Genomic DNA, 125,737 nt, shown 5'->3' with positions numbered 1-125,737 from the left:
GCATACTGTATCTTCAAACCATTTCTAAACTTTGCTCCATTTAATGTTCCACTGAATGTTACTTGCACACACCGGGTTGACTTCACTTAATTTTTCTGCTCGCCACTGCTGTTATAAATGACTCTAAACTAAAGAGGTTTTCCTCTCAGCCAGGACAGTGCGATATAGTGTTTTCAACTGACCTCTAGTAACCTGTGCTGCAGGCCAGGGCTTGTCCCTGTTAATTTTGTGTGGCTGGTAAATTTTTTAACAGGAAGATTACCTGGTTTACATATAGGAGTGATTAAAAAATATGACTTACAAGTTCAGGATTTTTCAACGTTTAGTTTCATTTATTTTAAAACAGTAGTGAGTAGGTGCTGTGTAAGTATAGGTGCATGTAATATATCATTAGGGAACAAATAAATGTTAAATCAAAAAATTAAATCAATCAACATGTACTGTTTGCACCGTAAATCTCCCTTGCAAAAAGTGGGAGTAGGAGGCATAACAACCCATCCACAAAAAGTGATGACCCAGGTTCTCTTCTGTAAAATGTTAACTACCCTATAAGAGCAGGGTTGCACGAGTATGTGCACACAGTAAACACAGTCCACAGCCCTGACTTGAGCATGCTGCTCTCTGGAAGGTAAAATGTATAGGTGCACAGTGGCCCACACTTATGAAACCTATGACAAAGTAGCACTCTAGCTTGAAAGAGTAAGGGCATTGGGAGTTTAAGGGGGCGTGTGTGACAAACAAAGAAAGGGGATGGGGCAGTGATACTTATGCAACTCCTACACTCTTTATATTGGGGATTCACCATTGATCCCTCAGTTGTGTATAACTTTTGTATTATTACCGTGGGAGTAGCAGTATAGGTTGTTGTCACAAATCTATATCCAACAAGAAAAAGTCAGTTCCCGCACACACTTCCGTTCAGCTTTATTTTTTTATGATTCTGCATTGATTTGTTTGGTCGACGTTTCGTCACAAGGAACGAGTGGTAGCCTATAACTAATAATATGTTACAGTGCATTCATTTAGTCATACAATTATATTAAAGGGGCTCTAAGCGATGTTGGGTGATGTTACTTTTAGTTGACTTTCGAAGTATTTTCAAACAAAACGAGACTAGCCTGCCCCTCCCTCCTCCTCATCCCATCCCCTCCCTTCTGTGCTTCTGCGCGCTAACCCCCCCCCATCCAAATCCTTCTTGTCGGTTATTGGCTGAAACGCTGGAACACTATATGCTTCATGGTGCAGGTGGGCACAGTTTTTTGCATATACTGCTTATATTATATACTACATTAAATATTTCAATGTGAGTTGCACTCTTGGAATTCTTGTATGTGGAATGTGCTTATATAGCTGAAGGTACGGTAATGTATGTATTGTATGGCATTTCTCTAATGTGACTTCTTAACTAACTTATTTTATATTTGTTGTACTGTTTCTTTACTACTTAAGTTATCTTATCGTTTAATTTTTGGGGACCTCAAATTCTTTTAAGAGAAATTAGAGAGCTGGCAAGTGCCATACAATTTCAGTAAGTCATGCATATTCTAATTCAGGAGTAAGGAAAGAGATCCAAATGTATTACACACAAAATGCGCAGTATATTTCCCCCACAGTTTATTTTGTCTTAAAATTATATGACCTATTAATATATCAATTACTATTACTAATTATAATGTAATCAATTAAGCACACACTGCGACACTTGATGCAAGTCAAAATCCCACTGGTGCAAAACGGCATGGTAATCGGATGCAGCTACTCAGAATCTTCAAAGCTTTCTTCATCTACCTCAAGGGCAAAATAAAAGCACCCGAGGGGTTGTTATCTCACCAACTGCCAGCAGTCTGTACAATACTCACTACCTGCTGAAGCAAGTCTTCTGCAGTATCTGTTCAAATGGTCCTGGGTTGCTTTGTACACTTAGAAGTGATCTGTAAGTCATTTGCTTCTAACATGGAACTATTTCTCAATGCAATTTTCCTCCTTCCATTATAACAATAAAATGACAGTGACATTTAGAAGAGATGACAATGCACATGTATTTTGAGGTCAATCCACATTTCCTTGGCTTGTTTTCAGTGAACTGTCCTAAACTGTTTGATTCCAGTAAGAGTTATAGGCCTGTACTAATATTCATGTGTAAGCCAACAATGAATATCATGAAATACTAAATGAATCCATTATACATCCTACTGTAGATGTTTAATTATAAAATATCAACCTTTTAAAATCCACTTGTGTTTTGAGCAAGGAACTACAAAAACATACATTTGAAACCACAAGGATATCTACCATCACCTTTATGAGTTACATTTATTTTCTGTCATGGAAAAAGTAAGTTGGATTGTTAGTAGATGATTTTTAGAAAGTCATAGTGACTGACTTGTCAATACACACATGACTCCCATGGACATTGCCTTTATTGACAGAGAAAATAAACCCCATTCTTTCTTCAATATTTTTTTTTACACATTCAGTATATTTCTACTACTAGTGAGCTGAACACTGATTTTAATAAATGCCGTGTATGACACAGATCAGCTGGAGAACTATACCATTCTTGAACATATTCTACTTCCTGCAGCCTCAGCCTTAACATAAACATTAAAAGTAATACCGATAAACCTATAACCTGCAACTGACTCAAAGGAATTCAAGCTGCTTTACTGTAGAACTTTATGCTTTCACTTAAAATAACCTCTGTTGTCAAGGGTCTTTAGCCTTCTGGTCAAAAGGACATTCTTGAGTCATTGGTCTCTGTTACATGCCTACTTACGCTGTTTCGGTTGGCCAATGCAGCTCCAGCACAACCTACAACTCCCCTGACCACAAGCCACAGTTACATAACATATAGTACATCAAATGGGGGAAGATGTTGGCTGTGACAGACATTTAGGTGGACTGAATTATATCTTAAACTTTTCCATCTGTTTTGTGTTTTGTTATTTCAGCTGTCCTTTAAATGCACAACTCCGCAAAGAAATCATCATTGAGCCAAAAAAATAATCTTATGGATATTAGAATTACTGACACAATTTTAAAATTAAACTCCTTTAAAGCCTCCAAAACCATCACATGATTTTTTGGTAAAAACAGCACAATTCTCCTGGCAGTATTTCATTTTACCTTCGGCTACTTTCCACCAGGAGGCAGCGGGAAGGGGGGTCGGTGGAGGGGCTCATACATTTCACTGTGTGGGCCCAAAACGTCTATTTGTGTAAATTAATATTTAATGACTAAATTTTCAACTAATATTTTCAGAATTTTATTTAAAGGCCTTATTCTACCATGTCCCTATTTTCCACCATTTTAAATATGATGCAACTCTAAATCTTTCTTTGAAACTGCCTTTGAGCAGACCAAGCTTTTTTGTCTTAACTGTAGGCCAAGTTTTCTGCAGTTTGTGGTCAGTCCGTCAGCAATCCTTTGGTCCAATAAAGACTGTTTTTTCTCTCTCCCTCCCTCGAGTCAAACCACAATCCCTCTAGAGTCAGTTGTCTGCTTGGGTAATGGAAAAGGGGTATTTCTTGCTAATTCCTGCTAATTCCTTTTCCATCTATGCTGGGGCACAAGGCGGTGGCTGCAGCTGCTCTTCGAGTGGCTTTCCCACCTCATAATGACATATACACTTTATTATTATTGCCCATTTATTTTAATTTTAAGATGGGCTCACGTTAGATGCTGCCAGTAAACTGTTTTCACTGCACATAGGCTATATGTGATGGTAAATACATTTCTCTCACACACTGAGCCAGCTGCAACACAAACATAGACACACAAAACTAGAGAGAGAGAGAGAGAGAGAGAGAAAGAGAGAGATGAACTGTAAACATAAGTTTTAAGAAAATAAATTGAATGGGAAGTACAGAAAGAGAATGCTAGTGGCTCTGTGGTAACATGTTCACAATAGTTCAATGCTTTCATGATGCTTAGCAGGTGATTATGATGTTCACCATCTTAGTTTAGTTTGTTAGCATGCTAACATTTGCTAATTAACACTAATCTAAAGCTGAGACTGTCAAACAAGTATTTGGTCATAAGCAAAAGTGTTGGGCAAATTCAAAAATTCACCTGATGAAGGCACTAGATGAAAAATTAAGGGAACTCAAAAGTTATTACAATTCATCCTGAGGGAAAACAAATGTCTGTGAAAAGTGTCATGGCAATCCATCCAATATTGGATAAATGAAAAATGTAAGCTGCTGGTGGTGCTTAAGTAAAACTTGGGAGAACACTAGGGTCTGGAGGCTTTATCCTCTGGGGACCCAAAGGAAAATGCTGGGTGCGGGTTGAAAGAGGATCCATGAAGAATGAGAGGTATGCACCAAAAGAGAATTAACCCCCATGGGTGGCACCAAGCCCTTGACCCCCCACCAACCCTGTTTACTTGATTATAGAGGACAGAGACCACACAACTGGGTAGGGTTGCACATTCTGAACAGGGGAGGGCTACCCGGCACTGGGTGGTCACTGATGTTATTTGAGAGGATTCTGGACGGAAGACAGTAAAGTGACTCTAGTACTTTCTCTTACACTATGTCAGATGCTCCATATCTTGACATGTTGTGACTGCTGTCTTTCCCAGCAGGCTACACCTCTAAACCCCTATTGGCTGCAGTCTGAAGGAGTGGGTGTGGTTCTGTATGCCTTTAGCCTCCCACTTGTCAGTCTCATCAGACTGGAGGTACCCTAGAAAGGCTTGCTCCCAAGCCTCTCCCTACTCCGGGCTCTCTTTGACACACAAGCAAACCCAGCTTCTGTTATGGCAGGGGCTGCCCATTGGCATTTACCAAACAGCCGCGGCATGCCACTCTCCCTGACAGCACGTCCCTGCCTTCTCAGGAGAAAGACAGACGGACAGACAAGCTGAACTGAGCTGAGAGCAGACTGTAGTGGATTGTCTGACAAACACGCCCTCACATCAGCAAGACAAAGTGGAGAAAACTGCTGAACACATGTCACAAGGTAAGCTCTGGTTTAATATTCATCTCATATCACTCAACCAGTGGAGGACTGTTGGATTGGATAGTTAATGAAATGAAATGAGATACTAAATGTTGACCTTGAAAATCTTTTGATTTGGGCCTGGCTGATCTAAATTCAGGGTCAGAAAAGCTTTTGACTCTAAAGGGATTTGACAAATTGTGTGGAGTGGACCTCTGGGCCTGTGCTGAATACTAATTAGACATTCTGAAGAATTACTTTGCTTTTTAAAGATTAAATGTTGAATTATATTTACATTTTATTTACACTTACTCTACAGAAATGCACTTGAACCAACACGAACACACATGACCATGTGAGAGCACACACACACCCCACACACACACACACACACACACACACACACACACACACACACACCACACACACACAACACACACACACATACACAACGGCAGTACACTTTCTATTGTAACCTTGCCATGTTAACATACCATAGTTTTCTTCCTTGCATGAAGCCCCTTGCAGCTGTTTCATTCTATGAACTTTGGCTCCACATACCACACAATGAGGCTTAGATGCCACAATGCAACTCTGACTCTGTTGCTGTTGGACAACCACCAGGACTCCAGCGGGTCCAAAATCCCAAGACTAAAACATACAAACTGAAAAAAGATCATAGAACTTTACAGATTTCAAGGAAGTCTCTATGAGACAGTGAGTGAAAATATGAGTTTGACAGGAAAAAAAAGAGACAGGTAGAGCAGGAGGGGAAAGAGCGTTAAAGTCCAAACAGTTGGCTTTGGTTTCTAAATCAACTCCGAACAGAAGACAAGGTTTAGAGTTATGTGATGGAAAATAACGCAGTCTGTACAGCCAAAAAATGGAGGAGAGGAATGATTTTTCCGGGAACAGAACATGTAGTTATACTTACTGAAGAAACAGAATGACAGAGATAGGCAAAGTTCATGGGGATAGCTCTGAAATATAGTTTCTCACTGTAAGGTCACAAGTTCAGGACAAGGATAATTGTCTCAAATTTGAGCAGTTAGGCACAAAAATGTTACAATGGTGTAAAATCATTGTTCTGTCCAAACACAGAGTACAAGTGAAAAGCTGAAACAATGTGATTGTATCACATTGACAGTTCTGCAAGTTCACCCCAAGTGAAGCCATGGAAAGAAAAACATGAAAAAGAATGAATGTATGGAATTCCCTAAGTTGTGTTAAAAGACTGTAAAACTCTGTGAGGCTGCACTTTCAGAAGGCACAGCTAGAGCTTTGCTCTTTGTAATAGATGCTTACATCAGCATGCTGACAATGGCAATGCTAGCAAGTTTATGTTCACGTTAAAGTTGGCTAATTAGCACAAAACACCAAATATAGCGGAGGCTGATGGAAATTTGATCATAAAGCAAATTGTTAGACATATGTACAATTATGACTTAATGGTGCTAGGTGTTGAATGAGAGTATTACAATTCATCTTGAGGGGAACATGATGTGTATTACATTTCATGGGAATCAATCCTATATTTTTGGAGACATAACTTAATAAATAAACATTACTTAAATTAGCAAATGTCAACATTATGGAAATGGAAATTAAAGTCAGCGGATCATCAAAGTCTTTAGGATTTATCCTTTAGGCGACTATACAAAATTTCATCACAATCCGTTAGTTGTTGAGATATTTCAATCTGGAAAAAAGGGGCAGAACAACCAACCAATACTGCCATCCCTAGAGCTATGCCACTAGCATGGCTAAAAATGATCTTTACTGGCACCATCAGTGACTAAACCAAATGTTACTGACTTAAATTGGAAATCTAAGAGGATCCCCTCATTCTTATCTGAGGTTTTCAAGTTTCTATCATGACTTCACTGTGCGGTCAGCCCCTCTTGCTGTGTCATGAGTTCATATTTAATTTGTGGCTTTGGTAAAGACTGCTGTGGCTAGAGATGTTGTGATTATGAGGTTTGTGCTGATACAGAAGGTCTAAAAGGTCTGTGTGAGAAGGGACACATTTACCCAGAGGAGGAGAGAAGTTGTTGTGGGAACAGAAAAATAAAAAGAACCCTAAAAAGTAAAAGGAGTGCTTAGATATTTTCTAAACTGAAAAAATAAGAGCTTTAGGGGGATTAAAAGGAAACCTTGATTTTGATAAAAAACTTAAACTCACTCTGATGCTTGACTTTGGATTGAGTTCAATGTGTGCAGAGGCAGCATTGGCTGGGGCCTATTTGGGGTAAGGCAAATTTTTCACGTTTCATTTCTTGGGTTTCCTGTGAGGTGGGCCAACTGCTCTGAGCATACACAATTAAAACCTGTGCCACGAAAATGTGGAGAGAGTTAGGCAATGACTTTTGGGAATTTCCTCACCCTAACTCTGCTATATTGTTTCCTCTGTGGTAACCTGGTCAGAAACTTGTGGGCTACAGCAGTTTGAATTTGACTTTGTTTATCTGACAGCAAGCAATAACTAGTCAACAAAAAAAAAAATATATATATTTCTGTTTCCGAATGTTATATGTACAACTTTCTATACAGACTACCGATACCACTCTCATATCTGTATGGTAAATACGAAGCCACAGCCAGGAGATGACTACCGGCACCTGGTATCAGATTTGTTTAATCTGTGCAAAACAAATTTAGTTGTGATTTTACAGGGGGTTATGTCCTGGAGCCAGACCCAGGCTAGCTGTTTCCCCTTTTATTCAATATTTGTGCTATAAAATAAACTAAACTAACTGTCTCCCAAATGTAGCTTCCTTTTACCGTAGATAAGGGAGTGGTGTCAAACTCATCTTGCCGCAGCACAAAAATGAATATGTGTATTTCCACAAAATGTGCAATCAATCATTTCGTAGAAGTATTTTTTTTAAATGAAATCTTGAATCATCTTTTACTTCAAAGCACAAATGGATAAGAATTTCCTGAAAGGGTTTCTATTCTGTTGAACTGCAGCCAGCAGCTGGCATTTTCAACTTGATGACTGAGCCAGTAGTGAGACTGATTGAGATGTCAGTAGTAACAGGTGCTATAAGTGTTGACTGAAAGAGTCTATGTTGGATACAGCCTTTGCTTGTAGTCAACATTAGGCTCTTTTGTTCTCATAAAATCTCTTATCTCTTCTCTCTTAATGCTTCACTAGCTCTAGACCAAATTATTCAGTGTGCCGTGGTGCTGCTTAAGCAGCACTCGGCACAATGACTATTATTGCCCATACTTATTATTATTATTTCTTATTCTTATCTTCCGCCAAATTTCGTCCCGCTACTAGTCCCGGAGCGTTGCCAACACGCGCAACACATTACACCGACATGTGGGTATTGATTGGGAATGGTGTGCTATGTAGTTTCAACCAGATTGCGCGTGGTTTTACCGAAATCGGCAAAAATACGGCAAAAATCTCTCATTGATTTGAATGGGAAATGTTCGGAAATCTCTCAACATTGCTCCAAATCCCCCTCTTTGGGACCGTGCTGCATCGCCATACTTTAACGTAGAAACATGATTAAAGTTTAAACCCAAGACAAGACTTTGGTGTTATTGGGCTGAATGGGCGTTCAGATATCTAGCACGGTTTCTCCCAAATCCCAGTTTACGTATCGTCCCGTTTTCAGCCCGGGCTCAGATTTCCAAGTGTGTGTATGTGGTGGAAGGGTTGAGAGAGAGTGGGGGACGAGTGGGGACTGTGGTACAATATCTGGAATTTTCCCCCGAACAAATTGCTCTCCTCGCCTCCGTTTTAACTTCAGACCTCATTTTTGGGGTCAAAAGGTAGGGAATCTTGTGCGGTGGGCAGACTGTAACTAGGAGTCTGTCGGTTTTAATTGTTGGTTGTGATCTACCAACTGTCGACAGAATTATGAAAAAAACATTTAGCTGGGGACGATCAGTGATTTTTCTCTCAAACAAATTGCTCTCTCTCCCAGTTTTAATCTTTAGACAATAGTTGGTCAAAATGTAGGGAATTTGTGCCGATCGCAAACATGTAACTAGGAGTCTATCGGACTAAAACTTTCGCGCTAGGCTCACCAAATGCAGATAGACAACACTGGAAAAAAATCGGCTCCCTCTCTGACAAAATCACCATAGCAAGGTTCTGATACTGACAGGACAGGGGAGGGGCTGCAGGACGATGCTCTAACAAACAATTGCTCTCTCTCCTCCAGTTTTCAGTCTTCAGACATATTTTTGGTGAACATATCGGAAATTTTGTGCCGGTTCGCAGATATCTAAGTATGGAGTCTGTCAGACTTAAAATTCTTGCGCTAGAAATCATAGCAACCAATTCTGACACACACACACACACACATTCACCCACACAGACCCCAGACACACTCAGACACACACACCCCTACATGACACTGTTCCTGGCGCCCTGTTGACCAACTGGGCTCCTAACGGGCGTTTCCATTGTGTGTGTGTGTGGATGGGCCCCAAACAGGCACACTGATAAATTTTTGCGGAAATTTTTTAGTTATTTTGTTGTCCTTACATTTTGTTTGTCTACCTGGAAAAACATAGAATAATCTTATATTACTCTGTAAAATGAAGACACATGTCTGGGTTTCTTCTCTTGACATGCACTTTAGTGTTACACTCACGTGTATAGGCTAAACTTAGACTTGTCAGATTAAGTGCTAAAAGGTCCCACTCAACATTATACAAGCCCACTGGCAAAACAACATACAGTACATACTGTATCAGTTTCAATATATAACACATGTATAAGGTTTCTGTAAGTGCAACATAACTGAGCATACAGTGAGAATAAATTATATTATGATCTTTTACTAGATCAAGGGTGTCCCATATTTGGTCAATACAGAGAATATATTGCAACTGGTGCTGAATACCAGAATTTTTACTAACTTACTTTTACTTCTGCTTATTTACTTTTTCGGTACGAAATAATGTGTCCCGAGCATCATGTTATGAAAACTTTCAAAATCTGGTCCCAGACTCACTCATTCTCTTCTTCACGTTACCCTTCTTCTTTTTTTTAGGAGTTTTAGTAGTCAAAGTTAGACATTTGACATTTGATGAATTAATTTATTCCTAACCGTAAGGTATTGAAAAAGAATCTTCAGGCACAATAGAGTCAATAGTATCAGAAGATGCCAAGCAATACAGAGCCCTGGTAGCACGTCATTCTAGGTTAATGCTCACATACTTTCTTGGAACTAGCAACATTTTTTGTAATATTTGCACATCCTATATTATGTTAAACTCCACCCATTTGGAAGCTAGAAATGCCCACATACTGTAACAGACATAGTATGCGTAGTAAGCATGCAAGGCCTGCATGTATGCATGCATGTAAATTTGCAACATGTCAAGCATATCTCAGTGTGTTTGTCTTAGCTGGTGAAAATGTGTGCATCCGTATCTGCTGGAGGTCACAATTCCCAGCAGGGCCATTTGGTGTTGTTTGTCTGTTTACTGCATAGCTGACATTATTTAGGGCTGCGGCTCAGTGGCTGCTGTGCCTCAAGAGGACAGTGAGCTACCACAGAGGCTGGTGGTCAGGAAGGAGGAGGGAAGAGGTGAGGACGGAAAGGAAAGACACTGAGAGAAGGAGGTAGGGGCTACAATAACTACATAGAGTATAGACTATTCTCTATGATATAGAGAGAAGGAAAAATCGGCAGAATCAGAGGGCAGTAGAGCCATAATATAAAGAGAGGAGAGGGAAGATCCAGTCAGAGAAAGTTCAGTAAAAGTAAACCAAGGATCTGGCAGAAGAATGTAGACCTAGTAGGAGGCACAGAGAGAACAGGAAGGGAGGAAAGTAGTGAGTAGGAACAATGGTTGTCTGTATTTATGTCTGTAGGAGTATATTTTGCTCCACTGGCCATAGCTGCTGGGCTTAACAGCCGTAGGCTATTTTCATCTCTCATCCTGGATGGCAGGGCTGTAATCAAGTGAACATCAGGCCTGCCACTGTTAAATAATAGCAGCCTGATGCATGGAAGAAATGAAGCAATGAGAGTGTGAGAAAAACAGAAGTCTTTTGGAAAATAAGAGAATGAAAGAGAAGAATAGAGTAAAAGCTCTCACAGCGTAATTGAATGTTTGTGTTTTGAGCTTTGTGCTACTTGTGGGAGAATGAACAAGAGACAGATTGTGAATGGTGTACCAGAAAAGGGTTATTGCTTCTCATAGTGATCTTGCATCTGGCCATTCAATTAAGATGGAGTCTCCCACCAAAAATTCCACAGCTAAACCTCAAATGAATGTTAGTGCCAAAAACCATCTGTTTATCCCTTCAAATATCATGAATGTGTTCATTATTCTATTAGATAACCACACAGTAAATACTTCTGCCACTTGTAAAAACGTCCAAATGTGTTTTCATGTAATGCAGACTCAATTCAATCTCTTATATGATTTGATTTTGTTTGTTTTGTCAGACATCAAAGGTCCAGCCAGATAATGTGCCAACAAATAGTTTGAGCGACTGACGACAAAAAAGTGATGGAAAGACAAAACGGTAAAAAAAAGTCTAAAACATTACAGAATTCTATAGCATTTGCAATGGATATTAAATCACTGTTTTAATGTCCACAGGAAATATCTTGCCCCATAAAACAGAGAATGGAATCAAAGGGAAGCCCCCGTACTCAGTGGAAACCCCTTATGGCTTTCGACTTGACCTGGACTTCCTAAAATACGTAGATGACATAGAGAAAGGCAACACAATCAAAAGAGTCCCCATCCAGCGCCGAAGCAAAGGCCCCAGAGCCAGCACTCTTCCCAGGCACCTCAACTCTTCTGGGTGTGGTTACCGCTCGAGCCCCTGGGGATCTACTGGAGCTCTTGGCCCCAGGTCCCGACTGTTAGACGGTCATCACCATGGCTACACTTCGTGGGCAAATGATCATAGGTCGCAACTTTCTCCCACAGGGCTCAGATCTCTGGCAGACATGGAGGCCAGAATCAAAGAGTTTGATGAGCAACCTCTCGGTGAGCACATCAGACCTCATCTCCTGCGTGCCTCCAGTATGCCACTTACAGTTTTACTGAGACAAGGATCAGAGTCCACAGACGACCCCGGCAGCCTTCGGAGTTCGAGGGATCACCTTGAAGAAAGAATCACATCCTGTGAAGACGTCTTCTACTTACCGGACAGCCCTCGACCCCAGGACTACTCAGGGCTAATGAGGCGCCTGACAGAGGCCCTAGAACGTGTGGGGGAGCTGGAGATGGAGATGAGGGTGATACCAGAGCTAAGGGCGCATATCTGCATCCTCCAGGAAGAAAGAGAAAGGCTTCGTCTGGGCTTGAAGCCACATATGCCACCTCCCTCAATGAATGGAACCAAAGACCCTTACACCTCGTCCCACCATGTCACAGTGGACAGCAAAAGGCCTCGCCATGAAAGTCACATCATGTTTCCTAGAAATCACAGTGTCAGTCAAGAAGACTCTAATCCCACACACGAGTGGAGGACTAGTACAGATCTGGATGAGCTGCTGACGGTGACAACACTGCAGGCTAAGGTAGCTGTGCTGGAGCAGAAGCTCCATGAGACTGGCCTAGAGCTTCAGAGGGCTTTAGGGCTGCTGAGAGAGCAGCAGGAGGAGAGCAAAAGGAAGGATGAGAAGATGGAGCACCTTATCAGGAATCCTGCGGTGTGGGTTCGTGCAGAGAGGGTGGTGGTAGACCAGGATGGAGATGAGACAGTGGTGAGATCCACTGACCCATATAATAAAGTGTCAAGAAGTCCAGATGCAAGACCTGTAACCACAAATGGACAAAGAAGGCAAGAGCCGCTAGTGTCTGCGGAAGCTGGAGACGCTTCAGATGAAACAGCAGAAGTGGTCCACCATATAAAGAAGATCAAGAGGCTTCTCAATCAGCAGTGGGAGTGTTTGTGTGCAGACCGCGAGTCAGGAGAGGAGGGGAAGCACCCAGACCCTAATGTCAACTCCCTGCAGCAGGAGATGATGGGACTCGTAGACATCCTTACCTCCTACTATACCCAGCATGGACACAGTGATGGAGAGATGATTCAACATGGAGGTACTGTAGCTCACAGATTGTACATTAATGATAAAACATAGAGATACTAATGGTGGTTGCCCTCTCGCTGCCACTACTTCACAACCATCACCTGAAAGCAAATTATGTAACTGAAAATAACTGACCACTACAAAGTTGTAATTCACAAAAGCTTTCCTCTCTTACAGACTTTTTTGAGAGGCAGTCTGCTTACATTATATGAAGGGATATGGAATCCTAATATTGTGATTGGGACTTATATATTGCAAAGAAGAAGTCAATCTATCTGCTAACACTTTAGTTTAGTCATTTTTTATATCACAACTATCCCTTACAGGTGAACTTATCTTTATATTTATTTATGTGACATCTGATGTAAAACATTAGTTTTAGTTGGGAATGATCTTTGACAAATTATTGTAGTAGAAAGCCTGTGTATAACAGAGCTGGAATTGTTGTCTATGCTAACAGCTGTAGCTAGCAGCAACACAAGAAATGGGAGCAAGTTTATGTGTGGACTTTGGATGTTGTTGAAAAACCACAACCTCATTTTAATTTCAACAAAGAAACTCTATTTGTCTTCAACGTGTTGCTAAAGGTATAAAACGTCAAATTCACACATTTGTATAACAGCACAGGAAGTTTTGTCAAAGTAAAAGTTTTTCTTTTGCTGTAGTTTGAAAGTCAATACTGAAAATCTAATTATGCTCCCATTTAGTGCTACATCATGATGTACCACTGTCAAGTTCATTGACTCTTTTCTTTATCAATGTGTGTTTTGTGAAGAAAAGGTTGTGTCCAAAAGTACCGTAATAAGCCATAAACCTAGACCAATTTGTATTTCATAGAAAGCACGTAGTGTTGAGTTTGAGCTGTGTTGTAATATTTCATCATTATCCTTTGTGTTTGTCTTCCATGCAGCCTCTAAATCCATCATGAGCAGTGACAGAAGTGCCTTGATGACAAAAAGCCCACATTCTGTGGGTGTTAATGAAGGGTTAGTAAAAAACTCTTTCTGACTTCAGCAACCTTTAGAATTATGATTATTGCTTAAACCATTGTTTGGGTTGACAGACATACTAACTTGGGGTTATTTAAAGGTGCTAAATGTGACCATAGTGGGTTCCAGGATTGGGTTTAATTTTGATTCCTGATGCTGTGAGACATTGAGACAATATGTGAACTTTAGATAATTCAAATTGTCTGCTCTGCTTTCATTAATTCATTTTTTTAAAGATGCAAAGGTGGATATCTGGTTGGACAGGACTGTGCGAATCAGAGCGGGCAAAAGGAGAGCAGCATCAGCCCTACGGAGATGGCTGCTGTCCAGATGGATGCAGACCCAGAGAAGAGACGGATGGAAGGAGTGAAGCAAACAAGCCCAGACGGACAGATGATATCGGGAGGAGCAGGATCAGGGCAGACAGATGGAGGCATAGTGTGTGTGGAAGCTGAGAAAACAGCCATGACGAGACCACAGCCCCCAGGAGAACAGATGGAGGAGAACTCTGGCTTAGAAACCACCACCGGGGGCAGGTGAGAGAACTGGAACAAACACCTTATCAGTGTTTGCCTGGAAAATGTACAGTGTTGGTGATGTTTATTCTTTATGGAATAGCTCCTGTGTTTAAACTCAAGGGGCAATGTTCCTAATGCTATGAGACAAAATGTCTTTCTAGTCTTTCTTTCCTTATGCATACAAACACACATGCTCTTTCTTCTAGAGAGACAGTGAATGCAGATTTTTTGGCTGCTTGTCAGTTCCTCAAAGATCACATGGATAACATGGATAACCCCAATGAAGACATGGTGAGCAGTCTTGGTTCTTTAAGAGAAACTTTCCTCAAGCTAACCTAAATAAACAAACTATTTTAATTTACAATAATGTAGTTAATTTATCTTAAGGTTAATGAGAAAAATTTCTCAACTAACCAAACTTTATTTGATCTTAGAGCTGCTCTGAATATATATCAACTATGTGTACAACATATTCTATGTGTAATGTGAAAAGTGTTTCTATAGTGACAAACCCATAGATTATCTTTACTCAACCCTGCTGTTTCCCTCAGCTCAACTGAGAATATTAGCATCTTTGAGCTCATTGTTTTGGTTTTACAGCCCACCACTTTACTGTTTTAATTCATTCTTACAAATCTCATCAACCTTTCAGTAAAAAAAGCTCTAATAAACCAGTTATATCTGACTTGCCCAACACCAAGCAACAGACAGACAAAGTTAGCCTCTCTCTGGTGAACACAGTGGAGTATTTAGCAGCTAAAGAGCTAGATATTTGTTGGTGGAGACCAAAACAGAGCTTTAAGGAGAGTGAATATTGAACTTACGTTCGACTGTGGTACAAAAACACTTCTACAAATTAATTCTAATGTTGCTCTGTGTCTGCTGGATGCCTCACTTTTGACAATATGACATGTAGTGTCATAGTGTCATGTATACATTGTGTTGTCCAAATCCTATGTTCCCCTCTTTTTTTCCAGAGGAAGGCCCTGGTCTTGTTGTTCCAGCACTGGTTCAGTGCAGCAGCAGAGGAGACTTCAGAGGCCAGCAGGGTGGCTGTGTACCTGAGAGACGTAAAGAAGGCCACACCTTCACTGCTGGCCTTCTTAATCAACCTAGCTGATGACAACGGCAACACAGTGCTACATTACAGCCTGTCCCACTGCAACTACAGCATTGTCAGCCTGATATTGGACACAGGTAATAGTAGTGTGTTGCACAAGCTTGTACCGGAATAGTTGGCTTGTCAATACTGAAAAGAAATAACCCTTTTCATTGTATTCCAGGTGTAAGTGATGTGAGCCTTCAGAACAAAGCCGGCTACACAGCAGTGATGCTGGCCTCACTGACTGCGCCTGATAGTCCAGGTGGCATGGAGGTGGTCCGCAAGCTAATGGAGCTGAGCAACATTAACATTCAATCAAGCCAGGTAGTACAAAGTAGTACAGATATAGTGTTTTTTTAACTAAACTCTAAATTTAAATTTTCTGTCCTGCTGTTTGTCCGTCTCCACAGACAGGCCAAACAGCTCTGCACTTGGCGGTGAGACATGGGCGAGTTGTGATGGTTCGCCTGCTACTTAGCTGCGGAGCGGACGCTAACCTCCAAGACAGCCAGGGAACCACAGCCCTGATGTTTGCATCTGAGAGGGGCCACACCCACATTGCAAGGCTACTGCTGGAGAGGGGCCAGTGTGACCTCACCCTGACAGACAAGGTGATACAGCAGAAAACCCTTATTTTACTTCCAATATAATCCTAAACCTTTGACCGGAGAAACCAGAAGAAGTTTTATCTTCATTTTAACTGCCACTAGTGTGAGAAGCAGGTTGTCTTGTCAGTAGTATTAATTGCACACAGTCATCATGCCAAAAGAGTCACAGTTAACTGGATTGAATTCTCAACAAAAAAAATAGTGCTGCAGACAGTAGTAGTACACCCATTAAATACAATTTCAGAAATATAGTCCAGATGAGTTCAACTCCATTTCTCTTGTGAAATCCTGCTGTTTGTTGACAAAACGGCATATGTACTTTTCTATTCACATGAACACAAAAAAGGAGCTTATATGTATGAAAGCTTGAATGTTTTGACTCACACTGTGTGGACGTGGGTGGACTGACAGTTTGGATGCAGAAGAATAGAGCTTTCCCAGGATTAATCAAGACTACAGTAAAACAAATCTCTCTGGGGTGAGATGAGCTAATCCGCAAACGGTACCTTATCTGCCAGTCTGGAACGAGTAGAGGCAGGGAGGAGAGCAGAGGAGAGGATGCAAATGTATCTTCTACTTTTTACACAGTCTGCATTTAAAGTAGAGTTTACCAGAGAGAGAGAGAAAAAACGATCAACCACAGGCGTCCTATCTCGACTCTCAACCACGTTTCACCTTGGCATAACCCAAAATTAATTACACTAATTAAAGTCTGATTCCTTCAAATCTCAACCCATTTATTTTAAGGACCTACAATGCAAACTTGCACACAATTTTGTTATTTAATTTGTGATCTGGGAGCCATAATTCTGCACCTTGATGCAACTATTCACATGGAAAAAAGAACAGCCATGCTAGTAGATCTGTGAGGCTGTACTAAAATGCTAACGTCATCATGATAATGACAATGCTAACATACTCATGTTTAGCAGGTATGTTTAACATGTGCTATATATCCACAATGTTCCACCTTCGGCTTGCTCCGGTGCCGCTGGAAATTCCGCCAGATTTCACTCTTTACGGCCAGATGTCTGTTACCGCTTTCATTGTGTTATAATTTTAAACTCTGGTCAATTTATGAGGACTATGGTTAACTGCTCCTCAGATCTTTGCAGGGTAAATTCAGAAATCTGTCCAATCTGAGTTTTCTGTTGCACAACTAAAACAACCTTTGAACGTACACGTTCCACCAAAACAAGTTCCTTCCCGAGGCTATTTTGCAGCTGCACAATAGCTCTGTCCGGCCGCCAAAAATGATTGTCATTGGTTTAAAGAAATGTCAATATACCAGAGCATGTTTTTCTCCCATCCCAGAATGCTGTGTGGACTAGCCAGACCCTAGGAAGGTCAGGGAATGCAAGACTAAACTGATGCAGGCCTCTGTCCAGTCAGTTTAACTTAATCTTTAATTTAACTTGTTTCTTTTCTGTTTTTCTTTCTTGTTGTCCCTCAGCATGGTAAGACTGCACTCTCCATCGCCATGGAAGGTTCCCACATTGATACCGCCGCCCTCCTGCAGGCCCATGCTAAAGCTCAAGCTTTGTAGAACTGGGGAACTGAAAAAGAATCCGTAGACATATGATCCTCTCTCATTTGCTCTTTTTTGTCTGATGCACTTTGGAACCCAGTTTAATGCTGAAGCTGGGTGCTTAGGTTGAGCTGTTGCTGTCATATTGTTTCTGAATTCTGGACATCTGCACAAGCTTTAGCTTGAGTTTTGGATGCTATCACATTTTTATGAAAAGACGTGACATCTTCAATGAGTGAGGTAAAACTTAGATGTGTCACGATTGCTGATGTAGTACACAATAAAAAGGTTTTCTATTCTCTTTACTGTTGATGTAGACATCATACTGTATGTTTGATCTTTGCACATCCAAGTAGAAGCTTAGCCTCGCAAACTATGCAATTCAAAAATATTTATTATGATATGTGTATGTATTGGTCACATAAATATGTTGAAAGTTATCAAAAATTCTGTGTTGTTTAATGTTTTCAGAAAAGTATAGATTGCTATTTGCATTCTAGCAAAGCACTTTTTAAATAAAATGTGTGTAAAATATTCAGAGAAAAGCTAAATACATGCTGCATGGCTAGCACATGAAAGAAAGACAATTTTTGGTGCTAATAAACAAACCTGTTGATTTCCCTTATTACTAGATGCTATACTGATATACTGCCTGTTTGTAATAAAATAGTAGAAAACTGAAGATGTGTTGTTTCAAAGAGGCAAACATGCCCTTAAGTATAGTGGCTGAGCTGACAGGCTGCATTATGAACTCATTCATCAGCTTTGTTGCTGTAGTGACAAACCTGTCCAGCAGGTGGCACAGCGTCTCCATTCCACTGTCGCTACAGCCAGCCAGATCAAACAGACACATACAGAAAGTAACAATATAAAGAAAGCAATAATAAACCTGGAATTCTAAAATGAGAATATATCCATGGGCTTAGATCTAATCCCTTTCAAGTGTGACAGACAATTATAAACATGACACCCACAGAATTGTACTAATTCCACTGTGAGAGAGGACACAATGAGATTCACCTGCAATCCAAATGTACGGCAGCTGGTACGGCCCTGTTAGGCGTGAAAGCAGATGTGTTTGAGTGGCCTTTGTTCTTCTAGCCTCCTGGGAAACATTAAGGGACAAGAGGTTTAGTTTTGCTGCAAGGTCTTGAGATTATATTGGTGAGATAAAACAAAAAAGATTGAGTGTGAAGCACCCATTTGTTGGATTTCTGTCTGACAGAGCCAAGCCAGCTCATTTCCCTTGGGGATTTTTTTTCGGCCTGGCTGACTGACTGTTCTGGTGCTGTAATGACCCTGAGCAAATATATATCCTCAGAAAAAGAAAGAGATGGATAGATGGAGATGGAATCAGCTGCTTTTCTATCAGACAGTATATGAAATGTGGTATAAGCAGACAAACAAATTAGTATGGAAATCAGTATTGCTCTGAAAAGATGATTCATGTTTATAGATGAACCATAGAATTAAATCATTTTCACGTGTACATATAGATAAGGCTATGTGCCTATTCCACAGATGTATATGTGTAAATACGCCATACCCTACCCAAACAAGCCTTTACGCAACAACGAATAAATGTGTTTATTTTTGCCTTTCTGCAGCAATGAACATCGATGAATCCTTTTTGCCTGCTGCAGGAACCACTGGACTACTAAAAACAGACAAAAAACCTATTACACAATATCCTAATTGGAAGTGGTACAAGGAAGAGTTTGAAGACAATTGCCCTACTTCAGTTTAATAATGATAATGGGCTGGATTTATCTACAACTGTTTTCCTGTCTGCTGATGAATCACTTTGTAAGTGGATGAATTTAAAAAGCAGCTCAGTCAGAATGAACTCTAAACGTATAATGCAAGCAGCTTCTTGACTGCTTTAACATTAAAAGCAGAAATTTCACTGGCCTTACTTGGCCAGTTGACTAGTCGCCTAGCAGCCAATGGTAGCAAACTTAAAAGGGAACTACGCTCATTTTTCAAAATTCATACATGTCATTTCCTATGATCAAAGACGGTCCAAAAATATAATGTCAGTACACATGAACAACTCTGTCCCAAATCTAAAAACTAATGATAAAATTCACATTTGTGATATCATCAAGTATAAGTCTGGAACTGTTCCAAAGACAAGGAATATAGTGCTACATGTTAGCAAGTCCCAAGACGTAAACACACAGAGGACCTTATCAGGAGACATTTCTTGTTGCCTAAAGGTGATGTTGTCTTAAAAGCTAAATTCATGAGGGGTTTTCACACACACATTATAACTATGGCTAATGTGTTGAAAAACAATGATCTTTTACAAATTTAGCAGACACTTAGCATTTTTAACATTCATTTTAAGTGACCAAATTAATGTAAGTCCAGTATTAACACACACGCATGTGTGGCTTTGTTGACCAAATCCTACCGATATTATCAGTCTCTTTAGCTTCTAAATTCTCATCTATGTTCATTAGCTAGTTGCTAACTTTGTCTGTCTGCCATTTGGTGCTGCGCAGGGTGCTTATATTTGGTTTATCAGAGCTTCTTTGCTAAAAACAGTTGAAAACAGAGTGTGGTGTGTGGACCCAAAAACCAAAACAATGAACCGGTTTTAAAGCTCCCTAGAGCTGAGAGGAAGTGCAGAGTTGGGAATTAAATCTGAGTTTGTTACTACTGTGCTAACACCTTTTCACATTTCACACAGTTGTTTGACCCATTTTTGTAATAAAAAAGTGCTACATTAAAACAACTAATTTAACTGAAATATGAATGGAAACTCAATATGTCAATAAGATACTGCAGATCTTCGATGACACAAACGTATTCACTATGAGAAGCAGGTCTGTGACATTTGGTATTTTGTAGAAGAAAAGACGCCACACATTAAGGAAATTTTCAGTCAGATTTTATATATCAATATATAGAGATATTCAAAAGTAATCCACTACAGAAAATCAAAAAGTGGAACCGTTTGGTCTTCATACAGTTTATCTTTGCATGTACAGTAGACCTGATCCCTTTCCTTTTCATTAAAAAAATTGAAAAAAAAACTTACAAGAGGACAAAAAAGTAAACAAAAAGGCACAAATAAACAAAAATCCATCATCTCATTAACACCAAGGTTGGGAAGCGTTGCAAAGATGTGGGAGTTTTTTTTTGGGAGGGGACATTGCGTTTTACGTGGGCTAACAAAGAAAAAAGGGTCACACGCAGAAAGGATGTTAAATGGTGCACAGCAAGAAACAACACAAACCACTTTGGTGGATAATTCAGATTTCTTACAATCAGGGAATGCAGTGCTCTCCTTGTATACAAATAAGTTAATATACCTGTTAACACTTTATCTAAAATCTTATGTACATTTTCTCTTTTACATAATTGTATAATACATTATCAAAAACCTTATGAAAACATATTTACAAATCAATGAATCAAAAAGCACCCTCAAAGCTTCTCCAGTGTCACACACTGTCGCACACATACAACACACACAAACACACACACACACACTTACACACCTGTGTATCTAAACACCTTCACACACTGTTTTCTTCCATGCAATACACAATACAGAAGGCATTCTAAGAGGGTTGTGCAACAAAGAGCATACAAAACAGTTCAAATATGGCTGTGGGATGAACATTAGCACTCACATGCATAATGATGAACATGCACACGCACCACACACACCACGACCACACAGCACACACACACGCACAACACACACACACACACACACACACACACACACACACACACACACACACACACACACACACACACACACACACAACACACACACACACACACACACACACACACACACACACAGTAACAGTGTTGATGATCGGACTACACCAGCATGAAACATGTTCACTGACAGGACAAGTTGGTCTTAACCTCATTACATCAGAGTCAGATTTTTGATTTCTGTTACATCACATGACGGATCTTTTTCATTATGCAGCCACCAGCTGGGCCATATCACATGGCACTATCCAAAAGTGTCTGCTTAGACATCTCAGGAGGAGGGAAGGGAATCCAGCTTACTTTTGTGTGTGTGCATACGTACATACGAGTGAGTGTGTGTGTGTGTGTGTGTGTGTGTGTGTGTGTGTGTGGTGTGTGTGTGTGTGTGTGTGTGTTTCTTGCCTGGAACAATGAATGGCTGCATTGTCAGCTGGTGAGCAATTATGCATGCTGTTTGTGTTTTCGGAGGGCAAGCGCACATTGTCTCCGTCCTCTGGAGAGCAGCGTGAATGCTATCATTGCACCCCGTGTGTATTTATGTGTGCATTTGTCACAGTCAAAAGCGGGTGATCAAATAAAATTCTTAACACTCAAGGATTGTTGTCAACCACAAAACACTGCAGCCTGACTAAAAGCTAGAGTCTATTGCTTTTCTCAAACCATTTAACATCTAAACAAGTCACAATAAGACACAACTCCTGCTCAAAATTCACTTCCACCTAACCTCACATCCTCTCGCTCATAGGTCTAAATACTTATATGTCTCAATTTTCTCCTTTTCACTCCGCAAACCTGCTCTCCGGGTGTTGGGAGGTTAAATAAAAACTGCACGCCAAAATGTTAGACAACTCACTCGTAAAAAGGTTTGCCTTTGAACTGGCGAGAAAGCAAATAATGTGGGTAGTAACCTTTCTTTAAAAATCAATCAGAATGGAAACATTTTTACAAAAGAAAACCCATCCAGGAAAACTACAAAAAACAGCTCCAGTAATGACATTTCTAAAGATTAGTGATTGATTCTAATAAGAATTTGTACAGATTGTCCCATCAACGCAGTTGCTGTCCCAATTTCGGAGCTCCTCCTTCCTAAACAGTGTTCCCAAAGCTCTACGGCCCACCAGGAATAACACTAAGCCCAAATTAATACATCAAGGACAAAACAGAACCTCTCACCAGCCCTGTCACAAAATATAGGACACACAGCACACACCTCACTCAGTTATCAATGCAAAAAACTCAAAAACAGGAACCAGTCTGACTCCATATTCTAGTTTAGGTCAATGTTGGGAACACATAACACATTATGAATTCTGTAAATAATTCTCAGCTTTACTGGAGAAAAAAGTAGATCCAGCTCCAGCACAGAAAAGGTAGAAAGGAGTTTTCAAAGAATCGTGTTGGTCTTATTAATTCATCTGTTTTTCAAATGGAAATTGGCATAGGATATGGCTGTAAATGGCTGCATGTAACACTTTATGATATGTAGTTCGTACCTTCTGCAAACTCAGTCCAAGTCACCCGTGACCTCGCTGTGTGTGCGTGTGCCTGAGCGGCCATCTTCCCCTGAATCTGCTCTTGTGCGTCACTTCGCAGTGGAGAGCATGGGCTGCTCTGTGTACCAGTGAGTCCCGGGATCAGGCATGTTGCCCCCGAGTGGCAGGGCAATGAACTGCGGGCATGTGCCACCTCCTGCTCCTACAACCCCCATGTTGACACCCTGTGGGTACGGGTGATGGTGCGCGTGGTGTCCCATGCCGTCAGTCCGTCCGATGTGGATCTCATCCTCCTCGCCCTCACCAGTGGTCTTGCGGTAGACGGGGTTGTCAAAGTTCATGCTCTTGGTGGAGTCGCGCCGCCAGTTGCGCCACACCAGGTAGACTCCGGCGCACACCAGGCCGAACACCACTGTGGCAACGATAGGGACTGCATGCGTTTAACACAGCGGCAGGGACACGGGAAGGGGGGGAGCGTTAACCAGGCATAAACGAGTCCATGGCATGAAATGAGAGGCAGAGAGGAGCAGAACAGGCATGCGGGGCACAGAGAGGGCAGGGGGCAGCGATAGAGAGGTTGTGTGTGTGGGTGGCTCGAATAAACATTGGGTAAAAGCCAGGTCATACACTAACCAACAGATTTTTAACACAGACTCTAAATCAGCTGTTTGAAGCACCATCAGTGGCTTGGCTTTGGAGTAAATTAGTTTTAAACTATCCTTGAGAGTACAAATTGTAACCATCACAGTACATCACAATCTCATGGCAACGTAATCTCAGCAAGCGTCCTTGAATAAGCAATGTGATTTAATGATGGTTTATTAGATCACACCAACAAAGCACCCATAAAGCTTTCATGGTCTTGTTTCTATCCTGTACGGTCTGTTCACCTTAGTGAAGTATATCATGAGAACAGTTCATCTGAACTAATTGACTGACTTATTTTGTTTAATTTAGGAGTTGCATTGTTTTTACTTGTTTATACCTCGAAGATGCACAGAAGTCTCCCCATATTTGTATGTTTATTTTTAATATATGTTTTACAATAAGTGCTGTCAAATTAGGAGCTTTACACAAATATTTCAATCAAATATTCATATTTAAAAGGGTAGTTCCATTATCCACAGTAACAGACACATCTTTTTATAAAAAGATGTTGCCGTTGAACTTTGAATGCTATTTTAAAATGCCTCACCACAAACAAAATTGAGCTATAAAGCCAATCCGTAATGTTAGAACAAATAACAGTCTGATTTTACATTTGTTCTTAAAATACTTGGACTAACTCGCTCTAAGCTGCAATAAACAAATAATAATAATAAACATCAATGCTGTTACTCGCCTGCATCATCAACTGGTAAGAATGCGGACCTTGTTTTTGGGACATGAGGCTTTAGCCATAGTTTTTTTAATCACAATATCATGTATGTACCCATCAAGCATTATCTAGTTATAGTTGGCCACATACAATATCTTCAACCAACTCCTTGAGCCTAATTAGCTACCTAGCTAAAACTGTTAAATATGGTTGCTACAGTTGTCATTTCAGCTGCCAAAATCGACAGTTACCGGCTAGAAATGAGAAGCAGCCTTTGTCTGAAATCAGGGACCTATTGTTTTAAAAATGACCTAGAATGTTGAATGATAAATGTGCCACCATTATCACTGTAAACTGCATGTGTGCCATGTGAGAACAGAAAGCTTGACAGGTGTAGCAAGTAACTAAGGAGGTGCTGAGCAAATGAACCGTTCCATGCACCTCCATTGCATTGTTTTTAAAACATGGGCAAATTAAACCAAAACTAGATGGATGACTAGATACCCTTATTGGTAAGTGAGAACATATTTTTACAGTTGATGTGCACCAAGCCTTTATGTGCTTTATTGCTGCACTATATCATGCATAACACACAGAGACATACGGTCTGGCTGTAGCAGAACCCAACACAACAACACAGTGCAAAGTGAATAATGCAGTGTGGCAGAAATGTCAGACACAAAGAAAATGACTCCTGAGAAACCTCAGAGAGGAAGACCTGCAGGTCAGACTTCTCTCATCCTGCAACAGCATGGTCAGTGTGAATGGACTACAAACAGAATGGCCATAGGCTGCAGGTAGAAAGTTGCTTTACGCAGCCCTACAGGCCTTTAATGTGGACAGATACACACAGGCAAGAAGGCTTCCGGTGACTTACCAATGGGAATGACCACTCCCAAAACAGCCACTGTCAGGTTCTCGCCCAGGAGGAAATGCTCGTTTCCAGCTGAAGAGAGAGATTAAATGAGAAAGAAAAGTATGAGCAAAAGTCCGAAAATACAGCAGAGCAAGAGAGGACAAGAGCGAGGAAGCGTACGGAATGAAAAGAATGTGTGAGGAAGAGAGTGAGAGATAAGCAGGAAATGCAGGATGGAAGAGCCAGTGGAAGAGAAGGGAGATAAAACAGAAGCGAGGAGCAGCTGATCATGCGTGCACGGCTGTCAGTGTTTTACAAAGAGAGACAAAAGGCAAAAGAGTTTGAAGTAAAAATAAAAGAGGAAGAGGAAATGATGAGTTACTTGGCATTTGTCGGAGTGTGATCTTGACACTACCCCTGACCTTCTACACTTCATCCATCAAGGCCTCCATCAGGTTCCAGTGTCACCTCACACTTTTTAACATATCACACACTAACACACTTATTTATGTGCAGTTACGCAAGAGAGCATGCATGCCCTCACAGACATACAAAGACCCTGCAGCTGACACAGAGCCCAATTTATGGAGGGAAAGAAGACATTTTCAAGGCAACAAGGTACCATCCATCAGTCCTTTTAAAGTCAGTCGAGCGTGGTTGTTGGGGTTAGTAGATACCTCACTTTAATGTCATCATTACATTGAGGCTGAGGTTGTTAGCTGCATTATGAATGTGAATAGGATTGTAGAATGTGGTGCTTGTCAAGAGAGGAGGACGCCCCTTCATCAGAGAATTGGACCTCATCTCTTGATAACTCCTGAATAGGCCATGCTGCCCTTTGAAAATCATACAGAGGACCCCAGCATGCACCTGAAGAATCTTAATCACACTGTGTTGGATTTCTAGAAGTGAATGTAAGAATGTGACAAGGAATTACATATCAGCTGATACGTCACTAAATGAGACCTAATTACAGTACTACTGCAGTACCAGAAGAAAACATTGTACTCCTACATTTAACTGACCAAAACCGTTGCAGATTCAGATTCTACTCACAAAATATCACATCATAAAAATATGATGCATTATTATTTCTTAAACTATCCCGCATGCCAATGATGCCTCTTTTTTAACTTTAATTAAACATTTGCAGCAGAACTTGTACTCTGCGGTCACTGGCGGTTTTACCATACGGCTAGTAACTGGGATTTTTTGTAAGAGATTTTTTGTAAGAGACGTCCCCTCAACGGACGGAGAAATGTGCACAACCACTGGTAACAAAACAACGTGCTGGAGAGCCCCAACGGGAACACGCGTGGCCGGAAAAGCGTCATAAAGTGTTGCTTTGTGGCCGATTGTGTGCCTGACTGTTCATACCAGACGGGCATTTCTCCCGTGCATGTGTGTGTGTGTCACTCTGTCAGTTTGTTTGCCAATCTCTCTCTGTGTGCCTTACCGCATGTCTTGCTCTAGACACAGCTGAGAAGTCAACACAGCCAAAATCACCATAAACCTGGGTGTTTTATCTTGAAACTTGTTTTATTTTGTAAAGTATCCTGCGGCGCGATGGCCTTCCTGACCGACCTGGCTTGACACAGCTGTACAGCGCGTATGTGGCTGCTGTACTCGGATGTGCGAGGACAGGACACACAGAGATTTCCTGATTTATAAATATATTTCTAGTAGCATTTTCAGTATCTTCACACCCTTCACTGAACATTATTTTGAATTCACAGCACACTTACAGTGTTGAGAGACGCTGCTGTCCCCAACAGCGGTGGTAGAGATGACCATAGCGGTGGCGGTGTAGTGAGAGCCGAGTGCTTTTGACTCTTGTGACGAAAAAGGCTTATGAGTGGAGAGAGGTGTGAGGGGCTCGGGGGCACCAGAGGGAGCTGTGGTCAAGTGGGGGGTGGCGTCCGCCTGCGATACTCCCCCTGAGGGCGGTGGAAAGTCTTCTGCAACAGTCGCTCTGTTTCCAGGTATAAATCCAGTAGGAAGGGAGGATGTAGGTGTCATGTCATTTCTTGGCACTGCTACAAAGAAAGGAAGCGCACCATAGAAACCTTTAGCTCGAGAGTTATTGTTGTAAGATCCATAACAAACATATCATTCACCACTCATAAGACCCAGTACCTGTATACCATAATGCAATGAGATACAACAGATGTAGTATATGCTCCAAGGATGGGATTGCATTACATTGCATAGTGGTCCATGGTATTGTATCCACCACCTGTATGTGTTGCTTAGCAACTATCTTTTCTACTTAGGAGTTCAAGAACTATGTTGCTTAAAAGGGGCAAATTTAATCATTTATTATTCATATTTATTATTTATTTTTATAAATAATTATTTAATAATGATTTAATACCTACTACATCATTTAAAATAGTAATTGATCTATGGCATGTGTATTAGCTCCGTAATCAAATGCATTAAGCCATTTATAAACAGTAATTTCAGGCAATGCAGTGCTTACTTGAATTTAATGTGAAATAACAGGTAAATTCATTTTGAAAATGATTATTAGTTACTTATGCTGAGCTGGTAACAATACAATATAGAAGACATGCAAGACATATTAGCTACATTAGGAACATTTGTCAGCACTAATCCAGTAGGTAACTGCCAAAGGTCCCCCTCTGATGAAACTCAGGACACAAAATAAGACCTTCCTTAAGGGAAGCAGAATCTGATCATCTCCACTGTAAGCACTGTGGCACTCTTCCCAACAAATCCTTTTAGGTGATATTGATTTCTTAATACTCTCAATTACCACTGCTAAACATGCTCACCTGGCACACAGCCCCTCATATCAGGACCCAGGTCCTGCCCGTCGGGGCAGGCGCAGGTGTATTTGGGTGAGTGTTCGGTAATCTGTGGAGCCTTTAGACACAAGTACGCACAGCCTCCATTGGCCACACTGCCCAGATTACAGCTGTCTGGGCCTGGAGAGCGTGACAGCGAGAAAGAAAGAGACATGGAGAATTACACAGTTATGGTTATATAAATAAGATTATCACTTATGGCAACATGGCGAGATAGCAGAGAGTCAGAGAGAGACAGAACAAGTTGCCACTTTATTGTTCCCCACTGTGAACACCAAAACAAAGCCCATTACAATGCGTAAACACAATCTATAAGAATACAAAGAGTAAAATCTGACATTATACAGTAATTTGCTGTTATTATATTATCCAGATTTTGTATTTTTTGGGCCTATCCTGTGTTCATCTTAAAGTCATGCTTGGATACAAACTAGAAAAGACAGTATAATGCATGTACAGTATGGTTGACACGCAGCAAAGGGCCGCAGGTCGAATTCAAACCCGGGCCGCTGCAGGACTTAGCCAACATGGGGCGAACTGTACTGAAGTAAGAATTAAAAAGAGACAGACAACCAGAGATAGATATGTATTTCCTTTGTTGTGACACACAACAAAGGAAATACACAGGCATCACATTCATCATTAAGAGGTCTGTTCAGTTGAACTGAATGGATTGTGAGAAAACCGGGCTGGTGGGCAGGGTTTTGACAGATGTGTGAATGTACTGCTGCTCCCGATGCTTTGATCCCTCCACCACAGTCAAAAGCCTCACCATCATTTATTCATGTGCCTGGTCTGACATGGATCCACGGAGGGAACACGGTCACAGAAACACGACTCAGCTCAGACAACCACAGTGAGGGGAGGGAAGTGAACAGACTGGCAGACATACAAGTCCCTCACTTGTACTATACACACACACACACACACACACACACACACACACACACACACACACACACACACACACACACACACACACACACACACACACACACACACACACACACACACACCACAACCTTGTGGCTGGCGGAGCTGGTGGAAGACCACGATGTCGTGGGGGTCGTTGAGGTTTTCAGCCAGCGTGTGGATGTCTTGTCCAGTCAGCCTGTTGGCCATGAAGACCGCCGCCCTGTCTCTGTCTGTCCAGTAGATACGATCCTGAAACACAGAAAATCATTGTCTTAATAATATGGGTAATACACAGAACAAGTAAGTCTGTGTTGTTTTGGGTTTGAGCCCTACAGCACATATTGGCAAACAGCAATTCCAACAGCTCGGTTGGTAACCTTTGAAGGACAGAGCTATACAAATTACTTACTTCTAATTTAACAATCTAAGAAGATGGTCACTTCAAGAATTTTGGGAAGCTTGGAAGAGTAAGCATCATTGACTTGGTATGATTTTGGTATTAAAGTAATTCTGTTTGGTTTGTTGGCAGTATGCTTTCGCAGCTATGCTGGCGAACTAACCACGACCCACAATGAAACGTATGTATGATGGCACTCAGTTTCACCTCCTGGTGTTGATAATAAAAGTATTCAATTTTGTCACGTTATACCAAGGATTTATTAAGAGAACTAGCTACATAGCCTATATACTTAAGGGACATGAGAGAGACGCCAATTGAGTGCAGACACATTTTTTCCTGGTTAGGTTGAAACGTAAAAATCGTATGACGATGTCAGATCTTTTGACTTTCCTGTGAACATTTGTGGTTTTAGGTGAGATTTCTCCAAAAATATTGCATAGATTGCCATAACAAAAACAAACTGTAATAACTTTCTCTAGCACCATCATGGGGTCTAAATTTCAATTTCTCTTGATGTTGGGTTTATATTTGGCTTGTGTTTTCGACTTTATAATAATAAAAAACTAATGACATTGCTAACACGCTAACCTAAAATGGTGAACATAATGAACGTCATACCTACCTAGCAGCAGTATTATAGCATTGTCATTGTGAGCATGTTAGCATGCTGATTTGATCCAAAGCACCACTGGGCATAGCCTCACATGAGATGCATGATGTGGGAGAGTAAACAGCACTAACAGCTGTAAAAAGCTCAAAGTACTCACAAGTCTAATTCATTTGAGGAAAAATAGCAGAGAGAAAATGAGGGCAAGTGGCATTTGCACTGATGAATATTTGTTGCCACACAGACAAATTCATTATCTTGTGCAGAAGAAAGTGCGTTCATTTGGTTTTAAATAAAATGAGGAATGCAAATGCAGAGGTTCAAGGGTAACAAAGACATTTTTAATTCAACTGAAGTGCAACAGTACGCAGTAAGCCACAATAAATGGAGGTGTGACGTCTTATTGTGGAAGACGATTCAATCTATCATGTGGATTTTTTTTATAGGTATTAAGTGATTAAAACACATCCTATTTAGATAAAAATATCGTAGCTCAAAGGTACATTTTAACCATGCTCTTTTATTAACTGATCTGATTCAACAGTTTGAATAGATACTCTGACATTTTCTGCTGTTGCCTTAGAAACTACAGGCTAATCTCCAGCGAGACAATAGGCCTTGCAACACGAGTGTGGGTATGTATGTGTGTGTGTGTGTGTGTGTGTGTGTTTTTGTTGAGTCAGTCAGTCATTGAGTCAGAAATAGATGGTAGTATGATGTACACTAAACAAGCTCCACTCAATAACACGGGGCTGGTGAATGTTCAACATCCTGAACAAGAAGGTCACCTTGTTGCCACAGCAGGGCAGAGAGCAGAAAAGCCCTGGATCGATTTAGTATTACACCAGAGGGAATTTACCATTGTTTCTGTGAGTACAGTGCTGTCTCCAGGCTGGACTAACAGCAGAGTACAGTAAGAAAAATCCAACAAGGTAATGCTTTGGACAGCTTACCTATGTTGGTATTTTCATTTTTAAAGGTTAAAACTGCAAGAAACAAGAGAGTGGTGGAATGTACTGCACCTATAATCCATTTTACTCACGTACTGAACTTAAAGGCCTTTTCACACCTGAACGATACAGTCTGAACCATGGTCCAGACAAAGGGTCATGTTTTTGTTACATTGTATACATTTGATATGTTTTGATTAGTTTTGGTTTCCCATTGAAGTTATGCAAGCGCATACATGACATAACTACGTCCTGTTGTAATCACATATGCAAACTACGTCTCTCGATACTTAATTGATTGGTTTGTAGACGGGCTTCCCCTTCCTCTTGTATCTTCTCCTATTATCCTCTCACTGGTGTTGGAGTTTTTTCTAACTGACTCTAGCTCTCCCTAGGCTACCAAAGCTATTTTTGCTTTGTTACGCTGTTTAGAAGCAAGACACAGATTTTGAGGAGCTGCAGCATTTACTCTAAGACAAAGGGAAACCTACAATGTACATTTACTACCACTTAACAAGTAAACTGCTAATTTATTCTCTGCTCTGATTGCAGACAGCTGTCTGCTCTGAGCACATTCCTGTAGCTGTCTTGTTCAACCACACATTCAAACTCTTTTAATGCTTGCAGCTCCTAAAAAGGACCTTACCTGTATGGTGATGGGGGAGCTGAAGGCGGACCATGCCTCGTACCTGAGACAACATTCAGATATCCGTGCCCTCATATCTGACAACACACATACTAAGCACTGAGCTATTCCTTAAAGGAACTACACTTCTATTGTTAGATGATTATAGCCTGCCAGAACTTCCTGTATTTGGCCACATAGTCCAAACCATCCAAAAAATGCTTTCAAACTATAAACCAGACCATGGTTCAGTTTGATCCGGACCGAGACTACTTCTTTTCGTGGGACTAAATTTCGGCTGTAATTTATGTTTGGATCAAACTGAAAAATCCAAAAGTCCAGACCAAACGAGGTAGGTGTGAAAATGTTTAGGTACGTGTACTTTAGTTGACTAGTTGCTACTTTATATCTATCTTACATTTCATTATCTTACTTTCTACTGTAAAAAAAAGGACATTTAAAATCTGTGTTGGTGTTTTGGCTCCTTTATTTTTCCTATATTTTTAACAAATTCATGCTTCTAAATCTGGTCTGCTGCTCAATGAAATCTGTTCCCACTGAGACCAGTTCCCCTTGTGGAGTCCCACAGGGGAATAGGCCACTTGGGTGAACTGAAACTGGCTGGGACTTGGCTGCAGTGGCAACAACAGGGACAAGCCAGACATGTGTGTAAGTAAAAGCCTGTTTGCACACAGGCATAAACATACACAACATAGAAGCCACGAGGCAGCAGATTTGTTGCTGACCAAAAACATGAGTGTGTGGGTTTCTTAAGGCTGCTCTACACTCCCTATAGCTGCCTCTGTTTAGTATGCTCGGCCAGTCAATCTAACAAGTGAAAACAGACAAGGACACCACACACACACACACACACACACACACACACACACACACACAGCATACAGTAAATTCAATTTAACAGTCATTACATTCAGACTCCCAGTCACACTGCAGGCCCCTGTAATGCTAATGAGTGAGATGTAGATGTGATGAGATGTGGGAGGCCGGGTGATACCATGGACAAAAGCCCAAAATCATTAAAAATCAGTTGCACACAAACCTCAAAAACAGCCAGAGCATAGGGGTGTCCCAGTCTCTCTGCGGACGACATGTGTGTTCTGCGGTGAGCTCCATTTAGGTCCACACTGGCTATAAGGTGCAATTTTGAATCCACCCAGTACAGACGCCTGTTGGCTACATCTGAGAGAGAGAGAAAAACACACACACGCACAAACACACAAACGCACACGCACACACACACACACAAACAGGTAGATCAGACTTTGTTGAGTAGAAATTGATTGTCTTTGCGGTAAGCACTCTCTGACTGACAAATCCCTTTAGGTGATATTGATTACGTTTTAAAATGTCAGATTCTCACGACTACACCTCCGCAAGTTTCACTGTGCCAATATCTAACTTCAGATTTCACATGTAGTTTTAAAAGCAACTGTGTTAGATTAATCTGATTATTAATCTATTTCTGGCCATTATCATTAAACATTACCTTTATAATTTCAATTACTTTTGTCTTTTATCTACACTGAGTTGAAAAAAACAGCAGTTCCTCTCTCACCGAGCGTGATGCCATTGGGCCATTCAATGTTGTCAGCCACCAGCACCTGTCGGTCCACTCCATTCATCCCGGCCTTCTCTATCTTGGCTCGTGTGCCCCAGTCTGACCAGTACATAAAGCTGGATTGAACAAAGGAAGCATACAGTAATTATTGTGGTATTATGGAGTGTTTATGCACTGTAGTGCTGCTGCATTCAGCAGGACATATAAAGGTAACAATCTTATGCTGCATTATACTGTTTATAATGATATGGCTTTCCTTTGTCAAACAAAACAAAAAAAAAGAGACATTTTCCCATCAACTAGTTTGTCTGGAATAAGAAAAAAAGAAGACAATGAAAATTAAACTGCTTCCAGACACAAGGGGGTTGATTTACTAACTTTATGCCACATATTTTAGGTACTAAGTCAGCATCCTTTGTATTTATTCAAGAACTGCACCAACATTTTCACACTGGCAAGATGACAGTACATGACGGCAGTGCTAAAAATTACCTATGCAGCATACAGCCTATTGTAGAAAAATACTATATAAAACTGCAAACAATAAGGGAATGTCACTTTTGTTTAAATGGTAGCTGAAAAATGTATTTTCAGGATTATTTGCTAATGCTGAACACTATAACAGAGGCAATAGTGATTCTGAGTTGATGTCTGGGAGTAGAATCTGTGAAATTTGTGGAACTGTGGTCTTAAAGGGGGACAGATATTTAAATGTATGTCAATAACAATAAGGTATATTACAAAAACATGTTAGTGACAAAAAAAGAGAACTGCAGCAAATCAACAGATCTAAGTAGTGTGCCCTCTGTGGGAGCTGTCCATTCAGCACCATGAAATCACAACACAAGTCAAAAGACCAGCAATGCAGTAACAATATTATCTTTTGTACAAGTTGTGTGTGTTGAGTGAAACCTCTGCTTTCCAGATGTGTTCAAGACAACAGTTTAGCAGCTTATTATGAAAGAATTAGATCTGTGTTTCAGTTAAACTCTAGATCTGTGCTATTGTACTTTGTACATCATCAGTGTTCTGCAACCATGGCTGTGATTTTTTCGTAGCCATAAACAACCCCCCCCCCCCGCATTTGTTCAAACCACCAAATGTAAAAATATGTTATTGTATATTGGACAATATCAGTCAACAATCACATCAACAAACTCATTTCTATATAAATGTTTATTACTGGCAACAAGGGAATTTTCCTGCAAAGACAAAATTGTCATTTGGTGTCAGAAATCTGACAAAGAAATCTGTGTGTGCTGGATTCCTGTTGAGCAGTTATGATTGGCTCTGTAATGTGCAGAAGATGCCACTGTGTCATGTCTCTATTAAGGCTATGTGCCAGTTTATTTTAGTGTCTGTCTGGTTTCATCTGGGTTTGCATCACCAGAACACAAAAGCTGCAGAAGCACATGCTGAACACATTCCTATAGATTCCTAGATTAAAAGTGTTCATTTGGGACAGAAATTCTGAAAATGTATCGAGTCAGAATGCTAAATGGGTCACAAGCTTGTTACTCTGGATTCTCACATACGACATGCATCCAAGATGGTTCATCTAATGTTTATCATTAGATGTGGTCTCAGAGGAGGATTATGTAAATTAATTTCTTGGGTCCTGGGCTGAAATCACTTAACAAATCTTTATCCGGGGTCACTGAGGAGGGTAACCCATATAAACTGAGTTTGACACAGTTTTTTGCTGACATACTGTAATTTGTTATGTAAATTCATAGCATACAGTTGAGTAATTAGCATTTATTAGAAATTGTGTAGGTTGGTGGATGCTAGCATTATAATGACCAATAGAGATAATTGTTTAATGACCGTAATTATTGATCCTGTCATTTGTATCTTCAGTATTGGGTATTACATAATGTGGCCGATGCTTGGTTTTAAGGCATTTTGTGTTCCTGAACAAGAATCACACATCCCATCCTCCAGTCCTTACCCATGGTGGGGATCCAGCGCTATGGCCCGGGGTTCACTCAGGTCGGTGTTGATGAGGACCCGTCTCTTGGTGGCGTCCACTGAGGCCACGGAGATGGATTTGTCGCCGGAGTCGGCCCAGTACAGGTTGTGTTGGAGCCAGTCCAGAGCCAGACCCACAGGGGTCTGCAATAAAGATTCCAGCAGCGGCACCTGCTGAGAGGGGTCACTGGCCTCATGGATGAAGGCACTGCAGAGGAAGGGGGAGGGTGGTAAGGGGACAGAGGGAGCAGGGAGTGTTTTGAGGTGAGAACAATATGTAAGTCTTTCTCTACAGCAAGCTAGCCATTAGTGAAAAATCAATAGTGGAGGGATGTTGACTGCCTGGTGGGGCAAACATTTTTGTGATGATTAGTCCGTATAGTCATTACAAGCTATAGCATTTTAAAAACTTTTACCAAAAAGGCATTGACTGTAACTATAAGTGAATGAATGAAGGAATGATGATACCCTTAAATGGCTTTTATATTTGTCTAAAGTAAGCAAAAGTCTCATTGGCACGTGAATTGGATAAAATGGGGAGCTGACATAAAGTGGATTTATGAGCACATACAGGACAGTGGCAGGACAAGTGAATAGCCAATAGATTGTTTATCATCACGACTAACGCTTCGATCTCCACTCTGCTGTGAAGCGACTGCAGAGTGGAGAATGGGACCGGTATATGAGCTGTTGCCTTGGGCCATGCGCTAAGCAAGTTCATGCGGGGGGTTAGCATCCTTGTTAGGTGGACCACATATTAGAATAGACGAGGCCTAACTCCGGGGTTGCCCGGCTCGTAAATGATTTGGCCCCAGCAGAGGTGTGAGGTGAGGGTCAGGCAGCTGTGCTACCGAACAAGAATTTCAATTTTACTTTCCCCAGAGATCTTTTCTCTTTAACATCCATTTTATGAAGAGAACACAGTGCTCCAATTAGAATACACTCTGGGGACAAAATGTAGTTGGGGTAACACTAGAAAGCTATCAACTCACTTGATTCAATTTCAAAAATGCCAAAAGACTAAACAAGGAGATGCTCAATAAATCAAATACAGGAACATGTCAGGGTGCAACAATATACGATTTGACATATCAAGTATCTGTAATGTCACATATAGATTGTTTAGTTTAAAATCAGAAGTAGAACATTCTCAGTAACTTTAAAAATAGTATAAAAAAGTATACATTAAACATTAAACATATATTACACTTACGGTTAGTCAAAATGTTTGATGCATGCTACAATTTAAGACATGACATAACTGTCCTTAAGGATACACACGCATTTTGGTGAGAAACAGTAAATGTAAACATAACTTTGATAACAAATAAACTTCAAATCTAAATTTAAACATGTAAAATCATCTCTTTTTTTTCAAATTCAAGATCACCTGTAGATTTTCCGGTGAAAGCGATCGCACCAGAAGACACGATTGTTGGCCACGTCCAGATCCAGAGCCACAGCATTCTTCTGGGTGGACACCACCTGGCTGTAGTCCCTCTTCACCAGGTCGATGCGGCGGATCTCATGCCGATTTGTGAACAGCAAGTAGGGGCTCTTCCCTGCACACAAAGCAAAGGATATTTAATGCCCTGTTTTTGTGGAAATGGGACGATAGGCAAATGCCTGTGTGAACTACGAGCCTTATTATGAATGAGTTAGCCAGCTAAATTTTACAATGGCGGTCATTTAGGAAAGGGGTAGAAGCAGGAAGAATACATCAGTAAGAGGAATATTTTATTGGTAAGTGGAGCAATAATGACCAGTGAAATCAGCTTTGATAATTTGGTAAGGGGCCAGAAGAAGATGTCAAATGTTATTGCAATCCATCCCGTTGTCACTAAAAACTAAAACTGTCAACCAGATGGTGGGGCTAGAGGAAAAGTTAGGGGATCACTAAAGGCGGGTAGCTTCATCCTCTGGGGATCATACATGCCTGTAACAAATGTACAGACATGTAAATGTTTTACAGACGTTGAAGAGAAATTTCAGTCTGGACCAAAGCGGTAGACCGACCAACCGACAAACATTGCCATAGAGAGAGACATAAAAGATTTCTAAGTGTTATGGTCACTTATAGACTGGGTTTGGTAGCTTTGTCACGCTACAGTATTAGCACACATAAATATTAGCACTGAACATCTACACCACAATGTGTCCTTGCTTTATTTTCAAGTGCACTCACACCTATTTTTAGAGCTGTCCACTTGTGATTAGGTCACCTAGGATGCATTTTAATTAGCCCCAAATCTGAACAGGGGCCATAGAGGCATTTATATTACCATACCTTGATGTTTATTTCCTTATATTTCTAAGCCAAGTGGGTAATAGTTGCCCGCAGGGAAGGTTTTATCACTTTTGGCTGGCAACTAAAGCCCACCTTTGTCTTGTAACATCTATATTAGGCCTATCTATTTCTGACTTTGCATAGTAATAGGAGGGCAGCTGCAGCCAGTTCTCTCCAGAGGCAGATATGATATTTTCTCATTAATTTGCTCCCTCACCTCAGTTTCCCTTTTGACAGTTTGTGTCACAGCCTCATTGTAGTATTGTGCCCCTGCACATCCCCTCTTCCTTCCTTTTCCTTCCTCTCCCAGAACAAAGTCTGAATGATGACAGTGCTAGTCAGACTAAGTGTTCCTGAAAACTGGCCATTACAATGACAACATTTCCAAACCCTCTGAACGGGAAAAAGGTCCCCTGCTAGTTTCATGGGAGCAGTAGTTTTCATTGCCTCAAAACCAAGCGGTGGAACTGCTGCATTCACTGTGATTCTGCTTCCACTGCTTTTGACACACAGCCAGACACAGTTCTCTTCTGGCCATGATGAACTGATACCAAACACACTGGGCAGTCATGCACAGAGAAATACACAAGTGCAGACAGAGGCAGGGGGGTAGATCCAATCCAAACACAAATCCAGTGTGTACAAACGCAAACACACATATGGGAGTGCTGAGCTTTGATATCAGTTCAGCTTAATTGAGGGAAATGAAATCACAGCATTTGACAGCCACAGGGACTAAATCATCACATTTCATTTGACTCACTGTTTCCTGCCAATTAAATAATGAACATTTTATGGTAAAATTAAGTGTAAACATATACACTGGCCTCTCTGTGTATGCCTCTTGCTATTAGCTTTTAGCCATGGTTAGAGGTCAAAGAAAATTAATTAGCCTCTTAGCAGTTTACTTTGTTCTCCACTAGTCCGACAACTGTCAACAGGCTTAACGGGACACCAGTTTCAATTTGATGTAATTAGCCTCCACAGTGACTCAGCCAGGTACCCCTGAAGAGTTGCTATACCTAATTATAAGTATTCAGTTCGTCAGTCATGAAACTGTCTAATGTGATGGGACACTGGAGGACAGATTTGGCTTGGGAGAAACATTGGCAACCTGGGAGTGGTTGCCAATGTGAAGCTGGCTTTTTTTAAATTTATTTTATATAATTATTAAATTATGGCATATACACAAGGAAGTGCAGTGCACTGATAAGAACCTAATAGAAGAAAGATGTGATTATGACATGAGGAGTGTTTTGACACTGTGGCAAAAAAGCTGAGAGTGAAGTGTTCAAGTATCTAAAAGAAAGTCTTGTTATGAACAGTACAACACAGCTTTTTGAACTAGGAGGAAATTTATCTTTACAACAGAAACTATGTGAGTTATAAACTGCATAAATAATAAACATAAAAAAATAAAAAGGAAAGAGAAAAAGTCCAGGGTGCTCAGTAAGTTCAGTCAGATGTTTGAAAAATGCTCTTTGGGGTTGGGAATTCAATTAAGTATAGAAAAAAGGGAATCAAAGGCACTCTTTTTCAGAATTATTTAAAAAGCCTTCTTTTTGCTGGCTATTTCAAAATAGAACATTTAAAAGACATGGGGAGAAGCAACCTACGCGTAGCGGCACAACCCCTCAAGAAGGATGCTTGTGTCGCTTTTTTAAAGGCTTTTTAAATAATTTTAACCAAAAATAAATATATTCACCCTATTTTGCAGGAACAAGAAGTGTAATCACAACACATTCAGAATCTAGGGCATCTTTTCTGATCCATGTCGCTTATTATCATTTTCAGCCTCAAAATAGGAAATCCCATAGTTTCAGACACCTTGCATTGTCAATAATTGAGCATTGTGACTCACCTTCTGCCTTGCAGGTCTTAGTAACAGGGTCCATCTCATAGCCTTCATAGCATTCACATTTAAAATCTCCCTTGTAGTTGATGCAGATCTGGCTACAAGCATCAGGGTTCTCACACTCATCAATGTCTGCAGGGAGAAGAGGGAAATGAGGTTATCAATCCACCGAAAAACAAAGAGCGATAGAACCCAGTCAGACAGAGAGACAGAGACTAATTTACCCTTGTGTGCTGCACTATATAAGAATAGCAACTTAATTCCCAAAATGTTAATATAGCAATGCATTTTAGAGTATAAACAGATGAAAATGGGCTATAATGCACATTATGTATAACTGAAAGCGCTGGAGAAACACACAGACATGTTGTCATTCAATGGGAGAAGAGAAGTCGACAGGGAGACAGGGCGTGTCCCTGATGACTTCCAGCAGATCTTAGGCTTTCTCCTTGGGCGTGATGTGGAAACATTAGTGTTAAAAGGATGGGGAAGGGTGTGAAGGACAGAGTATATATGTGTGTATTAGAGCGATAGTATGACTGTGCTAGTTTCCCTGTGGGAGTGACAGGCTGGACACATTATACAAAGACAGACAGAGAGCTGAGAGCTGCCTTAAGTATTACAACACACGTACACACTGACAATCAAAGTAGCTTGGTCAGCTGCCGACCTGCCACTCATGTTTTTATATATCTGCCTGTCTATTTAAAGTTTCTTTATTTACCACCACAAGTTTTTTTGTCCAGTAGCTGGTAACCAGTGGGGCACTGGCACTCAAAGCCGATTGGTCGATCCATGCAGACATGGGAGCAGCCGCCGTTGTTGATCATACACTCATTCAGCCCTGGGAGACAAAGAAAACAAGCTAGTGGTCAAATGCTTCCAATCACAGACAAGGTAGAGACATTATGTTCACCCAATTGGTCATTTAATAAGGTCAAAATCAGATTTAGCCTCATTGACTGTAAAATATTTTTGAATAGTGGGTAAGTGCTTATGATCTTTGATAAAAGGTGTATAAATATGGGTGGCACATAGGTGTGGAAAATGGATATATTCATAATCTTCATTTTATCTGGGCTCTTGTACTCTTTTGTATCTTGTGCTCTTTTCCATCATTTTGAATCCTTATTAGATGTTCTCAAAAGGGAAAAGGGGAATCAAAGAGTCAAAACATCACACACGCTAGCTTTTCGGCAGGGATATGAAATATGTGTGCAGAGAGGATTAATGCTGGGAACTGGGATTCTGAGATATCCAATAAGGCTCTACCACAGGAGTGAGAGAGGACATTGAAATTAAACAGTGTACATGTTTCATTTTGAGGCAGAGTGATGTAAAAGCATCAGGAGAATGAAAGAGGCTAAAAACAAGATCATTTTTAACTAGGTCAAAGAAGCTGGCACAAGGTTAGCACAGACAAAAGAAAGCAGAGGTAGTTAGATTTGATTGTGCTGCACAAAGTGGCTTTGGGAATTACTTGATAGCAAGGATGGCTCAAAAGTCACTGAATGAAATTTTAGGGTCCTATTTTTTTATTTCCTCCTCCAGTTTATACAATACAGCAAATAATCAAGTATTGACTGTGCATGCAAGCTGTTACATATAGTCATATTTTTTTTATAATTTCACTGTGGCAATGACTTAGCATTCAACAAGAGATCCATTAAATCATGTGTGAAGTTCAGCACACTTTTCTGTCCATGTCTGGTTTAAAAAGAAAAAAACAACTTATTGTTTGAATGACTCACAAAAAGGAAGCCAACTGAGTGAACGCTAAGATCACAAACAGAAATGTCTCCAAAAAAATATTGCCAACATTTCATTAAACAGCATACAGGCTTTGCTTTTCACACAAACAATTAAGCATGGCTGCACAATAAACTAATGGCAACTGGAAAAGGGGTGATAAAGAGAAAAATGGATTAAACTGCAGGAAAAACCTCACTCCTCAACACAAGAGTGCTTAATGCTGTCAACAGCATCCTGCCCAATCGAGTGTAACACATTTGTCAATGGCCAGGGACCTTTTTATCACCTGTCACTGAAAGCAGGGATAGCATGACTGAATACAGTATGTGTGTTCGTTAGTACTGTAAACAGCTGGCTCAAAGCAAAGCATCTGCCACCTCCCCACCAAGACATTGGTTCTAAATGAAGCTTCATTAACCTTTGAATATTATGACTTGAGTTTCAACACCACATAAACCACATTTCCGTTGTTAAGTTTCCTAAAATGCTGCTAATATATTTTTAAAGGAGGAAATATATTCTCATATAATATGTTTTTTTTAAGGGAATATTGCTGTTTCCCCATTTCCAGTTTTTGTGCTAAGCTAAGCTAACCATCTGCTAGGTCCAGCTTTATATGCTGTTTATGTTTTTACACACTGCACAGGCACAAACAGCATTGGTGCAAAAGACCCTGTGCATTCTTTGTTCTTCTACAGTCTCAGGGAAGTTATTCTGATGCCATTTCCTGTGCCTGTCCTGATAAGTACGTGCCTCATTTAATATACAAGAGCTAGACCCACTACAAGCAATACGCTGACTGCAGGGATCCAAGATGACCTGTTCATCTTATCCGTGGAGCTTTGAGGAAAGATTTTTTTTGGACATCTCCACCACAATATTCTTTATTTATTGTAACAAAAGTAAAGAAAGATGAAGTCTACTCTCTAGAGATTGACTGAGGGTTACTTTTGTGGGGACATTTTCCTCTCTGCTTTGTGTACGTGCCAGTAGACTTTGAGCGCTGCAACTGCCAGCATTAAATTCCCATCTCTAATTCAGCTGGATGGGTGACAAGCAGCCTGCCACTCACAGAAGCTTCAGCTCACTCCCTTCATGTCAGCTCAGAATTAACTGCAGACAGAAGAAAGCCCAAGATGTGGCTGTATTTGAGGACTCACTCCTTCATGTTTTTTTTGAGTCGGGCTGGGTGGCTAACAAGACAATTGGCAACATCAACACTATTTTCTAGACCACCTTCAAGGACAGCCATGATTTAGAGGTCACTCTCCCATGGGCAAACAAACATGGCGTCTCTCCTTCTCTACTCTACCTCTATTTCTCTCTCTCCCTCTCTCACCATGGTAACCCATTATGTACTAGCTATTTTCAGCTGTTCCACTCAGTGAAAGCTGGAAGTGATGGTGCAGTGTTAAGAAATGAATGGTATGCCCAGTAATGAGTCGGTACTGTGGTAATATGCCATTATTTCTAATGAGATGGGAAACACAGAAAACATGTGCTTGAGCACAGAGAAAAATGCTTTATTTCCCCCTGATGTAAGGCTGATGCGGCAAATGCAATCAGACCGAACAACTAATAATAACTGTGTTTCAGTGCAGCACAGATACAAAACGAGTATTATCGTTTTTTTCATGTCTGTGTTTTGGTTTGGGGAACATCTTGCGAGTTAACAGTTGAGCGAGCAGAGTGATGACCTAGGTGTGTGTGGACAAGCCTTTAATGAGCTGAGAACAAGACCTGAGTTGAAGGAGAGAGGGAGGGAGGTATGAGGGAAGAGAGAGAGGAAGAGGAGGAAGACGAGGGACAAAGGGAGGAGAATTACTCTCTGGAATACCCATTTTGGTCTTGTAATTTCCATCCTTGGTAGAGGTCAGTCTACTCTGCCTTCTGTCACTTTTCTTTCTCCACTTTATGTTCCTCTGAGATGTCATGTCCATTTCTATGAAAGTATGTGTCTGCTTCTTACTCTCTCTTATCAGAAACTTTCTTACTAAGTGTGGTGGAATTTTCCAGAAACGCCATGTTGCTGTATGGTGAGACAAAGGGAATGCTTAGACAACATCAAGTCATTCATAGGTCACAAGTCAGGGAATGAGAATATTCAGCCAATCTATAATAACCAGAACTGTTCATGTATAACTATGTTGGTCTCTCTACAGATTCAGGGAACCTAGTCAGCATTATAGTAAGGGAATGTTTTGTCTTAGGACTGTATCCGTTTGGAGGTAGGAGGGCCAGCTACACTTGAGTGTACTTCCCAGAGAGAGAGAAAGAGAGAGAGAGAGAGAGAGAGGAGAGAGAGAGAGAGAGAGAGAGGAGAGGAGAGAGGAGAGAGAGAGAGATGAGAGAGAGAGAGAGGAGAGAGAGAGAGAAGAGAGCGAGAGAGAGGAGCAAGGCTGAATTAGGCTTTGGCATCTTTGTTTATGGTGCCTGCAATATCTTTGTTTACCTTAAAGGTTCAGCTAAATATAACGCCTCCAGCATGAGTTTAAATGCACAACAGAGTTGCGACGGCACTGCACAATAACACATCCTGGTTAAACTGTACTGCCTGCCTAATTGTCTCCTCAAATTAGTGTTTATTAAATGCTTCTGTGTCATCAAAATCAACTGAACATTCTTCATGTACGTGAAATGAATTGTGCTGCTCATGAGTTTTCCTTAACTCTAAGCTTTTCGGCACAAAGTCATAAACACAATGTTGTTGCCTTTAACTAAGGCATCACTTTCATTTACTCATGGTAAAATAGGTTAAAAGATGAAGATATATGGACACAGGTAGAGAGATGGAGAAGAGAGAGATTATCACAGAGCAGAAGAAGCCTTTTCTTCTACCATTTGATGGTAATTAGTACACACAGGCTCTTGTTCTGAATAACGGATGCTTATGATAATTTGAGTGGGCCTACGAAGCCTTTGAAATGGAAGGTAATAGGAGGGAGGTAGCCGCATTTTGTTATGGCAAACACGATTAAGCTGCCACATTAACTGCTTGAATCCATTTACAATAGTCTGCATGTACTCATTGCACGGGGCTGAGCCAAAAGCTCTGCCAATGTCCTTCATTTCATACCACCGCATCAAAGGGTAAGAGAGTGTTTCTTAACAGCTGACACAAGGTTACAACCTACCTGTGTGCACAATAAGTTCTCTTACCGCATTCCTTCTTGGGCTCATCTGATCGGTCCTTGCAGTCCTTGACAGAGTCACACACCTTGGAGCTATCAATGCACTCTCCATTCTTACACAGAAACTTCAGAGGTCCTTCACATTTGGTGGCTGTGACGAAAAGGCAGAAGATAGATCAGTCACATAAAACTGCCTGGTTAAAACTGATGTTTTTATTTGCATTTGTTAGAAAAGTAATTAAATGTAAAAACTTACATTACTTTGATGTGGTTTGATTTAAAGTGATTAAAATATGTTTTAACATGCTAACAATTAAACTCCAACCTTTTACATTAGTGATTTATGGAAGTAGTAAACCTTCCCAACACAATACATCCAACTCCTCACCAAGGTAGCCAACTCCTCGCACCATGCAGTGCTGTGCACAGCATGAGATCAGATCATTGTACAATTACGTTTTTAACCGACCTGTTTATTGAAACATAAGTTTAGCTGCCCTGTAAATAGATACACCTTTTGTTTGATCATTTCTGAAAAAAGTAGCTGCTCAAGGAGTTTTGCTGTAGTAGTACAATAAACTGCACAAAACCACCAGTAACCGCCAAATCTATCAGAAATTAAATCTTAAGGATTGCAACTTTAGATTATTTACATTGCAACTTTAGATTATTTACTATGAATCAATATGCAAGACTTTTTGCACATCAGATATTAGACTTAAACTCAAGCGGAAAGACATTCTAAAGTAGTGGGTGCAAACATAGAGCGGACAAGCAAATAAAAGGGGGTTGTAGTATGTACTGTGATATCGGCCGTGTTACTTCTGCCTTAAAATCTCTTAATTTCTACCAAAATATAGCTGAGAGGCTTTGGTCAATCATATTACACAGATCACACAGGTCCTGTAGCTAGTTATCAGACATCATTACAAACTCTCCCAGACGGAGAGGAAGACAGATTCTGGCAAGAGGTCGTGCAGACAGCATTGACAGGTGTACCCACCATTGACACAGCCAGATTCATCGCTGCGGTCAGGACAGTCATGGACCTTGTTACACTGCTTGGTGCCATGGATGCAGGAACCATCACCGCACTGGAACTCATCAGGACGGCACGTCAACAGGGCTGTAAGAGGCACACAAGTACATAAACACACTTGAAATTAGACTTGTAACTCCCCTTTGAATTCCTTTCAGAGGTACACAACATCCTGGGGTTAAAACCAACCCAAGACCTTTCCTTGCATGTTACTTTAATCAGTTTTTTCACAATTTTCTCTACTTTAACAAGTCTAACAAAGGCAAGACAGGCCCAAGAACCTATTTTTAAAAATCATTTTGTAGAAGCATGCATGAAATGACATGCAATAACTGCAATAACTGTACTGTACTTCTATCTATTCACAGCCTGTGTTACTGTAGGTACAGCCTAGGACAGAAACAGTCAACCTGAGGGTGTGTGATGAATGATTTTCAATATAGTAACGCAAAGATGGAGACTGCATGAAGCCTCACCACATTTCATTAATATCCCAAGCACAGACAAGCTTTTCATCAATGAGGCCCAGTGTGCTCATATAACTCCTATCTAAACCACACTAAAAAGCAATATATATGACTGAGGAGGATATGATTTAGTGTTATTACAAGATGAGCAGAACAGAGGGAATGAAATGGAAACAGGGCCGCTGTAGCTTGGACACACGTGTGGACATGCACATGCAAACTCATCCCTGTTTCTGGGAGATCAATCTATTGATCTGATTGGTCAGTAACTTACATACACAAGCACATGCTTTATATTAAATGTCGGAAATATTTTGATTAATCCCAATAGTATCTGTCTTCAGCTGAAGAGTTTGCAGAACACTATTCATATGGCAAATGAGTCCTCACGTAGACATTAACCATGTGAATATAGCAAAGGCATTGGAGGTAAATGGTAGTAATCTATGGACAAATACGAGGTTGGTCCTATACCCACCTCCAGGCTGCTCTCTAAATGCAGCTATCCAGTTGCCTAACAAAACATCAATCTCTTGTAAGTGCTGCTTATTTGACACCCCAGAGTGGGAGAGGTGGGTTTGATGTGTGCACCGCACATCTTGATAATGAATAGTGGGACTATCTGGGCTTCACACTCTGGCTTAGTGAGACAAGAGCTTCAGGGCTCCTCCATCCATGACCAGCTAATAGGAAAGCCTGCTTTATCACGAGGCCCCATCTTCACACACATTTTTAGCAGACACATTTAGAAAAAAATGAAGAAAAAAACATATTCCAACTACAAGCATGAGTAGAAATGTGCTATATGTTGTTTGTGAGATTTCTTTCCACTCTCCAGTCCTAAAGCAGACAGATATCTTAACCGACTGTCAACATAAGGATAAAGTAAAATAACAGTTCAGTGTAATTATTTCTGAACGTGTTGGTTTTTCTTTGGTCGCTAGGCCTATCTTTGAACAAGACAAGCATAATGAATGTAAACGACTTGATGCTACTGTTTAAAAATTCATAGTGGTAATACAGTAAATGCAGAATAAAAGATAGACAAATAAGTTAAACACTAACTCAACATAATTTGAGTTAGATTTAAACTAATCAAAATTTCAACAAAACTGCCCATTGTAAACAAGAACAGAGTTGCGTATGTAACCATGGTGCGACGAGCAGCCTCGAGCTGGAGAGATGTGTTCCAATGTCATACTACTTGTAAACAGAATGCAGTATACCATATAAAAAGCTCTTTCTCTTTAAAGTTAGTTTAGAAGACATTGTATATTTGTAAAAGACAGAAAGAGAAACTCACGGCAGTCAGACTCATCAGATTTGTCCTTGCAGTCTGGATCTCCATCACACTTCCAGGTTAGCCGCACACACTCCCCGTTTGCGCAGCGAAACTCCCCAGCAGTGCAGTTTGTTCGGCGGTTAGGTAGATACGGGACCCCGTCGCCGCCGCAGCGCTCCGGCCCCTCATCCGAACTGTCGGAGCAGTCGGGGTCTCCGTCACAGCTCCAAATGAGCGGCACACACTCCGAGGTGTTACATCGGAGATGGTTGGGCCCGCAGGTCAGAGGGGAGGTACACTTGAGCTCATCGCTGCCATCTCCACAGTCGTCATCACCGTCGCACACGTGGACGATGGCCAAGCACTTGCGGTTGGCACACATGAACTCACCGCTGGGGCAGGCCTTGGCATCTAGGGAACGAGCAGAATAGAATAAAACTCAGAAAGAAGTTTGAAAAGCAAATGAGGGCCAGTCTGTCTCAATGTACTGACATTGAATTAGGGAAGGTGAAACATTTATTTTGGGTTTAAAGCTTTGTTCCTATCTTATCTCCGTGAATTGCTGAAAAAGTGGAATTGAATTAATATTTAAAAATACTAGCCTTTAAACCAGAGTTTTAGGTTTTGCTCGCACTACATGAAATATAAGTTCACTTTTTAACATTGGCTAAAGCTGTAGGTAGATGAGAGAAATGAGAGGTGAGGAATATATTGACTCAAATTAGCTCCAAATATTAGGTACACGTTGAGCGTAATAGAGTTTCTCAGGTAGGCTGAAAGTTGATATACTGGAGGGATCATAACTGGGAAAGAGACAGAAAAGTGTGCTGGACAGGAGAAGGGGGGATGATAGTGGTTATTACAAGAAGATGGTAAGAGACTGTCTATCCTGCGGAACAAAAGATAAAGCCCTCTGTGCCATCAACCGGTCCTTCTCTTTTCTCGTGACCAAACTCTATCATGGCACTTCCTCCTCTCTCATAAGATCTCTTTCTTCTAGTGTTTTTGTTTTCTCTTTCTTTCTCTCCTCTATGACCAACAAGGAGACAGCACTCACGCCTGTATGAGTTATAGTTGACAGTGTATGATACCATACCTTTACAAATGCAGAGAGCAGTAAATGTAGGGACAGCTAACATGACAAAAAAAATGGTTTCAAGGCTACCGTGAAGCTGTGAAAACAAATCCGTTTTTTCACTTAATTGTTTTACACAGGACCCAAAGACATGCAGTTGTTGTGGAGAGATGTAGAGAAATGGGGCTAGCAATGTTCAGGCACCCTGAGTAGTAAGAGGGTTCAGTGGCTTGCTCAAGTGGCACCTCTGCAGTGTGTAACAAATGTTTAAACACTTTTATGCCTGTTACCTGTTCCTTCTCCCAAAAACAAAAACTAAATCATTGCCACAGGCCTTGCACAAGACATAGGGCAATGTAAAGGGCACAGGAAAAACCCCGTACCTTCAAAGAAAATGTCCATTTAAGTTATATAAAAAAAACTAGAAAACTTAATTTTGACTAAATACGTAGATACTGTGTGTCGGCTTTGTAGGTCAGGATTGACTTTGTTCCCAAGATGTTTCTCTAATGGAAGGACAAGTTTGTACTGTAAAGTTATCTCTGCCCTTCAAAAAGCTAACCTCAATGATCCTGTGAATCTTTTCTCTCTCTTTCTCCCTAACTTTTCCAACTTTCTCTGTCTCTACTCAAGTCAGGTCAAAAGCGGTCAGGATGTGACGAAAGTCGAGGTTCCCACTGTAAGCCCATAGCAGCACAGAGGCCAGTACATGGAAAAGCGGCATTTCATATTTACACAAACCACAGGGAGTTCAGCTTCAGCAGCCCTGTCTTTGGCTGTTAAGGCTGGTTACAGGAAAAGGATTGCTGTTTTAAGACATTCTACACAGAATTAGCACATTTTAAAGAGGGAGCATATTGTCAGTGACCCACATCTCTCATAGACTAAGTAGTTGGTTTGGTCCTACAGTCAAGATGTTGCATGCATACAAAGTTATTTGTAATTCTGGTTAGTGATATTTAGCTCAAAACAGGGATCAGCATTTAAATTGCTACAGATAAACCAAATCAAGAGGATCTCAAGACAGAAATGAGCAAGGGGTGTGGTGAAGTGCTGATCAATGAGAAGTAGTAGTCAAGTAGAGTTAAAAGAAGTATCCATCCATCTTCATCCACTTATCTGGTAGCAGGGAACCCCAAACTTCCCTTTCCCGAGCCACATCAAGAAGGGTGCTAAACCTTTTTCCTACTCTAAAGATATAACACTATGTATAAGCAAACAGTATAATAAAAAAAGATAAATTAAATTACATTGTAGAGTGGAAAATTATATGCATTTCCATGTCCGGAGTCTAACTGGGTGAATGAACATCAGATGCAAGATAGTGTCCTAGTTACTATCCTAAGCAATTATATTATATCATATATATATATATATATATATATATATATATATATATATATATATATATATATATATCCATATGGTAAAGTCTATCTATTTTCTCAGTGTTTAATTAAATCACTGGTAGCCTACCAGCATTACCATAGAAGCAAATTATACAAAAAAAACAAGTGTCAACATACAGTGCAGTGAAAGGGTTTATATTCATTAATATTAAACAAGCTCCATCTGATGGGTTTTACAACTACTGTCCGCGGTATGCCTCTACCCTCACTCCATACTAATTTGGCACTAAATAATTAAGGAGATTAAACAGACATGTACATTGTTACACAGGGGGAACACCATTAGTAGTGTACATGAGTAGCCGGGTTACACTTGAGAGAGACTTTGTTTCCCAGTGGGGGCATGGAAGAGTGGAGCAACTTTGAACCCATATGCAGCCCTTGTGTATTGTAGTACAAGCCAGTGGCTTTTAAATGAGAAATAAATCACAGAGGGACCAAGTTTTTTCTTCTTCATCTAGTCACATAATTTATTATGGCTACTTGAATAAACGCAAGAAAATAATATAAACACTAAACACCGGAGGGATTTTTAAACTATATGTATGCATAGGCCAACCGTACATGTACAGTATGTATTCTAGTACACAGTACACACATAGTAATAATACATACTGTATGCTGTATTTGTGGCCCTTAATTTTATTCACAGGTATTTTACTGTATTACAAAAAGAATTCACTTTCAATTTTTTTAAAATTTTAAAATTTCCCCTGACGGTACATACTTACATCAATTATTTTGTGATCAAGGAAAACACAACTTTGTTTCCAGCTAAATAAATAATAAATAATCACTCGAAATGTGATCGCATAAATTCTTTCAGGGAGACCAGGTGCACTCCTAAATCATTTCACGTTACCTAATAAATGTTACTTTGCTTTGTATCACTTTTGCTTTATGGAACTATCTCTCTGATTAAATATAGCTCAGCTTAAATTCTTTCAGGAAGCCTATTTAATCAATGCTCTCTTCCTAATGGAATCAGCTGGTGGAGGCTTCACCTTCCTGCTTAACCAACAAATCATACACAACTTGCCAGGCCAATCACAGAATCACAACCCTGCTTTAAAAAAATCTGTTTCCCTGTGCGGTCGCTGTCATTGCAGACAAAGAGTGCAACCCACCCCCCCCCCCCCCCCCCTTCCACCTCATTTCTTTCTACTCCAGCTGACCGTCCCAGAGCCTTCTTTGGTCTGGTCTTTGGGCTCCTTTTTGCCACACCGGGTGTCTAATTCCACTGGGTCTTATGGTTCTTACCCCTATATAGATAACAAAATATTTGTATAGCGATGAAGTCTAATCACCAAAGACTTTGAAACATTTATTGAGCGGTCCTAAATTCTTTGCATGTCTGCAAAATGTCTCTTTGATTGAAATACAGTATGGCAATTTATAAAAACTCCAGAAAATGCTAATTTGCTGAGAGCTTTCCACTGGTGGCCATACTCACCGCCACTTTATTAGGTACCCATGTAGAACGGGTTGGACCCCTTTTCCCTTCAGAACTGCCTCAATTCTTCTGGCATAGATTAAACAAGGTGCTGGAAGCATTTTTCTCAGGGGAGTTTGGTCCATATTGACAGATGCATCACACAGTTGCCGCAGATTTTCGGCTGCACTCCATGATGCAATTTTCCCTTTCACCCATCCCAAAGTGCTCTATTGGATTGAGATCTGGTGACTGTGGAGGCAATTTGAGTACGCGAACTCATTGTCATGTTCAAAAAACCATCTGTGATGATTCAGCTTTATGACATGGCGCATATCCTGCTGTGAAAGTGCCATCAGAAGTTGGGTAACATTGGTCATAAAGGGATGGACATGGTCAGCAACAATACTCAGGTAGGCTGTGGCGTGTCCACGTTGCTCAATTGGGTACCAAGGGGCCAAAGGTGCCAAGAAATAGCATCCACCATTGACCCACACCATGAGCAAATTCCCCAACCACGCCCAAAATGCTATCAGACCGGTGATTCGACGCAATTGAGTACAGGATCAGTGGTCGGTCGATCTGGCATGACTTTCATGTTTATGACATGGCCAAATAGCTCGAAGTGCCATCGATTACCTTTTCAAGACGGGCGTCAGCGAAATCGTAGTAGCGTCGAAATCTCAGCCCAAAGGCACCAAGAAATATTTCAAACCAAAAATCCTTCTCCATACTGACCAGTTATACGCGGAGACTTAAATGTTTGCCAAATTTGATTCGATGTCCAGAAATAAGTTTAACGCTTGGTTCTTAGCCTGTACCAATTGGAGTGGCAATTTTCCTCACCGTGGTCCTTCTCTGCTGGAGAGGGGCCCATGCTGGTCTTCTCATTTGCATCTGGGGTTTGGTTGCGTACCTGTGGTTTAGAGATGCCTTTTCTGCCCACCTTGGTTGTAATGGGTGGTTATTTTAGTCACTGTTGCCTTCAAAGACTCGAACCAGTCTGCATTCTCCTCTGACTCTTGGCATCAACAAGGCATTTCGCCCACAGAACTGACCGCTCACTGGATGTTTTTTTTTTCGGACCATTCTCTGTAAACCATAGAGATGTTGTGTGAAAATCCAGTAGATTAGCAGTTTCTGAATACTCGACCAGCCTTCTGCCCCAAAAATATGCCACGTTCAAAGTCACTCAATCACCTTTCTTCCCCATACTGATGCTCGGTTTGAACTGCGGAGATTCTCTGCCCATGTCTAGCATGCCAAAATGCACTGAGTTCCGCCATGTGATTGGCTGCTTAGAAATTAAGTGTTAACGAGCAGTTGGGACAGGTGTACCTAATAAAGTGGCCGGTGAGTGTATATTGCCCCTTGTTTAATAATTTGGTGGGAGAACAATTCTCTCACTACCCATGGTAGTCTGAGGCTGCAGCGTAACCCACTGTCACTTTTTCTGGTGGCTTTGATGATTGGAGATTGTTGCAGCAGCACAGTGGCTGAGATGAAAGGCAAGAAGACTGGTCGTTCCACTATTTAGCATTGTGTGGTGTGTGGTGCGTTGACGTGGCATGTGTGTGTGTTGTGTGTGTGTGTGTGTGTGGTGTGTGGTGTGTGTGTGTGTGTGTGTGTGTGTGTGTGTGTGTGTGTGTGTGTTGTGTGTAAATTTGATATGTAATATGTATTTAGTGTAGGAGGAGGGGAGAAGAAAAGAAAGACATCCATGTTGTGTGTAAGCATGCAAAAACAGAGTCTTGTATCTTTTATCTGCCCATGCATAAATACCTCTGAGCATTTCAGTCACTGTCTGTGCAGCTTAACATCCTCTTAGCTCTCTCATAGATATTCACAGACGGATATTCCTAGACAGTGTTGGGCAAGTTACTTTTAAAAAGTAATTAGTTACAGTTACTAGTTACTTCTTCCAAAAAGTAACTAAATCAGATACTCTGTTACAAATTCTAAAAGTAAATAGTTACTTCAGAAAGTAACTAATGCGTTACTTTCAAGTACATTTTTAAATGATCAAATATGACCCCACCTCTACCCCTCTTTAACGGAACACAAAATACCTGTGCCTGTTTAATTATTTATGATAAATCTGACTATTATAAAGAAATGGACACTTAATACAATACATTTTTAAAAGAAAATGTACACAAATCTAAACTCTTTTAATGTTGCTGTGGGTCAAAGTGAGACTAGCCTCCAATCAAATGCCATGTACGTAGATATTATGTCTAGTGGATCAATACAAATAACAACATAGATGTTTTGGAACCTTTGATATTTATTTCCCCTCAACAGGCCACAACTGGGCAGAATTACATAATGCGTGTTTAGCACTATAGCAAAAATAAATTTGCTAATGTATTGCAAATAACGTAAGTGGCCTGAGGTTAATACATTTGCGCTGGTGTGTGCGTCGAGCCGTTGTGTATGTCTGTGTGGTGTGTGTGTGGGTTTTGGTGTGTGTGTGGTGGTCTAGGTATAGCTACATTGTGGGAACCAAAAATTGTAAAACAGTATACTTATGGGACCTGAGTGCTTGTGAGGACCAAAATGCTGGTCCCCATACCGTTAAAGGCTTTTTGAGGACTAAGACTTGGTTTAGAGTAGGGTTAGAGTTAGGTTATGGTTAGGGTTTAGGGTGAGGTGAGGGTTAGGCATTTAGGTTGATGGTTAAGGTTAGGGTAAGGGGCTAGGGAAGCATTATGTCAATGACTGGTCCCCACAAAGATAGGCAGACACGACTGTGTGTGTGTGTGTGTGTGTGTGTGGTGTGTGTGTGTGTGTGTGGTGTGTGTGGTGTGTGTGTTGGGGTGTGTGGTGTGTGTGTGGTGTGTGTGGTGAATATGATATGTATATGTATTTAGTGTAGGAGGAGGGAGAAGAACGAAAGACATCCATGTTTGTGGTGTAAGCTGCAAAAAACAGACTTGATCTTTATCTGCCATGATAATACCTCTGAGCATTTCAGTCACTGTCTGGGGCAGCTTAACATCCTCTTAGCTCTCTCATAGATATTCAACAGACGGACATTCTAGACAGTGTGGGCAAGTACCTTTAAAAAGAATTAGTTACAGTTTCGAGTTATTTCCAAAAACGTACTAAATAGATTCTTTTTACCAAATTCTAAAAATAAATAGTTACTTCAGAAAGTAACTAATGCGTTACTTTCAAGTACATTTTTAATGATCAAATATGACCCCCACCTCTACCCCTCTTTAACGGAAACAACAATACCTGTGCCTGTTAATTATTATGATAAATCTGACTATTATAAAGAAATGGACATTATACAATACATTTTAAAAGAAAAATGTTACACAAATCTAAACTCTTTTAATGTGCTGTGGGTCAAAGTGAGACTATCCTCCAATCAAATGCCATGTACGTAGGATATTATGTCTAGTGGATCAATACAAATAACAAACATAGATGTTTTGGAACTTGATATTTATTTCCCCTCAAAGGGCCCCAACTGGCAGAATTACATAATGCGTGTTTAGCTATAGCAAAAATAAATTTGCTAATGTATTGCAAATAACGTAAGTGGCCTGAGGTTAATACATTTGCGCTGGTGTGTGCGTCGAGCCGTTGGGGTATGTTGTGTGTGGGGTGGGGTTGTTGTGTGTGTGTGTGTGTGTGGTCTAGGTATAGCTACATTGTGGGAAACCAAAAAATTTTAAAAACAGTATACTTTGGGACCTGAGTGCTTTGTGAGGACCAAAATGCTGGTCCCCATACCGTTAAAGGGCTTTTGAGGACTAAGACTTGGTTTTAGGAGTAGGGGTTTGAGTTAGGTTATGGTTAGGGTTAGGTGAGGGTGAGGGTTAGGCATTAGGTTTGATGGGTTTAAAGGGTTTGGGTAAGGGGGTAGGGGAAAGCATTTGCAATGACTGGTCCCCCCAAAAATAGGCAGACACGACTGTGTGTGTGTGGTGTGTGTGTGTGTGTGTGTTTGTGTGGTGTGTTTTGGTTGTGTGTGTGTGGTGGGTGTGTGTGGGTGTGTGTGTGTGTGTGTGTGTGTGTGTGTGTGTTGTGTTGTGGTGTGATAGAGTGAGGAAGAAGGAGGTAGTGACAGCGATAGCTTCGACAAGTAGCCACTCTAGTCATAGAGTATGTTTTTCTGACCATGGTGGGAATCTTTAGCAAAAAAAGTTACCCCCCTTGATTTCATAACGCCATACCTGTCTCTTGTTGACTGACTTGCTTGGTTGTTTGTTGTGTCCGACTATGTGCGCTTATGAACACCTGCCCAACTCTACCTCTGATTGGCTTACCATGAGATTTTACTCAACCTCCGCCAATCGTCAGCATTTATGCACTTGTCTCGTGCACGGCCCACTAACCAAGGAAGAAAAAAGTCTTTTCCTCTTGGCTCAGAGATCAAGTGGGTCTGATGAAAAAAACTGCTTCAATTATAGTATTGCGCCACATTTTTCGGCAGTAAAGGTAACGGTGTTATTAAGATGGGAAGAGTAATCAATTAGATTACTCATTGATATTCACGGATATTCACTTTAGATTTGACTAAAGGGACAGTTCAAGCCCCAGAGACCCGAGGTCTACTACAGCCACATCCACTGCAGCAAGGTCACTGGAACATGCAACATCCACCAAAGACAAGCCTAGAAAGGTAGAACGCACACACTCACACACTGCCTGCCAGTTCAGACTGGTCACCATGCCTCATCAGGGAAATAACTCAGTAGCTGACCTTTGCAATGCCACACAAACATTTACAGATAACAGCTGTAATAGAGAAGCGACAACTCTCTCATCTACAGTAACAGGGCCAATGGGGGAGACATGGAATGGGTGCTGGGACGAGACAAAACACCCATCGTTCTGGATTTCGATTAGCAGAATGTACATAGGGAGATTTTTGTTGTCAGTGGAAGCACTTTCGTCCTGTAAAACGCTCCTGTGTGAAAGTTTCATCGGTGGGGATGCACAATATCTGCCAGTTCAGTTTCACTACAGCGAGGGGGAGACAGCTGTGAGTAATGCAGAAAGTAATTGTTTGCCTCATACTATCCAAGCAGCAGTGAATATGAATAACGAAAACATGCAAAAATACAACCACACAGAGATATTACATGCATACACCAGGCAGGCAACTCAACCTGACAGTGAGTGCAAAAGTGAAAAAACACAAACCCAGAGCTGCTCCTTTGCTGAGTTGTAGATCCTAGCGGACAGGTGAGCTCAGGAGACAAGCCTAGAGAATGAGTGCACAATAATTTCCACCGCTAAGGGTCCAGGCCAGTTCATAATGTAATGTTGATCAAGGAAAGCTTAATCTGGATAGATTGTACTTAATACATTATTCAACATGTGGATGACTCAATTAGCAGGATTCTCCTGCAAGTCTCCAAGTCTGCGGGGGGCTATGGACTCTGTAAATGTCTACTAATAGCAGAGCGTGCTGGGGCCAACTGTTCCAGCTCAGTCAGTTTTGGGAGTGCAGCCTCTCTGCTCATTTTTGGGTAAACACAAGTGAAAGTGTTAAGTGTGTTTGAATGTTTGGCTCACTATGAGCAGGATTAAGCTTGAACATGCTGACCAAAGCATGAGTATGAAAGATGACAAAAAAACAGGGCAGGGACAAAAAGCTGGTGTGAGCACTGTCATTCAAACTCTGGTGTGAAACAAACAAGTTTCTGGTGATAACAAAAAGAGGACTAACTAAAGACTTGCGTGGTAATGGACTTGTAACACTTGAGTTCAAAACCTAAACAAATGGATGCATTTCTGCTGATCATGAAAAGTGTAAAAGAATCCATCTTCAACTTATTTATCCAAGATCAAATTAAAAAAAAAAGTGTAAAAACAAATTAAAGATGTGTCATGCTCCATGACTTTTGGACAACTTCACAACCAACTAATACCTTTTTTGACCACCAGAGACACAAGGTGCAGTGAAGTGGAGCATGACTTGATGTGACAGTCACTGCAATTCTTCAAGGTGAGTCCCACCCAGCACTGTAGGAGGCCCAAGTCGACAAAAACTGTTCATTAAATTATTTATGTGTAAGTGCTTGTGAATGCCTGTCTATAATGATTGGCTTGTCCATAATAAGTCAGTCAAAGACCCATTCCGACCAGGTAAAGCAATCCAAAAACTTGTCGCAGGGTTGTGTGGCAGTGGGTGTGTCACTTAAATGGCCCACTTGTGTGACATCCTGTTCTGTTCTTTTTCCCTCCAATGTAGCACAATTAGACTTTATATTTCACAATTATTGTTTCTTGTCAAATCTTTAAAAGATCTCAACATTTTGAAGGCAGCTTCATTTCCCGGATAAAGAGAGAAGGTAAAAAGACAGAGGGACTCTGCTTTGTTGTTGCAGGAAACATTCAGTTGCTGCACAAACTCCTGGCCAGTTCAGTGCTTGTGTTTCATTTTTTAATAGTGTTTTAAAACTTGCTTGAGTTAGTGATAGAGGTAGTGATGTTTCTTGTTTACTGTACTGGACTCTCACACCACCTCAAAACGGACTGCCAAGTCTGATCGCTGGCCACCGCAGGTGACGTTAGGTCGCGTTTATCCAAAAGTTTAGTCGGTATCAACCTTTTTGCTGGTGTGGGCTTTTGGCACCCCCACCGCCACAGACTAATCCCACTACCTCTATGGAAAGAGCTGCATTTTGTCTGGACCGTCTGGAACTGCAGGAGTGAGTGTGAAACACGTTAGCTGTATTTGCTGGTGTAACCCTAGCTGTCAATAGTGATAGGTTAATTCAAAAAGAGGTCATATAGAGGTCTGACTAATGTTGTCTGAAGTCTTTTCAAAGCATGCCTGGCACCTTAGTTGGTGTGGTGTGATTGTTTTCATCACTTCTGCCTAACAGGAACTTCATGACTGTAAATGTGAAAGATCTAAAGCCTTCTGTCTGCGGTACATAAGAGTAATACAGCTAGCAGTCCTTTTAACACATAAGGCAATTATCATTATTGCCCAGTTCTAATTCTGTGAACTATAACTTCTTTTAAGTTTGCATTTGCAAAAGGGTTTGTTTCACTTACACCACTTTCAACCATACACTCACCACTGACAGTGCTGCAAGACATGGATTATGCTGAATGATTTGAATGTTTACTGTGAATGTTTTTTCTATTCTTTATTCCAATAATAGACAGATCAAACTAATCAGTGATGTAACGGTTAAAAGCTTCTTGCACTTGATGAAATCATCTTTCAGGCTTTTATTGGCCCTAATCAGTCTTCACATAAACTGGCCTGAGCAACACTTAAAAGGCCTAATTTGTGATGTGTATCTAGCACTGTGCTGCGCTGGTGTCGAAGTGTCTTTGGGCAAGACAAATCGGGGTTCAAGAGACTGAACCCTGAGTTGTAGATCTGTGTGAATGTTTATCTGATGAGCAGGTGGCACCTTGTAAGGCAGCCTCGGGCACAGTGTATGAATGTGTGTGAATGGTTCCTGTACTATTATATGTAAAAGCTCTTTGAGTAGTCGTTAAGATTAGAAAAACGCTACATAAATACAGGCCATTTACATTTATCTTCTCTCTCCTGGTCGCGCTGAGCAGCGTTTACCTCCGGAGGGATTTTGGCCTTTGCCTGTGTGGGTGGGAGCCTGCTGCCTGCCGTCTTGTCACTACTGAGAAGCTTAGACTGTTGCATCAATACATACATTAGCATAAAAAAAGGATTAGCACAGGCTAGACTGGGTCTTAATGGACAGTGCAGTGAAAAGCCATCCAACCCAAGAAGGCATTAGATCCACCGTCAATGGAATCACTACCACTTGCTCGGGCGTGAGTGTGTGGGGCCACTTTGACATGGGGAGTCATTAACAGGCCACTTTCAGGCTGATCTGGCGAAAAAATATTTCTATTGCACCACAAATTAAATCCCTTGTATCACGTATCCTTTAAGGAGGAGAGGATAAATATCTATTCAAGAGGAAAATAACCTTTATTTGTTTTTTTAACATTAAGCCAAATTGATTTGGCTCCCTCTCTAAATAAAACCTTGTATGTATTCCTAACAAATAAACGTGAATTGCTTAAACGCCAGACAGTCATAATCTCAACACCCACACACAAACAACTGACAGGAAGCAGATGCCTAAAAAGAAGAAGAAAAAAAAACATAATTTCTATAAGAAAACAAGGAGATGGCTTTTTTTCTCCCTCTGTGCATTTGCCGCTGTGTGCCATTTTGCACAATCTTCAAAGTCTAAACACCACACCCCCTACAGCTCTGTTGCCTCAATCAATTTTTCTTGACACGAAGAAAGAAGGGAAAGAGAGAAAAGAAGAAGCCGATTCTTCACGGCGCCTTAGAAGTAGGGCAAGAATAGTCCCTGCAGGGGGCTGGGGGTAGCGCACGGTTGACTTGTCTGATAGGCTGAGAAGGAGGTGATGTCATTTGGATGATGGTTCTGAGGGCAGTGGAAAGGCTAAAGACTCAAGGTTCAAAATGTGATGCCAGAAACCTAAACCTCAGAAACCCAACTATCAATAAAAAGCTGCAAATATCTGATACGTTAAACCAAAAATCTTTCCACATCAAAGAGGACTTTGTTGTCGAGTGCAGCTGGCTTGTTCCCTACTGTGCTTTAATGTCTAAAGCCTCTGGGTGATAAGTGAGTTTAGAAAAAAAGGAGGCCTCTGACATCTACTAAGTCTACTGACTGTAAACCTTGTCAAGTCAATCACTTATGCGGATCTGCCGTTGACCCTTTTTGAACGAAAGTACCCTCTTGAAATGCAGTTTGCAGCGGAGAATGTAAGTCAAACCAGCAGAAACAAAGGTGGATATGTTTCTTTGAGGTTTTTTCCAACTGACAGCCGACTGTAACAAACTCACCAGACGCACAATTCTCCTCGTCAGCCCCGTTCTCGCAATCCTTCTCCCCATCACATCTCCATGACAACGAGACACACTTGTTGGTGGATCCCCCACAGTCAAATTTCTCTGGAGGGCACGTCTGTTTGCCTGTGGGCAGAGAAGAAAGAGATGGGGAGATTACTGCAGCGGTGTTATGGTCCCATTAAAGGCAACAGAAAACAACTACAAGACACCGCTGGACTCAATTTCTACTGGCCCCCTGATGCTGTTAAAACTCCTCCAAAAGTCCACCACACTGGCCAATTGACTTTACGGTCTGGACTGCCTCTAAAGATGGTGAAATACGGCAAATGCACAATTGGCTGTAAAGCAAAAAAACAAGGCACCCCCCTGCTTCTTTTCCTGCCAATCTGCTCTAGTTGGCACAGCGTAGGTTTGATCCAGATTACAGTGTGTTTAATATGAAGCATGTTGTTAATTATACATCTTTGTTTACAGTGCAGCTTAAGCCTCCCAGTAGGGAATCAAGGGGTCAGCCTAAATGGCAATTTATCTGACATTTTGAAGGATTTTATTTTCACATTTTAAGAACAATGGGCCTCATTCACTATATCTTCTGAGGTTTTTTCTTAAATTTGTTCTTGAGAAAGAAGAAAAGTCTACGTCAGATTCATGACGTATTCTTAAACCACAGATTTGTTCACACCCGGGTTCTTATAATCGATCCCATTGTCCTAGTAAATTCAATGTGAGTGCCAGCTGGTCATATTTAGCATAGGTAAATGCAATGACAAATCATTTTTTAGCAAACACTTCAGTATTTAAATGTAAGTGTGTTCCTGAGTGCGCATGGGTTCTGTTCTTACCTATGAACAAATCCCAAATTCTGTAGAAGACAATTTTTAAGAAGACACTTCTTCTTTAGAATGGTTAGCCTTTGAAAACTTTCAATGGTCAAGTTTTCTTTTCTACATGAGATCCCTGAAACAGCACTGCAGCTGACAAGCAATGCAATAAGAGGATCATTAGTAGCGTGATGACTGAAACAAGCTCCATAATTAATATAATATATGAGGTTAGAAGAATCTCTGATACTGTCACAACCAATGTTAGTTGTTAAACTGCATCATCGGTAATTGGACCTGACAAGGAGAAGGTCTGCCAAACCATCTTTTTCAAACAAAGCAGTTCATATGGAAATGCGTTGTTAGAACACTGCACTTAGGCCCAAAATTAAATTAATTTTTTTCTAATCTAAATACAATATGCAGCAAATTTCAATTATTAAATAAGCTACTGTATATCTTTCATAACAATTACAGAGTTTAAATTGCAGGGTGCATCTCATCTTGCATTTGTGATGCTCCTTTTCTACTGAGACTAAATGGTTTCAACATTAATTTGAATGTTTTTCCATGTTGGTTATATGGTAAAGGACCTTTTCTTCTAATTCGGAATATACCAGACAACAATACAGTGTTAATTTGCTTTGTAAAGGAGTAGTGTATTTGGTGCCACCCGATTGTGGGAGCTAATACTAAAAACAATGTGTCTTTTGAAAATTATTTCTACTAGTTTCCGACCACTTAATACAATAACAATGTTCTCATGATGAACAGACTTCTTCTTAAAAGGATTCCTTAAAGTTGGTTTTTAAAGACAGGAAAAGGGGCACTTTACAGTTGAAAAATAGACCTGACTATGCTCACTGGTTGAAAAACTATTTATTAGGGGTGCGACTGATCAAAAAAACTTACGGTTTGGATTGGATCATGGTTTTGAGTTACGTGTGGATACATTTTTGGATCAGCACAAAAAAGGGGGGACAATATATTTTTTAAATGTTTTCCATTTATTACATAGAACACAGCACTGTCAAGCCGGGGAAAACAAAAAAATTTCATTCCTGAAATGCGTGTTCCTTGGGAGTGTAATCCAGACCACTATTTTTCCTCTAATTCAATAGAGTAAATAAAATGTTGTCGCCTGCTAAAGTTCACTTTTTGTCCCTTAAACTTAACTGTAATGTCCACCAAAATGCCCAGCAGCTTGCGGTGCCGTGTCCCCAGTACAAAGCCTCCTATTCTTGGGTAACTCAACTACCAATGCAGCTGGTACGACGGAGCTTTGTTGCCTGGCTTTTCGAGTTCTTCTACTCCTCCATTAGCCATGACTGTCACTATAAACCGATTTTAACATGCTCTGTTCACGTAAACAGAAAATTGTGTTGCCTGTAACTTTCACGGCAACCCTCCAAAGAGATATATCAGCCTACTTTAAGTAACAGTGAATCCTGAGTGTTGATCCTTATGGACCACGGATCAGCTTATGGTCTGTTACAACATAAATTCCCTTAAACATATCTTAGGCTTGACTTTTTTGGCATTTTGCTAGATACAGACACAAAACATAGGCCAATCCCAATGTCCAAACTCACAGAATCACAGACTTTGAGCGCGTTCCTGCTAAATTGTTAAGTGCATGACAATTCTTTCAAAGACTTTTTGAGCCCTTTATGCACACTGTTGGTCCGCATTTCTACAGACTTTGACTGAAGGAATAATCCACCGTTTATAGCGTTCTTACATTAAACGCAGGTTTACCAGGGAAAGCCCGGAATGGTAAAACAACCTGATATGCCAGGTGTGTTCAGCCTGGCATTTAGGGTGAACTGTAATGCATTGATTTACACAGAAACACTACATTAAAAAGGACTTAAGAAAGAAACATAAAAAACACACATGAAATCTGAGTGTGAATATAGGCATAGGCTATATTACAAATCTAATTTATTAATCAACCATTCCTTTAAATGTTTGCTTGGTGATGCTGTTTTGACCAAAACGAGTAAATTGATTTGACAAATGCCTCTTGTCCACTCTGTAAAGGAAGAGCCCAGGACCGACTCCTTAATTACTTTGGCTGTAAATAAAGTAAACAAGTAAAATAAGAAGTCTCAAACCCACAATTGTACATAACATGTTTTGGCGCGGTCAAGGTAACATATGCTGCGAAGTGCTGTCCCAGTCCTTTTTATACCATTTCAAGCCCTTGCAGCCTATCTCTTCAGTTCTGTCTCCTTTTCTGTTCACCTTATACACCACAGACTTACAGTACAACTCAGAGTCATATCACCTACAGAAGTCTTCTGATGACTCTGCAGTTGTTGGGTGTATAAGGGATGGACAGGAGGGAAAGTACAGGGTGCTAATGGAGGACTTTATGGAGTGGTCTGGTAAGAACCGCCTGCTGCTGAACGTGGAAGAGGAATAAGAGCAAAGAGATGGTGATTGACTTCAGGAGGAAGGGACCGTCTCTGCAGCCCCTTTGCATCCTGGGTGTCAACATCCACAGCAGGCTGAATTGGAAAACCAACAGCACTGCTGTTTACAAGAAGGGATGAGCAGACTCTATTTCCTGAGGAAGCTGAGATTCTTCAACGTGTGCAGCAGAATGTTGGAGCTGTCGTACCAGTCTGTTGTTACCAGCTGAATGCTGGAGACGTCCTACCAGTCTGTTACCAGCTGAATGTTGGAGACGTCCTACAAGTCTGTTGTTACCAGCTGACTGTTGGAGACATCCTACCAGTCTGTTGTTTCCAGCTGAATGTTGGAGACGTCCTACCAGTCTGTTGTTTCCAGCTGAATGTTGGAGATGTCCTACCAGTCGGTTGTTACCAGCTGAATGTTGGAGACGTCCATCCAGTCTGTTGTTACCAGCTGAATGTTGGAGACGTCCATCCAGTCTGTTGTTACCAGCTGAATGTTGGAGATGTCCTAACAGTGAATGTTGGAGATGTCCTAACAGTCTGTTATCAGCTGAATGTTGAAGATGTTCTACCAGTCTGTTGTGGCCAGCGCTCTGTTCTCCTCCGCCATCTGCTGGGGCAGCAGCATCGGAGCCAGCGACACAAACAGACTGAACAAACTGATCAGTAAGGCGGGATCCGTGATTGGCTGCAAACAGGGAACATTTGAAGCTGTGGTGGAGAGGAGGTCGCTGAACAAACTGTTATCTATCATGGATAACCCCGACCACCCTCTCCACCCCACACTGGTCCAACAGAGGAGCAGCTTCTCAAAGAGGCTCCAACAGCCTCGGTGTCGCACGGACCGCTACAGGAAATCCTTCTTACCACAGGCAATAAAACTGTTGAACACTTCATCACTGGGTGCTAGATAAGACTCTAAGACATCACAGTATTGCACTAAGTGCAACTTGCACAATAGGTTTATCTACATATATATCATGCTAGTTAAGCAGTTGCACATTTTTGTATTCCCAACAATATATTCAAATATTTGATCTTGTATTTTATCCTATTATTATTATTATTTCATGTACTGTATATTGTATGCATGCATATTTTATCCTAGTATTTCATTTATATTCTGTGCTGTGTGACTGATTTTGCTACTGTAACACTAATTTCCCATTTTATTGGGATCAATATCTATCTATCTATCTATCTATCTAAAGTGTTTATTTAACCAGGATATGATATTCATCTTAAATGCTAGGCCACCAGGATGCATAACATTACATTCATTTGGCAGACACCTTTGTCCAAAGTGATATCCACGAGCAAGGCATCATCAATATTGTAAGAGCATCCCTCCCAAAGAAACAGTATATATATATTTGTTTTGTGTGTGTGTGTTAAAGAATGCCCTGCTGTTACACTGGTACAGTTAGTAATACAACAGGAGAAATAAGTGGAGTGATTTTCCACCTGCCAACTCTGGCAAGGCTCTCATTTCCCTCATGGCTTACATATGACAATAAGATATAAAATGGGTATTTTAGTTCTTCTGTGAGTGTCTGTGATGTTTTCTTGTATCAGTCTTCATGCCCGCAACAGGGACAATTATGCCCTTTTATTTGTTTTGTTTTTTCAGTTACTTCTTTCAAAGCAATCAATCTTTACAAAGATTGAAGAAACTAAAGACAGAAAGGAATGATTAGCTAAAATGAGTGATTACAGCTAAATAATGTCTGAAAAGACAGAGAGGCTGGTCAGGAGGCAATGCAAGAAACATTTATCAGAAGTGATTGTGAAATCTTCAAATGAGCAAATAACATGCTGTATAAATGAATTCAAACTAATGAAAGTCCAAAGAGGGACAGACAAAAAACAAGAATAAGAATATGAAAATGAAAATATAGGAAAGGGTGACAGAGAGAGCAGAGTAGAGAAAGGAGTAATAAACAAGACAGCTTTGGAGACACGTCAACAGCCAAATACTGTCTTAAAAGGGAAAAGGATGAAGAGACAAACTGCAGAATGACCTTTTCAGGTTCTTATCCTAAAGTCAAATCAAAGCTTTTCATACCAAGTGGAAAGGGATGAAAGAGGAGATTCAAGCAGAGCGCAAACTTGAGGAGAATCTGAATCCGCCGAGCAGAGGGCGAGCTGTCCTGTCCTTTTAACTGATGACTCTTTAATGAACCGTGAGCTCCGTTCCTCCCAAATCCGAACAAAGAAACCAAACTTCACTTCAACAAAGCTGCGGTACCTCACTGCTCCTATTGATTAGTGACACCTCAGATTTTTATAAAGACGTAGGTAATGGGTTTCTTGCTTGAGAAAGAGGCAACATAATAAAAGCCAATTACTCGCGGACAAACTGACTGCCTGGCTGTTGTTTACCACCAGAGTGAAAAATGAGGATTCATCTCATTTGTAGCGTTTTGGCAGGAGATCTGTTAAGAATTCATTTCCTTTTACAAGTCCCAAGGCTGCATTCCCCTCAACAGTGCAATGGTTTTATAGCTTTAGTTTGATCGTCATGGTTGATCTAGTTATTGCGGACAGCCTTTTACCCTAAACTTGCTTTTCCATCAAGAAGGGCAGAAAACCTTTCATTTTTGTTTTGCTGTTTGGACCAGGGATGTGATATAATACTGTGATGATGGTAAGAACTGTTAATGAAGGTAAGTGTTGTGGAGCTGAAACAGATCAAATATAATGCACTGCAGCTTCATCGCAAATGTGAGACTACACTACATCCTGACATGGTGTTCCTGAAGGAATCATTTGAAGCCTATTCATGTAAACAATGTATATTTTGCTGCTTCCAATTAATAACAGATATTGCACAGTGGTTAGTCATCTTACAGCCAGTTTACGACAACTTATGTTGCTTGCGACCGCCTGACTTTTGTATATAGTTCATTGCCGTCAGTAACCTCAAAATCATCACAAACATTCCGATGTCTCACAACCCAAACCCTCTATTCTATTCTAACTGTCTGAGATAAAAGGTTTTGAAGTCTTTGTGGCTATGTGTGCATGCATCTGGGTCTATGTGGTGTGTATGCGAAATGTTCAGGTTCTGATGGAAGAAAAAACTCGGCATCTCTGCCTCAGAGCGAAAAAGGCAAAAAGCGATCCAATAACACGAGTCATACTCAGATTCGCCGCTTCATTAAACCGGGTTAGCGTGGCCATGTGCTCGTCTCTGAATTATAGATCTGGTACAGCAGAAAACATTTGCTGCTCCCAAACTACACCTGGGGAATAAGTTATTTTCAGAAAAATGCATTACCAAGTAATGTACTGTGGCATGTACCTGCGCTTAAAATCAAGTGCTGTACCTGAGCTCCCTGAGTGCGACTTCAAATACCAGCAGACACTGGGCGATGGGTACACCCTGGACTGCAGCCATATTATAACATAATATTAACAGGGCAAACATGTATACACAACCACAACTATTCACACTCAAACGGATGAGCAGTTTAAAATAGCCAAGTTAGTGGATTTAAAACCAAAATTTTATTGCTGTTAATCAACAGCATTACACACTGAGCAAAGCTTATTTTTTTTAATTAATAGTATATTAATATTATTTATGATTTATTTTTTATGAGGTTACTGTTCAAACTTTACTGTCATCTGGTCTGCAATCAACATCTGTCGGTATATTAATTGTTTAAGTAATCTGTAATCTTACAAGCAAAACAATTATCTCTCTCTCGCTCTCTCTCTCTCGTCAAGAGAAGAAAAATAATCATCATATGTCTTGATCGTGTTTTGTTTTTTAATCTAATAAACTGATAAAACTGCAGACATGAAGCTAACAGGTTTCACACCAAAAAAATCTCTTGAACTTGTTTTTGGAAAACAAACACATTTCAGTTGTTTTTCTAAAGCAGTGTCTAACTGAAACTCAAGGTCCAGTTGAAGCGCATCTGTTTCCACCTATGAACACCAGCATATTAAATGTTTGGGTAAAAAAGAAAATATCTGTGGTTGTGAGTTCACCCAAATAGTAGTCTATATCCACAATGTTGCACTTCTGAGATTGCTCATGTACCGTCGGAATTCCATCGGATGTCACTCTTTTTGGCCAGACGTCCGTCACCTTCCTCTTTCTTTGTGTTGGAATTTTAAACACTGGTCGATCTCTGCAGGGTAAATCCAGACAGCTATCTAGACGATTTGTCCAATCTGACTTTTCTGTTGCACCAAAACAAGTTCCTTCAGGGTTCAACTCCAACCTGCGGCCCTTTGCTGCATGTCATTCCCCCTTAAATGTCTTGTGCCCAAAAAATGATCTTAAAAAAAACAGGTTCTGAAGGTAAACCTGCATGTGTAGTGACATATCCACAATTTTAACAATCAACATTGAAAAAACAGAAAAGTTTACAGAAAACAATTGAAAGGCTATAAGACCCACATAGAAAGATATACTATACATCTATGCAGTGTATTCAGTGTATTTGTTTTCCTACTTGTCTTGGCAAGTGTCTACTATATTAAATCTACATTTTATTTACTTGCAAATAGTCCATCTAATAACACCTACAGTAACATATCTCCGCATGAAAGGAAATCTATACATGATTTGATAAAACACACACACAGAGAACTGTAGCTTCCAGAATGTGCAGTGCAAACATATTTACCAAGAAAATCGTCCCCATTATAAAATCAATAAGAAAAAGCAAGAAAAGTCCCCAAGAAAAAGCTTAAAGGGGTTTGAAGCTCAAAATCTACAAAGAGGCTTATAGAAGGAAGTTTTTTTCAAAACCCCTTTCATAGACATATCTATAATCCACTACAAATTATATAACACTTTAAAGACCAAATTGAAAACACAAATTGGTGGCTTTAAAAAGAAAAGTTTCACCTTTTTTTTTAATAGGCCAAAACAAAAACAATATGCCAGTTCAGGGTTATGTCCTCACATAATAAAAGAAAGATGAAACTCTAAAGTTCCTTCATGCCTGTCAACTCCTAGAAAGGAATTCACAAACAGAGGAGGACAAACTGACACAGAACTGAGATGAACTCTAATTTAGTCAGAAATCTTAAATCCTTAAAAAGGAACTTGGGCAACTAAGAGCACAAAAAAATGCTACTGCTTTGGCCAAGGAGCAGAGAAGCTTCTGCACAGCTGGCTGCAGTGGCCCACTTCTTCCATGATTACACATTAATCTATTATAAAAACTATGAGCTCTGGCACTCCACATTTCTCCAAAGAGTCATATATTTTTCAGCACTCGTGAGTAACTCACTTAGTGTGGCCAAAATTTGAATTCTTAATAACGCAGTGTAACGCTACTCCAGCGTGTAATTGAGAATCCACTCAGTGAGCCAGAATGATTGTGGCACAGATGTCTGCAGCAACCGAGTCCTTAATGCCTTCGCCGAGTGTGTGCAAATGTGAGTGTGTACTGTATGTTTGTGCACATGTGGATCTGAAATAGACAGAAAGTACAGGAGAGTTGGGGGGCAAATTGAATGAAAGAAAAAGATGAGGGTTGTCCGCATGTGAGAGCACAGCCTGGCTTATCAGGCTTCAGTATAACTGGAGCACGATGCATTAAGGTGTATGCTGTGCTGTATGTAATTAACCTGTGTAAAACGGTTGTGCAGTCACCGGTCTCTGCTATTTACATAATGGCAAATTTCATATCTCTATCACACTAAAGATTAGATGCAGTATGTGTGAAATTCCATCCTTCCCTCTGCTGTTATAAACAGCAACACAATCCCCGCTTTAGCTAAGTTTAATTGATAAGTGTGGCGCTTGGTAGTTTACGACTTTAATGTGAAGTGTTGCATGGAATTAGAGTGTAAGTAAAATGCTAATAGAATTTCAGACTGGTTATACTAAATGCTCATGTCAGGGGTTGTTTTTTTGCATTTTCCAGGCTAATCAGAAAAATGCAGCAATTCAAGAGGTTTTCCTTGACATATGTACAGTTCTCATTATAGCTTTGTAATCTTATCAAGTGGCTGGCAGGTCATTTACCAGTGAGACAAGACGGATAATAAGCGAGCCATCCACGACGAGTAGGTTGGTTGCTGTTGTTTAAAAGATGCTGCATGCATATTTGCGCAATGTCCATCTTTGAGTCTTTTTGCCTTCTCTTTTCTCTTCAATGTGATTATGGCACAGTTGGATCCACTCAAACTGAAAGGCAGCTGTGATTAAGTGGATCTCATTAGCAATCCCTCTGTTCAGACAACAGCCTCAATTTGACACTTGTCGTCTGGAACACATGATCAGCAGGGCTGCACAGTGGTGAGGACTACCTGTGCTACAGTTTGCCTTTATGGAGTTAAGAGGAGGACATAAAGGTTTCCATTTTGCCTTCAGCACAGTTAAAAGATATAATATTATGCTACACCTAAAAAAATAGTTAAAACAAAACCACACTATTTCTGATAAATTGTGTCAAAATCGAAAATCTATACCAATTATTGTTTGCAAAAATACATAAGGGATTTCCATACAAATTACTTTCTTCTCGGCCCAGATAAATATCTCTTGAGTCTGCAGCCGAGAGATGATCCTTCCTTCATTAATCTTTAATTGGATTTCCAATATAAACTTGTTATCTTTTAGGAGCCCCTTTGTGTCTCCCTCCACGTACTTTACTTTCTAGGGGAGACGTGAGACGCTTTGCTCGGTTGCTACATTATTCATCAAACCAACCCACACATCCACAGCCAATAAAATGGACCAAAACAAGAATGATTAGCCACAGAAATTTTTGTTTGGCTTTTTCTGGATTCATTTCCCGCTCATCTTGACATATTTTAATTCCCTCCCACAATAACATAAAACAAGTAAAAGTTTAAAAAATCTAAGCATGATAATGGTGGATTGGCTGGCACCAAAATATCAGTTTTACAATATCATCAAAATCCTTCACAAACCTCCGTAGTCCTGTTCTAACACAAGACATCAGCATTTGAGTAACTCTTTGAGTCCTACTGCTGTAAATTGTAAACAGTTAACATTTACATGCAACTTTGGGAGATGACTTGTGTGAATATCTATGGGCAGATAATTACTGCATCAAACAGCTGCCAAAGGGTGGGGGGGAGAAAGCCAAAATATCTGGGTGGGCGATCTGAAGAAAATCAATTATCACAATGTTTTTCACCAAATATATATATATATATATTTTATATATATCAATGCAGTGCATTCAGCTCCAAGCAAGCAGCCATGGGAGAAAACAAATTAGCATTTGAGATAGTAAGAAAACAATTAATAACTGATTCAAGCCTCCCACACACGAGCCCCTGCGTGGTTGCAGAGCATCAACTCACCTAACTCCCATCAGGGCCTGTGTGTCGGTGCGCTAGACTGGCACAGGCAGAGATGGCAAAAGTACTCACTTCCCGTACTTCAAGTAGAAGTAAAGATACTTGTGTTAAAAAATACTCTGGTAAAAGTAGAAGTACAGATTTAACTTCTTTACTAAAGTAAAAGTAACAAAGTACAGGCTTGGAAATTTACTTAAAGTATAAAAGTAAAAGTAGCCTTGCAAATGACAACCAAAAATGACAAAAGAAATGTAGCGAGCAAGCTGAGAAACTTCAGTGGACATGGAAAAAGGCTCTTTATATGCCATTGGTTACATTTTAAATATATATCTGCCAACAGGCCTAAATCATCACATGTATGATTATTTTGACTGTGACTCCAGGTTAATAAGATTCTGACTAAGCCGCAAGATATGGATTCAGTTGCGATTCTGTAAGAATTCACAGATCCAGTTCCTCTTTTTTAATCTTCCCCTTTACATTTAAAGTAATCTACATGTATGTGTGTGGGGTCAGATATGGCTTCTGGAAAGAAAAGAAAGGATAAAATATGAATGACTAAACTGACATTAATTAAGAAGTTCCCTATATTTATATATATTTAGAATTATGCAGCACATTGGCCAGGAGTCATTCTTGATGCATAGTCTACTATGTCAAACATCTCTCTCAGATAAGGACAAGGATGATTGGGAATCTGAGGAGTTGTCTTGTAGTGGTGCATCAAGTGCAACGCACAGTAGCATACTGTATTGACAATTAGATTGAATTCAGAATTGATGACTCAAACAATAATAATGGTAACTCAAGTGAAATTATTTGAAACTTGTTAGTGAGGACTAGATTAGGACTGTATTTTAAGATGATTCTGGTTTCCAACTTGGCCCCAGGTGTGTCTGTTAAAACACAGACGGAGACAACTCTCTTTGAGGCTTTACAGTACAAACACGGGTGTGGGAGCAATGAGTGCGTGTGTGTGTGTGTGTGTGTGTGTGTGTGTGGTGTGTGGTGTGTGTGTGTGTGTGGTGTGTGTGTTGGTGTGGTGTGGTTCTGCAAATAAATAAAATAATAACATGTAAAGGCTACCATACACATATATATAGAAATCATATATATGCTAGCAAATAATAACAATAAACCCACTATTATTCCATTATCTTAATGGAGTCTAACTGTAGCATGTAAATAATTTCACCTAAATACAATGTTCATCAATCAACATTTTCATTGCATGTTCATCAATGTGCATTGTCCTGAATTAATAAAATAAATAAGTTAAAATAACTAGCTAACTTACTTTAAAAGTGCCAGAACTATAGACCAATACAACAACAGGCTTAAATGAACTGACAACACAAGTTATACGACTTACAGTTTTCAAGGACTCACACACACACACACAACACACACACACACACACACACACACACACACACACACAATCTCAACTGATTAACCACCAGACAGCTAGTCGCTTTTTTTAACGGAGCCCCCCTGGGGTCAGCTGAGAAAAAAAAAACTAAACCGTATTAGATACAGTGTTTGTACTTCGTTACTTCCCATCTCTGGGCACAGGCTATAAGTGAGGCAGCCATAGATCTTCAGCTCTAACTGCCTGGCAGAGAGGTAATCGAGGCCTTTCTATGCACTCTTCATCAGTATTGAAGTGTGTGGGCGAGTGGAGGCGAGTGGAGGCATGCGAGGCAACTGAATGGCCGCCGGAGCCAAGATAACGAGGTAAATCAGCAACCTGAATACAGGTTCTAGGAGAGTCAAATTAAATCTGGCCTAAAACACATGAGATGAAGGTAGGGCAACTTATCCAGATGCAAAATGCCACCAACCAGGCACAGCTTCTTCTTTTTTTCTTAGTGTAAGAAAATCGGCTCAACTGAGATCAACCTTCTCAGGTTGGGACCCACTGGTGTTAGTCTGCGGAAGAGGGTCTGGCAAGTCCACACAGCAATCCGGGATGGGAGAAAAACATGCTCTTGTTTTTGACATTTTTATAAAACAATCACAATCGTCTTGGGCAACGCTAAGCCCCAAGTGGAGCCATGGTGCCGCTGCAAAAATGGGAAAAAAGTTGTTTTGGTTGAACATGTGTGCGTTCCAAGGTTATTTTAGTTGTGCAACTGAAAACTAAGATTGGACAGATAGTCTAGCAAGCTGTCTGGATTTACCCTGCAGAGATCTGAGGAGCAGTTAACCATAGTCCTGAGAAATCGACTGGAGATTAAAATTACAACACAAAGAAAGCGGAAGGTAACATATTTGAAAACAAACATCCTAAAAGAGCGACATCCGGCGGAATTTCCGGCAGAGCGAGACCAATCCCGGAAGTGGAACTTCGTGGATATAGACTACACTGGTTTAGATAATGTAGCTAAACCGCTAACTTAATCTGGTCTGGTCAGACCACTTGTGGTTCTAGCCCTGACAGAAATTGTAGTGGTCACTTGGAGAGTATAATTATTCATAACAAAACCATGGTCACGCCTATGAAAATAAATATTGAAATAGATTTGAAGTATCCTTTTAATAATGAGAGCAGCCAAATGGTTTCACTTACTGCAGGTCTCCTCTGCCTCATCAGAGCCATCGGGACACTCTGGCTCCCCGTCGCATCGCCAACGTCCCGGGACACACTGGCCATTTAAGCAGGCAAACTCTGCAGGGGCACATGTCTTCCTGGCTGCTCAAAGAGAGACAAAAATCACAGACAGAGAAAAGCTGAGAATTAAAAAGAGTCAAGACAATAGGACAGGGTAAGAGCATGGTCAGTCTGCAGTAGGGCTTAATCTCTGCCATGAAATTGGTCACATATTCTGAATCCTGGTAATCATCCCATTCATCGGAGATGATCAGGCTCATCATCTCTCACAGTATTCCTAAGCAGCCGTCTCCATTGCCCTCTCTCATCATATCCCTCACTAATTATCTCTACTGTCCCTGTTTTCTTGACTCTTCTCCCTCCCCTTCCTTTATCTGGTGTTCTCCAAAAGTCTAATCTCTCCTTCAGATTTTCCATCACAAAGCAGTGAAATGGATTCTGATTGCTGAACACCGTAGGCTCTGGGAGATTAAACGTTTTACCTCCCAAACCTGTTTACCACAGAAAGCAGCACGACAGCAAGGTCACGGGCTGATAAACATGTCAAGCGTGCTGAGAATTCAAAAACATGTCACTAAAAGGCCCGCTTAAGAAATTAAGGAAAACCGAGTGATCAAAACGTTCACGTAACAGCCCAGTGCTTCTCATGGTTGCTACCCAAATCTTGTTTCGCACAAAAAACACACTCCCCACCTGAAGCAACGAGGCTGCAAGCTCGACCAGTGACTCAGAAGCAGACAGAGGTCAGAGCCTTTCAATTTCCTCAGCCTTTTACTCCAAGAGGACCTGCAGTATGGTCTAATAAATCACCGGCTAAAATGCCCTTAGCTGAGCTCTCTGGTGTTGTTATACAGCCCCAAATGCTCCTAAACTGGCTCTATCTTAGCTCTGATACTGCAAATTAGATACAGGGTTTGAGATGTGCAGGGAGCTTAAGGTTACCTGAGGGGCTGTAGAAGAGCAGGCAAGGATTTTCTTAAGAGCCTATCTTTTCTGTGCTGACACACTAATCTAACTCTGGTCTTACTTCTCCAACTCCTCTTCTTTCTCAACCTGGGTATCACAGAGCAGAAAGGTGTACGTTCAAATAGCATTAGTTTGAACTTGGTATAGAAGTTATACTTTAGCTTAAAAATGGGTTGCACCATATACATTTGGTAAAGGTAGAACATATAAGTAATTTCTTACAGCATCAACTGCTGTCATGGTGGAATGGCCAGGACTAATGATAGAACAGCAAGATGCTGAAACGTTTGTGACACAGACGTCCACAGTTTGTTTATGTGTTGTAAAGTTACCATTAAGCTGCCAGGTTGTTTTATCACTACAACTCATTGATGGTTAAACCCCTCCCGCCACGCCTACCTACCCAATGTCAGAATTGCTTTTAAGCTGCTTTCACTTGAGATGGGAGTTTCTACTGGCTCCACTTGGTTTCTTGTAACAGAAGCTTGTAAATCGAAAGGTTGTGACTTCGGACAAATCTTTTCAGCAAAATGGAGGATTTTCTTTTGTTAATACAAACTAGTTACAATGTAGCAGTGTGTATTGACCTCACACTCAAACTGAAGATGATGCTGTTGTGACACCCAGATAGCTCAGTGGGTAGAGCAGGCGTTCATATATTGAGATTTACTCCTCAACGCAGCGGGCCCGGGTTAGGCCCCACAAAAGTGGGATTTTGAAAAGTGAAAGGAACCTGTCCAGCTAGAGACACATTTTCTTTATCACCTTTTCTGTCTAGTTTTCTCTGGCTGTCTTTTAACGCCCACTGAAATTTAGTTCTCACATTTACAGCATGTATCAGTTAAGTGTTATCTATGACGTGAGTGCAAGTTTTTACGGCAGTCCAGGAGCTACGGTGCAGGATAGCCTGCCACCGAGAAGCACTCAGATTAGAAATTGCTTGTCTCTCATTCTAAATCTTGTTTAATTGCCCCATTCTCAATTCTCAATTATCAGAGTGCCAAAGTCAAACCGATAACGACGGCTCATCTTGGCTTGTTGACGCTCTGACAAGAAATTATGAAATGTCTATTAAATCGTTCTAACAGGACATGTCTTTCAGTGGCAAATGTGTTTTTAGCCTGTAACCACAATTGGCGACCCTTGTTTCATTTCATTTCAAAAATGTAAATTAACATTCTTTCTCGCCTTCTCTGCAAAACTTAATGAACTGGCACCATTAAACTAGTGAGACAAACATTACCACTTGTACCTTTGTTCCATCAGGTCTCTCCCTTCTCTTAATCCTAAGCCTCTAAGTTTGCCACCACAAAATAATAAACACATTTTTGATTGTTGTTTTTCTTAGATCACATTGAGCTCATAGGTTTTCTGAAGTGCAGCTTAAGTGCCACTTGTGTCCTAATTAGAGAGCAAGGCAAGAAAGCTTTATTTGTATAGCACATTTCAGCAACGGGGCAATTCAAAGTATTTTACATAAAACATTAAAGAGCAGTTAAAAACGATTAAAAAATTAAAAACAGATAAAATACGAAAATAAAAGTTACAATGCAGTATAAGAAATTAAACATTAAAGTTCAGTTAAAAACAACTGCAAATAAAAAAACAGATAAAATACTTTGAGGATGCTAGAATGGGATAATGTATAAGCCGTTGCTCTATATACACGTAATCCACACGCAATCCTTGACATTCCCAGAACGGGCCGGTCTCCCCGTTCTTCCTTTTTAATTCTCTTTACATGCTTATATAGTGCAGGAATATGGGCCTTTGGTAATTGGGAAAACAAAATGATTATGGGGCAAACAAGGATTGTGACATCCTTTTAACCAACACTTCCCTCAAGTGTATAAACATATTAGTGGTGTGTTCAGTTTTTTGAAACAACAAAATTTAGATGATTCCTGTAACACAGACAAGCATGCACAAGGCGTGCATGGGTTATCACTCATGTAAGTGGGTGTGGTGCTGTAACAGAGAGAGACACACATACACGAGAGACCCTGACGCATAATACTAAGGTTTAAAGATACCTGGTAGATTCATATGATCCAAATAAAGATACAACACATTCAAATGTGTATTCAATTCATGAATTAATCTGACTCCCATTAGCTGAACAAAAAGAGAGATGAAGGCAGAATTGAGATTTTAAGGCATTGCAGTATGTGCTGGTTAAGACAGTATTTAAAACTTTAATTGATCACATGACAAAGACCTTGAAAATATCCCGCTCCTCTGTACGTGGCCTGTGCAGGTCAGATGTGCCCATCTTGTGCAGTTTCTGTCCACAAGAAACTGAGCTTCTTACCCAATCCAACTCAACTTGCAACTCATTTGAGTCAAGGTTTACAGAGGCCATGGTTCACTTGGCAATAATTACCTAGGCCAGCTCACACCATCTGCTTAGATTGACTTTCTGTTTTAATTAGGAGAAGTTTTAAAATGTTAGGTGGGGAGGGGGGGGGGCAGCCTAAAGGGGAAAGTGACAAGAGAATGAGAAGAGCCTTTAGATCGAAAGCAGAGAAATAGCAGAAGTGAGTAATAGCAGCAGAGATGGAGGGTGACATACACAGTAATAACGCTTTATGGAATCCTAATGGAAAGTGTGATACTGAATAAAAGTGGGCAATATCACTATTGATGGCAGGGTTGGCACCTAATCAACGTTAATCTCTATGACATGCACTGCACATGTAAACGCTAACACACACACACACACACACAGTCTTCCTGGTCGACAATAGGTGGTAGATTTTTTACATAGAGACACAGCTGCGGTGCATTTGAGAAAAATCGAAGAAAAAACAAAAACAACGGTGATTCAGTGTTGTGTGAGTAACCGGGAGCATTGCTAATGTGATATGACACAGACAGAATTATGGCCCTGCACAGGGGAGTTTACCCAGCCATGTTGTGTCTCCTGGAGGAGGTACAGTGGGAAGAAGCTCCACGCTCCGACAATTCCACCTGGAGCTTTCTCCTCTGGGACCGATGTTGTCAACATTTCACCGCTTCTAATCCTTTTTATCTTTCTTAAACACAATTCATGTGAATGTGCATGGAAGACCTACATAAAGTACGGGTTTGCAGTGAAGTTGGGTTGATGTTGAGGTTTATATTATTTGATTAGATTATTATCATCAGATAGAAAGACATCAGCTTTGCTCCCCACTAATGTAATGATTTTTGAACCAGCTGTTAACATGTTTAACCAAGCTAGCAGTGCGGCTCAAGGGATGACAATGTCAGTCTGTAGGTTGGTTGGTCACTTCCACCACTTTGCTCCGGAAGTATTTTTCCAAATGTTGTATTGAAAAAATTCTTTTAATCCTGAAAAATACTCATCACAGGAATGTGAGACCCTTCCAGTTAATCGCTTAATTAACTAGTAGTTATATAGGTTTCTGTTATAGCCATATAATTATTTCAGCTTTTCTTTTGAGAAATCAAATCATGGCATGGTGGATGGCTTAAACACTACAAAACCCAGAAGCCTCAGCCGCAAAATTCAAAACGCTTAATTGTTGACAATCAACAAATGAAAACTGAATAGTATGTGTGAGTATAAGGCTCCTGAATGTGATTTTTAAGAGCAGAGGAGCAGACTGCCTTCAGTCATCTGACAATTCTAACACACACACACACACACACACACACACACACACACACACACACACACACACACACACACACAAACCCCTTGAAGAATTTTTTTTTTACCATGAAGGATATTAATGACAGCTCTTTCCATTTAGAGGCCACAATAAGCTTAATAGGTAATGCAGTGATAAGCATATTCTCTTGGGCATTAGAAGAAAAATGGCCTCATTAGCTCAGAGTGAAGTCGGGGAGTGTTGTCGAAGCAGGAAACATAATATATCCGGTTGGCTTAAACCAGCATGCAAATGTCTAAACCTTCCTAAATTAATGGGATATCATGGTAGCATACAAAATACAGCATGGTATCAACAATACTTGAGACAAGCTGCTCTTGAAATTGCTTTAGCGAATTATTATAGAATCTTATTAGGCCAATTTGAGGGTTTATCTAATATTTTAATATATCTCTGTTAGAAGCTCCACATAGGTGAATTAAATGTGTCCTTTAGTGTTTTCACATCCATGTCTAGAAGTCACTAATGCCTCTTTTACACAAATAACCAGGGTTGGACCAGAGTTATCTGACCCGTGTTCAACCCTTCTTCTGTTAATACAAACTAAACCAGTCAACAAGGGTTAATCCCTGAACATTTTTTGCCACCATCTCAATGTTTGGTTATGAGCTAAGTCACCCTGTGACAATTGCGTATAATAATTGTTGGGTATACGTTGTGTCTGCTGTCAGTCTGGCCTGTGTGGAGAGCTCTGGAACCAACAGACAGACAAGAACCCAAATAGGACTTAGGTCTAACTCAGTACTGGTTGATAAAGTATTGATCTAGCAACACAGCCCCAAAGTAGTGGTATCTGCAGATTAAATCTCTCTGTCTGCTGCTGTGCCTTTTTTCTCCTTTCAGACAAATTGAGAAAATCAGATGTTAACGATAAAAATTAGGTAATCATGGCATCATTTTGTTTACCTTCTGAGGGTAAACCCAATTTGGGCTGCAGACTTAATTACATGTAATTTTTGTGATCGAAGGTTATGTAGGGCTGTATACATTAAATTATTTTAACTCTCATTGGCCAGAAGGTTTGCATTATAACATATATTGTATTTTTAGATAGTTTAACAGTACGTGTGTAAAGGAATTTTTAATCTGCTGTTGTGAGTGCAACCCTGCTTGGAACAGGACTCTAAAGCCTTGATTAACCACCTCATATCTTTATCTCACACAACCTCATCATCATGAGGTCTAATATGAGGTCTAATACATGAGATCTAATAATATCTAATATCATGAGGTCATCATGAGGTCTAATAATCATGAGGCCTAATAACAATCACAATAAAAATTAACTTTACAGCCACATGGTGGCAGTAGCTCAGTCTGTAGGAAGTTGGGAACCGAAGGGTCGCTGATTCAACTCCCCATACGGACCAAAGAAAACAGTGTGGATTGGTAGCTGGACAGATGCCACTTCACCTCCTGGGCACTGCTGTTCACTTCCAAGCATTTCTTCTGACCTTGTGTACTAACCAAAGACACATACTGTTCTAATTATAGCTCACAGCCTGCTAAAATACACATTTCCTCGGATCATCTCAGGCCATCTCACATTGGCCCAAACACCTCCTGACTAGGAGGACACTGGACAGCGTAAGCTAGCAGAGCTCCTTAGTTCCTTCAAGGCTGCCTGACAGGGATTTATACGGAAGACTGTTTGGTTCAGCTTGGCTAAACCCAAAGAGATTTACCTCAATGTCTGAAGTATGAGCAATATCAGACAGTGGTACAGGTGGTTGCACACCGACATCTGTGAAAAGGCAAACAGGACACAGCTGAGCCACAGCGACATTCAGAACAAGTCTCAATTTATCAAACTGTTTTCAAGCTTCGATGAAATTCTTTTATTCATGCTCATGTGACGGTCCACTTCCTTTCGCTCTGCATGCTCATATGGAGCATGCATGGGGGTGAACATAAACAACCCCCCCTCACACACACACACACACACACACACACACACACGGGCGTTTACGAAAAAAGATTGCCACTGCTCTAACTATCAGCAAATACATCCACATGTCCCTCCCCTTCACTGCATTGGGCCTGCTCCATGTGTCTGACCTTCTGCTACTCTACTTTTTTCCTGTGTTTGCATTGTTTAGAGAAGCAAAATGTGGTTGATAAACATTTTAGTCCTACAGCCTGGCATCTTTACTGGGACACACTGTGCCATTACAGGGCAGACCAAAGCTGGAGAGGACAGAGCACGGTCAAATAAGATGAACACTGTTTAAATTAAGTTTGTCAAGGGTGAAAAGGTAATATAACGGCTGGTAAAACTTCAGGATTCTGTAGCAAAAATCTTATCTGCTATCAAGTAACCGCAGACAGGAGCTTCTACCAGTGTAGGTACAGCAAGTTCATGGGGACAGTGTCACAGAATACCGTGGCATTGTGTTATATGTTATATAGTTGTAGTCCTTAAGCTTCTCATGAAACCTAATTCTTTATATCATCTATGGTCACAACATGACTGACATTTGACCTATTATAACTCTGGCTTGTCATAAAATGATCAATAACGGAAATAAAATACATTGACCAGACATGGGCATTTATTAACTGTATTAAACACAGAGGAGGAAGCAATGCAACCCTGTTTTTAGCTCATTGACGTGTTTGGTTGACGTAGAAACACTCTAAACATCTTGTAAGGCCGCTCTGACTCACGTTATGCTGCTGAATGAGATGAGTGCCATCAGATAATGAATTGACCTACATTAGCTAACAATACTTGCAGCGTTATGCGCCGACGACAGTTTAGGCACCAATCCAAGACCGTGTTTTGGATTAAAACACTTCAAATGAACATGCATTCAGGGTGAAACTCCTTTGTTTTCCCCGGGAAAGCAATCTCTGCTCCCTGGCTTGAGCTTGTTTTATGACAGTTTTTTAAGAATTAAATGGAAAGCATTTTAAAACAAAATATAGTTCCGCCTTGTGTTCTGATCCAAAATGTATCCAATCCGTGACTCAAAACCGTTAGTTTTGTTATCTGATGCACCCCTATTAAGTACATTTCAGAGTGTACTGTACCTCCTTCACAGCTTGCATGTGGTATTTCTAAATCAGCATCAGTGATGCAACCCAGCTGTAATGTCAAGTAATCCTTTGTAAGTGTAATTTCTGCTAGAAAGTCTAACCTAGATACAGCCAGGAATTTTACATCTCATTATAGAGTTAAAACAATTGTTGTACAAGTGGTTATACAGTTTTATTTGGCGGTACAGCTTCTGCGCTCTGGGGTATTCATTGCATGATATTCAACAGTCTACTAATCATTCCGCAGGGAGCACAATCAAACCCCAGGGGTGTCAGAACAGACACATACACACACTGAGATTTGAAAGGCATACTGTAGCTTCAAGAGAAACGTCACCAGAAACAGATGACAGGAACCTCACAGATGTGACGGGGTGATGATGAAGGGAGTTAACATCACAACCAATCTGCAACAGGTAGAAAACTGCAGGGATGTCTCCATCAACCTCACCTATCTCAAAACCCATATCAAAGGCTTAGAATCGGCTGATGCACCAATGACTGAATGTACTGTGTGAACTAGGGCAATGTGTCCGTACTTATTCTGCAAAAACAGTTTAAAAAATATAAACAGCTGTGAAGACGTGCCAAGCAATTACAGAGCATTTCACTGAAAAGAAAAAAAGCATTTTGGCAGAGGAATCTAATTATGGCGAACAGAGGCGGAAGCAGGCAAGGTTTTAACAGCGGGGGTTTGCAGGAATCAGTCCCGCAGTGGAAAAGGTCAGATAATGTGCACTTCTCCACAGCCAAAGCTAGTGTCTGCACCCCCAAAATCCTCCATTTATCAGAAAAGGAGCAGCAAAACAGGAAACTTCCTAAAAACTAATCCTGCTATATAGATGGACAGGCTTCTTGTGGTAAGTTAAAATGTTGAAAGCTTTATTTTGATAAAGGCCTGATTCTCTGCCAAGTTCATACACAAAGTCTTTGCAAAAGGAAACAAACGCATCATTAAAACTAACTTTGCAGATGATAATACATTGTCAAATACATAGAATAAAGTCTATATCTAAGGCTGGGAACATTCCAACTAACGTGCCATCCAAATAAAAGACGACAAGCTGGTTGGTGCAGTCTGTCACCTGCCCCACAGTTTTTGGTAATAAAGTGGTGTAGAAAAAAAGGACACATAGTTCTAGGATGGATCTTTCAGCCAAACAGCTGACACCTTCACTGCTGCTTTTCCATCCAGAGCTTCTCCTGCACGCTCCAGCGGAAATCCAAATCTACACAGCAGCCAGATGCTCCTTCTGCTTGGCATGAAACACCACAGTCTGCAGTTCAAACCAAAAATCCTGTGAATGCAACTTTCTGATTTGTGTCGGGCTGTGTGTTATTGCGTCCTGAGGTCTTGTATATCCCTTCACAGCAGTCCACCCAGACATTTTCCCTAGAGATGTATTGATTAGACTCCAGATTTCTGATCTTTAATTATTTATGGAAGTATGACAACACACACACCACACACACACACCTCAGCAATGCCTTATTATTGTTACTGTTTTCACTGTAGTCTTTTGTACTGTATATCAGCTACTAAGTAATTCCAATGGCGCAGATGGGGGTTCAGAAGCTTGCTTAAGGCAAATTAGGAAGAGGGAGGGTGTTAAACTTTCCAAAAAGTAAACTCAAATCTCCAAACTCTCAAGCCCAAATCTTCAACATTTAGGTTATCACCGCCTGTACATTTTATTACTTTTGAAGTTACAGAAGAATTCTGGAATAAAAGCTTTCTCTACAAAGATACATCTTACTTTAAAAACATAGTGGATCACAGGGGAGGATATCAGCGCTGTGAGTTTACAGTACAGCACAGTGAAAATGTACTGATTAACTAAGTGCAAAAATGCACTCATGTGAACATACACTTTAAAAGATTGACTACTAGACATGTCGAGTTCAAGACATTTACGGTTACCAAAAACAATCTGAAGTGTGGCTCCAGCACACACTCAAACTGTACTTTTGCATTGGGCACACACATTGATCTTTCAAATCACTCTTATCCAACCTTACAGAAAAAGGTTTAAAAAAAAGACACAAAACAGCCTTTAACCTTCTTTTACAGCAATTTGAGAACAAGTATGACTCAGATATGAGAGTCTGGGCTGGTAAGCGATCAGATGAATAGAAATTAATGAGGAGAATCCCAAAGTGATTTCCCCCTTCCCTTGGACAATCTCTCATTTTCAATGTAGCTGCACACAGGAGACACTCTTCTTAACAATTATTATCCATCTGTCAAAAGTAATTATGACTGCAAGACCAAATTCAATCACTCACCATTGAGACCTGACTGACACAATCCATATAGTCCGCAACAATGAGCCGGTGGGTGGGTCTATAATTATAAGATACATTTGTGATGGGAAAATGTTACCCCATTTAAACTTAACCACTACTGTGTCTTCCATTACCAATTCTACTACTTATGTTCAATTGGCTGCATTATCAACTGATTGACCAGCATTGCGAACCCCTAGAGCCACACCACTAGTGTGGCTAAAAAGCCAAGGTGCAAATGAGACACATCGTAGCCAGATGTTAAAAAAGGTGTAAATATATCCAACTCTCCAAGGCGCATACATAATCTTACTCCTCCCAAGTGTTACTATGTCAGTAAGTAATTTACAGTTTGTCCCATGTGATAGTGTCAGCTAGCGTGACACAAATGATCCATCCTCCTATCACATAAAAAACGACAGGAAGGAAGCCCCTCAAGCTATGAAGATGGGCTGTTTCGGGCAAGTGGTGTTTTGTTGTATGTATCATAGCAACGGTTTGTATATCCAGATTTCCCCTTTCACACAGGCGCACAGCGCAAGTGGTAGTTAGCCGTCAGCTGTAGTCGTTGGGGTGTGTTCAAGTGCAATTGTTTTGCTAAGACACAGGTAAAGTAAGCTGATGCCAAAGTCAGGCTTCGCCACCACTAGTTCTTTGCTATCTGCCTAGTGTGTCAGTCTGGTTGGGGTCAGGGCTAAGATTAAGTTAGGTTCAAGTTAAGGTAAGGGGGGAACACAAATCCATGCTAGAATACTGGAAAGACTACTATTGTAATCTTGTATATACTGTATGTGGCTAATGGTAAAATAAATCACATCTGGATTTTTATATAAAACATGAGAAAAGTGTAAATTGGGAATATGATCCAACAAAAGTTATTTTTCATGGGTATCTAGGTCTCAGATTTCTCAGCATTCAGACTGCTGATCATGAACATACAAAATAATCTATAGAAGTGCTTGTGGGCGACCTAAAGTATGTAATTACATTGCTGTCTCTGAACGCAACAAAATAATAAAAGCTTTTAAAAGGGTTGATGTCTTTTCTCATTACTTTTGAGCAGTCTTCCATTATGCCTTTTAAGTTTACAATAGGTCTGGATTTCAGAAGAACATGCTAAAAGTTCCTTGCCACTCTAAGTCACAGGCGGCCAAATGCATTAGAAGAGCCTACAGAACAGTCACTCCTGTATATGGAAATGTGTGCCACAGTGGATTATAGTGTCTGTCTACTATTCAAGGGCCTGTAATGGGAATTGGGAGATTAGCCTTTTACCCTGAAAAGAGAATGAGCCACATCTCTCTTCTCTCCTTCCTTCTCTCTCGCTCTCTGTTGCAGAGACCTGACTTCAATAACACGAAACACAATGCAGAAAGACCCCGACTGGCCTGAAGACTAGGGCATTCAAATTGCTGTGACAAGGCACTGGGAGCAGGATTTTACATTTTGCACTGCAGACGCAAATTAATATAACTGTAACACTGCCTGAGGTCAAATTTCTTGTTCTAGAAAATCTTCCCCTCGCCAGAGGGAATCGTAATTAAGACACAGATTTTAGTCCCAACTGCTGCTTGCTTTTCAACACAACTAGACAGTTGTATGCAAATACAATTTACAAACACATTTACCCACTTCTGAAAGTGTGTGAGTAGACCTTCTGTTTTTCCATGTTTCAAGCTTCATGCTTTGTCTGTTTTTAGTTTAGTTTTTAGTTTTTCTTTCTTGTCTCCCACAAAACACACACTGGTGTCAGACAGGAGGAGCATGGTCACAGGAAGCTATTGATGGACTCTGTGAGGGCTGATATGCTCTCGTGAGGGCCCACCAAAGGGCCGCTGTCCAATCAAAGAGTCCAGCAGCCACCCACCATAGAAACAGATTACTCAGACCGTGACTAAAGGCTTCCCTCGTACCACCAAAGCCGCAGAATGTTAGCAAAGTAGCACAATGCAACTACTGTACAGGATGGGCTCGTCACAGAAGCTGTTGCTAGTAATGCCTTAGATGAATACTTCATTAAATGGATTTTGAAGGCACCTTGAAGCCCTGAAGGTTAGAAGGGTGTGTGACGTTGGAAATACTCCATGTTAATTATTTATACGTCAAATCCAACCACCACACATTAATGTCAAAACACACAGATCTCTTCCTTTTTGCAATACAAGACACATATGCATGTGCTGAATAAAGAATCAGTATGAACAGAAGCACTGTATCTCCAAGTAAGTACAACACAGCAACTGCACTCTTTACTGGGGTTTCTCTTATGCACGTAAAGCTCAAATGGCTCCATATAAAGCATGGTACATTTGTTACACATCGTATATAGCATTTTGGTTTGCCTCACTTAAACTAATAGGAGAGAAGTAAAGTGCTTCGTGGGCTGTTTTCATAAAATCTTACTTGAGTCTTAATGGGCAGAGGGATATTACAGTAGCACTGGTCTACATTCCTTAACACCAAAATGTCACAACACCAAACCTATTCAAGGCAGTACTGGTAGACTGATGAAGCGATTCTCTTCATGGGCATTGCTTCTAAAAGTTATAGAAAAGTGAGATTTGGCAGTATAACAGTACCACTGGATTAAGACTTTGAAGACTCCTTAAAAGTGTTTTACCCCACTTGAATCTGTTGGCACAGTTTTGGCATTTACAAAACCATTTTACAGCCCCTGGCATAAAATAAATGCAAGCTTGCACATTAACGTCGAGATCATGACATTTTTTACAATGCGCAGTGTGAAATAAGTTGAAGCTTTCAGTTGCAATAGTAGCATTGTGTTGCATGAGGCAATTTAATGAAGGTTTTTCTGGGGCATTTTTGCTGCTATTTCTACCTTGTAATAATACATGTGGTGTCGAGATTCAAAGTAGGCTGAGGTACTGTACTGTACAGTATTCAAGAGTGAGGTTTCGGCTCATAACAGATCTTTGAGGGTCAACACAGTAGATTTAGTGATTTTCAGTCTTGATATTTTGGAGGAGGTGAAACAGGTGGATACAAGAATACAACTTCTGCATATAGTGCAATAATCCTGCTACAAATAGTACAATTTTTAAGATCCCAATTATATTTTTATATTGTATATTTTTTGAGTTCACAAAAGGTAGCGTGTATGCAGTTTATAAATGTCAGCCTGATTTGCTACCATTTTGACTGATAAATACAGAAAATGCACTTCAAAACAGCATTAGTAGAGCAGGAACACTGCATGTGTGTCTGTTGTTCCCAGCTGTCAGATAGGACAAGCAGATGTTCTGCAGAGAGTTGGAGCCTCATAAAAATGCTTTGTTTGTCTTCATTTAAACCAAACTGTGAAAATTGGTTTCACTTTTGTACTCTGGCTAGAGAAGGAGTTTCATCTTTCTTTGCCGTCTGGTGTATTTTGTTTGATGTGGTGGTTTTTCTACCTACATCTCTGTAGATACTCTCTGTTCATGATGACCTCCACATTGTACGGCATAAGACAGAAAACACATCCTCAACTTTGATCTTCCTGAAGGAGAGACTACAGGCAATTTTTAATGGGCTGTCTGTCTCTTTTGCTACCCTTTATCTGATCTACATCACAACAATAACAAAACAACCACTCTAAAATCAATGACACTGCAGCACTCTTCATCACTGCTCCCACCCAGCCCACCGTACCACAACAATACCCTCCATGGCCCGACTCTCACCTGCCTTCTCTTCCTCTCCCTTTATTTTTCTCCACCCTCCATCACTCTTGCTCTTTTGCTTCTCTATCTGGTGATCATGTCACAGAAGATAACATCACTTTCCATGCACGATAGGTGCACACAAACCAATACAACATCCTATACTCTGTTGTGTGATTGTGTAAATCAAGCTATTCCATAAGTATCGGTTTTGTGTAAAGCCTGTGTGTGTGTGTTACTATGCGTGCCTGTATGCATACATATTTGTGCGTGCATGTGACTGGCCAATGGCTATGCATTTATGAAACATATCTATCTCTAGGCAGAGCTTAGCTGTTGAGCTTTGATCACAATATGCCTCTCTAAAGCACATGAGGTCAGGCACAACTTAGAGAAACCATCTGCCAGCTAACATTTCCCCCTGCTCTGCTTTCTATCAGCGTAATATTTTCTACCACTTTCAGGCAAACTTCTGCCAAAGTACTAAGCTGCAACACACACACACAGTCAGTGTGAATCTCTTGAATAAGCATTTGATTCTTATATAGCCTATGATTTAAATATAGGCTTTCTAAATTAAAGGCATGACTGACCATTCCTGATTTGAGATTTGTTTTTTCTTTGAAGGGACAGGAAAATCTATTTAAACTCCACGTAAATGATGGGGAAAGAAATTTAATTTCAAATTTCAAAGATTCTGCAATTTTGGTATTGCACAATCATATACATGCACAGCAGTAACCAGGTTACGCCAATTCTCTCCTCTGACAACTTTGTTTGGTTTATTATCTGCAACCAGTGTTCTCCAGTGTTGGGTGGAATTAGCAAGCTAACATTAGCCAACTAACGTTAATGTTAGTCTCGATCTCTCCACTTTTTTGCAGAGACAAAACGTTGACAGCCCCGAAGATAGATAATCTGTTTAGCCATCTCCCAGTGTCCGCTGTTGCTTCAGCAAGGAGTAAATTTGCTGCTGCTGATTCAGCCAACGCTGTTTTGTTGTATCATAGCAACAATTTGTATTGTTTCCAGGTCAAAAAAAAATATTCCAGTGAACCATGGGGGCAGTTGAACCATGCGTATATGCTTAACGTGATCATATTTCGGTTAAGGTGTATACATGCAGGAATACCCTGGCTACTAAAGGGGTTCTCTCCGTCTGGTAACCTGGTTTTGCGATCTCTGATTTTAACTGGGGTAAGGTGTTTACATGGCATTTGAAAAATCGGTGTGTTGCCTTAACCCAAATATAATTGTTTTTTTAAACTGCGTGCATTGTATGTGAGAAAACTTAGCAGGTGTTCAAATGATGGCAGATTAACTGATAATAAAAATAGTTATAGCACCACAGAGTAAGGTTGTATTAAAGATTGATAATATAGACTTATTATATATCTTTCAGCCCTTATTGTAACTGAGTCCTCAGTAGGTGACCATTGTTTAGTCCCTTTGTCCTGCCCTTTAGAAGAAGTGCAGCCACAGTTATAAATTGGTCTGAGGGGTGGGTTGATGGTGGAGACATGTAGACAGGTGGAATAATTTCAAGGCAGTGATGGCCTGCATGTGAAGCTTTAACATTGTGATGGTGGCAATGTAATGAGTCACTGCCTAGCTGTGCAAGAGGAAGGCAATTGTTGCTACTTCCATGAGTGAAAGTGACGGTCATAATTCATCCAGCCACACTGAATCATCAGGAAAAAAAGAAAGAGACTGAGGGCTTTGGTTGCTGTGTCACAGCCATTTGCTCGTCATTCTAATTCCCAGCACTGCTGACTCTCTCTGTTACCCTGGCTTGACTTCAGAGTGGCATAATGTCCTCTGTAGGTCTGTGATGAGTGTGTGTACTCATCCACAAACGGATAAATCAAAATAAAGTGAGACTCGCAGCCACACTCGACCAATCCAAACATCCCCGGGCCATCAGCAAAAATCACAAGCATGCTTGTTGAGTCACAAGAAATGACATTTCTCACAAAAATGAATCACAAATTGCAAAGGGCCACCACATTTTGTGCAATGTGGACCAACATCCTCCCTTTTGGGTCTGTTTTTTTCTGAAAGGCGCTGTGTGCCTGGATGCCTGTGGCCCCAAGGCCTTGGTTTACAGAGCAAGTAGCTTTTCTCAAACATCCAGATGTATGTGCTATTGACTTTCATGCTGGCATTATTTCACAGCCGCCCCTGTTACAAAAACTATTGACATTTTCATGTAAACCGAATGGCGGGATTTCAAAACTAGCTCAGCTCTCAACGTAGCTCAACTCTGCATACATCTTAGCTGATGTATGCAGAGACTGTCCTTATTTATTTTTTTATAATTTTGCAACAAATGTCAAGTGTTGTGAATATTTGAAAGAATTAACTGCTTGACGTCCGCAACCACTTTTTTTATTTGACATTTACTGGTGTTCTAAGCTCCATTGTGCTGTTGAGGGAACATATTATGCTACGTTAATTGAGAATCAAGAAAGTTCTAAATATGCAAGAAAGGACCACAGAATATGAGTGATCCATTAGTTGTAAGGCATGTGGCACAAAATCTTGCATTTGAAACCAGTCAGGGACACCGGAACTTTTAAACACAATTCAAATAAATGCACAATGACGTACCACACAGAAGATTATTCTGTTCTGCACAGATTTCCAGTGTATGCTGTTATACCACGTTATACCATGGATGTAAATACCATGGCAATATTTTAATGATTCAACTGAACTAAAACAGCATTTTTGAAAAGTATCCTCAGAGAAACATAAGATTTTTTTTACTTGATTTCTGGGAGGTGTAATGTTTAAAATGATGCAAAAGAGTGCTTTCTTTTGCGTGTTAAGCACTAAAAACCGAGTGGGATGGGGGATAAATGCATGGTGAGTGTGGGTAAGGGGTTGAGCCTGAGTGATGTTTTATATCCCCATATTAATCCCTCTCTATCTCCCTCTCTCTCCTTTTCTTTCTATGAGCATCTTTGCACTAATCTGAGATAATAGCTCAATTGCAGTCTTCTTAATGATCACTTTGGGCATGTTGGCTTTGAGACATGCAGACACAGGCCAGTAGGGCCAGCAACCAAGTAAGCAAATACAAACACAGTTACACACACACGTGGACGGGGCTGTATGGCCTCAGACTTTTAGGCACCTGATGCCAACAAATGCATTAAACACTAAGTGCACCCAGGGAGAAAATGCCTAGTCATCACTGTCTAGCGGTCAGATTGGCAGCTGATTTAAAACCTGATTAATACTTAATTAACTACTGGACAAGTATACCATCACTTATTGCATTTACTGCTTAATGGTAAGGTCAAATATCTCTGCATTTAATTACACTGTTACTTATGTATGCCGTGCATCTTGCTTAAAGTTGATCTGAAAATTTGATCCAGACCAATATATCGGCGAGCCAATATTATCGGTCAATATTAGGCATTTTCCAAACTATCGGTATCTGCATTTATAGTGGCCGATAAATTTATATTTAAAAAATAAAATAAAAACGGACGAAACACCCTTCAACCATGTTGAGTGTTGGCGTTGCATAATTTGTCCACCAGAGGGTGAGTCCCAGAGTCCCTGTTGGCAACTCAGATTTTTTTGTTTGTTGTTTTTGTGTTTTTGTTCAAAAGGCCTTTAAGTTTCATATCTTAAGTTTGCATTTTTTTACATTTCAGTATCCCATTCTCACTGTAAATGAGAGAAACAGCTAATTGAAGTTATGTAAATAGATCAATCACAGCTGATTCCCATCTACGAAACACACTCAGCTGTTGAGGTTCTTTCAATTGCATGCCCATCTGTTTTTACAGTATCCTTTATATGTTACAGTAAATGAGTGTTGTACTTTGAGAGCAAAGATTACTGAAACAGAACTCAAATTCTTATTTATGCAAACCTGGCCAAAGCTGATTCTGATATGATACAGTAGTACAAACAGTAAAAGAGGACCAATTTGGGCTGAGTTTGTGTGGAAAAGGAATAATACAGTAAAGATGAACACAAAGAAAGTAAGAAAACTTCCTGCACGAGGGAAGGGAAGACAAGTACCAGGACAATTCTGTCTCTGTTTCCTTTATTTCTTAAACCCTACATTCTATAAAGCTATCTGAGATGGCTCATTCATTTTTATATTGAATTCTGCAGCAAGAGAAACAAAATGCAGAATTGACTAAACTCAACAAAACAAAAATGTAGAGAGGCTTCAAGAGAAACTGCAGTGTAAAACAATCTTTGGTCAAAACAAGATAAGGGCAGACCTGACACACATAAAATATTGCAGTTTCTGTAATTCCACCTGATATTAGTGTTTTTGTGACAGTGGGTTATGACTGATTAAATGTTCCTGATAAGAGAGAACCTGTGTTAGTGTTTTGGAATAGTTCTTTGATTTTGGGACATGTTTGTAGTGTTCTGGTAGACATAGTGTTTTGTGTTAGAGTATTATTGTATGTTGAAAATTAGTGTTGGAGTTTAGTTTACAATTGATTAGTGATTTTTGCCAGTTGTGTGTTGTAGGTGTGTTGGTGCCTTAAGAGTTTAGGAAAATTGTTGAAAGTATTGAAAGAATTGTCATAGCAATCGTAAAAAATTGTAAGAGTTCTGGAGGAGATTTTTGACAGCTAAACCTTGTCTCTTTGAAAAAGGAGAAGGCGGTTGAAAACATCAAATGCAGAGGATAAGTAAAACAAAAAGCAAATCCCATAATGTGAGACCCACTTACTTTCAGTTACCATTGCATAACTTGTTTCTCAATGTTCTATTATTGTATCCCAAGCAACACCTGAAGCCTCTAAAAGAAAATGGTAGGATTTCAAAGTTAAAGCAAGTGAGCAATTGTGACTGAGAGATGGGAAAAAGCACTCAAAAGAGCTATATGGTGCCTTTCAGTGGGCATGGCATAACCTCCTTCCTGGAACACACAAGAAGCCAAACTAATCTTAGATAATGTGATCAATGTACAGACTGTGCAAGAAAGTAGAGAACATCCACATAACATACCATGTTCTTGAGACAACATCATAAATAAAAGATACCGGCACACTTATTATTATATTTTATTTCATTCAAGTATTACTTTTCAATATTATGGTCTCAGGTTAATATAATTTAAATTATGCTACCGACCTTGCTTCTTTGCTTCAATTACACAATCAACTTAATTGTTAACGTCACTTACACCGCAATATTGTTTCTCTTATCATGGCAACCGCACTTTAAAATTCTTTTGTTTGACGGCATTTTACTTACACTCAGCTACCATATTTTCATGTCTATTTCTTGCACTGTATTTTGCCTTGTATTTCCTGCCTTGTATTCTTTGCGTGCTTACTTGTTTGTGTGTTATTGTTTTTGTTTTTTTGTTGTTTTTGTTTTTTTTTTGCTGTTGCTACTATGCTGCTAATTGTAACGACAGAATTTCCCCGTCGTGGGATAAATAAAGTATAATCTAATCTAATCTAATCTAATCACTGGATTCACCTTCATGGTTTTACTCTGTCTTCAACTGGTGTCGGATGTAAGCTGAGCAAAAAGCAGCTGAGGTTTAAGACTGTTGAATAAAGCATTAAGCAAGGGTGGCGGGATACTTTTTCCTTTTCCAAAAAACTTGCTACTGTGTGTTGGCAGGAGCAGGAGGTTGCATCCACTGAAAGGCTTTGGAATAAAGAAATTAATCACTACAGGAGGTGTAGGGAAGCTGCAGCAGTCTCAAAAGTGATTTTGACTCTTAAGGAATTTATTGGGATGTATTTGGTATAAAAAAAAAACTCGATGGGAGCAGGCACCCAGCTTGTTGCTGACTCTGCATCTCAGAGGAAAACAAAAGAATACTTTGAGCTCTACAGTATGTGCTTCCCTGCAGGTATCGCTGTTCAATTCATGAACAAATGGATCGTTATCAAATGCAAGTATGAGAAGAAAGTCAAGCAGATGCGCTGGACTTTGCAGGTAACGCAGATAGATGGAAACTGGATGATATGCTGCTATAATCAGGGCGAGGATTAAACGGAAGCTCCATGTCAGAGTTGGCACAAATCTGATTTTGAAAATTCAAGGCAGAATTCTTTTGTTGCCTTCATTGCTGTCAACGGCAGACAAGGCAAGAGGCAGGGTGGCTTGTCATCTCATCCTCCCCAGGAATGCTATGCAACCAAAAAACAAAATATACAGTTTCTATTATGGTTTATGTAGAATCAACTTTTCAATTCTTTGTCAGAAAAGTCCAGAGTTCATTGGTATGCATTCATTTGTGTTTATGCTCACGTGCATCTGGTCCATACTTGTGTCTGTGCATACCTATTAGTGCAATATGATATATTATTATGCATATATGAATGTTTGGGGGCACGCAGTGGTCAGTGGGGAATAGAGTTTGGATGATGGGGGATGGGATGGAGTGGGAGAGGACTGGTGGGGGATGGGCGAACAAGAACAGGGTGGAGGATGAAGGAGGATCATGATGCATAAAGGGTATGAGCAATAACAGTATTTTAAGATATTTACACCCGCTCTGTAAGGTTCAACTAAAAGCACCAGTCAGGTTGGAAATAAGGTGACACTGGCATGACAAATAAGGAGATGTGGCATAGGTTGCTTCCTGTCAGCATATTTCATGACCATGGTCTGCTGGACAAATTCAGCCACTGGATTCTTGGGCTTGGCATTGTGTTGTAAAATAATATTTTAATACAATAAGAAGTGAGACCATCCGTTCAACCATTCAGAAACTTAATTTAAAAAATGCAACCACAACCACTCAACAACAAACTAACTGTGTAATTCCTGCCAAAGGATTTGCTGTGTGTACAAGCTGAATCCTTACCACACTCTCTCCCCTGTGCAGCATATGTTCTGCAGGTTCACACATCACTGCACTACATTGTCCCTCTGTCTTTTAGCCTCTTCATAAGTAGAAATAGAAAAAGAGTTAACAGAAGCAACCCTGAAAATGACTTCAATATTGCCAGAGCTGCAAAGTGTGCCAGAGAACCTCTTTTCTAAATAAAACAGGGTGAAAACTGAACAACTACTATCCTTGGTCAAGCAGTTGTCCAACATTATCAGAATGCCAGTGCAGAGACAACCAGCCTCATCTGCCTGCCTACGCAGATGCAGCACACACAAGGAAAGGAAATGAACACGGAGTGAAGGCCGATCTGTAATATAATGGCAAGTAATGCTGGACTGTCATAACCATCAAATAGCTGGTTGACAGTAGTCTCAGCTTAAAAGGCTTTCAGGAGGAGTGTTTTCACTCAAACCCTAAATGTTTAAGAAGCCCTGCCTGATGGAAAACACACAGGGGGTAAATAAAATCTTGCTGAAAATTTCCTATTTCATTCATAAAAGAAATACTGAGCAAATAATGCCTGACAGAGTAATGATTCTTTCCAAACATCAAGGGTTTGTGTGTGTGTATGTGTGTGTGGGGGGCAGCGACACATTAATGTTTTAGGAGCAAAGATGCTCCAAGTGACCGACTTTTTTTTTTGGCATGCCTGAGGACCTCAGTAACAGGGTAACAATGGTAATACCTCCAGACTAATGTGCAAAGGAACTACGAGGTGTTTGTACACAACAGCTCTGTCTGTGTGGGGGAATTTGTGGGAGAAAGACAGAAACAAACAAAGACCGAGAGCTGTATGAGGAGAAATAAAGGAGTATGTATATATGCATGTGTGGAGAGGTGCAGGAAGTCCTCCCGAGCTACAATTAGCCCAGACACAAAAGAACATTGCAGAATGGCAAACGTGCAGGGCTTGGATCCAGCTTTGGCACAACTTCACTGGTTTCAGCGCAAGCATTCCACCAAAATATAGGCCACTGGCTCACAGTCAGAAAGGAAAATGAAATTCTATTATTTCTGAGCAGAACACATCCAAGCTACCTGTCAGAGCTTTGTGCACTAGACCAATGAAATCTCTCAGTTGGACAGCTTCTTATTTGAAGATGATTGGAAAATGGTTCCACCCAATCAACCCTCATTTTTAAAAAACATGCTTGTTGAGCATACATACACATATATACACAGTATATACACACACACACATACATATATCAGGCATAAAATCACCTGCACACACTTTGGGCTCAAGGCAGGCACACACACACACACACACACACACACAACATGCACGCAAGCACGCACACACACACACACACCTAATCCCTCAAAACATGCTTTTACTTGTGCATCTTTGTAAGCTTGTATGTCTCCCTACAAATAAGGCACTGTCCTGCTGCATAATACACAACCAGAAAAATAGATAAAATGCTAATAGCATAGCAAATACATGAAAAGAATACAAAATGGACAGATGCCCAGGCGAGATATGTGTGCATTTCTGGTTCCAACTGTTAACAATGTGAGAAATTACAGCTCATTAAGATAGAGGAGCTTTAATACACATTCCAGTCATGAACAGACCATTACTATACGTCAATCTCTAATGGATAACTGATGGGAGCAGTTCCAGGTATTGTCTCTTGATGAGATTGATGATATGCATCTAATTAGTTTTTTAACTTTTGGAATATTTTTCATGGATATAAAAATACCTAATGGACCATCTATAAGATCATAACAGTACAATAGGATGTTTTTATGTTTTAGTACAGTTAATTGTTCTGGGTGTGTGGCATGGGGAAGGGAGGAGTTGCAGTGACCTATAATTACGTTTTAATGTTTTGTTCTATTATGATTTTAATGTAATATGCTATTTAGATTTATTGTGATATTTTCATAACCATCACAGTTTTTTTTCAAAGTTCACAGACCTTGTTTACCTAAATGTATCCACTGATTTTAACACTTACGACAGTTTTCTTCATCGCTGTTGTCTGAGCAGTCGTCATCGTCGTCGCACCTCCAGATTGTCGGTATGCACCTTTTGTTGTGACACTGAAACTGTCCATCCTCACACTCATCCGTTGCTGGAAGAAGAAAAAAGGAGGGGAGAACAATGTCCAGATGGATCAAGCATCAAAATGGATATAGTGGCTTGAAGTTCAACTGTCATTTGCAAATGAATGCCTAATTGATATTCAGCATTCATTCAGGTCAATTGGCTGAGGCGCTGGGAGCGTCATGGTCTGTGTTTTCTTTCAGCTATTGATCTACTTTGCCATGATAACTAAAAGCTGTTATGGGAGAAGAAGGAAACAGGAGACGAGGCCCCATAATTCTCCACAACATGAGGACAAAGATTCAGTCTAGGCTACTACAGAGCTACTATAGCCTACCTCCGATGCAGTATGGATGCTCACAGCCGGGAAACACATGACAGATCCTGAACACCACAGCCATCCATTCAGAGACCAAGCAATCACACATTCACATTGAACAAGTCGTATTCGTGTGTATTAATGATAGAGAAAAGTATTTTTTTGTCTTTTCTCTCTTTAGTATCAAACGAACGGGCGCGCGCGCTGAGTATGCTACCCCCGGCAGCGCTTCTCACCTCCACAGCCCCATTCCTCACTCACTCACACACCCACACCACGGTTAGATCTGATTTCGTTAATGTCTCACACGCAGGGGGAAAACACCACTGACCTTCTGAAAAATAAATCCTCAGGACTAACGAATGAAAAAGTAGCAATGTTCTTATATCCGTCCACATTTCTAAAGTGGGTGATGGAGCTCATTCACAGCCACAAACAAAGCCCGAAAGCCGCTCTTGTTGTAACGCTGCGACGCTGCTGCCTGCCTCTCCGCTGAGAAACACCCCCTCCCTCCGCCTCACTGGCTGCCCGGGGCGTGACGACAGTGCGTGGGGCGGGGAGAAGAGTAGAAAAATTGAATATTTGTAGTATTTATATTTATTTTATATTTATTAAGTATTTTGTGGTTGAAAAGTCCTCCTTGACATTGGAAACAGTAGTTGACAAAACAATTAGTCAATTCAAAGCTTTTCTGAAGATTTTAAGCAGTAAGGCAACCAAATGGGCCTAGGTTTGGGCCCAACTTAATAATTAAAAAAAATACTTAATACTTAATAACTAGCCTACTGTTTAAAGCTCAAAAATAGAACAGACGGATTTTATTCGCCAACTTTTTTCTTAAAAAAAAACTAACAGAACTGCAACTAAATTACACAGGCCACAAATACACATAGTAGTGTTGGTGCTGTTATGACCAATATGGGACAGCACATGGGCTGTTTTGATCCATGTATTAAGTCAATTGTGATAACTTGCCTATATGTTTATAATTCAGCCTTAAATTTGATTTAATATTACGTTGTAGTCTAGTGATCACAAATCAATATCATAGTGGACAACAAAACACAGAGAGGTAAAAGTCCAACCCTGACACACTGTGGAGTCCTTCACCAAATTGCTTCACAAAGACAAAGACGCATACACACACACATACCTATAAATGTATGTACATATATATATATTTATATATATGCTGTACATATATGTGTACTGTATATATATATATATATATATATATATATATATATATATATATATATATATATATATATAGTACAGGCCAAAGTTTTCACACCGCCGTTTCTTTGTGCGACGGAGAAAAGGTGACCGGATGGATTCTACATGCCTGGTTCCCACCGTGAAGCATGGAGGAGGAGGTGTGATGGTGTGGGGGTGCTTTGCTGGTGACACTGTTGGGGATGTATTCAAAATTGAAGGCAGACTGAAACAACATGGCTACCACAGCATCCTGCAGCGACATGCAACATCCCATCCAGTTTGCGTTTAGTTGGACCATCATTTATTTTTCAACAGGACAATGACCCCAAACACACCTCCAGGCTGTGTAAGGGCTATTTGACTTGAGGAGAGTGATGGAGTGCTGCGCCTCCACAGTCACCGGACCTGAACCCAATCGAGATGGTTTGGGGAGAGATGGACTGCAGAGTGAAGGCAAAAGGGCCGACAAGTGCTGAGCATCTCTGGGAACTCCTTCAAGACTGTTGGGAAACCATTTCAGGTGACTACCTCTTGTGTAACCACCATTAACTTGTGTTTCCATTTTTCTACTAATGAATTGTCCTGTTGTTTTTTTTCGTTTTTTGTTTCTTTTCTTTTTGTTTCTTCTGGTTTTTATATGCTAAATGTTACTATCCTATGTGTTTTTTACTGTAACTCCAACCTGCCTATTGGACTGCAGATGGAAATTTGCCCTTGGGCTAAAATCTGGCACCTTTACGTGTACTATTGTGCATGTTCATCAATGTGCATTGTCCTGAATTAATAAAATAATTAAAGAATTAAACAAAAAGCTCATCAAGAGAATGCTAAGAGTGTGCAAAGCAGTAATCAGAGCAAAGGGTGGCTAATTTGAAGAAACTAGAATAGACATGTTTTCAGTTGTTTCACACCTTTTTGTTAAGTACATAATTCCACGTGTGTTCATTCATAGTTTTGATGCTTTCAGTGATAATCTACAATGTATGTCATGAAAATAAAGGAAACGCATTGAATGAGAAGGTGTGTTCAAACTTTTGCGTTTAGTTGGTATATATATATATATATATATATAATATATATATATTATATATATATATATATATATATATATATATATATATATATATAAACCACTATATACATAGTATAATAGAAAAGATTTATGGTAATTTGCCCAACCAGTGCAACAGTCAGTGTACCCCACAGTCTTACACATGTGTGGACAAAATACACTTGCAAAACCTTAGCACTGCAGTAAACACCTGTTTGGTGTAATTCAAATCTGTATATTCAAAGTTTTCTTTATAACGTGGAGGTAATAATGATTTTTGTTTTATAAACAAGAGTTTTTTTAACAATCCAAACATAATTTTCACCTTGTGTAAAAAATGCAGGCGGAAAACTAAACACGTTTTCTTTTTTTTTTTACCATGTGAGGTATCTTTTAGTCAGTGTTCTTGAGGCTCTACTGTTGACACATCTGTCTTGTAATCCATTAAGACATGGATATAATATTCCTTCAATATTTCTATTGTTCTGTAATCTTTACATTTTACTCTAATACATATTTGCTATAAGAAAAGAGTGAAATTATTTTCTTTCCTTTTTTATTTTATACCAGTTTTAAGGTGAACAAGAATCAAACAACAAAATGGATATCTTCTGTTTTCATGAACATTACATTACAATATCTCTGAATACTAATGACTGTGGTGTTCCCATTGCCTACACCTCCATTACTTTGTGAAAAACAGTAAGTGTGCAGTTTTACTATCGTTAAGAATGTGTTTTTCACATTTTCCCAACTGTGTATTTAACATCAGAAATCTTACCTGGACATATGGGTATCTTTGCTCTCTTACCTGTTAGGTGTTTCTCTCAAACGAGTTAATGAATAACTTTTTCATTTTTATTCTGTGTTTCTTCATTTTCAAAAAAGGCTCTGTGAGCTTTCCCTATATACTGTATGTGATGTATATGTTCACTAACAAGTCTAAACAAAAAACCATTGCAATCAGCAGTGTTGCTGAAATCCGTACAGTTTTGATGGCCGTGTGTTAACATTTGAACAAAGTGCTGTATATCCACAGTGTTGTGCAGGTTGTGGTTGAAGTCATGTCTGCAGAGTTTTGAAAACTGTGTTCGTTGATGAAAAACGAACTAGAGTCTGGTCCACATGAGCTGCTGCAGTGCAGACTGTGCTTAGAGTTTTGGACGTTACTCCAGTTGTGCTCGCTGTCGTCTAGCAATAAAAAAAAAAAAAAACTGTAATCAATTTGTTCTCATTATTCGGTAAGTATATTACATCAAGTTACCATTTACAAAGGTAACACTGTCAGAGGCCTTTAGTCCTTTTTCAACATCAAAGAAAGAACCAACAAGTTGTGTGGACTGTTTTCTGGCAAGAGAAATGGCACAGCACGACAAACAACATGCTGCCCATCTCCTGGGTCAAGCAAATTAAGTAAGGAGTTCAACATTAGAGAAATGCATTTTGACACAGCATTTTATCCAGTGTACTAGCCAGTAACACAAAGCAAGTGTGCATGTGTGTGTGTGTGTGTGTGTGTGTGTGTGTGTCTGTGTGTGTGTGTGTGTGTATTTGTAAGTGAGAAAAGGCAATTGGGGTTCAAGGGTTCTCCATGTCACACCCACTGAGCCAGTGAAATCAATTTTGGAGCATGACAGACAGGAGGTAACTGTGGTACAGTGGCGAGTAATTTAGAAAAGTAGCTAGCTAGAAGTCTACTCAGGTACATGGCAGTGCGTGGATCCACACACATGGCCTAACAGATACTGTAGAAAGAAAGTATGGCTGATGGAGAGCAGAGGGAAGTGAAACACACAGGACAATATGGCTTTATTGAGGCAGAAACCAGCACGCTGGGAACCACCTGTTTCAGAATCTACACAAGTCTCTGTACAGTACCATATCATGTTCAACAACCCCGTTATTAATATACCCCAAGTGCTGTAATGTGATGTGATTTTCATTTATATGCAAATTATGCAAAGGTGAGCCGCAGGCTCCACGGTTTCTCAGAGGCAGCAGCAACTGGAAAAGGCCCCCTGTTCCTCTTTCATTAACCAAACTGCAGCGTTATTGCTCATACTAAACACAATGAGGTAATACTCACTGGCAGATAAAAGTGCATCAGTAGTAAATTTATTTACAAGGTCTAGAGGCACCCAGCCAGAGCAAACAAGGCTGCCTTTCAAATCTAGGCCAAAACCATTGCTGACAGCATAATCAGTCATTTTTTGATGGAGATAAGCTGAAGGATAACTTAATCCTCCTCCCAACCTCAACATATAGTTAAAAACACAAGCAGACAATGGCACACACATGCACATGAGCAAATGCACGTTGCATCACATGCACTGCCAATAAAGTCATGGCACTTCAGAGAAAACCAAGATAGTTGGGGCCTGTTGTCATGGTTGCACAACAACCACCTGGCAAGAATGAAGCAGCAGGAGCAGACTGAAAGAAAAATAATCACAATTGTTGTTGAACAGGTGTTCAAATCCATTACAGGAATTAGAGTCTGAAAATCAGTGTGTTAGAAATATCAGCCAATGTGATTTAGGCTCAAATGTGTTCCTGTCCGTAACAAATTCTGATTCTTAGCTGTGACCGGGTGTTTAGCCATACAGGAAAATATTCCAACACTAACTCTATTTGAGGAAAATAAACCCAATGCTGTAAGTGACTTGGGAATCACAATTACAAAAGTAATGAGTTTTTAGTTTGTATTTCTTTCTCCTTAGGGTTTATGATTCTCATCATACAATGTAGACTTATTATGAAACATGGTCGGATCCAGCTGCCCTCTGAAAGATAATTATTACACATGCCTAAGTTTTATCATTCATGTCCCTCGGTTTTGCTCAAGTAAAAATAAAGTGATGGATAATTGATGTTGCACAAGAAATGTTTTAAGTTTAGTTGCAAATCTGATTCTCACACATCACAGATAACGCAGAGTAAATTGAATTTACAGTCAATTTGCTCTGAGGAGTGAGTCATGAAAATGCTTTTAACACACTAAGGATTAAGCAGGAGGCTGGGTATATCTAAGAGAGTGAGAGAGACTGTCAATTAACTGAAATATGCAAATACCAGAAATATGAGAGCAAATTTTGCATGCCTAACACAGGTCATGGTCACAAGCCACTGTGGGAACATTAATGATGCTAGATGAAAAGTCAAGGAATCACCAAAGTTATTCCTCCATAGGGGAACATGATTGGTACAAATTTCAATGGCAATATGTCCAATACTTGTTGACATCTCATTTACAAGTCCACCTGCTGGTGGCATGAGAGGAAAAATCAGGGGATCACCAAATCCATTCTCTAGGTACCGCCAATGTCTGTATAAACTTCCTAACACCCAATATTTTGGGTATGCTGCAAGTTTTTTTGCAAGTGTATTGCACTTTATTTTTGTACGGTTCAGTAGCGGTTGTGAAGAGGGGATTCTTGCTGAGCTGAGGTGTGTGAAACATGCAATACAATAACTTCCCCACAAATTGATACACTGCAGATGCATGCTGTAAAACATTTTTTGTTATCTTACAGGGTACCGCACATGCAACATCAAAATCCCTTATCACTCAAGCTTTTTGACAGACTGTTTACAGACGAGTGCTGCTTCTGATTTGAAGTCACTTCATGACACATCTCTCTGCATGAGTGACACAGGGTCAAACCACGACTATACAATTTTGGGGGAAAGCTGTGAGGAGTACTAAAGAGTAAGGGTTGGTAAGGTTTGTCTGTGTTTATAGTGTGTCACCTGTTATCAGGGGCCTCAAAAATTGGCAGCAGATCCTTTTCATTTGTCACAGCAACCAGTCTGGGTGATGTGCCACATTTTCTCAACATTATGGATGCAAGAGAGGCTTCCAGTATCCTCAAATATAAGTCACAGCAATCATGGAGATCAGCAGTTCTTCTTGCATGTTAGCAACATTTCTGTAAATATATGACTTCTACTCTGGCCACATTTCTTGTTCAATTCATCTTCAGGAGACATTTCAGTGGGACACCAGTTTTTTCCCATTTTTTCTCCACTCTGCATACACAGTTGCAGAAGCTGGCATTGGCAGGCTTTATAGTTTAGTTACAGTTTCCACTGAACACACTGAGCACTGAAGCAAACAGGTTTTTGTACCTGGCGCAAGAACACCTGAACAGCTGCTTTTGAGAGATGAGAGAGACACTTTTGCTCAGTTTTCACCCACTTTTCTGCAGCTGGTTGAGGGAAACTGGAAGAGTGATGCCCTGGTCACATCCCGGTTCATCTAACCCAGTGGTCTGCTACCATGAGATTAGTTCATCCTCTCTGGTTGATGTTCCACCTGACAGTGAAATCACCTGCTGGTGTCTTGGGCCAGAATGAGAAACTGTTTTCACAAATCTCTTCATGGCTCATTCAACATTTTTTCAGAAAGCAACAAACCTACTGCTGCATGTTTGTGGCGGCCGCTGTTTCTGCTCAACACTCCCACAGCGCTCTACTTTAATCTTAACCTTAACTCACCAGCACTTTTGAAGCCTCTAAGCAGAATTTCATCCTTCCTCCACACCCCCAGTTTATTTGTGTGTAATGTATAAGAACCTGAGGGATGTGTGGATTTTGCTAACTGAGATTTTACACTTCACGGACAACTACAGTACCTGCACCCAAACACGGAAAAGACAACGCACAGTGACAAAACTGAACCACCTCCATCCACAGCAAGACAGTAAACAGGTCAACAGCTTCAAACATCTTAATCAACAAAACCAGTTTTGATCAACACATCCCCAAGAAAAGGCTCCATGTCATATTTAGAAAAGGCTCCATGTCATATGTATGCAAACTCAGAGCACTGTCTGTTGCCCTCTGCAATAGCAGCCCTGAAAAATCTGCCAGGTTGGCACCGCATGCTCTGTACAACCATATACTGTAATATTGTCCAGGCATTGTGCCAACTGTGGTTCAAACTTATGTGGTGCTGCCCTCTACAGGTTGATCTTTGGCAACAACAACACTTCACATTCAGCATAGGAATACAGAGACAGTTGTAAGTGACTGTTCTGTTGAAGTAACATTATGGTAAATGGGCCAGTTGCAATTATTAACCTACCAAAAAATAACAATGCATAGTAACAGTCAATATTGTATAAATTCTGTAGATGTGGCTTTATATTCAGTATATTTAAAATGCACCAGTGACTATGAGGTGACAGTCCAGTCTTTCATCTTTGAGGATGTATGAGGGTGCTCTGTAGGATCCAGAGCCATTATTTGGGATAAGTAGTCCAAACATTTGGACAGAATACAATTGTACAGCAATAGCAAATGCAAAAAATGTGTTACTGTCCAAAGTTTAGGAATTTAGGATATGCAATATGTTATTTATTCACACATATGTTCAATTGTCAATCAATTTTCTACATCAGACGCATTTTTGGAGTCTCTCCCACAATGCAACGGGCATCCACAGGGCCAAAAAACAGGTAGACATACATTTTCCAGCTGTTCAGAAAGATACAAAATACATGTTAACCTGTCAATTATTTCATGAAATATTGTTGTATTTTGCTTAATTGCTGGGCTATTTGCTTCAATTATTATGAGGACAACATTTATCTCAAATTTGAAGCATGGTGAAATCAAGACTAAAAGCCCTGCAAGAGTTGCCTAGCAACTGTGTTGCAGCGAAGGTTACAACATCGGTTGGTAGCAAAAACTAATAATTAGAGAAATTATTAAAATAAACTAACATGTCCATTAGTATGTAATACTAATGTGCCTCATGTTTTTATTTGACCACACAGTATCATTGGCGATACTAAAGTAACATGGTTATGTGTTGCCACCTTTTGATTGAATCATATTAACTGGGGACACACCAGTAACTACTTTAGAATTTCCCATAAAAGGAACCAGTACTCTGACTTAAACAAAAAAGGTGACCAGATATATCGATCTGCAACTGCCAATCCAACCCCACCCAATACTAATTCTGGTCGTTGTATTAAATCATGTCTTTGAGGGAGTTTGGATCAGGCTTTTATACAGCTTCATATATTTCATACAGAGTTATGGCATAAAAGCACAAACACATTCAAATTAAATTGTCTGGATGAAATAGTAGACTGTAGAAAAACAGGTAACAGCTACCATTCACCAATCATAAAATGTAGTGTATACTGTATAAGAATCAGACCGAAAGGCAGCAATCACATCCCCATTCCTGATAATTTCAAGGACCCACTGCAGGTAGATGAAACAGCATCATCACTCTGTACTAACCAAGAAAAACCATTGACAGATTTATTTGTTGAAGATCATATTTTGACATTTGGCTTTAGTTTACATTCGAAGGCTCAAAGATTGAAAAGCTGAATTGTACACTTACAAATATTGTCCACTAGGGGGAGAAAGTGCATTTTGAGCACATCAGATGAGATCGCATCATCATTCATAGGTGAGGATGGCACTGAGTTTGCTGTTATTTGTTTAGTAGTAAGTTCACTCTCTTGATGGTTTGCACTGTTTAATTCAGTTTAGTACAAAACTAGGAATATGCAAGCACTGGTTATAAAGTTACAAGAAGAGCAGTGGCTGAGGCTTTTGAGGTCTTTCAGTAAGCTTTTACAGAGAGTGGAAAATAACACTACTGTAATATCACAGCTGAGTTGACATTACCTTTCAGTCATAAGTGAAGGGAGCTCCACTGTTAAAAGCTACAATTTTGTTTAGTTCGATGATTCATTTCACTCAGTTCAGCGTTGGAATTTGGTGTTCATGATGACACATACACCACTACGCCTCCAAATAATACATAAAATTGTTGTGGCTACATGTTTCATTTACATCTTCTTAAGATTGTTGTCAGAAGAGCCAAAAGAGTAAATGCATTCAAAATGAGAATGTTACCAGATAAATATTTGCAGTTAAACATATAATGGGCTATACCATTTATCCCAATCTGAATTTTCAGTACTCTCAGTACAGGAAAAGCACATGTCTAACCTAAAACAATAACATTAACACAATGGCTCCATTTGATTTCGTTATATGAACTATAGCCAGGATCCAAGGTGTTGGCACTGGAACAAAAATGGAGCCATTATTATGGTAATCATATTAGTTGAACCTGTGTTTGACGGTCAAATTATCCAGTGTGAGAAAAGCCGGTTAACCAGCAACAGTTTGCCTCTTCAAGAGGATCAGCTTCTCAGGATGACTGGAAATAGGACTGCTATATTGGCTCTGTCCAGTTGTAAAACATCTGCCTACCAACACCTCTTAAGCTTAACGATTAACATGTCTCAGCTATTTCTTGGCTAGGCTCAATGATTTCCTGAAGTTTATGTTGGTTGCCAGTAAATATTTAGTACATAACCACCCGTAAAACCACAACTTGTGATATTTAAAAGACATATGACAATTGTATCAATCTCCTCATCTAAATCTCCTCCAAAAAGTGTTTCCCATAATGTCAAACTATTTCTTTAAAGTCAAGGCTAAATGTTTTGCAGAAATATTGTCTGCTATGGCAGCTATTAGCCTTCTGGAAAACACAGATCAGCAGGCCCATGTCAGTAAGTGTCTCATTGAGGAGAGACAGCGTTCACTGGGGCCTATCTACGAGGCTAAGAATAGGGTGTGAATGACACTATCCTTAGGATCACAGAAACTCCATTATCACAACACACTGACATCACTCAGCCCACACAGCAACGCAACACCCCTCCACGGCTCGCACACACCACCGTCCGCCTCCTGGAGCACAGTCATTGTGTTCAGCGATCAGCCTATTGTCTGTGTGGCGGAATGGTGGACAATGTCGCCAATCTCTGTCCAAACCATGATCCAAGACTGCTATTGTGACCCGTCTTTTACCTACTTAACCAGGCCAAGTAGTGTTCCCGTGTGATGAGAGGAGGACGGGGGTGGAGTGGGGGAGAGGGTTCATCTGTTCTGCCTGGCACTGGCAATCTGTAAGGCTAGTACTGTCACTGTGGTTCTGATGAGCAGAAATGTGGACAGGCTACATACACAACACTCACCCAGGATGTCAACTACATCATCACTTGTTTACATACAGTGAGTATTACGCAGTGGAAGTCCCTGCCACTCTGTGGCTGGGGTCCTTGCTGTTTTTCTGCCTCCAGCATGAAGTCAGGTTCATTCTACTATCTAGACTGAGAAGAATTTCATCCCTGAGAGCAACTTGAGCAAATTAAATCTACTACTTCACCATTGGAAAATTTCCCTTGATGTCGGATTGTTTCTAGGTGAAACACCCATGCTTTCTACAGAATGAAGCAACAAGACCAAACAACCATAGGCTCTTTTAAACTAACTACTGCAATGCTTTGACTAAGATCGTGTGATGAGACGCAGATTGATGGACAGCAACACATGATGCTCATCTAACACTAAGTGAGTAACTGTTTTCACAGAAGCTGAGATGAAGCACAGGATTTTTTGTGCTGTTAATACAACTACAGTTGTATTGTTATAATGACTAGAAAATTAACCGTTAAAACAATGTTTTTTTGCACATTCTTACAAGGTATCAGTCTGGTTTTGGACTGGCTGAGGTTTGACCATTGCCATGCCTGATATGCAGACCTTCTACCAGCCCTGGCGCACCATCCGTCACCCTGCAGGTCTCTACTTGGACCCCTCCTTGATGCAGCGACGTGTCCTGGAAGATCAAGTGGAACTGTGGTGGTTCAGAGAGCCACGCCACTCTCTGTTGTGCTACTGTGCCTCTGTGACCCTCATACTGGGGCTGGGCCTAGGTGGCGTAGGCCTCCTCTCCACCACCACCAGCCTGTCCGGGGAGTGGCGCCTCGGGGTGGGCACCATGCTCTGCCTCTTAGCCCTGGCTGTTCTGCTCAAGCAGCTCTTGAGCTCCGCCATCCAGGATATGAACTGTGTGCGAAGCTGGCGTCGGATTGACCAGCTGAAGAGTGGCGGGAGGGCTGACCCAGCACTGATGTTGGCTGTGGGACTGGCAGTGATGCTCAGTGGGACGGTGCTTCTCTGTGTGGCCACTATCGGTAGCCAAGCTCATGACAGCAAGGAGATGTTGGTGTCCGGCCTGGTGCTGATGGCTGCTGGGGCAGGCATGGCTATAGCTGTAGTGGGCTACAGTGTGTTCATCTACCTTAAAAGAAGAAGGGAGCAGAGGAGGAGGATGATGATGAGAATGAGCAGAGTAAGGAGGCTTGGGAGTCAAACTGTCAGGGTATCAATGTCTCGGGAGGACAAATGAGCCAGGCCAGGAGTGGGACATTGTCCAGCAGGACCAGCCTGATCTGAATGGACTAAATGGGCCATATCACAAACGGATCAAAGACTCCTTAAAAGCAAAGATTAAAACAATTTGTCAAGACATGTACAAAAAGGAAAACAAACTATTATTATTTGAGGAGAGCATCCGTAGCCTTTTTGTTTCCTTTAGCATAACTATGACGGCTGTTGAACATCATCAAAGTACTTGCAAAACGTTTGTAAAAGAACAACAGACTGCTGCTTTTACCAAAAGCTCAGTAATGGGATGACTGTCTGAATACACCATTTTGATACATCTGAGTGATTGTGGTTGAAAATAAAGACTTGGTAAGTGTTCACTTCAAATCAAAACATCCTTGTGTTGGATATCTTCTCTGCAAACATGGTATTTAATTAAAAATAGTAAATTGACCTAATCAATTTTTATCAACCTGCTATTAACACTTGCTTTTAGAAAGTTACTTGTACTTTGAGGTTGAAAAATCTTACCAGCTCAATCCACTTGAGCTGTATTAGTTTAGAAAAAGTAAGTGTTTGACCTTGGGGCATGCACACATCAGTCCTCTACACGCTAGAGGGTACATGTCACATCATACCCGCAACTGACCAGGTGGAGCTGGACCTCTTAAAGCTGGACCGAAACATCGCTTCAACGGCACTTGTGAAATTCTTGTGCTTGGCACACTCATTTGGTGAGTAAATGTGTTACCCTTGTGCAGACCGTTTTGTTTCTGTAAGTCAGCGCCAGTGTTTTGTGCTTGCTAGTAATGATGTGTGTAGTGTGAGTGTATTTGCTGGCATACACCGTGGCTTTCATTATTCTTTAAGGTCATCTTGTCCAGAATTTGTACATGGGTTGTGAGCCTATGTTGTTTTTTTTAAACTGTCCCCTTCCAGGCTCAGGCAGGTAGTGATCAATCCACACACTCCATAATCCCAGCAATAAAAGGTATTTTCACCTAATAAATGTGTTATCATTGCATGCCAAAGTAAAAGTACTTACATCACAGAAATTGGATTAAAACAAAAGAAAATGAATGTAAGAAAATCAAAATAAATCTATTTTGTAAATGTTAAAAAATAGTTCATCATTATAGCACATTTCATCATACAGAATATTTAGTGCATATTATGAATTTCAAATATTTGATGTAATTAGTATTTCTGGACTGTCTCTATAGATACGGTGGGTTCAATTTATAGTCCATCATACCCAGGATTACTGTTCCATTGATGTCTAGCCACATAAGTGAGTCATTTACCGTTAATCATTTACTATTTACCTTTTGTACTTCTGTGTTCACTTGTTCTTGTCCTAAAAAAAGTTCAATGATTAAAAGCTTGATAATTAGATTGTTGCAAGTATTTTGTATTTTCTATAGCTCTGGTATTTCAAGTCTGATACTGCAAATTAGTGTTTTTGTCTTCTATTTTGTTGGGTTTGATGCTAAAATTCTCTTTTCTTTCTTTTCAGATTTTTCAAAAAGACAAAAAGTTTCCTATGCAGTGGGCGTGTAAGTACTGCACATTTTGTACTGAAAAGACTGTCCTTAAAACATGGGTGCCACACTCGAATATCACCACTGCCATGCCTTCATAAGAAATGCCTGTGCACATTTAAATCTTTCATTGCACTCAAAGTCCACTTATCAACATGGCACACTCAAAAGGACCTGGGGAACCTAGGTAAAACTGCTTCACATTGTCAGCTTTGTGACTTTGTGAAGCCTTGCTCGGAAGCTGACTTGTTTACCGATTTGCGAAGACATTTGAAGCTGAAGCAAAAGGTTTCTTGTCCATATCAAGGCTTTTACTTTAAGAGCAATGTTTATTCAAGCTTTAATGCATATGAAAACAAAGAACATCAATACCACAATAAGATTGCATTCAAACCTGGAATTGTGTCACATAAAGAACTTGAGGAACCTCCACATCATGTAAATATTCAACGGGAGGATAGTGCCCCTGAAACTGATAAGGTTGAGTTTGAGGTTACTGAGCTCGGTGAAGATGTGGAGGACTTAGAGAGTCAGTTGGAACATAATGTAGCTGCTCTGTTTCTGAAAATGTCATCAATTCTTAACATCTCTGAAAATGCCCTGTAAGAAGTTATAGAGCAGATTAACCAAATGTCTGTGCTTTCACAGCCATTGTTGGTGATGAGTGAGATACAGTACAGGCCAAAGGTCTGGAACCACCTTCTCATTCAATGCATTTTCTTTATTTTCATGACTATTTACATTGTAGATTATCACTGAAGGCATCAAAATGAATGAACACATGTGGAAATTTGTACTTAAGAAAAACTGTGAAATAACTGAAAACCTGTCTTATATTCTACTTTCTTCAAAGTAACCACCCTTTGCTCTGATTACTGCTTTTTACACTTTTGGCATTCTCTTGATGAGCTTCAAGAGGTAGTCTCCTGAAATGGTTTCCCAACAGTCTTGAAAGAGTTCCCAGAGATGCTTAGCACTTGTTGGCCCATTTTTCCTTCACTCTGCAGTCCAGCTTACCCAAAACCATATATTTTTTTTAAGTAAGGTCAACCAATTACATTTACAGTGTATTCATTATGTTTCTGTTTTCTACCACCTGCTCAAATAACAATGTTGGCAAAGTGAGTATAAGAATAAAAAAATATGAAACTAATTTGCATTATAAAGAATTTATTCATAAAGTACATTTCCAATTAATTTATTTCAGACTATACATAAAAACACATTGACATACTGTTCACTATCTTACATTAGCATGGTAAGAACAGCAACTTCCAATAACTTACAAATGGATATACACACACAATGTGTTCATTTAAAACATATTGCAGATCGAATCTGTAATAGGAACAATTAATATTCTGCATTAAAGGAAAGATTGGAGATTATCTGGCAGGCAACATTTTGACTCCCCAGATCTTTGAGAAAATAGCTAAGAGAAATGTGGCATCTAATGAAGACCCAGTCCAGTCAAAACGTTGCCTGTCTCTTTGTCTTTTTTATTGTGACATCTAGAGTTTTGCCTATTCTGGTCTCACAATTGTTCAAATTATACAATATAATACAAACAGATTATTTGACTCTTTGAGTGGAACTTAGACTTCACAGATCATAGACACATGCAATATGTGAGAGGTTGCAAGTATGCAATGATTGATTAGGAAGTTACAAGCCAGAAAGGTGAGCAATCACTGTTTTGCTGTCAAAAGCTTCTTTAAATGGTCATTTTTTATCTCAGTTGGAAACCAGCTGTTTTTGATGAAGTCTCCCTTTATTTAATCACCCTATAGTAAATTGAAGATCATCATCGCTGTCTTCTATCCCTTCCTCCCCCTCTTCCTCTCTCTCTCTCTTTGCCCTGTCTTTCTCACTGGCCTGGATATAGTTATCCTCAATGAAGCCATCATCATCGTCATCCAGCCCTCTGGAATCCCTCCAACCACTCCCATTCTACCCACTACACTGTTAGGGAAGGATGGCTCATCCTGGCCATACTGGCTGACTCCATCAGCCTCTTGGAGCAGAGAGTGTCTGTAGCTAGCCAGGAAGCGATGGAAGAGGCGAAACTTAACAGACATCACGATGAGGAGTGAAATGGTGAGGACTGTGCCCAGACCTGCAGCCAGATAGGAATACGTCACCGACTTTGGGCTCTCGTCAGGATCGACTGCCCCTGTGAACACAGCCAGAAAACATTTATATTGCAAATACAGCACAGTACATGTAGCTATAAATAGCTACAGAGGTCAACATCAGTGCATTCAAATTATTTCCTGTTGCTGGAGTGTTATAGAGTTCAATGTTCCTCCAACCCACATGGTTGTAAATAGTTGGATGATGGTAAAGTTTGTTGCTTACTATAATTTTCAGTATCTGTAGTGTTGGTGTGATTGTCTTCTTCCATCAGAAGATGTCTTTGCGCGTCTTTTTGCCCCCCGACATCAGATATAGAAGCCTGATGTGCTTCTATGATAAAAGCGCCACAAAGAACAAACACCACAAAGGGGCTGCAGCTCCACCGGCCCATGTCTGCGTCCTGAGGGAAAAACCTAAAGAAATCCTCATTTAGTGATTACATCTACTGAAGAGCATAAGAGGGTGTTGTAAACATTTAGGTCATTTTGGGGTATAATATTTCCCTTTGGTGTTACAATCCCTTAGTTTAGCAAGAAATAAATGTTATGTAGGGAAACACAAGGAGGGAAATTTGCACAAAACAAATACACAACTATGGATGAAACATATAGATGATCATGATAATGAGAAGGTGATTTTGTCCCACATCTCTTACTTTGCATTCAGAAGGGATCTTTTCAAATCCAGTATGGAGAGGATAAATCAAAGAAACCAATATCTCTCAGTGTACATATGGGATTGGCAGTGTTGTTTATAGACAGACATTAAAAAATGTGAATCCCTCCTTTAATGTATGGCTGATGATGAGACTTCCTGACACCTGCAGTTTTATATTTCATGGCCATTACACTCTTGTTCCAATGTCTTGAGACTGTCTATAAATTTAAAACTGACACTGGATTATTAGAGGGTTAACATTATCTAAATGTTCAAAGCATGTTCAGATCTGATCGGACGTATTGGAGATCTATTACATTCTAATTTGTATTTCCTGTTTTAAGATTTGATTCAAAAAGCTAATGATGTGTTTTCAACCAATCCAATAAACACCTCTCTTGTGGCTCAGGAAAGAGCCTTTTCACAGATTTGACCTGAACAAAAACACCTCTTTTCACTCAGAAACACAGAGTCTCATAGTCTTGCCAGCTCATGGGCAATGTTTATGATTATAGTCCTGAACCGCTAGCTAAGTAACTTTAAATACACATACAGTATGTTACATGGATGTCAATACTTGGTCCAGATAGAAGAAATGTAGTATATCCATTTTTTATATTTTGGCTGAAACATTCAATTTGAGGCAGCAGTACAAAGGTAATATACAGGATACAGAGGCACATATAGTACTGAAAAATGTACACAGTTTACAACAACAACAACAACACACACACACAAACACACCCACACACACACAATGTCTAAAATGACTTACCTGAATAAAATAGGATAAATGACAGAGTGTATGTCTTTTAGCTGCTGTTTTTGTCTTCCTGCTCCTTCTGAGGAAATAATGGGACTTGCTGGGCAAAGGTTGCTGGACATACCATAATACCATCCTACCTGCACCACGCTCTTAAGACAGAGATGTTAATAAGTAACTCTATTAGGTTTGTCATCCATTTCTTCTCCTAATTTCTTTTTCACTCACCATTCCAGTTAGAAGTGAATGCAACAATGTTTTTATTTTCATTCAGTATGTTTATTGTGAGTAATAGCATAATAATCTTATATCCACAATCTACCCTTTAAAATTAGAAGTAGTTAAAAAATGTAATGACAAGGACAAAGAAAGCCTTTGGCTAAACGGTTGCATCTGTGCTCTGAGGCCAGATAGTGTCACTGTAATCACATACGATGCGTGAAACAAAAGCACTCCACCGAGTTTATGTGCTGACATATGTTAATGGAGGGCATCTGCATCAATTTACAATTTGTTAAGGGATTTTACATAAGATCATTGAGATGATAAAACCCAGGCTTTACATTGCGTCAGTGGATTTTTCTCTCATAGAAAGATTTTTTTTCTTTCTTCAACCACCTCCCACTAATCATAAGTCTTTCATTAGTGGTGCTGGGAGAAGGGCTGGTTGAATAGCGCTGCCATGATTCCAGGTGTACTTGGTCTGATTCATTATTAGTGCATATTCAGCTATCATCTTTTTGCCCGTGGGAGGAAGTCTTCACAAAACCTGTGGTACTTACAATCTTAACATCTCATTTTACACACTTGTCTTTACCAAGAACAGAGCAGTGATTCACGAGGGATGTCTATAATCACAGTAAAGTGGTGTAGTGATCATTTAGAAAAACACCAGCTTTTTTATGCTTTTAATCACCTTGGCAACATAGCTAAAATTCTCTATTTCTTTTTCTGTCCACAGCTTATGCAGAGAACCCAATTCATGCATCTGTTTCAGACTTGATTACTGTATTGTTACATTTTGTTGTCAGGCCTGACGCACTCTCGCAAAAAGATCCTGAAACTGATCTTCGTTAAAAGTCGGACTACCCTCCCCTCTGCAAAAAAAAAAATAATGATAACAATTTGTGCATGGTCCCTCAGTCCTTAGTTTTCTATTTACTAGATGTACGAACGAAAGTGACGTCTTCAAAATCAGCATTTCTTAAACTGTGTACATTGCTTAAGAAACCTAAGTTTCAACCTGTGACATTTAATAAATTCCTGCAAAGTTCAAGTGAAATTGATTTCCAGTAGTCCATTCACTAAAAGTTACATATTTTCCAGTAAGATGAATGAGATTTTAAATTCAAGTCATTCTATCAAGTATCAATCGTTTTTTCTTGAAAGCATAAACTGCTTAAGACACATACACACATCTGCCAGTATATATCGTATTAAATCTTATAATATCTCATTGTAGTCTTGTGCAAAGGTTCCTTTTAAACAGGCAGAGATATTTTGAAATAAGCGTGATCACAGCAGTAGTGTCAAGAATTAAATTGCTCATTAAAATAGATAAAAGCACATCTATTTATCATATCCCACTCTTTGTAATCTGCCCCCACGCTGCCTACGTTCTCATGTGTTTACTTTGTCTTCTTTTTCTATGATTTATTTTCAATTCAGAACACTTTACTTGTCCCCAGGGGACAACTGCCATAGTGAAAGCGTAGGAGATGTGGATCTTGGGCTGTGTTTTGTATGATGTATTGTATTTATACTGTCTGCAAAGCAAATTGCCCCTTAGGGACAGTAACGTTTTAATCTTGAATCTGTCAGGATGTCAAAAAAATTCATCCATGATTTTTACTTATTTTACTGAATAATCAAATCACATTTGTGTCATTATGGATAGTTGTTGACAATCCATAACCCAACCAGGATCAACCCTGCCATGTCACAACAGACATCTGTAAAGAGCTTAACCCTCGTGTTGTCCTGGGGTCATTCTGACCCCAAAGGAAATCTTTTGCCATCAAAATATGTTTTTTATTCATCAAATGTTCTGAAAATAATGGTTATTGTTTACTACTATGCTCTTAATGATAACAATAAATTTGATGTAAATTGATTGTATTATGGGTGTTTTACAGAATTTCATAACTTCTGTTGTCCTTTGGGGTCAAAAAGACCCCGCAGCACAAAGTGGTTCAATGATCATGGATGTTTGATGAGTGGGGTCAAGCAATGGTTATGACAACAACAAAACAACACAACAGGTCTTTTCTGACAGGTGCTGGGCCATTTCACAGTTTAGTCTGAGAGAGACAGGCAGCACAATGAGGAGGCAGAAGCTCTATACTGTACGGGAGGCTTGCGAGATTTTTGTTAATATGAAAGAAAAGACAGACGACGAGGACAATGCTGATCATAATGAGGAGGAGCAATCAACTGATGAGGAGGAAAATATTGATGAGGTGATAGATCCAACACACAGACCGCATGCTGCTTTTTCCTCTGAAAAAGCCCAAACATTGCCTGCTGCAGAAATGGAAGATGAGTGTGAATTGGAGGAAATTGATGAAGTTGATGATGAGGTAGAACCTAAAGCTGCTATAGAAGAAGTATCAGATGTGCAGCAGTGCATCTGTTATGATGAAGATAAAGAATCAGCGGATGAGGTAGAATCCAAAGCTGGAATAGTGGAAGTGTCAGCAGTGGACGACTGCATCTATTATGATGAAGATACAAAATCAACTGATGAGAAAGAATCAGTGAGGAAGAGGACCCAGCTGAGATAGAAGAATATTTCCAGTCAAAGCGCCTGGATAGCTCAGTTGGTAGAGCGGGTGCCCATATACAGCATAGAGGTTTACTCCTTGACGCAGCGGGCCCAGGTTTGACTCTGACTTGTGGCCCTTTGCTTCATGTCATTTCCCCCTCTCTCCCCTTTCATGTCTTCAGCTGTCCTGTCAATAAAGGCCTAAAAAATGCCCCAAAAATAATTTCAAACAAGATAAAAAAGGACAAAACCCTGATCTGGTCTTCCATTTCTCCCAGTGACGGATGATGCATGTTGACAGCAGAGAGAGAAACAAGCCACCATATCCTCCAATGGAGGACATAGGTCCATTTGACCTATCTTATTGGCCTTAAATTTCAAATGAAATAAAAAAAAATGGTGTTAATGTGTTTGAAGGAAGTTGTCATTAAAGACTTAATACAGAACTAGGTGAAGTATCCACCAAATATTATTTAAATAAAAGTAAAACCAGATGGGGTCATTTTGACCCCAGAGAACAACAGGTGTGTTTATTGTGTAATTATGGGCTGTAATTAAAATAATTTAAACGATTCAAAAACAGCATCCTCACTAAACTTTGACCTATACCACTCCGTGCTAAGTCAAATAGTCAAAATAATGTTAGATTAAAAAATAATTCATAGTTTCATTTTATTTTTTTACTCAAAAACAGGGTATACCTTAATGTTAACAAGGTCTATTGGCTCTAAATTCCAAAACAAATGGAAAAATATATAGTAGTGTGTTGAACTGAAGAAAGACGAAAGGTAGAATTGATTGACAATTCATACTGTATACTTTAAATAACAGTCAAACCAGGTGGGGTCATTTCAACCCCAGAGGAAAAAAGGTGTAAAGCATTCGGGAGGACATTTTGAGGGTTAATTGATTAGTGTGCACATTTTGCACTTGGCCATTTCCACTTTTACAGTTAGTTCTCATCATCACTCTAATACATTAAAATGGTTTCTTATTAGGCAAGGGAGTGCAGCTTTATCTCTAAAGCACATTTCAGCAAATAGGAAATTCAAAATGCTTTACATCAGAATCAGAATCAGAATCAGAATCAGCTTTATTTGCCAGGTATGAGGACACATACGAGGAATTTGTCTTTGGAGCATTGTTACTCACACTGTGCTTACACATACATATCAACCAAAACAGAAATATACACACTAATATATACACAATATATACATACTCTAAACAGAAACAATATAGAGGCATGAGTGCAATGAAATGATCAATACAATTATTTAAATGTGCGTAGTGCAAGGGTACTGGGATAAAATAGTATTATGTTATTATATTACAATATGAACAGTATGAACAGTATGAACATATGAACAGTTCTGAAAAATACGAAATGAGAATGATGAATAGATAATGAAATATGTAATTGAGATGTGAGAGTGGGAATGATGAGTAATACTAAATAAGTGGAATAATACAGGTGCTGTATAGACAGTGTTACAGTGTTATTGACCAGAACTGAACCTGACACTGTGGGTCAGAAGTCAGCTGTTCATCAGAGAGATGGCTTGTGGGTAGAAACTGTTCCTGAATCTGTTGGTTTTGGCGAACAGTGCTCTGTAGCGCCTACCAGAGGGGAGAAGCTGGAACAGGTTGTGTCCGGGGTGAGATGGGTCTGTAGTGATGGTTCCTGCCCGTTTCCTGACTCTGGAGGTGTATAAGTCATGGACGGAGGGCAGGTTGGCACAGATGATCCTTTCTGCAGTCCTAACTGTCCGTTGTAGTCTGCTCCTGTCATTTTTGGTGGCAGATCCAAACCAGACAGTGATGGACGTGCAGAGGACAGACTGGATGATGGCTGTGTAGAAGTGGCCCAGCAGCTCCTTAGGCAGGTTGAGCTTCCTGAGCTGGCGCAGGAAGTAGAGTCTCTGCTGGGCCTTTTTAATGATGGTGACTGTGTTGGGCTCCCACTTCAGGTCCTGGGATATAGTGGATCCCAGAAACCTGAAGGATTCCACAGCAGACACAGGGCTGTTGAGTATGGTGATGGTTGGGAAGAGTGGGGGATCTCTTCCTGAAGTCCACTTTTATCTCACTTTCATTTCATTCAATTAGCCCGGTTTCACACTGGGAACTATCCATTATGAAGGTAGAAGGGATTAGATTATGCATTTGATGTGTCTGTATTAAATTCTTTATTTTACACAAGAAAATAAGGCCAATGCTTATTAAAATGATCAAAGCAGCTTTGGTGTCACTGTGTGATTTAAAGTCTCACTGACTGTACAAAAGATTCCTATTTCTCTTTTCTTTACTTTTTTTTAATACATTTTTATTAACAAATAAAATTACAAACGTTCAGATGCCACAACTCAAAACATAAAAGTTATAGGAAAGAAATTGCGACCCATGTAACATAAGATCAGGTAACAACGGTATTAAATACGATATAAACAAAACCATGAAGTGAACAGTGTAATGATAATAAAGGAAATATAAAGTAAATAATAATGTGACTGATTTGCAAACCACGTATATAGCATATTGACAACAGATTGACAGATGTTCTCAATTAAATTGATTGAAGTACATATCAGAAATAGTTATAGCTTTCTTATTTGTTCCTAACTTAAGAGACTCAAAACATATGTCAATTTCAATTTGGAATTGTTTAAAGCAAGGTCTTGAATTGGAAAACTTTTGATTTATGAATATGAAACTTCCCTAATAAAATAAAAAGATTAGCAATATTACATATATTTCAATCTTTACATTCAAAATATGTAATAATATGTCTCCCTTCAAGTGTGATTCTATGTGTTTTTCGAAACTTTTCCAAGATGTCATGCAAAATGAACAACCATAAAAAGATCAGTTGACGATTCTTGCTCGGTCTTGCAAAAACTGCAATAATTGTCAACTGGCATGAATTTTGAGATAAACAAGTTTGTATTGTACTTTTATGCAATATTTTCAAATGTGATTTCCTCACTTTGTTTGAGATACAATATCTAAAAGGAACAAGCCGTGCCCTATGCCAGTTAACATCATTAAAATAAGAATTCCAGAAAATTTCCAACGAGATGTTATTTCTTTAAATTTAGAAAGCATTTTCTGATGTGCTTATTAGTACAATTCCTGCTTATAATATCATCCCTATTTCTCTTATTCTGAGATTTGCTTTTCACACCTACCTCACTTCCTGTACCTTATTTCCTTTCCTCCCCTGTCTTCATCAATAGATTCTCCAACCCATGTGCGTCTGTGTCTGTCCGTTCTGTTTGTTATACATCATTTGCCTCATTCAGTTTTACTAAAATAAATCTTCTGTTGAATGGACCAAACTTCTCTGTGGCTCAACTCATGCATTCTGACCGATCCTCACGACCTCAAAAACTGAACCCTCCTTTACACTGACCCATCTGATCTTTTCGTCTTCAACTGACATGTGACAGTGGCTTTAAAGCAAAGAGTTGCTCAGCTGGATTTGTGTAATATCAACACAACCGCCACCAGTTTAGCTGGGGAGACAACCTAAAGATAAACCAATAAAACAGCAAATATTTTTACAAAACACGTGCGGCTTTATTCGCAGCAGTCTTTAAGTCATGATTTTCTTATGTTAATAATAGAATAAAAGCCACAATTAGCAGTTTCCATGTTATTTTAAGGATAATGTAAATCTGAGTCAAGTACATCAAAATCCTGGTAAAATTCACTTCAAACACATAGTATGAGCTGGAATGTATGAATTTCCATTACATGACAGCATCACTGCATAATTAGGTTTTATCTTTTGATTCAGCTTTTATTGATTCTCTTTCAAGAAGGGTGTCAAATTATATGCACATCCAGGGAATGGGTTTGAAAGATGGCAAACAAACATAATATACAAAAAGAGACTGAGCCCTCAGCCTTGTTTTCCACTAACATTCACTGAAATAAACAATTGATTACCAAGCACAGCTTTGTGCTGACATTTACTAATGAAACATTGAATTCATCAACCTACTGCAATGAGATTACAACATGAAACAACTTTCCCCAAAATGCCAGCCTAGTTTTATAAAGTTACTTGTAACCCATTATAGCAACGTTAAATGGCTGTTCTACTTTGCTTTAAGGTTCATAACTTTAACAAGAAATAACAGACGTGACAGTTACCTTTAAAAATTGAGGTCTCTCTCCATAAAACAATTACAAAAGTAAAATGTATTCAACACAAGGCATGACTTTTTGCATTAATCTATAAATACTTAAGCTACCGTTCTGAGTTACAAAAACAAGGGCACAAAGTGATAAGAAGAAATTGGCTATCCAGTAGATACAGAAGCGGGCCACAAGGATGCAGCTTGGTGATCTCTTATGTCGGCCTTTCTACATAGAGTAACAATGCAAAGTGATCAAAACTCTTTAGACAAAAGCTAAAAGGCTGGTGCAACATTTAACATGTTACCTGCTCCTCAGATCTCTGCAGGGTAAATCCAGACAGCCAGCCGTCCAATCTGAGTTTTCTGTTGCACAACTAAAACAAACTTTGAACGTACACATTCCACCAAAACATGTTCCAGACCCTCCTCCCCAGCTCCACTGAGGGAAATTTGCACAAGCGAGCGTATCAGTTTCTGTTACCATTACTATGAAAAGTTTTGAATGTAACATAATCCAAATGTCGTGACTTTGATAGCCACATACCCTTAGTCTACAGTAATTTATTTCTCACTCAAAAGTAATAAAAGGATAGATCTACTTGTTTTGTTTTTTTTAAATAGTACCCAACATACCGAAGTCAGACTTGAAAATAGAATAATAGAACGTATGTCTTAGGTTGGTCAGTTTGGAATCATTGAAATAAAGGGACTTAGCTCTGTCAAAGCTTTGTGTTTGTCCTGAAAAACTCCATCCTTGTACTCATGTTCACAGTGTATCAGTAGCCTTTAAACTAGTAGGTTGGTAATGTCCATCATGCTGTTTGCGGGCCATGTAAAAACTCACTGAAAATGAAGGAGCATAAGATGTTCTTTTCAACACTCAGCAAACCTGTTCTTACCTACACATGAACCACAACATTACACTGAATCTCCTCAGAATGAGATGGGCAGCTCAGCTGTTTTTCTACAGTTTCAACCAGCACCACTGTCTCAGAGGCTGCCTGTGCATCACACACCATGCCTTCACAGCAAAAAGGTACATTTGAATTGTCTTTAATTGGACCATATGATTGTTACAGAAATTATAAATATAAAATCTTTTTCTCATCTGCAATCTCTATAGTTAAGTGGGAGTTAAGACCAAAAGCTAAGCTAACCAGGCTGCGTTGGTGGGGGCTTTTGGCTTAAAGGCATAATGAGTAGGATTTGTTGGTTGCGGTTTGTAAACGCAACATTCAAAGTTGGCACGACCTCTTCAGCTCAATGATAGTTATGGTGCGCGCTATATTTTTTGGCACTGTGTACTCCATTTTTCGTTGCTCTGTCTTGGATGGGTGGTGACAATCTGGCCCCTGGCTGGCTCCCAGAACCGTCCCCAACACAGTAAAGTAAGAAAATCCGGTCAGAGGGCAGGGTCACTGCTGATACAGACACTGCCACACACTTCTAGTGGCTCATAAGTAATGATTGAGAGAGATTAGTTTTGTATGAGTCTTTACATTGTTTTTTTTAGGAAATCCTGCTTATTGTCTCTTTCAGATGAGCTATGAAATATAGTCGAGAAAGTCTAGTTTGAGCAGCAGATGTGGGAATTTACAACTCAGATATTATGACAGTGGCCATTCTTATCTTTAATCACATAATCTTTAGAAATATAGTGTCCTTGTTGTGAAGTAATCTTCATAAGATTCAGTGTTCATGTATATGTTTATTATTCCCTGTTGCGACTACGATTATCTTGAGAGCACCATCCCTGTAAAGAGCAAAGTGTACAACCATTTGCAATAAGTAGTCAATTCATACCAGCTGGGGACCTTTGTCACAACCCTCTCTCTATTTCCCTGTCTGCCGCTTCACTGGCAGCTGTCAATTACTGTGGAGGCAAAACTGCCAAAATGCATCTTTTAAAAAGAAAAGTCAGTTCCTTGATGTGTCTCTGGCTGTAATTGGTCATGGTTAAAATATAAAAGAAACAGCTCTGAGTGTTGGTAGGAGACAGACTGACCTTGAGGGAAAAAAGCATGATTACAAGAGGTTTTGTCATCTTAAGCACTTGAATTAATTACCAGCATTGTCATTTTTCTGGTCTCATCAGCTTCCAATCCCTGAGTAAAATGTAGCAGATGTGGTCAGAGGTTTACAGCACCCTACTTCACCAGGGTGTGTCCCAGACTCTGCTGTTGTCTTGGTTTGTCAGACTCACACATGAAACTGTGCATCCTGAGTATAAACTAGGTCTTAAAAGTGCTCTAAGTGTGTGTTCACGGGACGGGCAGCTAGCAGATAGTGAGGAGATGTTTGCTATATGTGACAAAAAATGTGTTAGCCAAAAAAACATGTGACATCGCTTAAAGCACCTTTAACAGTCCTATGTCCTCAGGCCCCTTTAAAGGTCAAATGGCATGAAACTTTCACTTCATGAGGTTTTTTTAACATTAATATGCGTTCTCCAGCCTATGGTCCCCCAAAGGCTAGAAATGGCGATAGGTGTAAATCGAGCCCTGGGTATCCTGCTCTGCCTCAGAGAAAATGAAAGCTCAGATGGGCCGATCTGGAATTGTTTACCTCCCCTTTCTCTGCTTTGCCAACCCAGAGAATTTGGCCCACCCATGAGACAGTCGTGGCTTTTAAATGTGCAAAGTGGGAGTTGGTCAAGGCCACCCCCCCCCCCCCCCCCCCCCCCCCCCCGCCCCCTCTTCCTTAAAAGCTACAGACTCAGAAATGGCACATCTTAAGGAAAGCTCATTGTGGACTGGCTCTAGTGGCTGTAGTTCTGCACCAAGGCGGAATTTCGAGAAAGAGACTTCAGATATTTTACTAGAGGACTCCTAACGTTTATACACAAGTACCCAATGAGCACCATCTCATGGGACCTTTAATAATTTAATAAGCCTTAATAATTCAACAAGGCTTTGGCTTTCTTGAGGCCACTTAATCACCTTATGTGCCAAGAAGATGGTGGATAATTCATTCCATCTGTATGCTCTTAATTACTGCTGCAAGATGCTGAAACACATTTAGTGTCTGAAGAAATTGAATGCATGTTTTTGAGAGCTTTCATTGTGTACACTTGCGCAATTTTGATTCAAAGCTGTCAGAGTGTTTTTTTAGCTTGTATTATTTGTCCCAGCAGTCCCCTGGTAGCACATTCTACCTTCAGGCACACTGACTCTCTTGATTTCTGGACTGCTGGCCTCATTTTTTTTAACAATAAGTCTCTCCGCCGCCTACGAAGGATTTTCCACTTTCAGGCCGGAGGCGGTAGCTGTGAAACACCTCTGGAACAGGAGCTCGGGGTCTGGCGGCTGGTTGTCACAATCCAGTTTCCTGCTCATGAAATGTTTCCTGAATCCCTGCGGACCAGAGACGCAGGTTGCTCTCCCATGAATGGGTCCTTCATTGGGATCTCCTGCTGAAAAGCACACAGACAATAGTTCAATTGCTCATTGTTCAAAATTACAGCATCTACTATGCGCATGGACCAAACACAAAACAATCTCATTTAAATGTAAAACTTGATAATTCCAGCAAGTAAGAGGAAAAATTTAAATAAAACTAAGTAACACCTGTTATCATAGTACACATACAGTAAGAGAGTCACATAATAACCTGGCGTTCTGAGGGGTAGGCCGTTGTCAAGACAACTGGGCTTGGTGGCAATGAAAAGGTAGCAGAGGACACACACAGTGATGAGGAAGGCAAGGAGGACCACTGCTGCAATGGATAGACCAACCAGAGCGCCGATACTGAGAGGAGAGGAGAGGAGAGGAGAGGAGAGGAGACAGGATGATGAGTAGGATGGAAGAGGGAAGATCAAATATTGAAAGAAAAAATTCAAATTAAGGATATGCGGTGATATATTGCATTAAAGTATAAATGAAGTACTGAGAACTTTGATCATAATAGTAAGATTGTTTTCAACTATGGAAAAATATTATCCACAAATGAAATAAATAAAAATATATAGGCTTATCTTTTATTACTGTTGTAGCAAAGGATAAGCCTATATATTGATCCCCAGAAGAGAAATGCAAGTGTTGCACCAACATAAGGATCGAAATAAATACATAAAAATAGAGAAAGATAATAAGAAGTAGATCAAATAAAAAAAACTATACAAGAGCAGGGATACACAGTGTAAGTGCAAAGCCCTCCAGCATTAGTGGTAATTTGATTTTTTTTGTCAAGCTGAGTCACAGAGTGTCTCTGGGTTTAAGCAGAAGCTGCTGCCCACATTTCATAACAACGCACACAGTGAAACGCTCATCTGTTGATCATGAAGGAACATGACTGCATTACCAACATGTTAAGAATGGGAAGGACTCACAAATGAGTGACTTGATAATTTTTTGGGGTGTTTTTTTTTTTAGAGAGAGAGAGGAAGAGAAAGAGAAAGAGAGAGAGAGAGAGAGAGAGAGAGAGATGACTACTAATAAAAAGAGAAAAAATACTTTTGCTAAATGGAAATTGCCCTCACCTCAGCCACCACATGTATCCGTACTCATACGGGAAAAAACTGTTGGGATCGTCACAGCAATACTTGACATCATTAAATCCGCAGCAGTAGACAGCGGCAACGGCATTGCCCGGTCTGGGGCATGAGAATCCGTCCACAAACACACCGTCAGCGCTGTAGAAACTGCTGCATTCAGCGCTCATGATGCAGCACGCGAATGAATGCAGAAAAGAAAAAAAACACTTCTTATCCGTTGATTAAGATGAGAAGTTTCCTGCATCCTCAGTGTAAGGTGCTGTGAGACGTTTCGTGTGTGAGTGAACATGCAGAAGGACGGTGGTGGAATATTTTGAATCTGAAGAAAACTATCTCTCTCTCTCTCTCTCTCTCTCTCTCTCTCTCTCTCTCCTCTCTCTCTCTCTCAATCGCTCTCTCTCTCGCTCTGTCTCTCTCTCTCTCAGACACACACAGGATTACTTAAACTGCATTAGTTTTTGGACAATTTAATCTTATTAGTCTTTGACATTTTAGCGTTGCCATGTAGTTACACACTATAACACGGTGAGGTAAGGTTGTAGAAAGCATGTCTGCACCATCTCTTCACTTATTATTCCCTGGTAGTCTACTCAGTTAAATACAGTGTCCATTAAATTATGTGGGATTTTCTCAGGAATTAGAACTGTAAGTCTTGAGTTTTGATTTTATGCTTGCACATATTGTTAAAGCAAACCAATCTAAATTCAGTGGAAGTAATTTCTCAACGCCTCTTTCATTACAGTGGCCAATGCAATGTTGGTGGACACAAATTATAGGCTGTACATTAGGTTTAGAGTCTCATGGCAGCTAATAGAGCTGTGGTCAGCACAGTACCCCTCTCACTCTTTTTTATTTTCTCTCTTTAAGAGTTACATAATCCAGAGCTGTTGCCCATACACTGTAATTAATGAAGATGTAGTCTAAGTATTAGGACTAATAGTCATTTTATCTGGTGCTTGTGGGAGGAATGCAGTGAAGGCCTGCATGTACTCTTGACCTACTAGTATAGGGTTTTATAGGCTATGATGAAAACAGAGAATGGTGAGACTTTGAAGCATGACTTGACCCGTGGTGTGGTGCAGTGCTGGTACATGCTGATGTGGCAATAAGACATATAAGCACCACTTCTAATCCAGTCAATACTGTGGACTCTTTCTGCCTTCCAACCTCCATCACCTCCCAGGGCATTAAACAGCTCCCTCATTAAAAAGACATTTCTCCTGCAGCCGCTGAATAAATGTAACCTACCAAAAACAATGATGTTGATCTTCTTCAATGCCATCATCGAGTCCATCCACAACTCCTCCATCACCATCTGTATGTGCTGTTGCCGAGACAAGGGCAAAGGCAGACTGCAGTGTATCATCCTCTCCGTTCAAAAAGGTGATTGGTTGCAATCTTCTCTGGGTATTCATCTACTGAATGCCCAACAAACACCCAACAAACACCCAACAAACAAGAGAAAACGCACCTCGTTTCTCACTGCTTCACACCATTTCAAGGAAATATGTCGTTTAACCCAAAAAATGTAACAAATTGGTACACGCCAGCTTCAGATTGTTGTTTCCGTTGGTTCTCCGGAAATTAGAGCAAGAGGAGGTAAAGGGAAGATATGATACCACTGACATTCAACCAAAGGAAACACACCCCTACCGTAAATAAAGTTACAGATTTCTCTGGGATTGAACATGGTTGGAAATATTTGGGATTGTGAAAGTTGTGGCATCTGCTGATTGTATTTACCAGCTAGAGAGCTCCAGGACTGTTAGGCTGCCAATAGGGGACTGCACGCTGGCTACAGGTACCACCAGATAACGGTCCTTTCTGGGGCCATGGTAGTGGAGTTCAGCCAGAAAAAGTGAGCGTCATGCGCCGATGAAAGTTAAGCCTAGGTACCAAGAAGACTAGTTAAGTTTAGGAAAAATTGTTATTTAAATACTTCCAAAGTGTGTTTTATGTGGACACCACGTTTTGAGATTATTTTCCATTGAATATTGAAGTTCCCATATAACTGTTTTGGCATGACTGGACTAGTGACCCTTTATCTATGGTATTGAAAAGAGGATTTAATCCTTGCATGTTTTGTTTTGTTGTGCATGATAAAAATACATACCCCCGTCTGCTAGTTTCACAAATCGTACCTTGTATACATACCATGCGGCCATTTTA

General features: G+C 40.1%; 4 protein-coding genes across 9 annotated transcripts; 2 read left to right on the top strand and 2 right to left on the bottom strand.

The window, feature by feature from the left end:
* Window positions 1–4,675: 4,675 nt before the first annotated feature.
* Window positions 4,676–18,398, top strand: LOC116698951 (KN motif and ankyrin repeat domain-containing protein 4). 2 transcript variants are annotated; one of them, XM_032531233.1, is made up of 10 exons: window positions 4,676–4,965; window positions 11,370–11,449; window positions 11,551–12,981; window positions 13,882–13,957; window positions 14,197–14,496; window positions 14,685–14,769; window positions 15,456–15,675; window positions 15,762–15,904; window positions 15,991–16,191; window positions 17,642–18,398. In XM_032531233.1, the coding sequence occupies exons 2-10, from the start codon at window positions 11,434–11,436 to the stop codon at window positions 17,732–17,734; spliced, it is 2,565 nt and encodes an 854-aa protein (XP_032387124.1). In that variant the 5' UTR covers window positions 4,676–4,965; window positions 11,370–11,433; the 3' UTR covers window positions 17,735–18,398. The 2 variants fall into 2 exon arrangements, with proteins under 2 accessions (XP_032387124.1, XP_032387123.1); XM_032531232.1 differs by having other exon boundaries at window positions 11,527–12,981.
* Window positions 18,399–20,595: 2,197 nt separating this feature from the next.
* LOC116698950 (low-density lipoprotein receptor-related protein 8) lies at window positions 20,596–96,084 on the bottom strand. Of its 4 annotated transcripts, none has more exons than XM_032531227.1 (18): window positions 95,917–96,084; window positions 95,178–95,294; window positions 72,695–72,817; window positions 59,571–59,699; window positions 46,837–47,226; window positions 45,031–45,153; window positions 44,056–44,178; window positions 39,869–39,988; window positions 39,151–39,276; window positions 36,393–36,564; window positions 34,983–35,210; window positions 33,029–33,147; window positions 32,513–32,652; window positions 28,978–29,119; window positions 27,923–28,075; window positions 26,870–27,160; window positions 25,146–25,214; window positions 20,596–23,380 (listed from the first exon to the last, which is right to left on the bottom strand). In XM_032531227.1, exons 1-18 carry the CDS (start codon window positions 95,981–95,983, stop codon window positions 23,040–23,042), a joined length of 2,973 nt encoding a protein of 990 aa, XP_032387118.1. In that variant the 5' UTR covers window positions 95,984–96,084; the 3' UTR covers window positions 20,596–23,039. The 4 variants fall into 4 exon arrangements, with proteins under 4 accessions (XP_032387118.1, XP_032387120.1, XP_032387119.1 ...); XM_032531229.1 differs by having other exon boundaries at window positions 20,596–23,362; XM_032531228.1 differs by having other exon boundaries at window positions 26,870–27,157.
* Window positions 96,085–105,800: 9,716 nt separating this feature from the next.
* On the top strand, window positions 105,801–107,763 carry tmem125b (transmembrane protein 125b). The gene is made up of 2 exons (XM_032532275.1): window positions 105,801–106,251; window positions 106,385–107,763. The coding sequence occupies exon 2, from the start codon at window positions 106,427–106,429 to the stop codon at window positions 107,090–107,092; it is 666 nt and encodes a 221-aa protein (XP_032388166.1). The 5' UTR covers window positions 105,801–106,251; window positions 106,385–106,426; the 3' UTR covers window positions 107,093–107,763.
* A 14,433-nt stretch (window positions 107,764–122,196) lies between these two features.
* On the bottom strand, window positions 122,197–123,931 carry LOC116699695 (protein shisa-like-2A). 2 transcript variants are annotated; one of them, XM_032532400.1, is made up of 3 exons: window positions 123,554–123,931; window positions 122,686–122,822; window positions 122,197–122,485 (listed from the first exon to the last, which is right to left on the bottom strand). In XM_032532400.1, the coding sequence occupies exons 1-3, from the start codon at window positions 123,733–123,735 to the stop codon at window positions 122,304–122,306; spliced, it is 501 nt and encodes a 166-aa protein (XP_032388291.1). In that variant the 5' UTR covers window positions 123,736–123,931; the 3' UTR covers window positions 122,197–122,303. The 2 variants fall into 2 exon arrangements, with proteins under 2 accessions (XP_032388291.1, XP_032388290.1); XM_032532399.1 differs by having other exon boundaries at window positions 122,197–122,488; window positions 123,554–123,929.
* Between the last annotated feature and the right edge of the window lie 1,806 nt (window positions 123,932–125,737).

This window comes from Etheostoma spectabile, chromosome 12 (assembly GCF_008692095.1).
Source record: "Etheostoma spectabile isolate EspeVRDwgs_2016 chromosome 12, UIUC_Espe_1.0, whole genome shotgun sequence".
Lineage (NCBI taxonomy): Eukaryota > Metazoa > Chordata > Actinopteri > Perciformes > Percidae > Etheostoma > Etheostoma spectabile.
Note: the sequence above shows the minus strand (reverse complement) of the source record. Positions and strands in the feature narration are given on the sequence as shown.

Coding starts and splice junctions, on each gene's coding strand:
- LOC116698951 (XM_032531232.1), top strand. Junction 14,770..15,455: donor ATAACCCCAATGAAGACATG/GTGAGCAGTCTT, acceptor CTTTTTTTCCAG/AGGAAGGCCCTGGTCTTGTT. Junction 15,676..15,761: donor CAGCCTGATATTGGACACAG/GTAATAGTAGTG, acceptor ATTGTATTCCAG/GTGTAAGTGATGTGAGCCTT.
- LOC116698950 (XM_032531227.1), bottom strand. CDS start 95,983: ATGTGGACGGATATAAGAACATTGCTACTTTTTCATTCGTTAGTCCTG. Junction 59,700..72,694: donor TGAGGCAGAGGAGACCTGCA/GTAAGTGAAACC, acceptor CTCTGCCCACAG/GCAAACAGACGTGCCCTCCA. Junction 35,211..36,392: donor TTTCACCGGAAAATCTACAG/GTGATCTTGAAT, acceptor CTTCCTCTGCAG/TGCCTTCATCCATGAGGCCA.
- tmem125b (XM_032532275.1), top strand. CDS start 106,427: ATGCCTGATATGCAGACCTTCTACCAGCCCTGGCGCACCATCCGTCAC.
- LOC116699695 (XM_032532399.1), bottom strand. CDS start 123,735: ATGAGCGCTGAATGCAGCAGTTTCTACAGCGCTGACGGTGTGTTTGTG. Junction 122,823..123,553: donor GGATACATGTGGTGGCTGAG/GTGAGGGCAATT, acceptor CTCTCCTCTCAG/TATCGGCGCTCTGGTTGGTC. Junction 122,489..122,685: donor CCTACCCCTCAGAACGCCAG/GTTATTATGTGA, acceptor TGTGCTTTTCAG/CAGGAGATCCCAATGAAGGA.